Source organism: Trichoplusia ni, chromosome 3 (assembly GCF_003590095.1).
Source record: "Trichoplusia ni isolate ovarian cell line Hi5 chromosome 3, tn1, whole genome shotgun sequence".
Lineage (NCBI taxonomy): Eukaryota > Metazoa > Arthropoda > Insecta > Lepidoptera > Noctuidae > Trichoplusia > Trichoplusia ni.
The window spans coordinates 7,581,453-7,716,671 of NC_039480.1; the positions used below are offsets into that span (position 1 = coordinate 7,581,453).

Below are 135,219 nucleotides of genomic sequence, written 5' to 3' on the forward strand. Positions count from 1 at the left end.
AATCTACTGATCTGTCCAATTTAAGAGAGAAAAGAAACTGATCTTTTTCCGAAAGAAACTAAATAGCCGCGAGAATCGAACCACTTTCATCGGTAATTGAGGAAGGCAGGGGAACGACATTAATTATATAATTACTAAGACATTAAGACGTTAAACCTTTTTAAAGGCAGATAATTGTATCTAATGATTATAAATAGACAAAAAATACAACAATTAAAGTACCGTGGAAACAAGATGAGATTGTTATTTCAAATACACGATTTTTCAATTATCAATACACATAAGTTTTTCCAATACTTTAAATGAATATAACGTATTTATCGGACGGATCCGGTATTTAATTTTCATTTCTTGACAATGCTAAGGCTTTTCAAAGAACGACTTAGCATATAATTGAAATATTCTATGTATTCGCAATATAAAATACTAGTTAACAATTTCATACAGCAAATTGTTACTGAGAACTATTTACTGAAAAATCAATATGTTTGCGTAAGAAAGTCCCCAAAAAAAGTATTTAGAGAAGGTTGTAGGTATGTATTATCTACTGAATGTCGATCAATCAATATTGTAGTAGAAACTACAGTTTAAAGAAATTTAATTTCTATAATTGGTAAGGACTGACCATCATCGCTTAATCGATTTTTTTTGTTGTTAACCCTACATAGGCCGCGTAAGCAACAATAGAATATTAAATTGATTTTTTTTTTTCAATGGTTTTCATTACATCTGACCACTTTCATCATGTAACATCATCCTAGTCTTTTCCCAAGAATGTTAGGGTTGGCTTCAGTCTTACCAGTACCTTCTAAAACATTTGGTAGGAGTGCCGGCTACCTGGGCAACACGATGCCTCTTGGTGAGACGGGATGTCAGACTACCCAGCTTCTAACTATCCTTAACGTCTGTCAAAGATTCATATAACAGCAGCTGGGACACACAATTGTCGTGCCTTCTTCTATTCATACATACAAGCCTGAAAAGTCTCAAACAAAACGCGAGCGCATCAACTTAATTAAACACGTCAAAAAGCCGCGACAGTATTTTGAAATATTAACAGACCTTATCAAGTCTTACGACGTTAAATCAGTGTCGCGCTCTCGAGAAACTCGAACAAAAACCTTGAATTAATGTTATGAAGGAAAAATAATGTTTATATCACACCAAGAATGAATGAAGAAAACATTAGTTAGGTCGAAATGCCATTTTAAGATAATGGTCTTATCTTTGCTGGCAGTTTATTTATTGTTGACTATAAAACAAGCAATTTTATTTTCTTCGTGTTTTTAGTTTTTATTCGGTCCTCTTTTATAAACTAAAGATTTTCGCTTAATAATGATTGAGTACCTACGTATCCTTACATCAAACGGCGTCAATAACTTTTGAAATCTATTTTCATTTTTAAAGAATATCTCATATCCACATAGACCAACCCAAAAAAATCCCTTACACTCATTATTTAGCTAACCAAAACTCTCAGGATAACTAAACAGACCTACATAAAAAATACAAACGTTTAATCACTAAACTAAGTTTGTATTTGACATGGAATGAAAATCGATCGTCCTATAATTTAATTTTGATGAACTTGTGCTGTCCAATTAACTCCAATTGTTATTCCAGTCTGGTCAAAATATTTTTCACTAGAGGAACTACCAAAACAAATTATTAGCGTCCGTTTGGAAAACATACTCAACCGCTTTTTGTTTACAATAGAACATCGGCTCTTTAATAGGATCTACAAAAGGGGTATTTTGCATAAAGGTATAGGCACTATATTTAAACTGCCTAGATCGAGTATTTAGACTATAATTGTATGAACTATGCGTTCCAAATGAGAAGATAACGCAATCGCGACAACTACATCAAAATTGTGCAGCTAACAACACAATAGCCATGTCGGATAACTTCACGTTTATGGTGTCAACGACTAATTTTAGTAATTTAATAAAAGTGTTCAAATTAAAATGACATTCAGCGAATTGATGATTTAAAAAGGCTTCAGTTAGGTGTTTTAGTACAATCTATGCTTGTAAACTGTTTGGGTTCAAAACTCATCCGTACAAAAGAAAAATAACGACTGAATAGTCAAATAAGACTAAAAGAAAAAACAATTAAAATCCAACTATTTTCGGGCGCGTTAACGCGGGAATTAATTGCTAAAGTCAATTTCTACGGGCAGTGCGAGTTGTGGGCGCAAAACAAAATTCCGCCATAAAACTCCAGTTAGTTATTCGTGAAAATGTTGGCAACACCAGCCGGGCGTCAGGGCTGTGATTGCAATATTCCCTCCGCTCTTGATGAAAAATATGTTCCTGGTTACTATTTTTTGTTATATTCTTTTTTCAATTGCCCCGCTTGTTGCGACTAGGTCGTATTTTACGTTGCAAGTTACGTCGGGTTTACGTGAGGCGATAAATTATAATGCAGTCGGAAATCAGTTCGGATTCAGTCTGATATTAATCCGGAAAGTATTAGTATTGTGTGTTTTGGTAAGTTGACTAAACAGTAACAATAATTGGTCGTATTGTTGTTATTCAGAGATGCAATAAAGTTTAACATATAATTATGTGATATGGTAGATAGTGTAGGTAACGTTTTTTTCAAGTAGATGTCTTAAAACAAAGTTTTTTTTTAAAAAGCTCAACAACACTAGATATATAAAACAGCAAAGTGCAACTCGGCCTCGCGAAACTGATTATTTTGCGTAACCAAAATATTCAATTTAATAAAAACGATACGTTGCTTTACCTGTTAGCCTCACCTGTGAAAATGTTAACAAAGTAGCTATTAACTATCACGGTTCATGTGATAAAACTTCGGAAATAGACGAAAGAACAGACGGTATCTATGAAATTTTCTTTTATCCTATAAAAATGCTCTTTTCTCCCCACAGAAATGACAATCAGATAAGGCCGGGCTCTCTATAAGAAACACAGTAATATTCACAGCAGCCGCGTCCCGCCCAGCCACTGTCGGGCCACAAGGAAATGCGATAAATCAAGTGTCACCGAGAGATATTGCTTGCTTGCTTTACATTAGTTTATGACCCTTTATGCACAGCAGCAATGTATTGCAACCTATTGGAAACTGTCTACAGCTAGGTAGATAACCGGTTGGAATAACAGACAGCTTGTTAGTTTGTAGATGTGGTAGCAATTACGATGTTAGGTGCAGTTCCTGTACGTATTGTGTTATAACTCATAATATGTAGCTATATATGTACGTATTGCTAATGTATTTCTAATATTGTTCTGAATTTAATTTTATTGCTTGTCTGTTACAATTTAACCTCACTAATTAATCGCGATCAAAGACTCCAGATCTCCGAAAGTCAGACTTCACGATTCACAATTATTAAAAGGTGTTATCTTTTAAGTACAAAGGCTTTATAGAGACGGGCTTAAAACCAAGGACTTTCAGATGTATTGCCTTCATTTAAAATGGATTCGGGTGTTCGCATCTCCCATAAAATCAAATGAAACGACGTAGTGTAGACGAATGTACGGTGATGCGGTGCAGCCTCAGGCAAGCCCGTCCATTTTCCTGCAATATGACGATCATAACGTGCCACTACTGATACGAAACACTACGAAATGTGTATTTTTGGATATCATAGAGTTTGATGCGATTTGATCAAGAAAGTAAGTCATTTCCAAAGAGCAAATGAGCAATTGAATTAGTTTTCAAATCGCGCCATGTTTTTTTTATTTCTTTATGTAGTTGCTTCTTCCCTGAGTTTTTATTTGCACTATGTTCTAGGTCCTTCTGTTTCAGAGTTTGTTCAAAATTCCTGTTCGATTGGATAACTGAAATAAAAAACTAATCAAATTTACTTAATCTTTTTATTTTAATTTAAACTGAACGGACAATCAAAGTTTAGACACTGTTAGTTGATAACCTAAATAAGCGGCATAAGGTAGTTTTTTACAATTTCGGTCAATAGCGGTCCGCGCCGCTGGCAACCGTTAGTTAATTATAAAATCATAAAAATACTATTTTAAATTTTTGCCAGACTGCCTCGTAAAAAACATTTATCTGTTTTCACCCCAAAAATGTGAAATATCGTGGAGTCCCGCGCCACGAGCGTCGAGCTAGTTTAATTATATTTTGTGTTATCATTACTTTTATTTAAATGCCGGGCTTAATTGCTGGAAAGTCATAAAACTTCAAATATTTTTATTATAAATGTAATTTAAAAACCTAAAATATACTACAACATTCAAACTTTTCGTTTTTATGTTGCTGAAATGAGTAATAAAATGTTATAGGTATATATGTGTTATGCCCCTATGTTATATGCCCCTTTTTTTTACTGTTCATGTATATGAGTGTATGCCTGTATTGGCCGTCTACAGAGTATTTACCTAGGTTACAACAAAACATATTTATAGTATTTTAGCATTTTTATCAATTACTGATTTTCAAAGACCAGATGCTAAATACATATTCAAAATGACTATCGGCAAAGCCTCTGGTATTTTTGAAGTTCAAACTTCAAATATTTATTGCGATCATGAGTAGATATAGATGTTATAAAAGTTAAAGGTACATACATGATACCCTTTTAGGCTATTAGGGTGTAAGTTGAGAAAGCGAAACAGCGGTCTACATTGTAGCACGGCGCCTCCCTGACTCACCTCCAATAACATTTCTTCAGTACGTTAGGCCCCTTGTTCTGTTGTTTCATTTTAAGCAAACTTCCATGTGTTAAACTTTGAAATTACAGAAAGGAGGTCGGTAACACTTTGGTAGATACTTATTATCATTACAACTTCAGACTTGATTACTCTTGAGGATCCTGGCGCGATACTTGCGCTGTCAGAATTTACTTATCGAACGTAGATTGTTGCCTTTATTTTCATCGGGTGTTTATGTAATAGGGATGACTGGGTATAAAAAGAAAAAATCTCATTAGTCCCTCAGTTAGATAATTGAAAAGTATTAGACACGTATTTTTCCTTTTTCAGAAAAACTAGAATTGACAAAGATAGTTAATCTTTGTCAATTCTAGTTTTAAAGTTTAGGAGAAGGGGCTTGTGACGTAACGATATGGTAAAATTTATACACAATCGTGACGTCACGCGTAAGTTTCATTCACTGTAATTTGGTCAATTTATGTTTGCGGGACAAATTAATAAATACGTATCGTACGTACGTAAAAAATATTTTACAAAAAACTACAAGACGGACACTGCAAAAAAAAATTGTCGTCATCCCTATTGCGGGTTTTATTCTGGTTTTAAACAATTGATTTTTCGTAATACATCGTGTTGTTTTTTAGCTTATCTGTGTCGCAAGCCGGCCTTTACCTTAAATTGAAATACGAATGTGAGTTTTTTCTAACTGTTGCCTTAATGTTAGCCGTGTGAGTTTCCTACAGACAGCTAAAATTAAAAAGTAAAAAAGAAAATAGCTTTCTTTGTTCGACTATCTTCACAGGCACGTATCTTCTGTTAAAATAAAATCAAGATGTCATTTTAGATCTTAGAGTCCGAAACTGGGGCTAAACAGTTGCTACTATGATATTCTATATCATGACATAGCATAGACTGCGGTTAGTAAAGTACCTACAATTTACGCAAAACATTAGATTAAAGACTTTTAAAATAATATGGAATTTAAGGCTTTAAGATCTGTATTGTGGTAGAAATTACAACTCTTTAAAAAACGTTTAAAAGTTAAAGTTTTATAAGCAAGGGCTCGAATAACGGCGACACAGCACGGTAACGTGGCCATAAATTAAAATATTATTTACACTTTACATACTTTAATTACCCGTCTTAGTAAAGTAATATTTTATTTTGGTATTTTTTCTTTTTAAAATAAAGTAGTGTTCTTACTAACTAGGTAGGTTTATAATTCATTCACGTTTGTGTTGTTTTCATTATATTACATTAAAGTTCTAAAATTATTCGGTCTATCCGTCTGTGAAAAGGCTATATGTATGTCGTAATAGCTAGTGATAGCTAGGGATCAGAAATTATCACAAATAATTTATCTGTTGGAGCCAAAACAGAAACTAATAAAAAAAAACTCTAGATTAAGCACCTAACAAAACGTTAAATTGATCACCGGCCATTTTGTTTTTAAAATGCTTTTCTTTATACGAAACAATATTTGCACCGCACCCGAACGTCGCGAATCCTACTTGCTTTTTGACAGATGTTTTAATTTCAGCTACTAAGTACCTATTTAACATCAATTTACTTGGTGTAATAGCGCAATTTACTCGTGTCGCTGTGTCTCTTAATCGAACAAACAATAACCAAAATATCTATGTATTTTAGTTTCACTCAGTACAGTACCTAAGGAAAATATCTACATGTACCTACGCTATGGAAATCGACCGTATATCATAAGGTGATTCCTTATAGCCTTCACTAAGAGTGTCATTTTTAAACTTAACTTTGCCATTGTGGGAGACAAAGAGAGCACTCTACACCACGCGCATCTGCCTCTCGCTCGGACTATAGTACACATGCTTCAAAACGCTCGTAGTAAACGCTCCGATCGTATAGAATGTTCAGTTTATTATGATAATATTTTCAAACCACCGTGCACTAATGGGCTATCGACCCGGCTAATGCTTGCGGCTAACGTAGATTAATATTTAAACTTAATAATATATCGAACATTAGGAAGCACTCGACTTGATAAGAGGGAAACAAGCTGGAAAACTAATCTGTTACGACCTAGTTTCACGCTAAGTTTTTGATCAATTTTATAGTACTTTTTGTCTCTTGTTTGCTAAGGTATTTTCGGATTGCTTTTAAGAGTATTAGACTGCAATCTATTCTTGTTCTTCAAAAATTGATAGTTTGATCTAAATTCAAGCTTTTTGTGTAGGCATTTGTTTTAAAATGTAGACATAATTACAATTGTTTTTGTATAAATCGCAAGAATCTAAACATAACAGCTCAACGAAAATGTTTCTGGTAAAGTTTTTGTCCAACATCAAAACGTTAAAAACATAAGAAAGATCCTCCCTCAGGAGTTGAGTAAAATGATTCAATTTAATTGAACAAACTTCTCCGAATCATTGGATTACGGTTTATTTTACTTCGTTCGAATTTTCAAAGGTATTCAATTAAATTGTCCGGAGTGATGTTGCGACGGCAATTTTATTTTCGCTCTTGTTTAAAACTTTTGTGGATGACGGTATTTATATAAAGGTGATGTTGGTTTTTAAGTTTATTTGACTGTTTTTCAAAGCTAGAGCTATACACCGTGATTTTTTAGTCGTCTTACAAAAGCAGCCCAGTTCATGTATCCAATGACTAGAACACGTTCATGATAAAAAAATAGGTATTTATGAGATTTGAATAAATTTAAAATGAAATTTTTATTCAATATTATTATGCCATTCGTAGTATTTTAGAAACACAGCTCTGTTGCGAGCGCGGTCCGAGCCTTGTAACAACGGTGAGGGGCGCGGGCGGCTGCGTTTTTATCATTTCTAAGAGTATATTTCAGATTTCTCATGTTTAATTTTATTCGTATCTACTTATTATCTTAGTTGATGATAGGAAAAAAAAATCGCGCCTAGGGGTATTTTACGTCGGATACATGAACTGAGCTGCTTTTGCATGACGACAAAAAAACACCGTGTATACTTACTGACCAATCAAAATAAAATTAGTTGTTGAAATTATGACAAAACCAATCACATAGAGTAGTTATGTAAACAAGTCAAAATTAAGACAATTTAGTGAAATTCAATATTTAGTCTATTCGAAATGTACCTACACTTTTAAGGGTTTAATAAAAAGTCAAACAATCATAGTTAAATTTTTATTTAAACCGAAATCAAATAAATACACCTTTACAGCAAATTTTCAATATTAGATTTAAATTACCTACATTTATATTAATTTTAAATAATAAATGTGACTGCAAACTTACATACTGGAACAGGTATAACGGGAACAACAAGATATCAACGAATACTATTATTTTAATTGAATAAATGCTGATAATAGGAAATAATACTAACTGATATTTATACTAGCTGATATATCTTAAATACTAGGTACACATTACAAGCGATCATTCGTACAACAGTGGAATAACAATGAATATATGTTTATATAAACAACACACATATGTAACAGTGAATATAAAATTACATTATGACTTAATACTAGTTTTGATATGCAAGGTTTGTGGTGCCCATTTGATTACATTGCTCCCACTTTCACGATATGTTTTATGCTGGTTCTTTATTTTTAAATCCAATAAATATTGGCGTGTATATGAAGATAGATATATCGAATACATTTTAATTTAGAACGAGTACAGAGTAACGAGTAACTTATATCGATCTACTTAGTAAAACCTCTTTCGGTTTAGACCTCGTTTTAGCTTTGACTTGTCAACTGGTGTTTTAGGTGATTCAAATATAAGTTACTCTAAATTTTCCTTTTACAAGATCAAAGTTACATAGATCAATGGCTTTGTTATGGACTTTTATAACAGTACTACTGCAGCTCTTAAAAAGAGACGGCGTAATACGCTTTCTGCAGCAGTTTTTCGCTTCGCTCACTTTTTTGTAATTAGTCAGCCAAGACCAATATTATATTTGTTATAGATGTTATATAACACTTGAGAAATATGACAAGAAATACAAATAACTATAATATACGAGATATAATAGTATAATATTAATTAAATGCCTAACCTTTGAGATACTATTCATACGTCATTCACGTAGGTGTTGACACGAAGGTTGGATTGCATGTAAATGAGTCAATTGTACATACAGATCTATCATTATCTCGTGATTGGTATTGTAGATAGATCATTAATTAATTACCGTCAATTTGGATACATCCATACTAATATAAACTAGCTGAGCGTCACGGTTTCACCCGTATTCTTTTCAATGCTGTTGGTTGTTGAAGCGGTACCATGTATATAGTTTATAAACTCTTTAAATTGGTGGTCGGATGAAGTTTTTACAACAAAAACTTTTTCAGTTTGAACTGTTTCTCTCTTTTGATATTATCACGCTTAGCTAAACCATATCTTTACCTTGATAATTTTAGTATTGTTGAGACAGCAGCGGTAAATCACTGTAAAAAAGCTTAGATCCCAAGATGAAACAATCTACTTATATCTCTGCGGGTAGTAGACGAACGTTCATTAATAACATCTCAAAAGTTAGACTCAATACTTAACCTTAACTTGCGTCGGATTTCATAAAAAGCTTTAAAATACAATTACAATAATCATGAACATCAGAATACAGTGCAACACGACACATAACATCGAAAACTTTGAACTTGAGACAAATATGAAAGATAGAGACGGTTCATGAAATATCTTTAAACATCGATCAGGTTATACGACTCCGAATATAGCCTTAATTTTACCAATAAGTGCAATATTTTGTATATAATGTGCAACAACCACTAATTATGTGTATGATAAACATTCAAGCTTTAACATCGATTACATAAGTATATAGGGTGTATAATATATACTACGTATAGGGTGTGTAAAATGTGTCAACATGTATTGAATAGAATCAGTATTCAATCTCGCGTCTCACATTATTAACACATTTTTTTTAATAAATAACTTGTGGAATGTTTTTTGGTTATTAGCAATTGTAATTGGGTAAAATAAAGATGCTTGGTCTTAAATAGGTAAAGGGAGTGAATTTTTCGAATATTTGTCGAATGTGCCGATCAACGTGATCAAAATAAGTATGGAAAGTTCCAGTTTTTTATATAGGTATTCTCTGTTCGCCCAATTTTTTTTTCCGACCACGTTTCTGTATCAACTTGTAGAGACAGCGCGAATCCTGGATTTAATTGTGATATTTTCCAGCCGATTAATAATTTAAGTTTCATTTATATAATTTGACGATTTTAAATTGTAATTATTAAAAAGTATTGCTTTAATGTCATTCCAAATGGCTGTATGCACAGCGGCTCAAAACAGTTCCAAACACTAGTCGACCAAACTTCTTACCTTTTTCCCAAAATTACGAAATTCGAAGGACACTTTTAGTGTAAATGTGTCAGCACTAAAGTGCGTGAGTATATAATGTATTAAAAAACCTCCCAGTTTCGTAGTTTCGTAGAGAAACCCGTCTAATACTCAATCCATGTCCAAAAATCCAAGGTTCGATTTACTTATCCAAATATATTCAATTTAAGTATTGTATATCATAAATATTCTTATCATTAATAATTCAGACTAAAGGATATGTTTTAGGTTACATGTTTATCACTTGATAATGATTTTATGTTAATCACAGGGCTCCGAACATTTTTCTCTTTTATAAAGGCTGGGACCAATAAGGTTCATAATGATTTTTGATGTCTTTAGATTAAGGTCGCCAACATAACAAAGGAAATATGTTCAAAGTCACATTTATTACTTCTCTACTTACTAACAATAAACTATAAACATACATCGAGTATTAAATGAACTTAAAATAATTTAAAGCTACGAGGATAAAACAATATGTTATAAAGCTTCCCAAACTTTACTTAAAAACCTAAATATCCAATTAAACCCTTATTAATAAAAAATAATCCCGGACTAATAATAAAATAATTTATCCGCCGAGAACTACAAATAAACAAAACACCCAAAAATAATAACCACTGAAATTACTGAATTTCATCTAACACTTAGTTTACTATTAATTACTAACTCTACATCAAATAGAACATTTATTTTATGGGCTATGTAATATAATAATCAAGATAACATATTCGTATCCATTTCGAAGCTAAATGCTTGAAAATAAATATCAGCGTAAGTATTATATTCAACTGGGTAACATTCACTTGCTATATAAGAGAAGTATAAATATATAGTACGAGGTAATACCTGAACCCCAGCCCCTCTTACATGTAGGTACCATAGAATAATATCGTAATAGTCAACATTGTAAATACGTAAAAGCTTACTAATAGGTTTTACATCGTAAGGGGTAAACGATAAAAAATATTAGAAATTCTCATTCAAATTCATGGGAAGTGTAAATTTTTCAAATTAAAATGTTCATTGCTAAAGATTGTGTAAAATACCTAGCTCATCGTGAAATCACATTTTTTACATATTTACTTAAGTTTCTTTCATGCTAAGGGCATGCTACGATCATTAAGACAGTGAAGCAGATATCTCCAGCCTGGCCTTTCCCCAACTATGTTAGGTTTGGCGTAAAGTCTAACTAGATCCAGCTGGATATCAGAAGTTGAACGGAGTACCAGAAAAGTGACCTCCGCAACCAAACCACTGGGTCCTGGTCTCCTGAAGTTAGACCGGCTGGCAGGCTATACTAACGACTGTCGTACAATTGTATTTGAAACGGCTTAACGTGCTCTCCGGGGCACGGAGGGGGACTCGATGCGTAAAGAATGGTCACCCATCCAAGGCCTGACCTCTGAAATCGATCGATTCGCATGGTAACCGACTAGCTAGCTCAGCTCGAGTCCCTCAAATACACACCTTCAGTGATACCTACTAATGCTAGAATGCCTGGTGTTAGAACGTGTAGTTACCTACATTTTGGAACATTACTATTTAGTAAGGCATACCGTTAGAAGATTTTCTACTTGTAAAAATACTGTACCACTAACTTACCGCTCTTGAAAAACGACCATCTTCACTTACCAAGCTACCGCTCCGTATATCTACATAATTTTGTTTATCAGCCCAAAATTGATATGTATCGTAGTTTATTGCACAAATTCATCACTTTACAAAGTTTTCAACGAAAAATACAAACGTTGCGAATTGTACGCTTCGCGCCATCCGGCCACAGTTGGCGCGAGGTTAACCTTTCGCAAGAAATTAAATTAGGATTAACTAATGAAACATTATGTTACGACTATTCTAGAGCCATCTGGCGGCGACCACGAGGAGGGCGTTGGCCGCGAAGCTGATGGCGGGGCAGGAGGGGGGCGCCGCCGAGGTGCGCCCGTACGCCGGTTTTCGTTTACAGTTCATCTTCTCGAGAGGCATCTTAGCGACGCTGTATTCCCGGTGCTCGTTGACCATGGTGCAAACAGTGCGCTTCTTCTGCATCATCTCATCGTCTCTGTCTCGCAAGCCTGCCAGCCAGGCCTCATACCATGCCAGCTCACAGTCACATATCAGCGGGTTATCTACGACAAAATTTAATTCTAAAACTTGTTACATTAAGGGTACGAAAAGTTTTGCAATCCTTTCATCAGAGCTTCAATGATATCATGAAATCCTTCAATTCGCTTTCACTGTATCATCACATAAAACGGTCAAAATTTTCAAAAGTACCTAAGCCGACAATAGCCCTAAAATCTATGAGTTGAAAGAACATCTTACCCATAATATCAACAACTCGGAGTGTATCCAAAATCGGTTCCATTATCTCTTCAGGGATGTGCTGCAGCTTATTGTTCTGAAGATTGAGAGTCTCCAAGGAGTTCAGATTATCGAAGCCCATTGTCGGCAGTTGGTGGATCCTGTTTCAACAAAGTTGATAAGTTTAACCTACTTATCGTTTAAACTTGTTGAGAACGAAGTGTAAGCGGTTGGATATAACATTAAGGCTATCGTGGATTTCGCGTGAACTATGATCCTATATTTTCCAGTAATATGAGATTATAGAGCAAAATAAGTACATACATCGTATATAGATTGTAAATGGATTTAGATAAAAAAGCCAAACAATTTTATGGTCCATTAGTTCTCTAAAAGTTAATCAAAATCTATGAGCAGGATTAAGCCTCACCCAAATGAAATCACAGGCGAAAATTAATTTTTCCAAATCTCACGAGCAATAAATTTAAGGGACAAAACCAGACCCGCAAAAGCAACAGGAAAAGAGAAAAATATTAATCCTTCACCTCTGTAAAAGGTATAAGGATGTAGATGTAATATACGTTATTTACGGCGAAGACTTTAGTATTTAATCAGTACGACGTAAAAACGGCCATTACGTGAAATATTTACTCTTGCTGCTTCATGTTTTTTTATTTCCTGTACGCTTTTGGGATTTGAAACGAACGAATGGGGCTATATACGACTTTTACTTGCCAACATTAACTTGGTATTATTTTTTAAATCGTTTTTTGCTTTGGGATTTTTAGAGAAGGTAGTCTAACTTTAGATTTATTAACTTACATATTTTTTTGCATGTTCAGGAACGTGATGGAGTCTCCATAGCCAGTGAATGCGTCTTCGCTGATATAGGTTATGTTGTTGGATCTTAGGTCCAAGTGACGCAAACGATGCAATGGACGAAGAGCTTCCGATGGTATCTCGTGCAGACGGTTGTCTCCAAGGCGGAGGTATTGCAGGTTTTCTGGAAAAGAAGAGGTTACTAAGTAACCGAAGTAACTGGAGACATTGGTGTTAGTTCTCTTAATGTGGCAGTCTTACCTTCAAGTCCAGCAAAGGCTTTTTCATCAATCCTTTGGATTAGATTTCCTTCCAGCTCCAATGAGTTCAAGAAAGTCAGATGCGAGAATACCTGAGCGGGTACTTCGCGGAGCTGGTTGTGAGCCAAACCTAGAGAATCTAGGCTCCGTAGACCTGAAAAGTTAATATCGTTAGATGCCGGTTTCAATTCAACTCCATGAATGGGAGTACTGTTAAACGTAAAGCCTCCCCTATTTGAGGGAAACCAACCATAATCAAATGTGAGTAATATTGTCCAACCCTTGGTGTAATCCCTTAGATGTCTTTTACGACACCCGTGGGTAGAGACGGTTCGGTAACATCCGTAAAAAACAAACTTTATATGAAAATATACTTAGACAAAGCAAGGTTACAAGAATAAGAATTATATTACCTGCAAAGTCGCCTTCCGAAATAGATGCGATACGATTCTCCTGCATTTCTAGCTTTTTCAAATTCTCGAGTAAAGCCAGAGCTTTTTGCGGCACTGCTGTCAAGTCGTTACCGCCAAGATTCAGCCGTTTTAGTTTTCTAAAAGCAAAGGAACGTTATATCCACCTTCTTTTGTTATTTTAGTACATGAACGTGATTGCAATACTGTTAAAATGAAATATTTCATTACTCTTAAATTTAAAACAGAACGGGTTTTAAATCCCAGTATCTAAAATGAACTAAAAATATCGGCTGATGTTTCAGATTTATCATTTCAATTTTTTAACATACATGAATAAGTTCCGTTAAAAATAAAATTTGCCGATGCTTCGGAAAATTGAAATCCTGCCCCGGGACCGGAACAATTCAATTTATTCATCAATATCCTAAACAATTTGCAAATAGTTCAACAGATATCTATATATGTTCATGTATTTTTATTTACCAACGATGGACTATAAACATTTGTTTAGCATGCACCTGTGAATATTCAATTTTGACGCACATTGATAATAATATTATACTCAATACAATATTTTCATTGCATTCCCCACGTATTTTTAGGTGGAAAATCTTATAATTTGGGCACTATGTGTAAGTCGGGCACAGCAAATGAGCAAGCTTATGAGACTACTAATATTTAATATAAAATAGTTGTAGTCAGATAGACTTTTCAACTCTCAAGTTCAGACATACAATAAATATCGTATTTTGTTATAAGTTACGTAATCAAGACCTTTTCACTCATAAGAGCTACTTTATGTAAGAAAATCTCTCTCTAGCTAAAACATCTAACATTACCTCGTAGATATTCAACTTACTTCTCTAGTCCCTTGAAAGCCTCTCCGTCGACAACAGATATCCTGTTCTCGTACAACGTAAGTATCTCAAGCGTGTCAAGACCCATGAATGCCCTGTTGTGTACCGCTGTCACCTAGGAAAATGTATCTTTTAGATCTTTATTCAGTAAAACGATTTTTCTCTATACTTTTTTGAGATTTCTCCTAACCTCTAAAATGTTACTAAATAGTAATACCTTTTGGAAATAGGTACATCTGATACTTTCATAGAAATTATTCAGAAGTCGATTTTCCTGTATGTTTTAATCGCATTAAGTACGGTCGTCTACAAGCACTACCATAATTGCAATATACGCCATGTTTTCTTTTATTCTGATATGTTCGAAGTCTTTGTAAATATCGATTGTTTACATAGAGTGTTTTGTTTATTTCTTTTTTCAACATGTATATTACTATATATATTACTTAGTGCGTACTACTCAGACAGTTTGAAATTTTTAAAAGAAATTTACTTTGGACCTTTTTTTCTTTGCCTTAATTCATTATTTCGATATGAAATTTACTTATATTCTGTATGTTGCTGTCGATCGTAGTATACCTATCTATCTACATATCGCTACCTATCTAGCTAAGTAGTAGTATCGGGTTGCTATCTGTGTACGTAGGTATATATTGGCAAGTCTCAGTACTTACCTTATTATGGTTCATGTTCAGGATGAGCAGGTGATTGAGATGCGTAAAGGACGAGGTCGGTATCGTCGCCAGGCTGTTTTGTGACACGTCCAGCTGTGTCAGCTTGTTACCTGAAATTATAGTTTGTTAGTACGTTGATATCGATGAAAGAAGGTTAGGCATTTTTTAGTGTAATGATATCCATCGTTGAAAATGTACTATTTGTTTTTAGACTCGGAGTTTTAGACACGGATAGCTGAGTGGTTTAGGTTACCATGCCAAACCCACTGTGCGCGTCGTGTCGCGGGTTTGATCCCCGTGTGTCATAAGCCGTGATCCATGAATGCTTGTTCTGATTCTGGGTTTCATTGTGCATGTGATTTGTCCGTATGTAGACCCCCCGCGACACAAGGCTTAAATCTCTTACTGCGGCAGTCGGTTTAGAAAAAAGACAAGCAATTTGTTTTGATTTTTGCTACGGCTGGATGACTATCACTGTCATAATCGTAGAAGAAAGTCACCGCAAGTCATGTAGAGCATCTCTCTTCGACAACCGCATCAGTATCCATTCTAGTTAGTCTACTATTCCTACTTACCAATTGAGCTTAGTGACGAGTCTTCTATAACAGCCAAGCTGCTGTTATGTACAGTCAGGTGGCGGATGTCTAGCCCCAGGAATATGTATGACGGTAGCTTGGCCAGGTTGTTGTGGCGGAGCTTCAAGTAGAAGATTATCATCGGCTTCGAGCGGAGTGTGTTCATCGCCTGGAGACAATTGTATTTTTAGCCATGGGGATCTAAATACCGGAAAAAAGCTTAGAGGTAAGTAAAAAATATAATATCTTACTTTTATTCGGTACTTTCGTCCTCTATAGCTATAGATTTTGGAAAAACTGTGTACGGCAATGTCATAATTGAAGTCAGTAATGAGAACGGCTAATTACATTGTCGTAAATAAAAGTACAAACATATGAAGTAAAAGAAATGAAGAAGCCGAAGCCATAATTTACCCAGTTCTACACGTTGAAATAAAACGAATCCATTCTGATACACGACGATCAAGGATCGCAACGCAACAACGAGTTAATAATATGCGTCAGTAAACGTGCACAATGGCACGCGCAAGGAGTTTTATTATTTCTCATAAAAAAACATTTTCTTTAACAAAATGCAAAGAACATATTTTAATTTCAAATTTTGTTTAGCATACTCATTAATATTGTTCTCGATAAAGTCACGCAGCATGAAGTTTTAATTAATAAAATAAGGCGTTCCTGAATTCGAAGTAAATAATACCGTTATAATTTCGGGTTCGCGTTGAAATGTTTACTTTACGGATTATTAATACGTACCTAGAGAGTAATTTAAAAGTTTTTCGTACTTCGTTTCAAATTAGTGTCATCTTACTTTTCATTTTAATTATTGTAATCGGTTAATCATTATTTTACTATTAAACATGTCTTTAAAGAGCTTTTATTTGTTTTCAGGTAACGTATGTAGGACTATATCTTTTAAGTAATTTTTTGATTGAGAAAAATTTCCTTTGCTCATTTATTTCCTTAAGAGCTGTCCGTTAACAATTTGTACTAACGAATATAACCTATCACTTAGGTAAACTTTTTCTTTACTTCGAAATACACCAATAACATGATTACAAACTTTGTTAAGCTCTTACATTACCTGCACTTTAAAATATACTTTTTTTCTTTATATTTTAACATTTCGTTTCATTACGTGGACTCACGACTACTGTTACATTATTTATTTAAGCTTTCAAGTACAGGCGGACATAATGCGACAAGGCATTATGTACCAGTCAACCTTTGGGTCAAATGGAGAAGCAGCTGGAACGAAACAACTAAAGTACTACATCTTACTATGGATATTTAGTGATACATAATCCATACCTTCTGTATATGCTGCTGTTCAGTAAACTCGCAGAGTATGTCGAGCCCGTTCTTCTTGACGGTGCAGCTGCAAGGGGTGATGGTGTTGGGCGCGGGGCACTGCTGCGCGCCCTGCGGGTGCGCCGGCCGCGCGCACAGCACCACGCAGCACACCACGAGCCAACGCGGCACCATTCTGGATAACCTGATTTGGAGAAAGCGACTATAGTCATATGATATTTCCTTACAATGTACATTCAGTACAACATAATGGCATGAATATTATTTTATTTAAATGAAATCTATTCTTGGAATGCAATTATTTCCTCATCACAATAAGTTTCTCTTTTTACAACAAGTCTTACATTTAATGATACAGGACGTCTCAGATAAGTAAGACCGGTGAGACTGTGAGACTGGTGCCCGATTTAGGTCTCAAATATGTAAAAATCTGTGTCACCAGAGAAAAAGGATATCTTGCTAGGATATCAAAAGACGTATATATTGAAGATGTCGTGAGATAAAAATAAATTGTTTATGATCTTGGAAGACCCTGACCTATCGAACTCATTGTTGTGGTTAGTAGGATTCAGAAACCAGTTCATATTTTCGCGTAACGTTCTTCTTAGTTTGATGTGTACAAAGATACTTCATATTCAGTTCAGTTTTCAGTAAAATCATTTTTAAATTAATATTATTTTTTAATTTACAGATTTCAAGCTGTTTTTTATGTAAGTAATGTATAAAGCACTTAGTTCTTAGTCAGAAATTGTTTTTAAATTACAGTCAGCGTTGTTTATTTTGAAGTCTTAGTCGTCGCCAGGCACTTTCGAGACACAACAATAATTATCTTTGACACAACAAAAGTTCGCACAACTTTAGTCCCACAATTTCTTAATGAAACTCTAGGTTGACGCAATTCATTACACGAACAGCTTTGTAGAGGAATAACAAAGGAAACAAAAATAACAAGACATTGCTGTCGATCACTTGATACAGAGTATATTATAATATCTGACTCTACTTTGCCTGAAATTCTATGCTCTTTGAGAACAGAAAAAAAACCTTTGTTAAGGCCCTGTGAACATGACGAAACGCGAGTCTCGTATAACTGATTAGTTCTTAAGCTGCTGCCTCCATATAATCACGTAAGCAAAACTTTAATTAAAGATTAAGTCTGGGTATCGAAAAGTTAGATAAAGATATTCATACGATGTAGAATCCTACTAACCTATTAATATTATAATCTCGCTAATTCTACTAATATTATAAACGCAAAAGTTGTATGTATGGATATTTTTTCCTCTTTCACGCAGAAACCACTAAGCGGATTTAGACAAAACTTGGTACACAGATAGTCTATAATCAGGATTAACACATAGGATACTGTTTACCCCGTTTTTATGTTCTTGTGGAATCATTTTCGATTTTTAGCGGGCGAGCCAGCGTGCAATACCAATATAGATTTATAATAAAAAGGTGCTCAGTAAAATGTCGGATATATCATTCGTCATAAATTTGTCGGACAACGACACAATAGTCAACATTGTTACACATTTTGAATATCAAAATCTTAGACAACCCCGAAAATTAATGAACGGTTTTACAAGTAACGTCATTAATATAAATTACGGTCTATGATTTAATTATTATTTCAGCTTCCGCCTCCAAGAATCTATAAGGAACATGTTACCAAATAAGTTAATTGCAGAACTTCATAAAATTATGTGTACATAACATTCAATTATTGAGGCATCTTTATACAGATCGGTTATTTAATTTTGCGAAATTAATAGTAAAGATGAAGCTTGGCTTGTAGAAGGATAACAGGTTATTTTTACAAGCGAGGACTTTCATCAAGGTATAAAAAAGACTTGACAGCTATACAATTGGAATAATCATAAAACCTTATTGACGTAAGCATTAATCAGTAGTAACTGGTATAGGAAATTAAAACCTAATTATAAAACAAAAAAGACACGCTTATTTAGCCCTGTACCTACATTAAATCTCTCCAACGGTCTAGCAACAGTTCCACTAAAATACTAGCACAAAATTCTTTAAAGATTTCCGTTGTTAAAATTTTAAACGGCGGAGAATTTCTCAAGACTTCTTTTGTTTCATCTTATCCCAGCTTTGAAACGAGGCTTCGCAACAAGATGCTGTTACATTTACATTTTAGTCCAGAAATATTTCTCCAGTTCGAAAATGTTCATAGAATATGCTGTCTTTTCTTATGTAAAATTCATTTTATTATTTTATATTTGTTATTTATTTTTGTTTTGTTTACTGAAAATCATTTGAGAATCCTTCGTTATTGTTTCTATAATTCAAAAATGACAATAAACTTATATTTTGTCTCTCTACCTAGGATATAAGGTGACGTTTCCCAAATTAGTATTTTATATAAACAAAACCTCTACCAAAATAATCTAATATCAACATCCAAAATATAAACAACAAATCTATTTTCTGAACATTAACATAAGCTTAAGGTATTATAATTTGAATCTAAATCAACTTTTACTTACTTAATTATAACAAAAACATAACAGACCATAATTCTATTTTAGCCTCCATAAATCCGAACCCTTTATTACTCGTAAGGCACGTATCAAAAAATAATGTTCGTATACATTTAGATTGAGTACGTACGGCACATATTGGCGAACTGAATATTCTATCGTTGGCGTACGACGAGCGAATACTAATGCAGTCATTCTACGCCCCCCTCACGTCGCTCGCCCTTAATTGATAAACCCCTGTTAGCTTACCTTTTTAATAATATACCTACCTTTTTACTGACCCTGTCTCAGGAGGATTTTTTGTGCTTTACTTGTTTCGATTGGATGTTTTTTTTTGTATTTTATTGGGTTCCTTGTCCAAATCGTAACAACGGAAACATATTAGTCGCTGTTCATATGTCCGGCCTTCTGTCATTATTGTCGTCGCCTGTATTTCATAAACTGTGGGTGGTAGAGAGATTTTTATACGGATGATGTATTAGTATTGCCGCTGAGGTTAAGCAATAGTAGGAAATTTGATGGGTGGCCAATTTTCTTGGGTAATATAATAATATTTTCTTTAACCTAGGTAAATGCCTACGTACTCGACTCTGACTACGATGTGAATACGATTCGCACTTTTCCGGATCTTAAGATTCTCATTCTGATTAATAAAGAGCTATGTTAAAATATGTGGCTTTCTAGTAGTCATGTTGTAAAGAATAGTGTATGCACTAGGCAGGCTTCGCAAATTGTTTTCCAATTAATTGCTCAATTACAAACACACAACTGAAGTTTTACATAAAAGCACTTTAAATATTTCAATTGAATTGTGATCGAAATTTCTTTTGTTACAAAAGAAACCAGCGAGCCGCTTCATTACAAAGCGAACCTAAAAAGTCTCAAAACTTCGGAAAACGCAAACCTTATTAACTAACTTGTTTGTTTGTGCTTCCTTGCGCTTAATTTGATTTGAAATCGACTGAACGAAATTAGGACATTAGTGCTATTTATTTTACGAAGTCAAGAGAAAAGCTGACGTTGAACACTGACAAGACTTGTTTTGTGATAAGCTTAAACTATATTTGGATAAATTCTGTTTATTGACATTTTTAAAGATTTTCAATGCCGTAGATACTACCCCTCCAGGAATAATGTTGCTATCGCTTAAGCAAAACAACGAGTAACACGATGCGATTTGAAGACAGTATAGTAAGCATAAAACGACGAAGACCTTTATTACGTTTTGGGACTACAAAACGTGTGTAATGTCATACGTAGGTATAAAGGGACATATGTTCGAGAAACATAAATCAAACGAGGAACACTAGCGCTTAGGTAATGCATCAATCAAGCCGAACAGAAAAGCCATTAGGTACAGCTATTCCGACAAAGTTTTTATCTATAACGATGCGAAATTCTTTGAGCGTTTCAAAACTTTGAAATGTGCATTTCTTATAGATCTTTATTGGTAATAACGTTGTGAAATTCTTAGTCGGATGTCTACTTGTTGGCTTATAATTGTAGATTTTCAGAAAAACAGGTAATTTGTCTTTTGATGCAGCGGAAATTCTACGTAAAGCCTTAATAAGAAAAGTTGAGATATTACTTGGATGTTCATATTTTTCTATTAGTTAATCATTTTTAATGGATTTGATTTATCTCGTGAAATTTTACTATCATGATCTCAGGCAAACCACTCTGTAGAATATTGTTCGAGTTACTGGTAATAATAAAGGAGTAGGTATTAGTAGAATGTTCTCGAGTCATCGAGCTACTTAAATACCAACAACAGCGTTGAAAAGCTCATATCTACGCACGTAAGACTTTCATGAACCATTCACCCACGTCCACAAACACAAGACAATCAAGTCTTCGGCTAATTCCGTCATTTATTCGTGTAACCCCGGATTACAGACATAATACTTACGTGTGAGTGTGTGTGCGTGTCAGGTCGGCAAGCGATTATGGTGTGGGGGCGAAGGGTGTGCCGATGTCATGGGGCACTAGGTCATGTTCACCAGAGTCGTCCGTGGCCCGTCCCTGCCGGAGATTGGATTAATTTAGTACGAAACAAACGCATTCAGACAAACATTCGTGTGTGTGTCAATGGACGAGATTGCGGAGCTATGCTTCACCGTCGGGTACTATTGGATACTCTGACTAATTTGTTAACATGTGACGTACGTTGTTGTTGTGATTCCTGTAGGTAGGTCTCGGATCTCGGTGCTGAGTGGTACTAACTATGAGATGATAAGCACTGGGAACTCAGAATACTACTGTTTATTTGAAGCTATGTCAGACTGTCTGCCGTGTTCACGTATACGGACAATTACAAATGTTTCATTGATTGATTGAAATGACAAGTACATATACGAGATTGGTTGGGGTTTACGATTAATTGGTACAGCATATATATAAGTACATTAATAGCTTGAACTTAAAGATGTCCATTTAATTTAATTGTCATTCACGTGAGTAGAGCAGACAGTTAATCAAATAAATTTATAATTAAGTACACAGAGAAGTCACTTTGTTACCATAATATTTATCTGCTTTTAAACAATGAGGGAAAATAAATTCAAAATTCATATAGGTTTTAAAAAGTAAAAACAGCAAAGCTCTGTTTACCAAATAAAATTAAATCAGTGAAGTCATTTTGGTCCCTCGGGAAATCGAAAATACCGTTTCGATATTGTACGCTTTGCTTTAAACACCCTCTTTGGTGCTGCGAACGGCTAACGGCTGTTTTAATAGTAATTGCATTACTAAAATACATTACTTTGACGTTTATAACAAAACTTATGTCAAAAACCATTCTTCGGTAAGATTGTTTGTAGCATTTTATAAATAAAACATTTTACATTCATAAAATAGCTTTGGTTATCATTTGATTTAAGTTTTAAATAATATAGCTTCGATAGTGAACTGCTCACGAACAATAAAAAAAATGTGAAACTATGTTGTAACCTGCTAATACAGAAAAAAAACTTATAAGGGACATTTGGAGTCAGAAATAAATAGCTTAGATCTGTGAAAACATTTTTGATGCGACAAAAACATGTTTGGTCTATTTCGCTTTTCAAAATTTCCTGCCTTTCTCTATAACGGGGACATAACTTTATAACGATGGAAAGTTGCGTCAGTCCACAAAGCGATAGGTATTGCATTCACGCGATACCATTGTTGTGATCGCAAAGGTTTAGCTTTACGATCGAAACTTCTGTGAGGTTGGCTCCTGTTGGCATCAGGTTTATTTATAGGGTTGTAAAGACTGTCTGGCTAAGTTTTTAAATTTGAAAGTAAGGTGACTTTATTATTTAAGTAGTGTTTTGTGGTTCTGATGTGTCCTTTTTTTGTATTCATGAAGTAAGTTTTGTCTTCTGTTACAACATTATTTAGCTGCTTATTTTAATCCAACAAAGTAATAAGACAGTAAAGGTCCAATTCGTAACTTACATAAACATAAAAGCAACCGACAATGTTCAATTTCAAGCTTAAAACTTAAAAACGTAGCCTGCACGCTACAGCTACGGCGTAGCTCCACGACGTAGCAAAAATATAGCTCTATACAAAATACGCATCACTGTTCATTTCTAATCTGCCCGCATTATGAATGGACAATACAATGCTTAACATTGTATAGAGATCCGGTAATCCTGTAAGGGATGGAATTAAGCCAACCACACAATGCCATGAATTATTACCCTTAATATCCATGAAAAAACATTTTGTAGAGCTTCATTGCGTATTCTATCAATTTTACTAGTCAAGAACAAGATTAGACACAAAAAAAGAAGCTATTTTAAAATTTCTTCATCAAATTTCTGACCTACATTTATATTAACATTGAAAGTAAAATGAAAGGTATTATTTTTATCTGTGGGCCTTTTCTCTTACCGCCTTTATTCTGGTTAGAAAGGACCCCAGAGACGGCGAGCGAATTGTCTCATTGGTCTCTATAGACAGATATTATATTATTTTATTAAATTGTTCTTAATATAGCTTTAATGTAATTCACTCGCCGGTAAGATAATAATTTAATTTATGATCTTAACGAAGTTGAATAACCTGTGGGTGTTTTATAAAATATGTAGGAAGATATGATAAATATAGCCCATTTAAAGTTCAAATTCTCGAATTTAGTTAGAATCACTTGACATCATTGCCGTAACACGATGAATTATTATATTTATACTAGCTGACCCAGCAAACGTTGTTTTGCCGATTTTTTTTCAAGCGGTATGTATTTTTAATGCCACATTATAAAAAAATAAAAACAAAAAAATTCGTCCAAAAAATAAAATATTTTTTTTAATGTGGGCAACCCTTGTCGCTAAGGGGTATGAAAAATAGATGTTGTTCTATTCTCAGACCTACCCAATATGTATACAAAATTTCATAAGAATCGGTCGAACCGTTTCGGAGAAGTACGGTAACTAACATCGTGACATGGGAATTTTATATATTAGAGATAACATGCTGAAATTTACAGCTTCGGCGGTAACCAATAGAAGTAGTATTGAACTGATTAAAATTAAACAAGCTTTAAACTGTATAAGATCACGTGTTTTTACGTCATACAATAAAGCCTTCCTAAATAATTCAAATAGAGAGTTTCATTTAACAACACCTTTTAATGGTGCTTAAAAGAATCTAACTCGAAAAACCTACAAATTTTAAAAGTAAGATCTCTTTCTCTATTCATCTCACCGAATCATATAACTAAACTACTTTATTTTCTTAAAAAAATACTGAAAACAACAGAGTGTTTCTGAACTGGTAAATAGTAAATTCAAAACGTTGACGTGCCCGTTATCGGGTCTTGATGTATTGCAGTTATCGTTAACGGTAACATGAAAGGTATACATTACATCGAGTTTAATTGTGGACTCGCTTTCATATGGCTACGGTGGCTATGAGCCTGGAAAATTAAAAATTGTAAAGTAAATTTTGAATTTACTAGGGTTTGATAAGTTAAGAGCAAAAATGCTTTCCTTTTTTTAAAGGTTTTCATCTGTTGATAATATATCTGTTATAATTGCAAACTAGGGGATTAGATTTGATGTATTTAGATCGGTAAATATGCAACAATCACCTCACACTCAGCGGTTGTCGTTACGAGTTAATTTTACTGCAATTTGTGGATATGACGGCTGAAATAGAGAGTACTATTCAAAAAACGTCTCATTAATATTGTTAGTTCATATTGAACGAATTTATATTTAATTTAATTGGTAACTTTGTTTTGAACCTTGTCGCTAAGCTACGTCGTAAAGAAATAAATATTATAGTGAGAAACTAAAATTTGTGACATTATGATGCAATTAATTTATTTTCAAGCATCTTTATAAGCAGTTAAATTAATTTGTCAGCACACAATTATGATTAAAATAAAAATGTCTAGTTTATGATAAGTAACAAAATTAATAATAATAATGAGGGTTAGCAACTGCCATTCTGCTTTGAAAACCTTTTTTAATTTAAAGATAGAGTAAAGAAAGTCTGTTAAATTGAATTACTATTTTTAAAAGTATACATAACATGTTTTGGGTTCCATTTTAAATACTAAAAGTTAAATATTATTAAACGTTGGCGTTGACAAACTGCTATGATTTTTAAAAACCACAATAAACCACTAATGAGCAATACAAAAAGACTGCTAAAAGTTGCCAGTAATTGGTATTTAGCATGCAATGCTGTTGTGCACACGCTTAACTTACTATTTAGATATAAACACGCTATAATTTGTGCATAATTGTTGTAAAAGGTGCTTAAAAACCTCACAAATTGTCACGTAATCACACCCAATGTCGAAAACACGTGTGTGTCACGACACTTTTTCCATTTCCGAACTCATTTCAATCATATATTTTTTTATTATAATTTGACAGCTGACGTTTTGCTGTCAGTTGCAATTTGGCAGCTGTCATTTGTTTTTAGAATTGTGAAATGTTGCATAATACAGCCCTAGCCTCGTACAATCAATATGCTGAAAGTTTTTTGCTAACTGTGTCTGCTACAGCCTTACAATGCTCACATAAAAGCTTTTCACCCGGCTCTTACTACGTTTTTGTCTTTTTGTCGTGTGTGTCAGAACCACGCTTCAGCCGGATTCAATGTAAACGAAGTGAGTTTTTTTTTTTAGTGACGTACCTACACCTACGTGTGATGTTTGGACAGTGAGCAATGTTTGCAACAGTAAATCGATTATTTTGTTTTAAATGTATGGGAATTGTCTTTTGTACGCTATGGGATAAAGAGCAGTTTTAATTAAAAATGCTTTGCTCACAAAATCAGATGAATTCAAAAGTTATTTTATGATCAATGAAATCTGTAGGCATTTCTTTGATTAGCTAACAAATTCTAAGCTAAAACAGTACGAAAAAATCGCAATATTTATAAAACAATTTCTTTGAATAAAAATACCAAAAAACTACACAATCAATCTACGCCTTTGTACTTTTAATATTTAGTGTATTCTTTAACGCTAGTACGGAAATGATCCATAAGCTATTGTAACACTTAAATTGTGACCTAAGTCATTAAGTTTTACACAATAGGTAACAATAATGGCCATCAAAGTTATGTTGTGAGAAGGTCACTGGGTCACGTAAGATATTAAACGAACTATAAAACTTGAATGAATTAGCATTTAATATCGTCAGATTATGTGAAGACTGGATAGCTCACCACACATTTCAAAGTGGGGTTTGCTTTTGGATGTGATCACTAGAGCAAACGAAATCATCACCATGGCAACGGTGTTAATGTTTTACGGCTCCAGCATTAAGGAATTTAACCCTCGTGTCGCTTCAGGTTTCACAAACATTCAAGTCACAAGCAAATTGTACGAAGAAAAAAACAGAAATACCTACTACTACCTACTAGCTTGGACAGTATTTGACAGAGCGCGGCTTTAAAAGTTGCCGTTACTTATTGGAGTTTGACCGATTTTGTGAAATAAAATAGAGTAGTATTGAGTGGATTTTTCTCTTTCCTTTTTGGACGTATGACTCTCAAAGCCAAACATTGATAGCAGCCATCATAGAATTATTTTACTTTATAGGAATCAAATACCGAGTAGATGTGTTTTAGGATTGGATTATATCTACATATATATATTATGATTGTTATTGTAGTTGAGCTTACCACGCCAAACCCACTGCGCGACGAGTGGCGGGTTTGATCTCCGCGTGGGATCCGTTTGTGTGATCTACAAATGCTTGTCCTGAGTGTGTCTTTGTACACGTGTCTCGAAATTTTATGCGACACTGCGACACAAGAATAAATTCCTTAGTGAGGGAGTGGTTTAAAAAGTGATAAAGCTATGTACTGTGATTTACCAACCCCGTTCTTTAATATAACCGAAACAGCACAAATACATAAACAGATTAAAATGAAATAGTATTGTACTCGTAGCAGTATTCCCATTCCTTCAAATCCCTTTTAATCGATCTCATAGACGAGGAGCAACGCCCACTTGTTCCTCCTTTCATCTTGAAATCTGAATGAAGATCAACACACCTACATAAGTACGTAAATGTTATGTGTACACACGTATTTACGAAGGATGAAACACGCCGCTTGTTTGTTTAGGACGCAGAGTACTAACTCTATCCATCTCTGTTATTTTTACAGTGAATTTGTTGGGCTTTATTGGAAGGCGCTTTAGTGATCACGTTGCCATGGTTACCGATGTGAAGCTGAAGTGTGTGTAGTGGCTTTCAAGGTAGGTCAATCAACTTAGCCTAATAATGTTATAAGTGCTTATAAACTACATTTTTTTCGTCAGGACAATTGAATAGTCACAATTTTTATTGGAACTTTTATATTTAAAGAGGCTGCTATTTGAATTGGGCACCTTCTGACTATTTCCTGGAAAGAGCGGTAGAAGGGTTTATCCGAACATTGGGACAAAACAGTCGTCTGTTGCCCAAAGATAGCGATCTATCAGATAGCTATCACTTATTCAGTTGGTTACACCGCCTCTACTGGCAGGCAAATAGTAGAATACTAAACTTTAAGATAATTTATTTAAGAGCTATTTTCAAATAATTAAACTGACAGCGGCCATAAATTTCCTATTACAAAATTATTCATAACTGTTAATGTTAATTAAATTCAATCCTATTAGGTGCTCCTGAAATTTTCAGTGGCAGGCAAACGTTAATGTAGAAAATACAACTATTTGTTAGGTCAATTACTTGATATAATATTCCTAATATACCAAAAATGTAATAAGTAAATAGACCATTATTTACCCCTATTAGAAAGGAAAGAAATATTGCTGAAACAATTAATGTGACGTCATAAAAGGTCAAGAGAGGTCATATCATGAACCGTACAATAGTTTTAATTCATAATAGATTGGTGTTTATAATTATAAATTGACTGATGGTTTATTTGGCCTATTTACTAACACACCATTTGCAAATGTACTTAATTCCACAGACAACTAGATACAATTTCCAATACAGATCATTTGCCATATACATAGGTATATCAATCGGATGGTTTAGTTAAGCTGCAGTGCCCACAATTGTTTTATTCAATTATCATAACGTAATTTGGGAAATGATGAACTAATGATTACATCGTTCGATTTTAATTTAATTATTGAATCGAAACGCTTACATTGATTTTCACTGGAAAACGAATATTGTTAAAACCAGAGCTTTGAATGTGTGTATAAGTATAACAGTAAAATAGACAATTATTCATTCTGTGCTCAGTCTCCAAACCCAACATATTTTTTGTATTTAGCTACAGACTAAAAAATAGGCAGTACCCATTAATATTTCAACCTAATTAAGTTTTCTCATCGATTGTTTCAAATTATCTCATAAAAAAAGGTTTTAATAAAAAAAGAGCTTAAAAAAACATCCACGAATAACCCTCGAATTTAAAATTAGGATCAAAGATTTTTTCATTTCATTTATATTTCATTACATTTATTATGTAAAGTGTCTTAAGTACTATTAAGGTACAATCAATAACAGCAGACCTTCAACGATAGTTTTTCTTTCCAACATTTTTTTTTCGATTTCAGGTCGAAGTTGGACAAACGGCTGAGGAAATAATAACGTTAATTAACACGAAAAACAAAGGAAACGATCCCTTCCGTCGCCGTGGAGTTTATGAGGGTGACTGTACCGCACTGTGTTTTACGAGCGGCAATGTACACGTGTTTTTGCTAACATATATGTACATACATAATATGTTATCTTATGCTCTATAGGTATAAAGTTTACGATATGTATGAATACAAGGCAGTATTTTGTTAGTACAAACGTTTTCCTGTTTGGTGAGAACGTCACACAATGGTAACAACTGGAAGAATTCGACGATATATTTCGCTATATTTTGGATACAAAAAAATATCTTTTAAGATAATTTTTCGGTTGACACATTTCTATTTGCAGTTTTGTATGGAGACTGCAATGTGTGTGAGTTTTTTGTTTGTGTGTTGATGGAATCACTTAGCGTTGCCAGATTTTGACTGAAAACAGTAAGATGAAGGATGTGGTAAATCTAGTACTTACAAATATATAATAAATTCGACGTTCGATCGACTCGCGATCCCGCCCTGTCTGCTCATGATTAAGGACTCCGGTTGGGTCCGAAACTAGTCGAGCACCCCCGATAAAGACGCGTGAGTAAGCCGTTACATCATTTAATAATATATAATAAATTGTTTTTTAATCATAAGGCAAGACTACAAAACCAATATTTAGCTAAATAAAGATGATTTCGTCTATTTTATTTCATTATTCCCTTATTTCCATTTTTGGTTTGAAATGCATCTTATTTTCATCCATCCTTTCTATATTTGGAAGTAAACACATCCATAGCCATATTAAAACGATATCGTTAAATGAATCAACCTATCAAATTTAAAGGGTAGTTAAGTATTCACATAAGAGTTTACGTTCATTGCCAATCAAGCGTAATAGTTAATTTTGGATGGCCCATTATATAAAACCATACGCCATTTATTGTGGCTGCAGGCATTTGGTAATTAAACTCACGCGTGCTTAATATACCTAAAGTACAATCGGCAACTTTTGTGTCTTGTCGGTTAACACAACCCGAATTATAAACTGTTATTATTCTTTAGTATCAAATATGAATAAGGCTCTATTCTCCACTTGGTTAGGTGTTTAACGGAAATCTTGATGAGTCTTTTAATTATTTTTTATTTGAAAACTTAATAACGATCTTGTTTGTTTTTTTTTAGAGTTCATTAAATGGTCTAAACTACGCTAGGTGTCAAGCCTTTTTTGTAACCTAATGGCACAATAGCAGCACATTGAATATGATTGTGTATATTTGGTTTAGTTTCCAATTGCAATAACCAACTTTTGTTGCTGATTGTATATACGCACTCATTTCATTAGTTAGCGAGCTTTACTTGTTTTGAGTAATGAGGGATTTAGACAATTATCATTGAAATAAATTAAGTGGATGACGTAACAGAAACTTAACGTGTGTAAAATAAATAAAAATACCTATTTAGTTGGCGATGCTTTTAGGCAAAAAGGTCATGATGACAAAAAAATGATATTTCAAATAGTACTTATCAACAAATAAGAAGAGGAGCGGGGGACTAGTTGCATTTTATAATCATTAGCGTTATTTAAATCGCTCAAATGTATACTAATGTCATTTGTTTTTGACAAGTGATGTGATTTTGAATTGAGAAAAGAAATTTGTATTCAAGCCAGAGCTTGGTGTACGTAACCAAAAACACACAAATTGTTGAAAAAAAAGAGAAAAGAAAAAAAATAGTCAGGCCAGTAAAAATATTTCACTTTTCATAATATTCCACAATAGATTTATACAGAAGTTACTGGAATTTAAAAATAAAATATTCAGTTTCGAAATTTAAATAAATATGATCCAACACCGAATGTCAGTGATGTGAACTGTGTGTAAATCAGCGACTTTTTAAATATGAATAAATCAGACTTACCGAGCATAATAATATTTATGTGCATGAGTGACCAAGTCAAATTTATATTGTATAACAAGTATTTATTTTGTTTTAAAGATAATAAAGGCTGTATATTTTTTTTGCTAGTATTTCACAAATATTTATCTTTTTTTACTTGTCACTAAACATTACGTTAATACTTTTATACTGTGAACTCTGTGAATTATTGAAAACGTACTTGATAGTAGGAACAAAAGCATTAACTAACATACCTTCTAATATATTCAGTATTAAAATATTTTTTCAAGAAGTCACGAAATGAGCACATGCATTAATATTTCTATTAATTCTGATTGCTTTTCATACTAAAATTATTTCCATATACGTGATTCAAAATAATATTCTTAGAAAAACAAAATAGATAGCACTGGCTGAATTTTCGGTTCCTTCGTCTACATATAAACGCCAGACTAAATTCAATTTTGGAATCGATTCTGTTCGATTCAGTTTTATTTTAGATTTTACAGCTTGCCGATATGTTCCAGTTAGCTTTGTATGTGTGTGTATTTTTAGTGCTGTCAATAGTTTGAATTTTTAATTTCTAATGTGTTAGAATTGTATTGTAGAGTTGTCCCAAGTTTCGGTCACTTTTCCAGTTTATCTTTACGTAGTGTTTATGTTTATGTGTTTTTCTTTGAAATTAGATACACACATGCAAGTTTTTTTAAATCAATAAAATTGTACACAGAATTGTATGTAATTTTAAAATATCCTTTCTTAACGATTATGTAGCTGTCAGATAAGAAATATACTTAATGCTTTAATGAAATTAAATGAAACAATTGAATTAAATATTATAGAAGTTTGTTATTTTGATTAAATTGGTAGTTATTTAATATCGTATAGATAATAAAACAGTTTTGGCATGGCCGACATCTTCTCCGTCAATTGGTCGGCCTTGAAGTACTTCTGCTCAAGGCTAAGCGGGAAGGAAGTACCGAATAGTGGGGAACTTAGAGACAATTGTAATACAATTCATATACTAAACTAGATTTTGTTTTTATTTATATAAATATTTGTCTTTTGTTTGGTTGATCTTATATCCACTAAAATTGTTCCGATTTAAAGACACTTTTTTGCAGAGAATATGAGGTCAAAGTATTTTGTTTAGCAGTAGTACTAGTTTTTTTAATAGGATTGTTAAAGAGTGGCGAACATCATGGCGTACAGTTAGTAAAAAAAATGTTAATGTTTTCGAGTGGGTCGTCGTTATAACGTACGACAGTATAACGACAGCCTATTTTAGGAATAAAGACATTAATATCATTATGATAAAATATTTAATGATGGTCCGCCGCAAGTAATAATTATAATTTTATAAATAAAGTTTTTAATTTCTGAGATCGTTGAATTTTTCTGTTTGTTGAAACACGTTTTTTTTACCTTTTTTATCTTTATCTTGTTTACACGTTTTCAAGTGACAACTCACCTGCTGGTGCAAATAACAATCTGTCACAAAACTATAAAATTAATACGATGCACTATTATTCCCCGTACAAATGTTTTTATTTTTCACTCTCTCACGAAAAACATACAACACAGTTAGATAAACTCTTTATATTTGCACTCAAATAAACTTGCTTTCAAAATGTAAAACTAAATTAGCTCACAGTAACGCGACAATGGAAACAACACGTTAACTTAAAATGCGATATACAACTACACACTTAACACTGTAACTTTTAAGCGAAGTACATCGTGTACATTCAGTGGCACCTTCAAATAGTTTTTATCACTCACACCTACCATATCACTCAGTCCGTATTACGTAACACTCCCTCTAAAAGCACTTTTACCCGTAACAGCGCAGAAATCAACCATTATATTTTATTGCGAAATGCACTCTGCGAAACGGTGACTCGCAAAAATGTCTACACTCACAGTTTCAAGCTTTTTTCGAATGTCAAATATATCTGCGCAGAACGTCGCACGACTGCCCAGGCCCCTTCGGTTGATCATATTCTATTATCGTTTGATAGGCCACCTCCGTTCTGAACCGAGTCATTGTGCGAGGAAGTGTCGTATCGTTTTGTCGTTGATAACTCGATTCACGTGTCGGCAGGGACTGGTCACCAGTCCGTGTGAGTCGGTGAACTCGCCATCAAGCGGATTATCAACAAGAAAGTACATTACATAGAACAATGGAACTTCACACGCACCGCCATGGAACTTAATATCCCGTTCACGTGCCAACCTTTTTCACTCAAGACTTCCTCCTATCCCTCAAAGAGACCCATTCAATAAAGAAAAATAGCGTAAAAGAATCCCGCATAAATAGAGCATAATTGTGTGTGATAACTTCATTACGTGTTTACTACAAAGCAATCTACGCTCAGTTCACAGAGACGGCGAATTGGATCACGTATCCGATTATCATTACAAATATTTGCCTAACAAATAGCGCGTGCATTTCGAATCAGTGTGATTAACCTAACGTAGATAGGTTGGAAACGTGGGAAACGTTTATGAGCCATTTCTGACATAAGTTTTGAGAGTGGGTAATTTTGAAGGAAAATATACGTATTTGTGGATTTTGGGATTAACAAAACTGATCTCTTACGTTAAACAAGAAAAATTATGATATAACCTGTAATTTTGAGATTTAGTAACTATCACTATGCCGTTATAAAGCAGTTTATCTATTTTAGAATTCGGTATTGCATGTCCGACACCCATCACACACAATTTCTGAATGTAGAGCGACGGCAATGTAATGTTTGTCTTGACCTCATAACAAATGCTTTCTGATTGGCATGCAGGTGCCACAAATTGCTCTATAAACTACAACAGCTCCTCTACCCATGCAGATAGGGACACGAGACCTCTTAAATATTCAACAGGAGCTGCAAAGCTGATAACTCTTCAAGTAGCACTTCCTTTGAGACTAAAACCTGCTTAGTAAGCGTTAAGACGCAAGAAAGCAATCACTTGTGAACTAGACGCAAATTATAACTTGAAATGTAAATCTGGCTGAATACATTTTTTCTTTGCCATTAAAAAAGCGATCTTGAGAATTTCGTCCATGTGGGTATTATTTTTAAAACAAGAATAAACAACAAAGTATTTTTTAAGAACAACCAAAATAAACTACGCGGTGTTTGTTTTTTTTTTACTTTTGTTTTTATTGTACAACCTCACTAATGGAAAATGTTGCCTCGAAAATGTTTCGGCTATTTCTCTGCCTATATTTTGTTTTAAGTAACAACGTAATTTTATTTCGGTTTCATATTTTTCACGATGACACCAATTTTTATTGAAACAAACAAAGGGTGATTATAAATTTCGATTTGATATATGCCATCATACACAGATACACTCAACGGTCGAAGTTATAACCATTTTTTTGCATCAGGGTTTAGATCATTAACCGCAGAAATAACAAAAAAACAACTACACAGATTTCCACATTTTAGCCTAAGTAATCCAGTAAACTGATCTTAAAAGGAAAGCTATTCTGGAGCAACTTTTGCCAGGTCAGACAACCTTGTAAGGATTGAGGGTAAAATTAAATGTAAACATTACGCACGGGTGTTTTCTGAGCATCTACAACAACGCCATATATTTTGATGGGCACCCCGAGAGCCATCGGCCTCGGGAAAACCAGAATAACCACAACATTGTACTAGACACGGTATATGTTGTTACCAAAAAGATTTAAACAATTTATACAAGGCGAGTAGGAACTCTGTTTCGCCAGAAATAAGAAAAATAACCGCAGAGAAATTGTGTTTTTTTTTAAGAATTTATAATTTCGATCGTGATGTAGTTTTGCTCAATTTGAATTTAATGGATCAAGATTGTTGCCTTATGCGGACTGGCGATGTCAACAATTATGAAGTTTTCTTTTAAATTTAATAACTCATTTCTTTAATATTTACAATTTTTTATCAACTAATTGCAAGCCCTTTCCAAAACAAAGCATTATAATATGAACAAATACTTTGGTGCCTCAAAAGTTTGTATCGATAGATGAAATAGAGCAAACATTTTTCTTAATGAAACTGTTGTTACGTATGGTAGATAAAAAAATACATTTTATTTTACAAAATACACATTTCATTGAAGTTACACACTATAAATTGACTAATTAAAAAAATATCTGTATACAATTTTAAATTAAACTTTACACAACAGCACAAAGAGGAACATTTCACACCAACTTCCAAAAATACTTTACCATATCATACAGTCACACTTACATAAAATAGGTACTTATATCTACTCTTCCCAAAGTATTCGTCACGTACATAATCCGAACTACAAACTTGCAAGTTTAAGTGGAACCTTAGCAACGGTGGGGTAAGTTGTATCGGATAATTTTAGAGATGTGGAGGTCGGGGCGGTATCGATCGCGAGGTAACGTTCGTCGTTCGGGCTCGACTCTCGACAACAGTGTCGCTACCTTGAACCCACGTAATAAAAGTATAGCAGGATTATATGAAAAAACTAAGCGTCTATTGTGGATTTCTTGAGATTTTTTTCCGTGAAACAAATATTGTGGTTCTCTCAAGGTGAGGGTAGTCAGTTAAGGTATGTCTGTATTATTTTTGAAGGTCGATGTGTTATTGTGACGTCATAAAGTCACGAGATTTTGTACTTCGTTTTCGGAGATGGCGCATACTTTAAGCGAAAGAATTGTTTTTCTTTCACTTAAAGTAAATATTTCATTTAAGTTTCTAACAAATAGATTTAATCAAGTAAATCAGATAATTAAATATTAATATGAGAAAAAAAGTGAAATCTAATTGAACGCTCTTCTTGTCAACATACAAATTTTGAAGAAATTATTATTGTAAAAGAATACCCAAATTTTCTTTATTTGAAGATATTTATAGAACATAATTTTCACTAAAACTGAGTGGGAATGTAATTAACTTTCGTTGTAAAAATATTTATTGTAGGTAGCCCTGTTTATTAAAATTACTTATCTGGACGACAAAAATAACGCATCAAAGTTATATTTAATGATTTTAAGGTATGTTTTCCTGAGAACTTACCTTAAGAAATCGCAAAAGATACAGAGGTTTGGAAGAGAAAGGGGAAGGCTTTTGCCCAACAGTGGGATCTATAGCTAACATAGATATAAAAGAGAAACAAAATACTCTTGCTAATATAATTTCTTATTGCTTAGTTTCATCATCACTGTATCTAATTAAATTACTGGACAAAACAAAAACGAATACAAAGAAACACGAAATAATATTAAAACAGTCGTGAAAATAACATCATAAGCTAACAACAAAAAGTCATCTCGTACAACTATAACACGAACTGCGCTAGTGTTGTGGAAGCGAGATGCCGTTACATAAAATGTAGAGCGCTATCTCTTTCTAACAACACGAACGGTGTTCCTTTACAAGTTCATAGTACAGGTACAGAAGGACAGACTACAAACAAACCACGTAAATGACATACATTCATTACATTAAGAGGCATTAAAATGTACATAATTATGAAGCCTTACGTAAATGTACGGAACACTTCGTGTATTAAATTAACTTCGGAATAAACATAAACTATTCTTTTTAATTTCTTTTTGTTTTTTCTCTTTTTATTTATGTTTGGGTGAAATAATACGTTTTGTGTAATGTTATGTTTACATTTTAGAGAACAATATCAAGATAAAAAATGTTAGTTTTATTCTTACTGGAACTTTGATTATGAAATCTACTAATAAAAAATACTTGTATGTCCTTGCATCGTTTTCCGCGTCGATATTTTATAAAATGACTTTATATTTCGAAAACAACAGCTTCTATTTATTCAATTCCATTCACAATACTTTCTACCAAAGGGACCGTCTCTGCGATACTCAGTCATCAGTGGTCATAGTTGTAATACTCATCTGTGATCAAATTATTACTTGATTACGTACGTCAAAACTTCTCAAACATCGACTTCGGAAAACAACAGTTTTCTCCGCCATCATTTTCCCAATCATATCGTTTACAAGGAAAGCTTGTACACATTACACGGTCGCATACACTCGGGGTCGAAAGTCGTTAAGGCAATTTTTCCCCTTTTTCCACGTAGCAAAGTGTTCTTAGATTTTCAGATAAAAACTACGAGTTGTTTACTATAAAATTAGGTACTAGTCTCATGCGTTCTTATGATACTCGTAATTTCTGTAGTGTATTTTATAAAACCCTCTTTTTTCTAACAACTTCATGTCCCACAATTAAAACACTCCAATAAAATTACACGTTTACAAAGTGAAAAGTTCACAAGTTTCTCGTGCTAACTTATAAAAAATGCAGAAAAATAATTTATTTAAAAAAATCTACTTGCAGTTTTCGCCGCTAAAAATAGTCTTGGCTCGGAGTGAAGCCACGCTACTTTACCAGGCGCTTATGCGAGATATATTTGAAGCTGGAACATAGGTCATGGCTTGTACCACGATACCTTAAAGCAGGATTCTTGTCGTTGTAGAAGCGAGATAGCGCTGTACAGAGCGTATAGCGGTCTCTGCTTCCACAACGACAAGATTCTTTCTTCAGGATATCATGGTACAGGTTTAGGTCAGGGGTTTACCAAGTCTGTCTCCTTTTAATTATTAACTAGGCACTCTCTGAATTACATACTAATTGTTAAGTGTTCTCATTCGTTCCTTTGTGGTTTAACACAATTAAGATTTGTAATAACATTTGCGGTTTTGGTAATTATGTGCTACAATTGTAGTTGTGAAATATTAACATGAATTTTGTAACTTAATTAACTTTTCTGAAACTAGAAAAGGAATGGTTAATGTGGCGTCGAGATATACTGGTTTGGAGGGGACTGTGTGGGGAATGCAATTTCATACCTTCTATAAATAGATAATTAAGTTATAACAATAGTGCCCCAGTGAAATGAAACTAGTTATTATGTCTACTTTAGGCAAGCAATCATCTTTAAAAACCTGTCCTTAAATACCCAAATACTGAGATCATGAATATTGAACTACCTAAACGACCCTTAGATAGTATGTTTATAAATACAAACGTAACGTAAACATACCCGAGAGTGTGAAATACACACTGTCTCAATATATCTCATAACTATGATATAGATATGCTTGGCAATATAAAATAAAGTATAACGAGTCCAGTATAAGTCGGAAGCGAGACACGAGGGGTTCCGTAATAAGACAAAGAAAGAAATTTTCCCGAAATAATAAAGGTAGCTATGACGAAGGGGCAGAAAACGGTGCCTTAGTGTTAGGGTTCTGAGTTTGTCTTCGAAGCCTTTAACCAATTGTACTCAATAGCCATTCAAAAACACTTGAATGTTATTTTGCTAGCAAACACAATTAAGCCAACAAAACTAATTTTGCGTCATGAAAATGTGATTTAGTATGTACTGTGTAAGCCAAAAGTCAATTAAAATAATAATAGTTTTGCTACAGGTCCGCCGCGACAGAGTAATTATACGATGGTTTACAAACTGCAGAGTAAGGAACTTGCTATAAGTTGCACTACAAACTGACATTCTGGAAGTTATACATTTTGCGTATGACGGTCATTGCAGTTGGTTAAGTCTTTATGACTTTGTTTATTCTGATGTGATTATTCACCTGCACTCCATATTTATTTTGCCAAAAGAACTCGAAATCACGTGGTAGACCGCAGCGTAGATGGCGTGAAGAGGACTTTTATATTCAGGAATGGACTTTGACGTCCGAAACGGTTTATAAGAACGGATATAATAAATGGATGTCTTCTCTGCAGTGGTATCTAAGTCTTTTCATTAATTTATTAATATACTTTACTTTTTTCTGGTTGTTTCGTCTGGTTGTGTCCTCCTTTTAAAATAAGGTAGAGTCCGAACATCAGACATTATTATTTTGCGTTTTAAAGGTTTTTTATAACTTTTATGCTAGTAGAATTGCTTAAAAGACAAGTGACTATTTAAGATCTGATATTTAGGAAAAAAAATCTCAAACGCTATTATTTAAATAAAGGGTCTGAGATTTACTCAAATATCAATATTTGCTCAATTTCTACTATTTTATACCTAAAGAACTGTCACGAGACAGTCAATTCTTTCCTTTGCATTAATTTAAATAGTTTTCTTAACAATCTTCTAGTACGTTACATTGCGACAAATACGCGAAATGCCAGTGTTTATATACTCCGAAAGCAAAACCAAGTAAATGTTTACAGCAAATACGATGTAAGTATCTGAAATACAATTTTAGAGTAAATCCATTAACCTTTGATACGTGGCTGTCACATTTGCGGTCCCGACCATTAACGATTCCAGATCAAAGGAACAGCTTACATTAGTTTAGTAAATTGTACATTAATTAATTGTTTAATTAACAATATTTGAGTGCTTTGAACTTTAATAGTTGATATACTGTACTGACAGGTAACGAAATATGACCTTATTTTACAAATAAACCATTGATATGAAAAAAATATTTCATAAAAAGTAGTATTACTTTGTGTGTAGTCTACTTTAAAATAGTAATGCATTATTTATTATGCTGCGAATATAATAGAACGCCAAGTATGGAACACAACACGAGAAGCTACGTTCATACATACTTACATACGTCGTAAACAAAACAATGAATAAACCATGTTGCAACAACATCATGTTTTCATATCGCCCCGACAATAGATCGATAGTTCTTTGCAAACAGGAAAATAAATCCTTCTATTTCGTAAGAAAACTCCCGTAAAACATGTCGGGGATATAAATAAGAAGCTTTTCTATTTTATAGTCTTTGTGACGTAATTTGGAGCATCAATCTTAGTTCTAGAGGTTTGACTGGTGGACTGTCACCTCGAGATTGTAGTTAATGTCTGCAGTTCATGAATGTATGATAAAGTTTTTATCACTTGCTAAAAAAAGTAAAAGAACATATCCCTAAGAAAATATGAAGCTTGAAATTTTTAAGAATGTTTAAAGCCACAATATACGCCTATGGGGGTTTATGCTCTGAAATCACTGTAGGTACAACGATCCATTGGTAAAGTATGGTTTTTAAGGTATAAGTAATGGACTTTGATAAAATATTTATGAATTTAAAAACTCTACACTAAGAAATCGACGAATCAAATAAAAAAAACTAACGTAAAGCTCTCTAACTGATTCGACGGGATTATTTAATGAGGGTCGTTCGCAGTAACGTAGGCAAGACAGAAAACAGGAAAAACGTAGAAAACAGGACCTAATAAACTGTAGAGGGGATCACGGAAACGACTGTTATAAAACGTTTATACTTTAAACTTCAAGTTTTTCCCCCTACCAGTATAACTTGGGACACAGACTGCCGTGCATTCAATATTTCCTTTTTACTGCCATTGTTTAGTTTTATTCGACATTATTACTCTCCTGAGCAACACTCGCTTTTTGTTATGACTCACTCAATAATGCAGTTTTAGTACGTCCGAGTTCTTATTACCTTTGTTAACAAAGTTGTAAGACTGACATTAATTAATAAATTTCTCTTTAAAATTGTGAAGTGCACTTGGAGTCGGAAAACTTGAATAAAATATAATAATGTAGTCTGTGGGAAACAATGAACGTCGGAGCATAATATTCTGTGAAAATACTTTATAGAAAACAACAGCTCTTGTCTTTAGTACCGGGAAATCTTGGTAAGCCGGTTAATACTGAAAAATGAAAATTATTATCGGGAAAGCTTGAGTGAGATGTAATCATGTTTTCTATTCGTAAACTCCCTTGCAAAATTATTTTTTAATCACTTTTAGAGCTTACCGAGCAAACATCACTAGACACTGGACAATCGTTAAAGTTACCTTGAAAAAAGAACGGACAGAATAAAAATTTTAATAATGTTTGGATAGTCGAATGGTGTAATGACTAGTTGTCTATACGAAAAGACAAGCTCAAGGCAGGCTAATGTCTACAATTATGAGATCAAGTACCTTCGTTTTACTTTTGAGTTTCTTTCGCTCCATTGTTCTTACATTTGTTTTTCATAAGAGGTTTTTGCCCAAGTCTCGTTAATCTAAAATACACTGGAAACCGAAGCGTCCTAAGACTTAGATTATTTTTACTTCTTCCTAGAAAGTTTTTAGTTACCTAACAACACAAGGTCCAAATAAGTTAGTATAGTAGAATAAATGTAAATTACGTACAATGAGAACGAAGCAGCGAGGATTGATGTTACAAATTTAAAAGTACTCAGAAGTTTAGTTAACCTTCCAAAAATTTTAGGTTTTCACGTATTCCGAGAAATTATGTGAATTCATGTGCTCATTAACATTCGCTACCCAGACTAGACTAATAAAACATTTGGTACTAAAATAATGTCCTTAATTTTATATGCTATCATTTAACTTTGCCTATTTAATGAACAGTAGATAATACAATTCGTATTTCTCTGAAACATTTATAAAGGTACATTTTTATTCACATATATATTTTATATGTATGTTTTTTCCGTTCATTATTTTTGGGTAGAAATATTCTGATCCCATGTTCGTAATGTGTATTTAGATACTATATATATAGGTAGATTGCGTATATTATATATGCCTGTTTACTTTGCGTACGCGGGTCAGTATGTCTCTAGCAAAGTGGGCAAAAGTAGACCACCGTTGCTCTACTATATTTCAGGAAACTTGCACCCAAAATCAAAATGAAAAACCGTGTTTCCATACCTATGTATACTAAAAAAATTGTGTCATGTTATAAAACTGCGAATATTGTTTATTCTTAGATTTACCGGTAAATTTTAATACGCGCCAACACGAGTCGGTAAACATAAGAATATATGAAAATGGTATGATTTATTTGGTCTTTTCCTATTGTAATTTTTCCATGCATGGTGAATGTGAATGAAATTTGGGATACACACTGACATTGTAAAATAAATTTACGAGTCTACCTTTTTCCTTAGCTGTTAACAAATATTCAGCTTCCATTTAACAACGCCCATCAAATACAGTTTTAACGTTATAACTAAAATTGACCTCCATATCGACCTTACAATACGCCCCTATTCGCGTGTGTTTACAAAATAAAGCGGTGTACATTATTCAAAGTGTTTGACTCTGGGCACAAATTTAGTGCGACCTACGTACATCGGAATAAAATAAACAAAGTGGATGACGGCATGAATCAACCCCTGTGTTCATTGTTCTGGATAATAGATAGTGTAGAGCCGTATATGACTCGACACTTGTGGAAGTAACAATGAGAGTAGTATATATTTATTTATTCAACCTCTTTTCACACTTCTACTGGGGACGTATAAGTACATATAAAAGGAGTTCTTAAATAAAAGCGAGACGGCACGCTAGATGACGTAGTGGCATCCCTTTTCTAGAACAGTAATAGTCTTTTTGTAAGTGTTGTTGGTTGGCTTAGACAGGTATTACAGATTGGAAACCCTTTTAGGATCTACAGTTTTAGGGTTTTATACCCAAAAATGGGAATTCGGAACCTATTTCTAAGTCTCCGATGGCTTTCCATCCGTCACCAAGCATGTCTCATAAACCAAGATAAAATTATTTATGATCGCACAATAGCAAAAAAATATAAGCAATGATTGCTACAATTATAAATTAGATGTCACAAGGCCGACGAACACTACCAGTAATATTTGAATAATCTATAATAGAACCCAAACTACAAAATAAAATACAGCAACATTTTCAGCGCCATTGAACAGATAATGCTAGTTAGAGATGTGACGCTGACCACATGTCTGTGGTGTGTGTTTTTGACCATGTGTGTGTGGTGACAACAAATTTTGACTAATACTTCTAACTTTGAGTTTAAGCTGTTGGTAATTTCAAAGTAAATACCACTAAAGTGGTCGACTGTCTAAAATAAAGAGAAGTTTCGGATAGACAACTGTCATATACTTATGTCATTATGCTCTACAATTTTAAACCATATGTAAGTTAGATCACAGTTGTTTTTTCTATGCCGATGAATCAATATTGAACCCGTTGGGTTTTATATTATACAACATGCCTAGGTGGTAATAACTTGCAAGGGCCGAACTACAGTTTACAGCCGAAAAACAAACGTATAACTTATGAATTCTTAAGTCAACCCTATCCCAACCCTTATAAATATACGGACCCAGATACGGATCTGTCTTAAATGTATTTTGGGAACAATGGCGACCTGAATTACGTAGTTTTTATGACGTGTAGAGATTGAGATGTGACTTTTTATGTATAACCGGTCAAATGTGAGTTGAAAGAGCTACTCTGAGAGGTCCGAAAAAATAGGTTTACCAAAACAACCCGTAAACTAATTTGTCACCTAACCAAATTATGGCCGTAACAAGGTATACCGGCGATAGCAAAAATATCTGTAGATATCTACTGTCCAGCTATCACGCTTCATGATTTACAGATGGCGAAGCCTTGTTTAGCCTTGGATATCCAAAAACGATTACATAAAATAACTGCAGTAACTACGTGCGACAAAGGGAACCCCCATCACCAAGTACTAAGCACCAAGTGCCAAGATCTCTATAATCTCCATAAACGCCTCTATCCAAATCCTCACAAATCTCAGAACATAATCACAGCCGTAGTAAAACTTACTTCTCAAATGGTGAAAGAAACCTCTCGAAATGTCGTCGTATTGAATTGATATCCATCCTCATTACGTCCGGCGCTCGAGAATCAGGATCTCATTCACAGTAATTGGTTAGTTCTTTCTATCGCCCGCCTCCCGGTCCAAACAAGTTTACTAGACTGACATAATTAAGACATCATCGACGCGATCTGGATAATAGGATACGTCTTTTCATATCGTATAGATGAAGTAGGGATGTTGAATCCGGGTTCTGAACAGGCATTCTGAATGAGATATTGTGGCATAATGACTATGTAATGTGACTTTTAAATGAATTTCTGGTTCAAAGTGTCTTATGGTACCCAAAAAACGTAGTCAACTTAGGAGTTTGGTGTGACAGAAAATTAGAAAGAAATAACGAGAGAGGAACTATGCGCTTTGCGAGGTTTTTGCGTTTATGGCTTGTATTGGAAATAGCCAGCTATGATAAAAAAGCTACAGAAACTAGGAGTAAGCGACTTAAACATGTTTTACATAATAAAATATTCTCAAACGTTTTTTTTAAATTAAAGTTAAGCATTTCCACAAAAACTTTTTAGTCGACACTTTTGAACGTAGTATGATTTAATTCCACGTTACGAACTTTTAATGAGAGTGACGTCATTTCTCTACGTTTTCGGTGCATACTTACTTATTCAGGGCACGATCTTTACGTAGATGGAGTTGGACCAGTTTCGAAGTGGACAGTTGTGGGATATACTAACTTTTTGGATATAATTATGGTGCTGAAACTTTATTACATTATGGTGAGAAGTATTTTTGCTACTTTTTGTAGTGAAAATGTTTTCAAAAATAATTGTCTAAGGTAATGATTTTTTTTCCTTTTTTAATTATATCCGTATTTTTAGTTGAACATTGTCCGTATACTATAATATTTAACGAATTAACAAAGCACACACCTTTTGGAAAATGAACCTCTACATCAAATTCGGCATTTTAAATAATTAACATTATTATTAAATGATGTAACGGTTTACTCACGCGTATTTATCGGGGTAGCCCGACTAGTTTCGGACCCAACCGGAGTCCTTAATCATGAGCAGACGCGGCGGGATCGCGAGTCGAACGAAATTAACATTATTTGCTACAGCTTTTTAAATTAAAACCAAAAAATACCTTTTAAAGTCACAGTAATAACTCGTATAGTCTGTACACTTATTTACTGAGCGACGACAGCATATGACACCTCATTACAGCCGAGTGTCAAAGCCACCCGGTTAAGTAATGAGGCAGTCATAAAGAAAACTAGTATTAGATCATTTGCATAACTTTTCCATTTAATTTAACATGGTCACGTTTGGAACTAATTGCTTCCTCATTACACTTATAGTTTACTTCATTTTATTTTCGCTGAAATACTTTAAAATTCAGAGATTTTCATCTCGACTCCAATGGACATTGGTCCTTGGACACAGCTGCCGGACCACTAGCACTTCTAACTCTACAAGCTTCAGCTTTTTAACTCTACAAGCCATGTCTGTCATTCCGGTTCTTCTCATTTCAGATTTTATCCTTTAAAGAAACTAAAAGGAAAGCTCGCTTTATAACTCACTGAACGACTTATATTTGTGTACTAGCCAACTGTAAGTGTCCACGTTTCGGCGCCGAAAATCATGAGGGAGGACGCAAAGGATCTAATCTTACGTAATCCACAATTTATCTTTATTATCCCGTATTAAACAAAGTGATGTAAGAATTATATTTAAAATAGCATGGCTCTTCATTTTCTAATCCTTATCTATACTAATATATAAAGCTGAAGAGTTTGTTTGTTTGAACGCGCTTATCTCAGGAACTACTGATTCAAATTGAAAAAATCTTTTTTTGTTGAATAGACCATTCATCGAGGAAGGTTTTAGGCTATTTACCATTACGCTGCGACTAAGAGGAGCGAAGATATAATGGAAAATGTGGATAATTTTCTAACCACGCGGACGTAGTCGCGGGCAATAGCTAGTATATAATAATTCTCGTGTCACGGTGTACGAAATTCTTCCAAAACGGCTCGACCGTCTCTCACGAAATTTTTCGTGCATATTGGATAGGTCTGAGAATTGGACAACATCTTTTTTTCATACCCGTTTTATTCGTTAGAAGTCATGTGTATGGCAAAACAAAGCTGGCTGAGACAGCTAGTTGCATATACGATTAGTTTTTAATTTATCATCAAAAATTTCCGACATTCTTTCTTTTGCACGATCTTGTATGACTACGTAATATATTGTAATATAACTATTATTGTGTTATAACTTAACTAAAATCTCTCTCGGTAAGGCACGCATATGGACTTAGACCTGGTCAAGGTCACTTAGTGAGGTCACTTTTAATTATTCAGGCCACTTAGAGCTTTTTACGTTTACGAGTCTAGCTGTAGCAGTATATACGTTTTGTATAATACTTAGTCAGTGCGAGTTGAAGTAGGTAGGGAAAGTGAAACGTTCAAAAGAAAATGGTCTTACATTAAATTAATCTCTGAACTCTTCCAACTGTTGCTTTAACCTTGATTTTTTTTATCTACGAAAATTATACCTATATAATTACAACAGTTCATGAGATAGAGGCTAGTGACAGACGGAAAAATCCTCAGAAGAACAGACAACTTAGCGGAGCATGTGTCTATCATGGCAGCCAAAAATGATAGATATGATTTATCCATAAATCAGTCTGACTCTTTATATTCCAAAAATAGCTCACATTTCAATACAGTCCGATAGCATTTACACGAACACTGGATACATCGCAAAATCCCCTCTGAGCAAAGGTCAACGTAGGTCAAACTCGCGTATTTAGTGTTACAGGTACTATTTAATAGTGCGTCATTCACACACACTAAAAGGTTTTTGATTTAATCAACTACGCTCTTTATGGACTAGGGATGTGATGTGATAAGTCCATAACTGCAAAATAACTATAGTATACTGTATACCGTACCTCATAGGATACCGGTTAGGTCCGAAAATAGTCGGGCTATTCATATAAATACGCTCTCGTAAACCATTATTAGACTGAAAAACATATCCAACCAAAAAATAGACTGAGTACCTATGCATATAATAGCACGGATACAAGTCTTCTGAACAATAAGTATCTTGTGGTTTACGCTCAGTCGGGAATGCTTAAGAAATAGAAAGAATTAGTTTCGAACTGTTTTAACTTAGTTTTTTTTTATAACTACGGACCCGCTTTAAATTCACACGATTGTAGCTCCTGTAAGCCGAAATCGAAACGAGAACCAACGAATATCACTAAGGCACATGCGAAATATAGTTACCCAAAGAATTTAACAGTCTCTCTTGAAAGGAGGGCTTGAATGGCGGGAGATACAGGGTGCTCTGCGGTACGGTGCGGTGTCTGCAGATGTATTTTGTGACGTTCAAACGGTTCTACTTGGTATTCTATTTTGAAGTAATGAATTCTGATAATGAGATCTACTAAGAATTCTTTTAGAAACATTAAATGGGAGGAGAAAACAAAATATTCCACTGCTGCGGATCATTTATGCGAATATAGTTAAGTTATACAAAATAAAAACGCTATTTCCTGCATTTATAATAATTTAATAAATTTAGTTCTAAGATTCCAAGTTTATAACTATAAAGGCATTAATTTAAACCTGGCTGACCTTTTTGAATTGCAAAATGCCAGAGCTTCTGATATTAAAATTCACTGCACATTTTGTTGGTCTGTTTCCACAATGAATGTTATGATAACGGATGCTAGATAACGCTTTTGGAATATCAACTAAATGGTTCACTTTACATCTATTGCTATTAACGGATAGTTTTCGTTTTAGCGGTCGGCTTTGAGAATGAAAATAAACCTTTAAATGTAAGGCTTCACATAAATATCATGCAGTATTCATCATCATTAATATTCGATTAGAATTTGTCATAATAATTTTACTAAAAATAAAATAAAACCTTGAAGAGGGCAAAGAAAATAAACGAAATGAAAAGTGCTCGAAATATAAAGATAGATATAGGTATTATAAGTGGCTGTACCACAAAAACTGGTAGTAAATATGTATTCATAATTACCATGGTAGATGTACTAAAATAGTGGAAAAACGAAATTAACTCAGAATAAAAAGGGACAACAGAGGCAAATAAAAGAATAGACGATATATCTACTAAAAATTTAGTAAAATACATCGGAACAAATTACTACACTATAATTCACACATTAAAGTTTTAATTAAGCACTGTTTAATGACTTAACTCTCTAACATATAACCATTTACTTCATGTACCGTAGACTACTGACCCTGGTTGTCATAAATTAATACAAATGATGTGTGTAGTTCAAAACTGGGTGTAATTATTTAAACAAGACTAGTTACCTACAGCACTGTTACCCATAGGCCGGTGGCCGTGAACTCGAAACAAATGATTCCTGACACCCAATATATGATACTACCCACACATACATGAAAATTACATGTATGTATAGCAATTTGAAGAACACAGATATACCTACTTAATAAAGTAAAGCCTCTTTGTTTTGTTCGCGCAGTTTTATATTACTGGGCAACGGTTTTTAATGTCCTTCAGGCAGGAATGAATAAAAAATTGTGTGACGTAATTCATTATTGCAAGTTACGACAGTTTACGGCTGTTTTGTCACCCGTCTCCAGCCCCTTATTCTGAATTTAAAGGCACTTTACCTTTATGTTTTTTGTTTTGAATGAGGTATAAAATACATGTCTACAATTTTGAGCAAGTGATAAAATGGTCAGCAAACATTACTTCGACCTAACTTATAAAATACCGGCCCTAAATTAAGAATAACAATAGTCATATGAGGCGAACATTTATTACGTTTAAGAGCACAAACTCATCTCTCCGACGCAAATACAGTCTGAAACTACTTAACAGACCTGCCTGGCTCATTTAGAAGTTTCGCACCTACTTCAACAACATTAGGTACCCAGTGCTCCGGTTACTATGGGCACTAGTAAACAATTATTATTCCAAAGCAACTTTGTACCGTAAAACATAAAAACTGGTCTGACTGTGGTAAAAATTCTAAGCACGTCGAGGAAATAACTCGATTTCCTGTGTCAGGCAAAAGCAATTATTTGTTTTCTGTCTAAATATGCTTTGCCCGCGGGAACATGGGGCGAGCTATTGGATTTATTCTGCCCCACTGTGTTACACGCTTCGTTTATTAGTTTTTGTTCGAATATTAAATGGGATCTATATTTGTAATTGGATTATTTCTGCAGTATATTATTGACGGGGATCGGGTGTGTTTGAATTGTTAGATACAAAATTGTTATTGATTCCAGTAGCTCATAACCAACATTAATTGACTATTTGTAGAAAAAGATCGATATTTGTACCCTGAAACTATGGTATTTCATTTTATGAAACACTTGAAATCGAAATGTCGCTTCTTTTGTAAGAGAACAAATATTACCAGTTGTTTCCCTTTGGTAGAGTCAGCGGTCATAGAAAAACGTTTGCAGAAAAGTCGATTTTGAAATTCAGAATATCGATGTTGCTGTTAAAAAATATTTTACACTCAATATCGTATAACATGTGGAATTATCCTCAGCTATAAAGTACTTGCATAAAATACTAAAACGTAGCAGTATCTGTAATATTTCTACACCGCTTCAGGGAGTTTTACAAGCATCTACGCAAGTGTAAAAGTGCAATGCACAGGATTTATACAATTCGTCGACAATTCAGACAGTTCTTTCTGCAACATTATACGATAAAAAGATACCCAGACACAAAATTTAACACGGTATCCCTACATAACATGCACACTGTTAGTTGTGACCGACATCCAAAATTTTATTTGATTTATACACTGACATGAATGTGCAGCTTTATGTTGGATTTTTGATCATTGGCGTGTTGCTTTTTTAATCTGAGACGGAGTAGTGTCTTAACAACGTGGTTTAATTTTCAAAAATCATATTTTCTTTTATCTTTTCCACAAAATTGATCAAAGACTCAAAAGGTGTCGCATCAAAATTAACTTATACACTACTGTATGTACTTACTCAGGACCTCAGCTTATGTAGTGAAATGTTATATTTGGTCGGCAGACAACTCACAATCACCCTAGCATTAATGATATGAATATAAATTACCCAGTCTTACTCTATCAACTAACAACTAATCCGCTAATACTAATTCTGAGTATGTACTAACTTAAGGCAACATTATGATTAGAATTGTAAAGTGATAACAAAGACCTACGTATGATTCGAGAATTTCGAATTTTGTGAACACGATTATTTCTAGCAAATAACATAATGTAACAACTTAAAAAGATATGCTTTAAATAAAAAGTACGGACCCAAACTTGTTGAAATTTGATGGGACCAATATGTCAGATTTTTACAATTGCTGAAATTTTCTCATTAAAAAAGAATCAACAAAATCGAGATAACAAGTCTAAAAAGTCCACGAGAGAATCTGCTCTTTTTTGAAGTCGGTCGACATGAGAACTTAAATATACTTAATTTAAATAAAAACGCATTTAGAATGAACTTCTGCAGCAATTTGTACTCGCAATTGATTTATCAAACACGCGAATCTAAAATCACGCAAATTGCATGCAATTGCTCTTTACATGACTAGTAATGTTAGAGCCTCGATTTAAAAATATATTCAACTGTTATTGTTCTATTAAAGCTGGCTTACATTCCAGTTTAAGTGAAGTCATGATGACGTGTGTAAAGTCGCGCTTTCCCAAAGGGATTTAAATTATTTATATTGCAGATTTTCAGTAGTCGAATAAAGTTTTATCTTTGCATACGTTTGTTAGGATATGAAAACGATTACCTGTAAAACATTATCTCGACTTTTATCAGCTGTTTCCTGCGGGCCCACCCGCTACGAAGCGAAAATGATGAACATAAAATGGGGATGAAATCTATTCCATGTGTTAATCCTGGTTATAGACTATATTTGTAAAAAGTTTCGTCTAAATCCGTTCAGTGTTTTTTGCTTGAAAGAGGAACAAACATCCATTATTCATACATCTATTCACATGTACTTTCGCGTTTATAATATTAGTAGGAGGAAGCAGGATATTTTTATGTTTTCTATTTTACAAACGTTTTTATTATCAGTAAAGTATGAAGGCAAGTATGTCTGATTATTTATAGTTCTAACATTAATAGCTATGTCGCTTTTTTGTTCCAACTTAATGTGTGTAATTATTGAAGCTAATTCAATTCCACACGGCGACCTAGCTACCTAATTTTCTATAAACTCTTTAGCGATCCCATGGCAGTTAATTAACACTATAACCTATTAACGATATTATCTAAATGGCGTTTGCGTAAATTTATTTGTAAAATTATGATAATGGTTTGGTCATTGCTTACCTACTTATGTCCCCACAATTATGTATACGTTTTATTACGACAAGCATTAAGCATCAGAACATATGAATTAATGAATCGACGTATTTTTTAAGGATATTAACAATGTTTTTTTTTGTCATAGACTATTTACATTTCGTACCTACTTTCTTTAACATGAACAACATTTCATGCTTGCGTCTTCACCTGCCTGGATATTGGCTACAGGTGCAAATATAAGTGCGATAAAAGCAACCTATGTGTTAATCCAAGTTGTATCCTAATTCTGTGCAAAATTCCAGCGAAATCGTTATAGCAGTTTCCGCGTGGATAGGTAACAAACATACACCCGAACTACTTTCGCTTTTATAATATACATAAGTGTTACCTATCTTACTGATACAATTTTAAACTAAGCATACCCAAACCAACATAAACGGATTTGAAATTCACACCGTCCCAAACCTCTAGAATTTAGTGAACAGTTAGGAGGGTAGGGTACACATACATATACACAATAAGATACATATGTTAGGGCGCACGTTGCCTTTAATTATGGCCGTCGTCTGTAATTATATACATACATCTTGGTAAGGGTGCGGTAACCATGTGTCTGTATTAACAGAGTATATTTAGGAAATCATTGACGTAGATTGCTATTATACTTAATGTAGATTTAATAAGGTTTTTTTTAGTATTTCGTGATACTGGCTAATAGGTAAACCTGTTTGTTAAGTGTTTATTCTATTAGATAGAAGAAAGCATTGAAATGGTAATAGTTCTACTTATGTTTGTAACTATGGGCCGCCAGTTGGTCAATCAGTTTTATTACAATTAAATACTCCTTTGATCTGAACTGTTTTCAAATAGCCTTAGCCATAGGCACAAAGAGGTTTGGGAGCCATTTGATGAGACACTTCTAGATTACTACTTCTATATTAGAGACTACTATATGACTATAGTAAAATTAACTTTACTATAGTAATTTCTTATAATTGACATCTGGCTATGAGTACCTCAGACCAAAATATCAGAAAAACAGTGTTTATTTCAACGAAAGGCCAACAAAGTCAAATACTTCTGAAATGTTTATTTTGCGCTACATTTATTACTGAGCCTAAATTTGTCAAATGTTAGCGACCAGAGTGCTCTATTAATATTCGTCTAGCCATTTTCCCTCGTGGCTAAATAGCTAGGCTTTGCGTCGCCACGCGCAGATTTTTGTAAAAAGGTTTGGTTTAATAAAGGTGTCGAAGCGATTTAAATAGTAGTAATAGGTAACGTTGGAGCATATCATTTTTTTTTAACTATTCACTACTAATTGGTGTCTCGATAATTACAACAAAAAACTATTGAGGAAAGTTGTACTTATCTTCTTTGTAGGCTTGCTCTAATTTAATTTTGTTTTTACCAGGAGCAATTCTAATTGACTCTTAGCGTCTAAAAGCACTGGATCTTTCCACTTTTTCTTACACAAAAATATGATTAAAATCAAATACTAACGAAGGCTAATCCGTAGAATATCATTAGATCAATTTAAATGACTCTCATTTACATACTACCCATATATTTTCCTTTACATTTAATACGGAAACCCAAAAGCATACACGCATGTAAATCAAATGTATGGAAGATAAGCTCGTTGGATTAACTATATTTTCCCGACAAGGCCAGAATGAGATAATACCAAAACAAATGTCACTTACATATTCAAAAAGTTCAATTCACATTTAAACTAGCGCCCTCTGGTGACCGCTCCGCGCGTTATCTCCGTGTTGAATGACAGTTGTGAAACTATGGCATATATGAAACATTCACGGAACACAGTTAAGTAGAAGGGATAGGTACTTGGGTTTTTTGCACTATTCGATAGTAGTACGACGATGAACCTTAATATATAATTAAAAATTGACGGGTTTAAAACGGGTCGTATTCTGCAACCCAAAATCAAGATACTTTTTGCTTTGTCGTTTATGCAAATCTTTTCGACATAGTTTCGTCACACAATCTTACAAACGATAAAGTGTGTAGAGTAGAATATATTGCTCAGAATGCAGTTATACAATCAAATTCAGAACCCTTTATATTGTACCACTGGCGAGCAAAATTCATGCAGTTTATCAACAAACATGATAACATAACCACAACCTAATTATCTTGGAATCCATAATTTTTATTATTAAATAAATGGAGTTAAACACAATAAAAATGAGCCCCTTTTTTTAAATCTGCCACTTCTCTCTCATTTAGCACTCTGACACTTACTCTACCTACTACTCCCTCCGTCTGTATTAAATATTAGCCCATGGGGGCCAGACCCCATCAGAGTAACTCATTTTAAAATTTAAATTCCTGTCATGTCAGAATTTATATTTCATGAATGTGGCTGAATGAAAAATGTATGGGGATTGTGGATTCGTCGTGTAATTAAGTATTTATTTTTAAAGCCCCCGTAGCCCTTTCCGTAATATTTTTTCATGCGAGTTAACAATTTGGAATGTAATTGAAATTTTGAAATGGGGTTCTAAAATTTATTTTCACTCAAAAAGATCTTGTCTTAGGTATTATTTAAAAAAATGTAAAATAAGCATATTTTGAAAAAAAATACACACGTAAGAGGTCCTGACTGCTGTACTGGAGTAGGTACGCCAGTTCGATTCACTAGTGTTCATTCGGTTGTGCGAAACTTGTGAAAAAATAAAAAATATTTGACTGAATTGAACTAAGGATATTTATGATTTACAAAATAATCGAAAACATTTTTGTTATGACTGTATTTATACTAAGAAGTACCTAAAAATAAAACATATTTAATAACCTTATAGTACTTTCATACCAAGTTTGATCATGGTAGTCAAATATAAAGGCACGTGTGGCAAGAATATGTTTTGTACGTGCTTGGGACCTCTGAGGCTTCGAAATATTGCCGGCTTAGCGACATGAAGCTTTCACCTATATGTACGGAAACATTGTTTTCGTAATGTTATTATTATACTATAGATATCCAATACGGTCAGAAATATTATTACTTTTGTAACAAAAGGTAATAATGCATCTTTAATCGATATTGTCTATGTTTGGGTGTTTAAAATTCAAAGGGTAAAAGACAGAGGATAGGAAATGCTTATGCCCATTTATAGGTAAGTAATGTAGATTCAACAACAGTGATATTCAAGCAATTTAAAAAAAATGACTCTCATAAAATGGTTTAGTGTAAATTCAAGGTGATATTAGCATTCAAAATAGTAAATTAACGACCACCAGCCCTTGCAGTATAAAGTTTCTAATTAAAACGGAACTACAAACCAATTAAAACAGAAATAAATTTTAAAGCGGTCAGATAACAATCGTATGATGCGATAAAATAAAACACTATACAGAGTGTACTGTCAGCTATAGAAGTCAATCAACATATTCTGTTTTTTTTTTAATCTGCCAATCATTGCATATGCTGTAAACTAGGATAAACAATGATAACCAACGAAAACCAGCACTTGAACTCGTTGAAACCCAGGAAAGAAATTTACTGACTTATTAATCGAATCGAAGACCGGATTATTAATCAGAAGTAGTATAATATAGGACGAATAAGAAAAAAATATTTTCCACTTCCCTACACACCAAGAGGGAGACAAAAAGAAGAGCTATGCTTCAGCAAAAAAAAAGACAACAACAACTGAGTCAGCCCAAGTTGCCAAGCACCAACATTTTTAACACATTCTGATTTACAATGTGCCAGTGAATTCCATAAAAATAGTGTTTACGTATTAACTAAACTAGGCGACAAGCCTATTTTGCTACCTAACAGAACAACAGCAACTCAAAATCAATTGATTGTGATTGTTTTGATCACCTGATTGTGTTAGCCTTTTGTAACTGACCGTACCACAGCATCAATTAACGCTGAACTTCGAATAAATTTATAATGGAGTGCTGTACGAAACAAGATCGCATCAGCGTCATCGTATCACATGTAAAACAGTTATTTATTGCAAATGATATGCAGATGAAATAAATACAGATTGTTTTACGAAACGTAATTAGTGGAACCGGATAATGATGGATTTATATTATGAAAATTTTGTTCGTGTTGTGATTCGCTGTAATCAAATTCCGTTGTATATCGTTTTGATATAAAATAGTTCCTATTTTGGGTCGAAAAGCACGTTCTTCAGCCTCAATTCAAGACAGCGATTTAAAAGATTTTCTATTATTTCTTTCCGTAGTAAACGTATATCATATAGTTTAGCTGGAAGTAATCAAATCTCGTCCATCGTTATTTAAATTTCCTAGAATACTTTTCTAATGCGTACAACTTTATAAAAATTGTAAGTTTTTGGAAAATCTCGCTAAAGGGCTAAAATGATTCTTATAGTGCATAGTTTTTGCAAAAAATATTACGCAAAACTTGCACAAAAGTTGAGTTTTACTTTGTCAGGCACTCCAGCACAAATGTTGCAAAACTCCTTTTAGACCCCTATTCGTTTTCAAGCATTATTCTCCGAAAAATTAAATTAGGTTTAGCACCAACTATTCTTAGACTTTACTTTGTACTATCTCTTGAACCTCATGAATATAATGGTTATTGAAAGCCTGTTTAATAGAACCACGATCGGAAAATTCCAAGCCGTTGCGATTCAACTCATTGGCCATCACACATATTGTTCTAAGACAAAGATATCAATGAAAGTTCTTTACTAGATTCTTTCTTGAAAAGATAATAATTTTAAAACTTGTGAGAGATAGTTCTTGAAGTTTATTGCAGAAACTATAAGTTGGCACGAGAATAAAAGTGGATGAAGAAAATAATGGCTTAAGGAGTGTTGGAACCATGATATACGTATATTGCTGCACACCTGAAACCATTTGCTATAAACCCGGGTTGGTTTACAAAGGAAAATGAGAATTTAAGGGTAAAAGCCTGGTATTCCACGCAATTACCATAGCTTAAATTTTAAAATCACTGTTTTAATGCTCTGAATGAGTAATCCGGACGAACGGAAAAGCCAATTAAATATTTTATTACACTGTAAAATTCAGTCTTTTAATTATAATTCTTGGTAGATAGTCTCATAATGTGCTCTTTTATCAGTAACAAGAGATGTATTTATGTGGATTGAAATACAGTCCTAAGCTTTGGTGAGTTAGATTGTTTTTATGAGGGATTCGTATCAAAAGGGTAAAATGAACCTTATAACCGAGGCACCGTTGTCTGTTTGTCGAGCTGTCTGTCCATTTTTCTGTCTGGCCGGACTGTAGTTATTTCAAGAACTCAAAATCAAAATCAAAAGTTTTTATTTCAAATAGACCATTTTCCAGGCACTTTTAAAACGTTGTCTAACCCAAAACTATTATAGCTAGGCATTTGTTTTTACAATTCCAGATTATTTAATTCTAGGTTAAGATTAAGCACCGATTGATTCAGTTGGGCAGCGATGTTTTTCTTTTGCCTATTTGAAGACCTCTCGGTGTCACAAGTCCGACTCGCACTTGATCGGTTTTATCAAGCTTAGCATCTCGTTGGTAACATTTCTCGACGATCCTCGCAAAAGTCGGTGGCTTTATCTTGCATGTCACCCGACACAGCTTTAGTTGAGTTTATTTTGCGGGTGGATGTGTCAGCAATATTGTGTATGGAGACATGTTGATACAGATATCAAAGAGGTTTCATAACGTCATGTTCACTTAGTATGATGTCACTTGGAAGTTACAACAAAAAGTTGGGAATGTTTGATGATATTATTAGGTATAATGTCGACTTTTAGCACGTATGCTGACGAATTTTTGCGGTTTGAGTTTATTTTTTCTTTCCGTTGGGAACATTTTTCTGAGGCTCCACTTTTCTTGTGTTGTGTTATGTCGATACCCGCGTAGGACATGTTTTTGTGAGTCTAGGTTCCTTATGCAAGTAATTTGAATGTTTGTGAAACCAAATTCGATACAAGGCTTGATGTTTTTTTAGAACGGAAGTCGTTACCAAAAAATAAGGAAGAATTAATGTACTTACAACGCTCCTTGGGAATTTATTCAGTGAGAACATTACTCAGTGTTATATCAGTATGTGCGAAGCATACATTGAGAGGCAACAGGTTTCTTAAGATCGGCGGTAATGATAGTAAGTAATGTTATGTGAATCATAATAATATTTAATACGTACGTTTTCGTACATAGCTTCTCAGGCTGAACACTTTTGGCACTTAAACTTAAATCTTTCGTATTTAGACCGTACTTAGGGATTTCGTTATACTACCTGATTTAGTAAGGGTACCGAAGGGCACTTCAGTGCCATAACGTCAATAGTTTACTTAGCTTTGACAGTCTTCTTTGAAATCTTAAAGACTTTTTACATCATATAAATTATTTATTCTGAAAATTAGATTTAAGTTTACAGCAAAATTGGGATCACACCAACTCATTTTTTCTTGTGTTACTACCCACTTGGGCATTGTAAATTTAAACATGTTAATCAAAAAAGTCTTTTGGTGGATGTAAATTATAATTTAATTTTTAACAGAAGTTTGTAAACAGATTTGATCAAACTTAGTTGATATTAAAAATTCTTATTTCGTACATTATTTTAGTAATAGAATTTATGAATAGTGTTATATTGCTCCGGAATACCCAGTTCATCTTAAAGTATCAAAACCTCAAATTCTACAAAATATATTGGTCCCAAAGCCATTCGTTCCAGTACCTACGAAATGACATTAAATAATATTTTTATGAGAGAGAGCGGAAGGCAATTTTCTAAAAAGCTTTTACGTATCGGAACTTTTAGGAAAAATAACGATTGTGATGGGACGGACCTTATCTTTGCTTTTTAACGGTATTCTTCATTTTCTAAATATTATCTAAAGCCTCTCAAAGCTGACACATACCACCAGTAAAATCACTTCAGTATTATTAAATGTGGAAATTAATTACTCTATGACTCCTCTTATTATCAAAATATATAAAAAAAAACTTTAAACTAAACGAAAACTTTTAGTGATTACTAAAAGTCCTCTTCTGTTACCTCAATAACTGAATTAACGAAAGCCAACTTTCCTGAACCTCTATTAGGCAGCCGGATTAAGGCAACAAGTCAGCGAATCAAACCACAAGCACATTCAGAGAGACCGGCCAACATTCTCCAGTATGCGTCCTCTCTACCGCAAGCTCCATACTCTGTTTACACTGCATAGACAAACTTGTCTGAAGCTCCAACTTTGCCAACTAGTTCAAAGCACTGCTTTTCTTTCCCATAAAACTCTGGGAATCGCTCTAACTTTGCGTTCCATCCATTTCTGTTCGAGTCGATACGTTCTCTATTTATATGTAACGATGGTATTAAACGCTCCTTGGATTTTAAATAGCTGCTTGAATGGGTTTGAAGGGGAAATAAATGTTTTGCAACATAATTAGGATGTAATTTGATTGTTAATGCGTTCTCACTCCATAAAATACTTTAATACATTCATCATTAAATTCAAATTTAAATGCATTAAATAAGTAAGCGAGCAAGCAGTACACAAATATTTCATGACTGTAAGAAAAGGCTTTGCAATAAAATTAATTAAATGTTAACATGGAGAGCACTTAAGCATTATTAAAGACTGAAATTCCGCTGTTGAGCATATTTAACTTACAGAATATGTTCTTTGCATAACAGGTAGTTGAACATAAGGTTTCTTAGTAATGTTCTAATAAATAAAAGTTTTTTTTTTTTCGATTTGCTACAAGTATTCTCAGAACATTCAGAACAAAAACATCATCAGTATTCATCCCAAATGATAGGAATATAAATGCGGTTTCAATACTAAAACTGAATTTCAAGCTAACCAAATAATATTCACCCCAAGCTCAGATCAAAATAAGCCACAAACTTACCAACAAGAGCTAAATAACCTCAAAATGGTAATAATAATAATTTAAATGTGTAATTTCGTGAAGATGTCACCACAGGTGGGTAAATCGAATCACGGCATGTTGTATGTAATTTGAAATTCCATTAGCTAGCTTCCGCCTCAGAGCATTTGAATATTTAGTGCCTAATTCAGACGTAATTACGTAGCCTTGTGTACCCGGCTGCAAATTAGTTGCAAGAACCAAAAAGTGTCCAGGAGAATGTGGACTGGTAGTGGCTGTACACTTGTTTATGAGACAAAGTCTAAGCTAGTTGCTTCAGAGACCGGAGTAGGTTGGATTTAATGTAGCTGTGTCTTAATATTTTCTTCGGTTCTTTTTTTTATTTAAGGAAAAAATATGCATTGTACAATATCCCACTGTATTAAGAATTAATATAAATGCAATTAAATGATCTTCGTGATTGGACAACCTATGCTATGTATGCATGCCGTTATGAAAGTAGCGCAATGTTTTTTTTTACAGTACCTATGTTTGGTGAGGATGATGCATTATTACATGTTCGCCTCGCATCACCACATGATTAAGGACTATGACTACATCCGAAACTATTCGTCCTATCTGGGTAAATACGCATCAAAATGTTAGCAGAAAACAAAAATGGTTCCTAACACTCAAATCACCGTTTCCTTTACCACTGGCTAACGAATCTCTCTTCAAATAAACAGAACAACCTCAACAAATGGAACAGACGGATAAACTGCCGCTCCAATAAAGGTCTTATCTACGAGCACAGCTCCAGAACAGGGAAAAAAGCTAAAAAGCAAGTCACAGCAGCCTATTGTTGTGGTTGTCACTGGCCATTGTAACCAGAGCAACAGGTAACGTTTGCTCTAAAGATCTGCTCGTAAATGTTCTGCGACTGACAATAGTTGCGAGCATTAAATGGATGACAGTGCTTTCTTGGCACACATTTTTCTTAGCTTGTTTAAAATTATGGTAGTAAATGTTAGTGTTTTTTTAAGTTGTGATGTTTTTGATTATGATAAAGGTGTTTACATAGAAAAATGAGTGAATCTCGAGATTTTTACACCAGGTTTTTGATGGTACCTGGTTTGTTAAATTTGGAACTGAGGCTAAATTGCGGTAACCATACGGGTAACCATGGGTTGCCTTACCTATAACATACAACAAACACCATAAAAGTAGTAGTAGTAGGTACTAACTAAACCAATTAAATATAAATTTATGTTCATTGAATTATGAAATGAGACAAAACATTAAATAATTGAATTCACCTATTTGTTTTATCGTACCAATTATCACGCCTCAGATACCACTGCAATAATTCAAAATAACAGTTTATAATACTTTGTTTTCCCTTTCCAAATATCCCATTATTTAAATATTTTAATTCGAAATTCGGGACAACATTAAACAGCATTAATATAGGTTCGAATTGCTCGAAAGTAGAACATTGCGTTGGCATTACCATTTCGACAACACGGGGACGCAATTAAACTGCGACATTTACAGCATTAACATAAACCGCACTGTGCATTACGCTTTTGTGTCCAGTAAGCGAGGCGTCAATTTGACAGAGCTGGTAATGTAACGCCTACATTTCATATTTCACGAATAAAATGGAAAATAGCTCGTAATGACGGTAATAAGGCGCGGAATCATTGGCTTGCGACGTTTTTATGTTAAACAGATGTTTTATTTTGAAAGCTCGCTTGATGGAAGAAGGAAAATTCACAGGAAATAAAATATTTTTTAACCATTTTCTTTAATACTGTGTATTTCTAATAGGTAGGTACCTATATAATAATATTTCACTGTTTACAGTATATTTCAATAGTTTTTCTTTAAACAATGACTGCAAGCTTCAAACGACTTTTCCTAAGGTTTATTAATACCGTTTACATATTAAATTACTCATTCAGTTTATAAAATCATTTCTTAATGAAAAATAATAAATCATCTTTCAAAGAATTCTTGCAATAATTGTGGTTTCCGGGATTCGACCTTATTCATACATAAAACGAATGAGGTTTCAATATAATACGAGAGATAAATAAATACTGCATTTAATATCTGAATAACTTGATAATGGTGATCAATTTCACAGAATGGAATTCTATAGCAGCTTTTCTTTGAACTCCATTTTTTGGAATTTTTGATGAAAATATATAGACAGCGATAAAATGCCACAAGGTTGTTTAATAAACATTTTGTGCAAACTCCATAGATGCAATCAAACACCATAATAGGTAAAAGTAATCTCGGATTTTGTTTAACTAAGGTCATTTCATCAACATGGCTATGTGCCATGTAGACAGACAAAATTGACATACCTAAATACCCTTAACCTCAATTATGAAGAACTTTTCACAACGAAGTTTTTAATGAAATTTGAGGAATCACCCCTTAAGATAATATTTTAACAATATTACAAGCACAATTTGGGCACAATTATTCTGAACTTCGTCTTTATTTGTTTTCTGTACGGGCAAGTACAAACAATATGCAAAAAGCAAGCTTATTCGCTGGGAAATAAAGGTTTTTCCATCAAAACGACAACAGTAATATGGCAGACTGTATCTTCATTGGAGTTAACAAGCGTTTATGGATCAATAAATCTAGACTGAGTTGTTGCAAGAGAAATTTGAAGCTACACATATTTGGCTTCAATCTTTGGTAGCATCCAGTTTCAGTGGTAACACAGGGATTCAAGAAATGGAAGCTCAAATGACTTTCATAGCTTTATTCTTGAAACTGTTGGTTAAAGCTGGTAACAACTGTATAAGTTAGCAACAACGGTGTAATGAAGTTGTTGAAATTGAAATAACATTACTGATATTAAACATAGGAGCTGTGTTTTCACATTAGAATGATTAAAGCTTCAATTCAAACAAATTTTAACTCCAGTAAAGTCCAGTAATTAAAATGTCACAACGGCAAAACTTTAAATTTTCTGAAAATGTTTATACATTTTGGAAGGCACATCAGCACATTATTCTACAAAACTGTCAACATTTACACGGAACATAAAATATGTTACAACGAGCCTCTTCACAAGACATTTGGCAGCGCTCCCGATACCAATTAAATATAATGACTAATTGCAGCCAAACGGAAATGCACGAACTGTTCCGAACGGTACCGAAGTGGATACTGCGAGATCGTTTGACAAGGAGCCAACTCATCAATATTCATTTGAGTTGCAAACACCAATAGTGTGATAACGAGGTTTCCTTCACTGTGTCACGGGTAGCAACAGGTGACAACCCCTCATTTTTCAAGCATCTCACCGTTATTGTACTCCGAGACCCGCATCCAGTCCCTAGGCACTGGGTATCAATAACGACGTCTCACGGATCACTGGAACATAATGGTTCCTTACATTTGGAGAGGATATTTTTAAATTCAGTGTGTATTAGCACCAAAATGAAGCATCTCAGATCATCTATGCTAAATATTTTAATTTTCCGAAGATACTAGCTAAAACTTGGAAACAAAGGAAGCTCTAAGGAAATACTGACCAAATAAACCCAACAAGTTCGGATACCTGTTTACAATCCGCTACAGATGCAAGACGTGTTAGAAAACAATAATACTAAGACCAAGTTTCTTGCTGTATTAAACAGCAAGAAAATTCTTCCAACGCAATTTTCAGAAAAGATTATAAAAACTGCAGTCAGCAGAAAAGTGCACTAAAGTGAACACAAACAAATACTGCAATTTTGGATTAGAACTAAGAAACAAAGAAGCTAAATTTTGTTCCATCGTCTTTTGTTGTTAACTAATATTTCTATATTTTCTGCCCATCCAAAGGTCGTCTGGAAATTACACGTGTAAAGTTACACACAGTAAATCATGAATTATTTCTTTGGTGTACCATGAAGAGTTTCCTTTTCTATTCCATTCTTACCCCACGCCAATGTTTTCAACCAATTTCGACCCTTTGTAAATCTGCTCATCGACTTTCGTTGTTGCCACTAAGAGACCGGGGAAACGATTTCGCTAATACAGCAGTGTGTCAAAGCTTAAAGCGCTGTTAAACTGCAAGCTTGGGGTTTAACGTATTTTCTACGTCGCCACAGAATTGAATAAAGAGAACAATGACGTCATGTGCACGGTTTTAAAACTGTTTTCTAGACTACGTAGGTTAAACGAATCTTGTTAAAAATAAACAATGTTTAGTTAAATATTTTTCTTATGATTTTGAATGCAAACTGGAGATCAAAAATCATTTAAAAGGAGCTCGGGTCTGGAATATTTCGACATTATTTTTGTTTATTTTTAAGAATAATCAGAATTGCGTTCTTTAGGAGAAGAATACACTTGACCTAATAAAGAAAAATAAGAACAAAACGCAGCACATATAATATTAAACACCTTTAAGACCACATAACCGTATATCCAAGTATCAAAATTGCCATAAAACACTGTACAGATATTTACAAAAAAAAACTCAATTCTAAAAAAGGAATATTCCAAAAAGCTCTCGGTATCCATTAACAATCAGCTCTACAAACGTTATTGAATTCCACATTCCACTCATTTTCGTTCCATACGAGCGATGAATCCAGTTACAAAGAGCCATTCGCTCACTATTTCCTGACACACCATTGGATGCTATCAACAAACGACGCAAAAAATCATTTGTGCCTCGTGAACAAAAGATGGAGAGCGCTTGAAGCTTTGTATTACAATTAAGTACGGCGGAGTGGACTGTAAAACGGGTCTACGTAGGTTAATGCACAATGAAAGAGCATGAAAAAGCATGCACAATACCACTTGACTCGGTAACGAGAATATTCAGCATTCCATCATTACGTAATCAGTGTAACGAAAATTTTATAAATAGGTACTTAAATTCCGATTAAAAATTGCGCAGTATATTGGCAACACTGGGGGTACAGAGAATTTTACGCTTTCCTTTTGCTCTTGCTGTTTTCGTGCAATTGTAAGTTTTTTGAATTGATAATAAATTAAATTACGAACACCTTGTACAGGCTCTGTAATGGGATCTTACATAGTTACAATTTAAATAAAATTAGCTTAAACAGGTTTACACTTTTACGTTAGACTTTTCACAGCGATAGAAAAAAAAAGGATAAAATGTCACAATATAACGTAATTGAATGTTTTGTAGCGTCTTAAACTGTATATGTATGTGTACCAAAAAATACCAAGTATAACAATTAATAATCTTTCTCTAGTCGACACAACACTCAGAATCCAAAACGAACAATGCACAATTAAGGTTTCATGTATGTCACGCATGTACAAGATAATGTAAAAGATTATTTCCTATTCCTTAATCTTTCTAAAAATGTATGACACCCTTTTTGAAATAATGAAATGGTATAACTCTTTCTATTCGTATTTACGGTCACACAATAATACCCATATTTTCATTAAGTAGAGCACACGAAAAGAAAAGTTGAACATTTATTTCAATATTAGGTATACAAATTATTAATTCGACGAGATGAATAAAGTAACTTACCAATTATTCAATAATCATGAACTCTTTTGGAGTCAATAAGTCAGACAACTAGATCACAAAAGTTTTACATACATGTTATGTAAATGTAAATTCAGAAAAACGAACTTACTGAAAAAGGATATAGGTATTTCACATTCGCCCAATTCGTTATTCGGCGGACATCCGCTGAATATTCATTAATAATATTTTCAGTATTATCTGACATTATCTCTCGACGCGTACATTATCTCTCAGGGTTACATTCAATAAAAAGGTTTTTTTTGTACCTTTTAAATAAAATTTATTAATCTAGTATAATATATCGTCAAATGTATGCGCAATTAATACATTACTTTATTAGGGCTTACTGTTTTTTTAAACCACAATAATAATGCCACTAATATAATAAGGTACTTATAATCGTGTTGCTATTGAGTAAAAAAATGAACCTTTTGTCTTCATAATCCTCGCGGAACCATTTGAATACTAAGCCAAAAAAGAATAGATTTAACCGAAAATTAAGCGACTTACCTAATATTTTATATCTTCTATATTTTATGACACGATTTCCTTTTTCCTTCACCTGAAAAAAAGAAAAAATCTTAGCACTTTCCTTAAAATGTAAAATTATGATAAAACGGGTATTCCCTATTTTCCTTGTTTTTCTCTTTGAGAGCCCTCGGACCAATGAACTGGATATACTTATAGGGCCAAGGTTGCTACGAGGGCTCGTCTACCGTAACAAAATGTTTTATAAGAGGGAACGCTCATTAGAGGCAAGACAGAATATTGATTTACAAAATGTACGAAAACAACACAAAACTATCTAACTACACTAGTAAGGTTACTTACTCCCAACAAAATCAACTTCTATTTCAATCGATTTGTTACGAATATTATTCAAGCGGAAGGATGAATTCTAACTATGTGCGTTCGGACTACAATTAACGACGCTGACAACATTGGGTGGCTTCTTGATCTAGGATTGGTATCGATGGTACCTTTTGAAAGACCGAATCGAAAATAATGGAAAATCGAAACCAGTAGTAGGTAGTTTAGGGAGTAAACGGTACGGGAACAATTTCAAGTACGACAGTTTTGTCTGTGTGAAACAAAACTGTCTTGACTCAAATGAGCGCCCACCTTAAGTGTCTCATCGATCTTGTAAATGACAGGCCTCAAGAATATTTTATTACTGTCAAACATATATCAGAATGTGGAAAAAAGAACTTGAAACATGTTATTTGTACTTATTGTAAGTATTTTCTAAGCCTATTCGAATTTGATGAATGGCTTGACAATACAATTACAGTTATTACCGAACTTTCGTGAAGGCCGAACTTATATAAGTTCTGTTGTTACCCGAATTTTAAATGCCCAATGAGCGGTTGTTGACCTTTTAAATGAACTAACAAATTATGTCAGCAGTCCATTCGGAGTGATGAAATTCACAGAACACTTTTAATTGTACAAGATAGAAATAAAGAGGACACTTAAAATACCCTTAAAACTGAAGCATAACTAAATTTATCCATCATGACGTACGAAAAATTAATTAAATTATTCAAAATTGGTGCCGATAAAATAAGTGGAGCTAAATAAATAATGCGCCAAATAGCCGCAAATTTCAAGTAAATTTTCGCTTCCCACTCGTAACATTTAAAGAGCAAAACCGCAAATAAGTTTAACATTTCATTATCTATTCATAACTCAATATGGCCGAAATAAGAACAAAACCTGACTATAAAAAAACCACTAAAAGCGAATAATCAGTGAAGCGAGAGTCACTCAAAATACTCGTAACAGTCTTGCCTCCACTGCGGTAACAATTGGTTTTAAGAAATATATTCAAATATAGTCATATTCAGTTCGCAAAAAGAACTATTTTGGTAGTTCTTTGTTAACATTAACATAATTTTTACAGGAAAAACTCTTTACTGAGTATCAATGTTCCTACCAACTCACTCGAAATAGGTCTGACCAGCGCAAGAAAAAACTCCCAGTTACACCAACACTCACGTGATTTCAAATCATGAAATGCTTTTTGCAAATCCACAGCTTTTGAATCAGGCAATACCAATCTTTCCTCGCGTCTACATCAAAAGGCTGATCTAACACTAATCATTATCGGGAACCACAAGACCAAGTAAAGTATGGCTACAATTGCAGACAATGATTGCAATGAAAGGGGCATCATTCCTGATTAGAAAACAATTGCCCGTAAATACAATGGTGTTAGCTATTAGCCCTTTGTTATTACACAATGCTATTTTGATTGATCTCTGGATACCTTTTAAAGGAATTTCGGAAATGAGCGAATAATTTTATTGTGAAAATAATAAAGAATTATTTGTTTTACGTTCATTATATTGTTTTACTCCATACAACTTTTGTATATGTGATGCTTAATAACCGTGATTGAGAGATATTTTTGCAGTAGTGAAATATATCAGGTAAATATTATTAAAAACAAATGAAATATAAAGAAATATTCAAAAGCTTTATTATATTCTTATACCATGTACCATGTTACGGCTGATCCAAGAATGAAAAAAATATGCGGCACCTATTTATTCAAATCAACTAGAATCTACAACAGATCTACAACTGTAGATGAACGGATTTCATTTTTTATCTTTGACTACACGGATAGCGGAGTAGATCCATGAATAGGACAAGGATTTATGTGATCTACGAATGGTTTTACACAAAACGCGGTACAAGGAAAATATTTTTAACTGCGGGAGTCATTTCTTTAAAAAAAAAACAATATAACCCACACATACACAATTTACTTCATCTCTTGTAAAACCTAAAGCACTTAACATTTACAATGTAATTCTAGCCACAACCTACAGTTCTGGTCCATAAAACACCAAGGTCTGTACGATTGCATAATAACTTATAAAAAACAGAACGCCACCGAAACATACATTGTACAGGGCGCCTACCAACTATTAACATGAGTTTTGTAGCTTTAAGACTGTGTATACATGCAATGAGAAGCCATTTTACGTCATATAGAGTCCCGTCTCACTTTCACACCTACCATTCTCTCATTTTATTAGCTCCTGGTAGCTGCCCAGCTTATTTTTCCACCTATAAATTCATAAACAGTGCATTCCCACACATGAGAATTGTATGCCGTTCATAAAAATGGCAACTTGCCATTTTAGTCAATTGTACGTAGTTTGTATAAGCGTAGTACTTTTTCCAAATACTCGGCGTTTATTTTAAGTGTTAGTACCAAGATACAGGACAATGTCTTGAGAGGTACTTCAGTTGAACTAGATATTGTTAGCTGTTATCGTTACTGTGGGTACTGGGAGTATTTTCTTAGTACGTCGTAGGACTCTTTTCTGAGAAGAAATAGTCCTCATTTGAGTGAATTGGTGTCATGGACTAATGGTTACTGGTAAAGCAACTCAAAGCAAAGGTTTAACATTAGTGTAATTAGTTTTCTTAGAAGGTATATTAGTTAAGAAATGGTAATGCTGATGCTTTATAAACAGGACTGCATTTTAAACCGACTTCAGAAAGGAAGAAATTCTCAATTCGGCCTATTTGTTTGTGTATGTTCATCGATTTTTTTCTGCGTCAAGTTTTTGTCATTACCTCGCAAGTTTTTGTGATATTTTTTCATATTTCAGAACTATGCAAAACAATCTAGCCAACAGCTAAATAATTCAAGCATTCAATAATACCCACAGTTTTGGTAAGAAACCGTTCAATATATTTTTCGTTCAGATGTTCGGATTATGTAAATGAACTGATATTTACGTAAACAGGCCCGCAAAACATCGTTCGCGTTGAAATATTCCAAGTCGAATAAATGTGGAATGGAAATCCAAAAATGTGCGGAAGTTTCGCAGATTGCGAGTGCTACATGCCAGTAATTGGGGCCAGTAAAGCATGCAAGTCATTACCAACACGTACGTCAAACAATAACTTTTTAAATAGCCCATTACTGTTCTCATCGGGCCCCGGGTAACGTTCCCAGTTTTTTAACATGGCAATTACCAGTTGACACGGATGAAATATTATAATGCTTATGATAATGGCAAGGAGTTTTGGATGTTACTGGAGCCCACCCGGAAAATCTTTAAAAGCCATTTGGGAGAATGCTTTCTTACATCAAAACTGGAAGATGGTAACACAAGGATTAAAGATTTGAAACTTTCGATATACAATCAATGGGCCAATCAGTGAACCCAAGCTGAGTTTGAAATCCACAGCAGGACATCGATAAGTTTGTGAAAAATGAGGTCAAAACAAAATTATTATACATATTATATAAATAAACAATAAAATAGTACTAAGAAGCCGTCTGTGTTATCTTTCGTAAAAACAAAAAAAGCATTCAGTAATAAAATATTTATGAATAAAAGGTTTCCCTTCAACGTACACAAACTACTTTGAGAATAACATTAAACAGTATTCCGAAAAGTAGAATGAGCTCTTGTTTCACAGAACATTTTCTGAGGTAAAACTCCTCGACACTCGATAACACATAGCCACACTGTCACGTAAACTAACAGGCATGAACTTCGAATACTCAATAGGGAATCGGCAACCTTTCCTAACTTTAAGTTGGACTTTACTTTTAATGACGTGGGATTACGAACCCAAATCTTATTTGGTCGAACGTCTGGAGGCTCATGTTTTGGCGACGATGTGGAACGAATTTACTTGGTTGAAAAGGTTAGGTAATTTTTGATATTTGTAGAAGATGAGGAAATTGGGTTTTGTCCCACCTTTAAGTATGAACTAGACTGAACGAATAGCCAAGTGGTTGAGGTCACATGGCCATACCCATCGTGCGTGTCGTGACGCAGGATCGATCCCCGCGCAGGACAAGCATTTGTGTGATCCACGACCTGAACAAATGCTTGTTCTCTGAGTCTTTGTGCAAGAGATTTGTGATTTTGTGAAGCCCCCGCGACCCAAGGATTATATTCCTTACTGCGGGAGTCGTTTCTTTAATAAGAGAAAGAGAAGGGAAAGTAGAACGACGCCCGACCCTTCGACGAGACTTAAAACAACGTTTAAAATTATTCCTCACATATATAAAAGACTACCTGCATGTACGGTGTTCAAAGAGTATTAACTCTGGAGTCGCACAGTTGAAAAGCGCCTGAAGCCAGGGCTCTCAAAATGAACGTTCGCTTAGATAACTTTCCAGGTACAAATGTAATTTCACACAAACTTCCTATGCCTTTGGGAAGGATACTTGCAAAATTATTTAATTACATATTGTTTACTTTGCCAGAAACAGAAAAACCGGTCAAGTGGGAGTCGGTAAAAGGACAATGATACTTAAATAAACAATAGGCTATAGAAAAAAAATCCGAAAACAAATTGTCACTCATCAAGTTTATAAATACTCTAATTCCACAGCAACACGGTAATTTATCAACACATCGATTTTTATTTTTGTTATAATGTTTTTCTTTATTACAGCGGCAGAGATTCAACTATTTAGGTAAAATGGTTTATGAGGTAAAGATATCTTTAAGCCCTTTGAGTAGAACCATAAAAATGATGTAAATTACAAGTAAAGTTAAAACATTTTACAAAAGGATATAAGTCACAAAGTAGGTATGCATTTTGCAATAGGCAAGCTTGTTCCATCTCTGCAGTGAAAATGTCTAAATAAACGCTCCATTCGTCTACCAGATCTCCATTAGGTAATTACAAATCTGTCAGTAGAACTTTGAATTGCAAATATGGGGCGCATTTTGCTAAACATCCCGAGGTACTGCTGCCGAGGATATAAAATAAATCTTGCAATTCGCTATACAACTCGCATTTGTACTTAAATTCTGTTTTCACATCATATTGTATACGTGATCATTTAGTGAATAGAAAATGTTAAGATAAGCAGACAATAGAAATTCATCGTACAGTAAGATATTGATTAGTTAAGATAAGGAGCACTTTTTATTAGTTTCCTCAAAAATACCTAAAAATGTAGTCTGTGTTTTATTGTCATATCTACCGCTCATCAGTATCTGAAGATCCTGCCTATCGAAAGGTTGGCAAGCCTAACATAGCTTTTATTTTTTTCACCGACATGTTACAGCCTTAGTTATTGTAATTAGGAAACAATAAAAATGTAGGTACCGAATTTATCAATATATATTTTTATGTAACAATATGACGTGGTCTTTTCATTGTTCGAATTTTCGAAATATGAATTCATATTTATAAATAAAAATAAAACCATCGCCGTTGCTAATGAAAAACAAACATTAATCTCGTAAAAATACTCCATAGCAACCAATTATTTCCACTGCACTATAAAATAATATATTGTCTACAAACCTTTATTGAAAAAGGTTGCTTTTGTGAATAAATTCCTTCTCGATCGTCCAATTGTTACCCTCTGCTCAGTAGATTCAATACCCAGAGTATTTTAGTCTGACAAGATTGAAAGAGCTTTGCGTTACGCATACAAAAACATTCCCAATTTGATGAGGAAATGGTTTTGAAATAAATGAAAACGAAATACTTCAGTGAAAGGAGTTCCGATAGAGTTATGGATGAAAACGTTTTGGAATTTTAATTAAAGAAAGACAACGTTAAGTGTGTGTAAAGAGAGTTTGATTATCTATGAGTAATTGTTTCAATAAGATTTTATTTTTTTATCATGAGCAGTCGCAAAAAATAAAAATGTTTAAAATGTATCCATTATTAATTAAATTAGAATAAATTAAAACAAAATTAAAATCCAGTTTTAATTAAAAAATATATCAATCTTAAGTAATCTGTTTTATTGTGACAGCACAAAATATTCCTACAAATATTTAATTCAAAAGAAGTAATTTAAAAAGTCACAGCTACAAAATCTGTTTAAATCAAAACTCTAAATATTACTTAAAACACAGGCTGTTTCATAAACAAATGACGTCAGCTACATTGAAACAGGTGTAAGGCAAAGTAAAGCTATAAATTATCCGCAACAGTAAGCTTTAAAAACAAATCCTAGGTACAGCCATATTTTTCGCTTAATGTCACCTTAACGACCTTAAATCAGGGAAGTGCTTAGTGCACTTGCTAGCTGGCAAAATCCTGGCATTGATTGCATTGCTCTAAATTGGCTCGGAGCCAAGTTCCAAGCGGAAAGGACTTAGCCTAACTAGCATTTAATTATCACAGCTTTTATGATGATGAGAAGTTAAGTATTTGTGAAATATAAAGCGTTTTGTAATTAAATGTTTAGCTGGTTTTCTTAAAGCAGAATAGAGTCGCGATAAACTTGCATTCGTTGAATTCACTTTTTTACCATCAGTGTCGGGCGTCAAACGCGAACATCGGACTTAGACATTCGGCTAAAATTCCATTGTCCCGGTGTTATCCAGGTAATACTTACATTAATTTCTCAGTTTATCATCATAATCGAAAAACTAGTCGATTCAATTATTACTTAATCATTGCGGGCTACTCAATTTTCAAACAAAAATGAACGAGAGAAAATTAGCAAACGACTACCAATATAAGTCCAAAAACACTAACAAAACTGCTTTCCACCAATACTCAAACTATAAACACGAAGTCAACAGTAAAACTGACTCTCCGCTCACCGTATAACTGTACTAACTAAAACGCTAAGCAAGTTATCGGAAAATGTATCTGTATTAAGTGAATCATGTCGGAGGGAGCACAGAACATTGTTTACCTTACTGATTGCTTTGCCAGATAAATCCACAATGGGCAAGTTGTACAGGAACGATCAACGATCAAGTTAGCTGCCGTTTGTTTCAGATAAAACGTTGAGGAGTCTGTATGCCTGCGTATCTGCCTGTCGCAGCCTCTTTGACTGATGCCAATACTCGCTTTGACAGGGAAATTTGATACCGTTTGTCTTGAGTTATCTTTGTAGAAGTAATTAAGGGGAGGAAATGGACTCGGAATTGGTGTAGCATTGTGCTTTGTATATTTGTGTAAGGTAAGCTTGATGCTGTTGTGAATTGTATTATATTAGTATTGTGAACTTAATTAATTACGGACTGCCAAAGCTGAAGTTTTAGTTAGTAGTAAAAAATACTTTTAAAGAATGATGTTTGTGGTTTATTTTGATTTGTTGGTTCGACGATTCTTTAACAAGTATTTTTTTGTTAAATAAGGTATTTTTGATCATTTTTTTATACTTCATATTTTACGAAATGGTATCGTATTATTTATTAGGTAAAATGGTTTTATTTATTTTTACATTGAATTTACAGCGCAAATATGCATTTTTGATTTTAGTAAAGATTTTCTTCCGAATCTATTCAACTGCAATGCTTTCGTTCGAATAACTTGAACTAACTAAGAAACTGATGTTCTATGATTAGTTTCTGTGATAAATGAGTTTGCGCAACAAGCAAAACCTTCACGTTGACAAGTAAGAACATAACCCAAATACAGCTATTATCCAACGAATTTTACCATTAAGCTATTAGTATAAATTAATCATTCATTATAATACAGAGACCATGACTACACTTAATCATGGGTTTTTATACAATTCTTGGTAAGTCCGTGTAGTCACGCTATGCCGTCTTAAAGCTTTCCATAGTTTTCCGACGGAAGCACTTAAGTGGGTCGTTTTAAGGATAGTGTCACCTGTACCCGGTTATTTTCCACGGATTCCTTCTCGTCTCGTGTATTTCTTGAGCTTACATAATCCCGGCACGGCCGCTACGAGCCAATTTTAAGCCAATCGATAGTCGACACCACTTATAATCGCTAGATAAAGCCCGTTGAGAATGCCTCGTCGCGATTATAGGTAGATAGTGTTTTGTTTTCGATTCTTTGCAAAACAGCCAGTTTGAAAGAAAAATAAATCACATCGTGAGACTTCTAAATATAAATACTTTTTTTAGTTTTCAGTAAGAAACGATTTGAAACAAGACACCCTCGTGATTTCGGTCATAGTTCATATTCAAGTAAGAGTATATGTATTCGTTTATATATTGTGCTATACCATTATAATGAAAAACAATGGAAAAAGCGAAGCACTTTTGTTTCAAGCCATACTTATAACCGAACGACGCGCTACGTGACGTCCCCTTTTTACATCTAATTTAAAATTTCCTTTTTTATTTGTGACCATAAAATTCTGTGCCACGCATAAATTTGAATGTTATCTTCTTAATTCGGTAATACTATTTTGCTGTAAAATAACCAGTGATACAGCTATTTCAATGTTTTGTTTGTAATATTCGACTGTTAAAATATTTTAAACACAGGAAATAAATAAATTACGTTATTTCACAAACAATATACCTATAAAAGCAAGATACCTACACCAGCCAACGAATTGACAAATTGTAATAATAAAATCCATCTTTTTCTCGGAATTACTTCTTTGTATCACAGTATTTCACAATCCTACCCAAAAAGTAACAAAACATGATTCCAACACCCGAAAGCCAACTAATAAACAAATGGACTGTCTGTTTGCATAAAATGGGGGAAGTTGGGACCCCAATTACCCTGCCTTGTAACCTACTTTCACGCAACGAGTAAAGACTGCTTATTACCGTCTACGTTGTAAGTCTCTCTTTCTTTTTAAAAGCGAAAAAGTTTAAACTTTTATTCTTTTTCGCGAGAAAGCGTGAGTGCCAGCTCTTAATATTAAAACACTAGTACCGTGGAGAATTAAAACGTACAAAAACGTATAACCTCTTTATAATCAACGAAACGAATAGTAAAGAATTGGATGGTAAGAAAAGAGAATATACTATTCCCTATGTTCATCCAATTATGGAAAAAGCCACATGAAAAGATCTTCAGGAGCTTAATGAATCATTTTATAATGAGATTTATTCTAGAACGCTCGACTGGAGGACCGATCGTATTAGCTAAAGTGAGTGTTTTAGTTTGCAAATCACTGGAGGTAACTCCGCCAGAAATGAGTTGGAATTGTGAGAGAGCAGATGATTTGTTAATAAAGCTGTTCGGGTGGAAACCGATAGCAAACTTCTTAGTCGGTGCAGTCTATTTGATGATACGCTTCTATTGTTATAATATCTACTTTGAGGAACATTTCCTTAAGATACCAAACTATAAATTACTTCGTTCTCGAGACACTGTTCTTGATATTCCCATTCACTATTTGAGATAGTTCAAATTGATAGTAACTATTATTAACTCCAGAACGTCGCCCGTCTGGAGTTACAAACAGAACCCCTTTTAACTTCTTCTCGAGTAGGAAACGCGGTGTTAAAGTGGCCGGTCGATAAATTGTATGAATATAACACATACCGCAAGCTTCAGCAAGTCTGCGGGGATATCAAAGTGGAACCGCCGTTTGCACAACTTGCAGGCAAGATGAAATTTGTTCCCGAAGGATTATGAGCAGCGTGTAATAAACAAACTATTTTTACTTCTCGGGTTAAAACGTGACGGGAAATTTTATAAGGAAATTAAAATCGTATCTTAACACAAACCTGGATGGTTTAGCGCACCGGAGTATGTCCAGCCGGCGCGGCGGTTACAGCTCGACTGATCCCAAGAGGCGATGCTAGCCAACAGTGAATCTCCGACTACCTACAATTGATGCGTTCACCGAAGAAATATTTTCAGTGAATACCGTCACGGAATGAAATGTTCATGCGAGCATGTGAAAGCCTTTTACAAGCGCTCGGAGCCATTTTATTAGCAGCCAATAAGCCGTAACGTGTCTCGGCTACTTACACCAATGTCATTGATGGAAATTGGACTGCTTTTTATCCAGGAAATGCCATTTAGTTCTCGGACAATAATTGGAACGTATTTTGTTTTTGACAAGCATTCCATTTTCGAGAAACTCTTAATAAAGGTTTTCGTGTGCAACGAACGACTCATGATGACAAATGAATATCAAATCAGATTAAATACTTTTTTATTTGCGTTTGAAACGCAAGCTTGAGGTTACTTCAATGAGTTTCTTGTTTTTGTTAATACTTTAGAGGTACGACATTTTCTGTTTTCTATCTCTAATGCCATCTGGCACGTGTTGGCTGTATGTGTCATATTAGTACGTCGGCGAAACGGACAAGCGGTTTAATCTTTGAAACATCACCTGATCTCTCTAGAGCCGGCCGATGATGGATGGCAAACCGTTGTATTGTCAAGGGATTTAACTTTGTTGCCTATTCAAGCTAAACGAGGTAACGGGGGTAAATGGTACGTGGCCCATGTTGCTATGTGGATTGTTAAAACAATGCCTTTCTCTGCATCTGGGTTTTAATTAACAAAAATTAAAACAAAATAATTTGAACTTCTTTCGGGTTCTCGAATAAAATATTGGCAGTTCTTTATTAAGTTCAGCACCGGTTTTAAAAACCCAGTCACCCATTTTTCTCTGCATGAATGTTTCTAGTAGTAAGTAGAAATTACAATTGCAATAAGTATTGTACACCAATTATAACAGAATGTACATAAATAGAGCGCGGTGATCCAACAATGTAATAAATTAATATATAATACGAAAACATAAGAGCAAAAGCAAAGACTATTCGTCAACAATCCAAAGGCAACATTTTCCATTTTCCTTTGTAAATGAAGCAAAAGAGTTCGAAGCAGGAACGATTTGTTAAGATTAGTGTTCGTTAGCGGAGCCTGCAGCCGTGAATCACTGTCCAGATTATTGTGCAGCAGAAATAGCGTCAACCGCATCGATCACACTTATATCCTACTTATATCTCGGTTTAACGACGATGTTTTCGAAAACCTTTTAGCTCTTGGCCTGTTTGTCATTGTTTGATTAAGGATTTACGATATCTAGTACGATTTTTGTGCTGACAGATAGGTTAAGGTTTTGAATCTATAAAAGATCATTTTATGGAAGATCACGCTTTGTTTAACCAGTTTAATCCAATTTTTCTATTCCTTTTACTCGAGATCATTTCTGTCCCTCGTCTTCATCTGCGATTATGTTATCAAAAATAATTTTATTATAATTTCGAATAAAACCAAAGCCAAACATTATCCAATCAGAAAACCAATCTCATCAGATTCTCAACTTAAAGAATACACACCACCTCCATAAAAATTCACGATACTGACTAAGAAAAACAATCCAGTGTGACAATAAAAAATAAACGGTACAAATATTTTCCCCTCGTTTCCTGGCGAAGTTTGAAATAAGCCATTAGTTTTACGAGAGGCTACGTGTCCGGCATTAAATGGTGACTCGCAAACGAACTGTGACGTCAGACACAAACTTTACATCCATCTTACATTTCTTAGCCTGAATATGAGCACATCACGTAAGTACTTCGGAATAATATTTTTGTATATTAACTCAATTTGTCTTGAAGTTATTTTGGCATAAATTCTTATTATAATGGGTTCTGAATGTTTGTATCAAATGTGATAACGGGGTAAGACTCACAGGGAGATGGCTTAAACTCATTTTGTAATATAATAGTGGTAAAAACAACTTTTTTTGTAGAAAAATACATGCTATTTTTAATATTAGTACATTTAAGATTATCTGCTGAAGGACGGGCATTGGATGATACCGACGTGTTTACTTGATCTAGAACAAGGTTTTATGTGTTTTTGACGGCGCCTTACTGCGTCATTTCCGAATGCTTCAATTCACTTATGACGTCACATCTTACGATCCCATCTGTCTTGTGGGGTAAAGAGCATTCGTTTTACTAACTCTACCACTTATCTTTACTTGTACTAGGGATTGACTTAGTTAATAAATATGTAAAGTACACATTGTTACACATTTAGTAAAAAAATACGCATTTTCCGTTAGTTTGTCTTTCATATTGTTAGTCGGTTCGCCAGTAGTTATTTGAATTCAGAGACAAAAAATCGTATATGCAAAGAGTCCTTAATGTGAATTTGCATGTTTCCAGTCACTCAATAGCACCAATTAAATGACTGCAAGTTAATTTATGCTGTTACTAGTAGTACCGTTACTCCTCATCTTTCATATTGTTACTAAATACTTGATATCTTCACAAAGCAACACGAAAACCTCGTCGTTTAACATAATGTCCATTCAACACGTTCGGATGACGAGCCTATTTATAAGGCTAGAAACACATCAATCTGAGTGGCGGAGATTACACGCGGCGGCTGGAGGCGCTGACGTCATCAATCACTCCTCACACTTTTTGCTACAACAATCTGACTAGACACAACAAATGCATATTTTGGTTAACGTTGTTTACGAAAACATTTTTTTTCATCGTTTGTTCTTTACTTTATTGTCAATTTCTTTTTAAATTGGACCGTATTTTTAGTTTATTATTTTCCTTCGCCATTTTAAAGACTCAAGTAGATTTTGAGTAAATAAATAAAAGAACTAAAATCTTCGGTACTGGTTGTTAAAACTAAGTTATTTAAATCCTTTAAAATCTTTGTTTACACAGTAATCCCCAGGTTCTAGACTTAATCCTATTTTACTTCAACCATTTTTACATCGCTAAAACTACACTTAACACTTCTTAGAATAATCTCCCTTTAAATTGTTAGTTCTGAAACCTTGCCAACGAGGATCTTACTTGATCTCCTGAATGCTTATCTGAACTTAGAGATTTTGTCGTACTTCAAGTGGGTGGATCTCGAGACCTTACTTAAAAATTGTAAGAAATTTAGCTGAGGATAGAATTATGGGCGATAGGTCCCAGCACTCCCAGCCCTCCGTTGCGTGCTACCTCGATCATAATCGCGAGGGTCTTGGCCATTATTACTTAATCATCTGATTATATAAACTGATTATTGTGAACAACCGGCCTTGGTATGATAGCTGCTACTGTTAGGCGTGTACACTATCAAAAATTCTGTATAATGTTTTGGAACAACGATTAAAAGGAAATTGCTTTATTGTTTGCCTTTCAACGTGTAATTAATGTTTATGGGTGTTAATGAGGAATAAATTTCGTTTCAATGAATTACTGAAATTTGTATAAATTTTAGGCAAAGTTTAGGCAAAGAAATATAATAATCAGAAAAGGAAATCTAGCTTATGTTATGATTCCACCGCTAAACTACTGAACTAATTATGCTTGGACTTGGTAGACAGTAGGATTAAATACTGAAAAATAATTTTCAGTATTTAATATTGCTAATTTTCATCACAAGGAAAAACAAAAAAAGAAGTTCAGACCGCGGGTTTTAAGTAAAAAAAGAGATCACAACCCTTAAATCATCTGATAAAGTCAACTTTTTAATTTACCTTATTATTATTAAGGATGCGGCTAATATAAACACCATTTAGATTAAATGTGACAAATAAATAACCCAAACTCAACAAAGGCTCTTATATAAGGGCTACAGAAAAAAATAGGGAGCAGAATCTCGTAATTTTTCCTTATGGGGTGACCCATTTATTTAGGCAAGAGTTAAATAAATTGAATGCCATTTAAATAAACGGATTACGATTTATTTAACTTTGGATTCATGTGCCAGTTACAACCGCCATTATCTTTTCGCCAATTTTGCTTTTTCGTTACTTATGTAAATTATAGGCTGTACCTTATTGTGATTTAAGGTTTTCTGAACCGACGTTTTGCTTTTACTAAAAAACTTTTTAACGTTAAAATATTTTTTTATTGAACTACTAAATATAAACTTAACTGTATTTTTATAATAATTATATAATTATTAATAATAAACTTAACTGGACTTAACGTAACGATAATACCTACATTATAATTGAATCATTTGCTAACCGTCCAGCCTAGGAACAAAATTTACTCAACGCTTTTTTAACCTCAATGAACTTAAGCTTCATTACCATACATCGAATACAGTCCTTAGTAAGCTAAATAGGACGTGATAACTTCTCACAGGCACACCTGTGTTAGACATAAACTCAGAACTATGTTTATTAAGTTGATAACTCATTACACGCTTTGTCCCGCAAACGGTGCTTACGTAACTTGAAAACTGCCACAATATTGCCAGAAGACTCTCTACCTAGAGTTTTACTTCTTATACGGTCAGCAAGGAAAATCGAACAAATTCAGATTAGTTTTCATCTTCTCACTATGATTTTTTTCCTCTGATTTTTTTTAACACAGCCTTGAAAAGGTTTCAGTTATTTGTATTCCTCACGAGGTTTTCCATCATTATCATCAAGTGATAGTACCTACTAAGTAATATGTACATGAATTTGAAAGGAAATTTGTGCGTGCCAGGATTTGAACCTTAGACTTTGACTTGGCAGTCTAACGACCATACCACTAGGGCTATCACAACACTTACAACCTCCGGTTAATGTTTGGTTACCTCAACCGAAACTACTTAATGTCAATATTGTATATTGGTATTCCGTAGTATTCCGATTTCAAAGTACTTTTAAATATAAATTATTAACGCTTATCATTAAATGCAGTGCACGCGGTTTACTGTGAAGTAAGAAATGCATGTATGAAGAATTGTTCGTTAAACTATAAAATAAATGAATAAATCGATTTTGCCGTGCTCTTGTCTTGGAAATTCAAAAGCTATCGCGACTTTTGCAGACTGTACCTTTTAAAATAAATTCAGTTCGAGTGAACGAGTAAAATTCTTCGGCTCCTTGTTAAAAGTACAATTCTTATTTGAACTTCGACCGGCCGAAGCCGCGGAGGTTTTGCCTGAGGTTCGTTAATTTTATGATTGTAACTTGACCCTCGTTCATTTTGACCAGGTTTGTTGATATTGGAAAGGTAAATATTGTTTTGAGTGAAAATGTGTCAACAAAGCAGAGTATCTATTGAGTGGAACGTCAAATTTCATCAGTACAAATGCCATTACAAATTAAATGAATTGTTATTGTTTTTTACGTCCTTTTTTTGAACGCTGACTCGAAAAAAGGGTCCGTCAATGGCACCGTAGCACTTAAACGGTTGTACTGATTTGAATGCTTATAAAAATATTACCTTGTTGTCCTTTAAATCTTTTTGATGTTGCTAAACATATTAGGAACCTAATCTTTCAAGGAGCCTTTTAGGCACCTCAAATACTTCTGATACGCGATTCCTTAGGGTCCTCCATATTCTAATTTACCAAAAACGCAAACAAGAGCAAAAATAACTTCTGAAACTAGTCTATCCATCTGCCTTATTCACGAGCTCTCTTACATTTGAACTCCTCCATACATCGCAGTATCCAAGACTCCGGTTAAAAATGCACAGTGGTCGACAGATCGATTTAATAGTGGTGCACCTGGCAAGGCGCCAGTGAGAGCTGCCTGCAAATTTATTACCCTTGATCTGAAGCCCGTTTACTTTCCTACTATTGTGCTGTTCGAATCGTATCGGAATTGAAAGAAAATAAATCTGTGCTTCTATTCTGAGATGAATTTGGGTCGATCACTGTTTTTCTTTTGTTATGTTTCAAATATTTACGAAATATTTTTAGTTTAAATATTAGATCTTACTATCTTACATTTACTGACATTCGACGTGTTTTTAATGGAAGCAAAACCACGACAATATATTGTAAGTGCCCTGTTGTAAGTCTTTAGAAAAAAATACATGTAAAATCTTATTTTATTTAATACTGTAAGCCTCGAAGCATCTTATTGTTATCTGGCCACATATAAACTTTCCAAAAGACTGCCTCGTTTCTTACGGAGGACTGAACAATGGAACAGACAAATTAAACGCACAAGTTGATATTTACGAGGGCGGAAAACTTATTAACTTTTTTCTTGAACAAATAAACGTGTTGCTTCTGTTGCCTGGATACAATTTTGTCTGTAAAATGCTGGTGGAATATTTAAGTTACCCTCATAATTAAGATGCTTATACATGAATCATCTCGTGCATTCCATTGTAAAGTAGTGACAGCATAAAAATTATTATTAAATATTAAAAAGTATTATTAAGTAAAAATCACTTGATGAGGTGGTAGGGAAGAATAGTAGACACCTAAATAATTTATCTGTATGTAAAAGATGAAGAAAAGGCATACCTACCTACTAACAGAGAATGGTTTACTTACGTTTGCGAGTCAAAATACGGCTAATGAAAACTAGTTGTGCAATCCCAATAAAGTGAGAAAACCGCTATCTAATAATTGATTTAAACGAAACTAGGCTTATTTTAAAAAATGCAATATGTTTTTTCGTTTCTCATGTTTACAAGAAATTCCTTTTACCTCATTAGCATTATCAAGTATAAACGCAAAAATTATTATTACAAATGTCGATTTGAATCCCAAAGAACGAAACCTAGAATACCAGAACCATTTGAATTTGAATAAGCGATTATTAAGGCGTCCAGGGACGAAGCAATTTAGCCAATTGTAAACATAAGACCCGGCTTTGAGTACGCATAATTACTGAATGCTTACTTTGAATCTAAGTAGGTAATGCCTCGTAATATTCCCGTTTAACTTCATAAAAAATTGTTGTAATGAAATTACAATTTATCAAGGAGTGTTGTTTTGTAGTCTTAATAAATGAAGCTTTAAAAATATGTATGAACTTACACGTAACAAATGAAGATTTCTGACTACTGTAGAATCGTATCTGTCTACGCACTTGAATGCACTATCATCACTTAATCGTTTCATGAACAAGGTTTCTATATTTATATTATTTTATTTACCACTATTTGCCCGAAAGTTTTATCAAAAGCATACCTGAGTAAAACTATCATCAAATTCAAGATTATTTTTATGTGCACTATACAAAATAATTAACTTTAATATGTAACTCTGTGGTCTCTATGAATAAAGTAGAGTAGGCACACGATAGAGGGGATAATACCCCATTTACTCTAGTAACCGGTACAGAAATAGCAACAAGCTAAGCCAATGAAACTCGTAATCATCAAAGGACGTAAAACAAGTCTGCCTCTCGTATGAGACGAATCTCATTTAGTTAATAACGTGTAGAGACGTAATCCAGGCCGGGCGACAAGGAAGTAATATTGTGGGAAAGCACATTAGTTGATGGGGAAAGACTGGTGAGGAGGGGTAGTCTTAGTGTGTAAGAGAAAATATTCGTGCGTTTGAATTTTTAACGTTTTTTTTTCCTTTCTGTATACAAACATTGGTTACCTAATGTCTAATAACCCAAGTAAGTCAGACAACCTAAATTAATAATAATACTCCACAACTTGCACACAACGCCATCTAGCCTCAAACTAAGCAGAGCTTGTGTTATGAGTACTAGACAACTGATAAACATACTTATATAGTTCTAAATACATACATAATATAGATAAATTACACCCAGACACAGAACAAATGATCGTGCTCATCACACAAACATTTGCCCTGGGTGGGAATCGAACCCACGACCTCCGATATAGCAGTCAGGGTCACTAACCACTAGACCAACAGGCCAGTCATTAAAAAGTTTCGTAAAATAAAGACCGAGGTGAGCTTACTCAAATAATTTTATTTTTCATCGTCCTAAATACATAAACAGTTCTGATCATACTTGGCAAAAATCCTTAAAAAATAACAGCATTTGCTACTTTCATACTCGGAAATTGCAATTCACGGACGGTAATTATTAAAAATGCAGGACTTTCATAGAGTTGTAATGCGCTCCAAAACGTATGAATATCTTAACATTTTAATTATGTTCATATTAAATGGAAAGCCTTTTATAGTCCAGTGCTGAAATATAAAGAGAAACACCCTCACTCTTGTTACGAGAGGCAAACGTTTCATACTATTATGACATTAATTTAAACTTATCCTCAGTTAAATGTGTTTTTGAAAGTTTGCCAATAAAGCCCAAGTCATCATCATTGGCCTAGCCTTTTCCCAACTATGTTGGGGTCGGCTACCAGTCCAACCGGTTTCAGCTAAGTACCAGTGTTTTACAAGGAGCGACTGCCTATCTGACCTCCTCAACCCAGTTACCTGGGCAACACGATACCCCTTGGTTAGACTGGCTGTCAGACTTTTTCAAGCTTCTGACTCCCTGTAACGACTGTCAAAGATGTAGGAATAACAGCCGGGACCCACAATTTAACGTGCCTTCCGAAACACGCAATAAAGCCCAAGTAAATACTTGTTTTTAGCTATTTTTATGCATATTGTATTAACATCAGGTATTAATTGAGAACTATTTTTTTTCTGTATTTTACTATAAAATAGAATATGTATTTATTTGAAAGAATCTTGCTACAATAGGTTTTACATAAAATAAGGTCTACAATATTCTGCTATTGCAAGCGACGAAGCGACGAAGCGAAAATATTTATAGTCTAGAAGGAAAAGTCCGTCTATATGAAACATTATTGAAATAATTGCGTTTATTCCATTTCTTATAAATATGTTCATCACTTATATCTAACTGTTTCAAACACTTGTAAGTAGTATCTACCCACAATCGTATCAACAAGATCACGTCACACAATATCGGTACCACAAACTGGCAACCACACCCTCACACTAATCAACGTACTTGAATTCATGACGACTTGATACCAACCCTTGAGCCGAGCTGACGCCTGCATGCTTCAGCCATTACGGCCTATTTCACGGTTAAACTTAATCTCAGTTCTGTAACTGTTGTTCAGGTACAGAAATAATACAAGTTAACTGCTCTGATTGTGTTAGAGATAACCACTTCAAATCCACTGCGCTCGAAGTATCGCAGGTTTGTTCGCCGCAATATTTGAATGATCCACGAGTGCCTGTCTTCTTACTTGGTGTATTTGTGCATATAACTTGAATGTTTGTTAAGCCCCCCTGACACAAAGATTAAACGCCTTCCTACATAAGTCGTTTTGTATCGGCAAAAGTATTCTGCGGTTCGAAAGCAAAATTTTAAATTTCTGAACTTGATCACTAGAACTCCGTTTCTATAAACTCAGTTTTTAACATAAATCGTAAAATCGGCCCTTAATCGTATAATCAAGTGTACTGGAACAACCAAACGTTTCCTGACACTCATTAGATGAGGGAACTGGCTTGAATTACCTATTACTTTTAACATGAGAACGAATGCGCTCTTAAGACTCGTTCTAACGCATAAACTGGCGAGGCGAACGTTAAGGGCTAGATAAAGTGTTGCTTAGTGTAGTTATATAACTAGATATGTATGTGCGTTGATGTAGAGAGAACATTTATAACAGAGTGAAGATTGCCGATCACCGAACCGATTTCAATACGATGCTCTCCTTCAAAGGTCACATACCCACGGGTAACTGAAAGGTCACTCCAATATATAGCGCCAATTAACCTTTACAAGCATGCCATAAATTCGTTAGTTTTGAGTTATTGTTATTCTTGTTAATTTTAACTTTTGGAAGAACAATTCATCGACGTAATAGCCAGATCTAATTTAAACTTTGACGGACGAGGTCTTGACTAAAAGTCATCAGACAGTTTTGGTAATGATCTTAAGACGAATAAGTACTAAGTTAGTCCTTAGAAACAATCAAATACTTAAGATTTTATAAGTTTTAAAACGATATTACTTAGAATAAAGAATATTTGTTTTACAACAAACTACAAGCAGAAGACAGTTCAGGATAAAGCGGCCGATGTTCAAATATTTATGTTGCGCACAATTCCAAATAACAAAGACAAAGTTGGCGCCGGCGGGGCATTCATCGAAGCTGACGTAGAAAAATTGTCAGGCACATGAGATTCGACGGGCGTGTGGCGACGACTAAATTGAACGGCGGCGTTGTAGGAGCAACCCTGCACGCCTGACTGCCCGCGCAACCCTCGCACCGCCTGCTAATAGGGCTGGCGTGTTGCCACATAAACACGTTTGTGTTTCATTCAAAACATTCCAATTGAATTTTTAAGTGTGCGTCAATCACGCGCCCCAAGTGAACCATGTTTTTATTTTCGTAAATTCGGCGCGAGGCATCCCTAGCTGCTTCGTCAACACGATCTACAATTCTACACCCACTCGCTGGCGCATTTAACAACCCCCTGCAAAATTCACACTGCACCACTCGAAATTTGCGTCAAGTTCCGCTAGACCCTCCTTTCTCTTGAATGAATTTGTTCGTTAAAGCAAATTGCCGCTGGTTTCCTAAGGCGCTTTGCGAGAACACAGCCATTGAAACACCCGGCAAAGGTGAGGGAGAAACATTTTGTATCAGAACACGTTATATCTTCAGACTGAATGTAATTTGCTTGTTATCCATTCGCGCGTATTTGTCCTCTTTGTTAATGTTTATTGGTTTGTTACATATACTTACGATGTTTGTGCTCAGTAATTGGATTGAATTTTAGAGTAACATACGTTAAATTTGAAACCAACGTGATAAAAAAAATTACAATATTTAACTACATATAGAAGGGAAATCCTAACGTTATAGTGCACCTGTACTCGTTCATGTGAAATACTTAAGTCATTAAAAGGTAAATAACCTTTTAAGCTTAAGCATCTTCACATAGATTTCATGAACGATCGTTACGCATTGAAAATAAGTTAAACAAAACGAAGGATGCGAAAAGAGATTGTTTTCAGTTCCGCACCGGGGCTTGGTGCACAAGAGAATAAAATAATGAGGCCATTTCCTGGTGCCTTTTGATGCGGCCTGGAAAACGCTTGTAAAGGTATTTTTAAATTGAGCCTCAATTAGGGTTGCCGCATCCCGCTCTCTGAGAATTCATCGTTTTGTGAACACCGCTCCGCCGACGCGACCGGATGTTTTAAAAGCATTTGTCCTTTGTAACTCTGACAAACAAACGAAAGTTCGTGCACACAAGCTTTTGGGCTTAACGTAGGTAAAGTTTGAATTGTCTCTTAGTAAGTTGGTTAGTTAAGCTATACCGGAATCGTGGAAAGGAAACCGCGATTAAATGTCATACTATTTGTACATGTTTAAATGCTATTTGCACAAAAACTTATTTTTGTTCTTAGAAGCTTTGCAAGCTATAAATAACGTGCAATTTATGATTTTTTATTAAACAACCGCAACATTACGTTCAATTTGGAAAACTTTTAAATGTATTCCGTCGTCCCAAAACCCTTCAATCAGAATATCAATTTAAAGTTATAACAAAACTACAAACTTTCGAAATCCTCGTTTATTCAATTTGATATTTCATTCAATAACCAATACGTCAGGCCAACAATATGTGGGGAAATGGCTGGCAGCGGGGAAGCGTCCGCTCCCCGTCAAACTGTTAGCATGGAGCCCAGTAATTAACTCCGCAGTTTCCGTAGGGTCTCGGGCCCCTGAATAACTAAACTAGGTGTCCTGTTTCCGTAAAACATGGACAGTGAACAGGCGTCCTTGCGACACTATTGGAGCGAGTAATTGAAATGTAAATTTGAATATACGCCCGAACGGGGTCGTAGCAAGATGTAAAACAGGTCTATTGATAGTCTTTGACGAGTGACGAATACTTCCCATTCAACTATAGTGTTCGAACACGGTTTCAACCCGAGTTTTAGGAAGATAACGACAGTATGTAAAGGGTTAATTATGACAAATAGAGTGTACCGTACACAAGAACTTTGGCCATAAATCTTTACTTTAGCTTGGACCCTTTTGCAATTTATATTCACGTTTTATGTTTAAAGTTTGTTGTGAATTTTACACAATTTAAACTTTTCGACTCGAGTACTATAAGCAAATGTCTCTGATTTTATAAACAGTTTTCATTTTAAACCTAGCTTTACTTTTAATTACTTATTAAATTTTCATGAGGTTATTTCGCTCAATTGAGTTTATTACACCACATTATTATCGATAGAAAATGTTATTCAACCTTTTATAAAGGCTGTCCCTAATTTCACGATAGAATGTACCCTTCGACCTAATTCTTGATCATTCAGTGACCCATCGCCGACTGGTTTCAATAACCCTACAATTAACCTGGACCCTGCAAATGGCCGTCGATAAAGGGTATCCAATCGACAGAAAAGATTTCAGGACAAAGAAACAAGGATAGAAAAAAATATTTATACATAAGCTGGGAGGAAGTACTTTGGCTTATTTTTTATGAAAAAATGGTTTTAAAATTTTGGCTTTTATTAATTACCTAATACAGCCGTGATTGACTCTCTCAGACGAATAAGAGTGGTGATTCGAAATGATGTAACATATCGAAATTAGTGATTTTTTTTAACATACTTAAGCAATTCTATCTACGAAAGTTTGTAGGTTTCTTTGCACTTCATGATCAACCGGCAATTTTGAATAAGAATGTGGAGGCAGCCAGCGCTATCTATGAATACAGATAATATTATTTATTATATCTACCTGGACGAAGCTGAAAACGAATGCTTGTTCGTCTATTATAAGCTTTTTTATCTTAACTAACTTTCAAGTCCAAGAGAATATCATTTTTAGAGAAACGTTTCGGCTTATTTAAATAGTAAATAGGTAGTAGGTAAAAGGTAAAACAACACTTATTGTTTTATACTTTATTAATGATGATTTTCCTTTAATTACTTAAATACATAAATTTCCGGTACCTATATAATTTTTGATGTAACTTCGAACCAGGTGACAATTTACCCATGGTCCAATTATACGACAATTACTTAATAAACACATTGTTTCCGGTTTCTTAGGTTTACGCGAATATTAGACATTGAAATGAAACTACTTTTACGGATTTTATCGCGGTTTAATTTTAGATTTTAGTTCCCGACGTTTCGAAACCTTTGCAGGTATCATGGTCACGGGCAGACTGAGATGGCGTTCGTCTTGACAGGAGATGTTGCTCGTTCTACCTTCATATTTTAATTAATTATTTGTGGTCCGACCTACGCAGTATGAGCTCACTGTGTCTTGATGTCTTGCAGCGCTGCTCTTGGGTTTGGCCTTGAGTTTATTTATTATTGGATCCCAAGTAGGTGATATCTTCCAGCCATCTTCTCTATTGAAATTAGGGTGTTTTTTAATCTCAATAGCCTCGCGAAACATCCTAGGTAGGAATTTGGATTCTTTAGCGAGGATCTGTGGTTGGTCAAATCTAATATAATGGCTGGAACCTTCAGCATGTTCGGCGACTGCAGACTTCGTTGAGCGGCGGTGTTTCACGTCAGCTATGTGTTCTTTAACGCGGGTCCCTATGCTTCGTTTGGTTTGACCGATGTAAGAGAGGCCGCAGTCACAATCTAGTTTGTATACTCCTGCATCTTGTAGAGGTATGTGACACTTGACGGATGGTAAGGACTGGCTAATCTTCTTGGGCGGCTTGAAGTATGTTTTAATTGAAGCTCGCTTCAGGATGTAACCAATCTTGTCAGTGACTCCTCTGACGTATGGTAGTACAGCAGGCAAACGATCAACAGTGGCTGGCTTCACTCGGTTTCTGTGACGGGGCCGTGGAACTTGGAGCTTGTTGTCTCGCAGTACTTGCTTGACGTGTTGAAGCTCAGCGGCAAGGTGTCTATCATCACAGAGTCCGTGTGCTCTCTGAAACAAAGATTTCCCCACGGTAGCTAACTGTTTAGGGTGGTGGTGAGATTCACCGTTTAAGTACCTATCTGTGTGGGTCTTCTTTCGATACACGGTGTGACTTATGGTCTGATCAGGATTTCTTTTAACTAATATGTCCAAGAAGGCAAGAGATTTATTATCCTCCAACTCCATAGTGAATTGAATTTTGTTATTAATGGAGTTGAGATGTTTTAAAAATGCATTTACTTGACTAGATGGTAAAACTGTGAAAGTATCATCTACGTACCGTTTGTAAAACCTGGGAGTGAAAGGAGCTGTTTTTAAGGCTGTCTCCTCGAAGTCTTCCATGAATATATCGGCGACTACAGGGGATACAGGCGAGCCCATCGCTACACCATCTACTTGTACATAGAATTTATTGTTCCACAGTAGGTAGCCAGATGTGAGGCAGTGCTCGAGAAGTTCTGCATATTCTAGAGGTAGGTTGTTCTCTGCTAGCTTCTTGGAAACAATTTCAATACAATCCTTAACTGGTAGGCATGTAAACAAGGACTGTACGTCGAAACTAACCATTACTTCATTGTCATGAAGATGTAGATGTTTAATCTCATTGACAAAGTGGTATGAATCCTTCACAAACGCTGTAGTGTTGCCTCTGAGTGGTGAGAGTGTTTTCGCGACGTGCTGAGCCAATCTGTAGGTTGGTGTGTCGATTTGGCTTACAATAGGACGTAGCGGGGCGTTTGGTTTGTGTATCTTTGGCAACCCATACAGTTTAGGTGGTTTTGCGCATGTAGGTATTAAGTAGGTAACATCTAGACTTAATGCTTCGGAGTGTTTCTTAACGAAGGCGGTGGTAGTTGTTAACACCTTTTTGGTAGGATCAGTTTTCACTGGTTTATATGTACTTGCGTCCGACAATAGATCTTCTATTTTAGCATTGTAGTCCGATGTATCCATGACGACCGTAGCGTTTCCCTTATCTGCACGGAGTATAGTTACATCTTGTCTGTTTTTGAGGTTCTTTAAAGCGAGATGTTCGGCTTTAGGGAGGTTTGGTTTGGGCACTACACTTCGACGTAAAACAGATGATATATCTTGGCGTATCGCCTCCAAATCTTCCTTCCTCACGTTATTGTTGAACAGGCAAGTCTCAACATTGCAAATAATGTCCTCGTACGGTATTCTACGCGGTGTTACAGCGAAATTTAAACCTTTTTGTAGTACTTGCACGGTCGGTGGATCTAACGTTTGTTTTGACAGATTTATAACTGCGCGTGATTGGTTGACGTTTGGCGGGCGCGTTCCGTTTTCGTTTATTGTTTTGTTTGACGCGTTCGATTTTGAGTTTAATTTTTCATATTTATTTATTAAGTTTTGTTTGCTTTCGAGATATTTGGTGTTTTCGCGCTTGTTTAGTTTTTCGAAGCATGTATTAAAATCGAAAGTTGATAAAACTGTTTTCAAATCATTAGTCACGATCTCAACGGTTTTGTTTAAATTTTGTAGGTCGGAACGAGTTTCATGAATTTTTAGGACGAGTAACTTTTTGCTTGCCTGATGGAGGATCTTGGCGCTCCCTCGTATGTCTTTCTTAGGTGATATCTTGAGACACGTTGGGATGAGATTGTGGTCACGGCATCTCTTCAAGAATGCTAAAGATGTTGTATATCTTGCGCGCTTAGTCTTGAGATCTTCCAACCGGCGTATTTTGTTTTGTTTCTGCCCAAGAGCAGCGCTGCAAGACATCAAGACACAGTGAGCTCATACTGCGTAGGTCGGACCACAAATAATTAATTAAAATATGAAGGTAGAACGAGCAACATCTCCTGTCAAGACGAACGCCATCTCAGTCTGCCCGTGACCATGATACCTGCAAAGGTTTCGAAACGTCGGGAACTAAAATCTAAAATTAAACCGCGATAAAATCCGTAAAAGTAGTTTCATTTCAACATTGTTTCCGGCTTTAGTTACACGTGGAAGTTTGGTTTTCGAAATAGGCCAGAGTGGTCCAGGTTCCGCGTTTAATCCCCGTGATATTTGTGATATCCACGAATGCTTTTTTTGATTCTGGGTGTCTATGTGCATGTAAGTTACAAGAGGAATCCCCGCGACACAAAGTTTAAATAAATAAAAATCTTAATGAATGAAAATAAGATCCACGTTTTATTAAAGTATTTCTTTTAGGAAAACAAAAATAATTTACCAATCACAAAAAAATACTGATGTTTCACTTGAATCTATTAGCGACATTAGTGATGAATTACAGTGGAAGCCACAACCTCTGCCCTTTGAGCAGACAGGGTCGAGACGGCTAACGTGTTATAGTACACGTGCCTTTAACTTTTTCTATTTGACTCAATTTTAACAGCCGATAAAAACTATACTGTGACTTTTTAAAGTATCTCTTTGCCTTTACAGGGACAGCTTGGTAAATGAGCGACTCTTTGCTATGCATTTGCTGTGCGTTGGTCTTGTACATGTCATAGCGAATCATATCAAATTCATTCAAATTGAATTTGGTTCTTCCCAAAAATACTGCCCAAAGTCAGTAAAGTAGTGTAAAAAAATAATAATCTAGTTACAAACACGACACTGATATTCTATGTACACCTAATATTAATTCCAGGAATAACCAGTTTAATTAACTAATTCTGTTGAACAATTGGTCCTCCTCTCACGAAACACAATTAGCACTGGACTGTTCTAACACTAGATGTTTAGGTATTTAAACAACACAGCTTCCGACAACTGGGAATTACGGAACTGAATAATACAGTTCTGTAGAAATGTTGAGAATTTGTCCTGTACAAAATAATAAAGTTAGAGGACTTACCGGTATTATAAAAACGCAAAACAAAAATTCTTTTGAATTTTGAGTCATTGAATCGAAACAATCCAGAGTGCGATTCGATCGCATACAAAAAAACAATCAATATACACATACACACGTGCTGTAAAATTATATAAGAGGTACTAAAAGTGGACATAACAACAGAATCATAACAAAAACAGCTACGCGATTATTTTTAAAAGAATAATTAAATATGAAAGTACCTAACATGTGTCACTTCCGCAGTTGTTCGTTACGTAATAATATACAGCTTTCTTTAAATGTACCGTCCAAAAAAAAATAGGTATATTTCAAACACTACCTGCATACCCGAGATAAGATCGTGCAACAAACAAACGTAATATTACCTACATTTTATAGGTAAACAACCACCTCACCAGTCATCTATACGTTCAAGTGGCGTGTGTATTAGTCTCGTGTGAAACCGTCATTAATACAAAAACAAAAACAAGTATGAAACGACGTTCCAGTTTCCTTAATAGCGTTCCGAACATTCTGGAAGCTTCCATCATTCACATAACGGATATCAATTTTAATAAGCGAGGCCCAACGGCGCACTTTATGTTCCCTACCCTTGTTCCATTTTATGATTACTTGATTATATCACAATACGAAAGAGTCTTCAATTAATATTTGTAAAGAACGAGTTCTGTTTAAATAGAAACTGAGTATGAAGCGTTGACCAAATTTTTATAGTAGGTATACTTAGGTAAGTAAACCTTTTTGTTAGTCCCTTTAAATACAGAAAACACATTAACATTAACTTAAATATAATTGGATGACGTTAATAATGAAAAAAATCAGTCGAGCTTCGAACACACCCTTCCTTTAAATTCTGAACGTATTCAAAGTATTTAAACATCTAAACCATCACGGTATACGTTGACCACATGCAATATCTATTGTATATCGCGCCACGCCACTTTAGCTTCTAAACTGCAAATTGCTTGCTATAAATAAACTGGCAACCACAATACAAACTTCGAACTTTCATCTAAAATATATCGGTCTAAACTCAGCGGCGTTTCATTAAAATCAATTGAAACTTTGAAAATTGAGATTGAGTGGCATTAATTTTAGATAGAGGGCAGTATCGTAATTGTTTAAGTTCTCGCTTCCGGACTGGCGTAGCCGCGTAGCAGCGTAGCCGCGTAGAGGCGTAGCGGTCAGCACTCGGTCACGCTTTAATTGTCCTCTCGTAGGACAAAGTTTGTAGGACTCGTAGGTAAACACAGCTCTAGTGATGTCTAACTTAGTTGTTCACGTGTAGGGCGATAACACTTTGTTAAAACTGTGGTTACATTTACATGAAGCTAGCGTAGAGGACTTTGTAGGAGTTGATCGTGGGTGTTGTTTTGATACTTTATGTACCGAGAAATAGAATTTAAGAAAATGTGTTAGCTAATACAATTAAATAAATAATAATCAAAAGACTTTTTTATTGAAAGTTGTTTAAATGACTTCGTACAAGACACAGTACCTGCATGCAAAAAAAAAATCGTTCATAATTCATATTTTATAATTCAGGAGAGAGACATTTGGATCATAAACTATTCGGGCGATCTCCAAACGCGTGAGTAAACCAGTCCATCAATTAAATAACGCAAAATGGCCGCACAAGCCATTCGTAATCACCTGTCAATTTTACTTCCCAACTTCCATGATAAATTACCTGGTGTAAAACAGAACAAAGTTTTTCATTCAAACACATTATAACACCTGGTTATATGCGCATATCATTACCCGCAAACAGACTTGTGCAATACACTCAAACTCGCAAATTAGTTTGAAGCATCGAGTCACACGTGTATCGTTTGTTTTAGATATTACACGTGTCGCCGTGAAATATGAGCTTACACGTGCCAAAAACTGAGTTCTAAAGCTTTTTATTGACAAAAACGTCATTCGATACTCTAATGTGCGGTAAATGTCAATGGTAGAGCGTTCATGAAAGGTCGAATTTTGAGAGATGGGATACTTCAGAGGAAAAGTTAAACCACCTTTAAATGTGGAAGCTACTGCTTTTTGTTAAGTCGGTGAATACAACGGACATTCTTTCAAATCCTAATGGAACATTTTTCCAAAGACGGCTTTGGTTAAATTTTGCTTAGAGCTAAATTACAACTCCACCTCAAAAGTCAAAAAAACGCTGTTTCCCTTTTTTAACTACCTACGAATCCATTTCCTCTTTAAAATTTAAACATGAAGCTGAATTAAAAGCATTTCTAATCAGCCCTATTAAAGATTTATAGTGACCTATTAAACCGCTTCTGATTATATTTTTATATCCCTTCCACCGCAGCTGGCCTGTTGTCAGCCTGTCAATCCGCCACTCGACTCCAAGCGCAGTCCGTCGAGCTGACTGCAGTCCACTTGCGAACGATATAAAGACAGAGTAAGACATAAATGATTAATAACCCGACCTAATAAGCCTGCAGGGCCTTTAGAATTACTCTACTTTTTACTTTTTAAGAAAGAAGAATGAAACGAACGTTTCATCATTACTATCCATGGCCCTTGTAAACCCACCGCTGAGAACAGGTGTTTTGCTGATTTACTACGGTCCTGTGCCAGTTTTGGTATGATCCTTTTATTATATCGATCGAGAAGATAATTTATAATAGAAAACATTATCAGATTAGCTTTTTCTCAACTATGTGTGGGTCGGTTTTCAGTCGAAACGGATGCAGCCAAGTACCAGTATTTTACACGACTGCCTATCTGACCTTTACAATCGAGTTACCTTGGCAACGCGATATCCCTTCTTTAAACTGGTAATCGATTTTTTTAGTTTTTCACTACTTGTAACCATTGGCAAATATGTATGATTAAAAGTCAGGATCCCAATTTATCGTGGCTTCCGAAACACCCAAGGACCAACCGTATCAAGTGAGGCATAACCTCTGATCGATCAACTTCTGCAGTTGTAGCATAGTTTCTCTCATTATAGGAGAAAGTGTATTTTATTAAGCCAATAGAACTAGTTCGTCTATATCTTGCACATAGCCCTTTTTCAGTAGAAGCAAGGTCGTATTTATTTCTAAGCTTTCTTTGAGTAGACCAATGACTTGGCATAAAAATAAATCTTTTCAAAGTATTACAAAAAAACCTCTCTCTCTCTCTCTATTCAATTGATCATTGCAGTAAAAAAGTCGTAACTTTTATATTCCGTATGATTCCCTCAAGTTCGGTACATTTTGTACACAGCTACATTGTATGTATTTGTTGCCGTAATATAATCTCAGGTACCCAATTTCAAGTTTACGGGTCTCTTTATTGGATTAAAATGTCTCTTCGGAACGTCTGAATGTTACCGACTATTCCGATTTGTGATACGTTGTAAAGTTGCTCTACTTTAACGATCATGGATTTTAACAATCGTAAATCTAACGTTCAGCTAACTTACTCGTAGGTACTTGATGCTAGAATTTTGAAATAGCTTTTATGATTTCAAGGTTAGTACAATGCAAACTAATGTTAACAGTAAAAAATGTATAAAAATGAGTACAAAACGAATCGCAGACGATGAAATGCTGAAATCTCTTTTGTGTTATTTTTTTTATTCTCAAGAAAACAACTTTTTATGAACAAAGAAAGTACAGCTGAATATTCCAAGAAGTTTTTCTCTTCAATTTAGATCAGAAATATTCAAGTCAAGACCGCGGATAAGGAGTTACGTACCATGATATGGGTGAATTGAATAAAAAAATAAAAGATAGTTTTTTCAGGTATGCATACTAACCCCATATTAATCAAGGTCGAGAAATATTTACAAATTGATAAGAACCTATACGTTTAAATAAACATTATTATCCCCTTTATAACTATGGAAACAAGACTCCGCTACGCGCAGTACAGCAAACCATCTCGATTCAAAAACAACAATCTGACTTTACTGAGTACCTACTCTCGGTACATAAGCATATTCCAGAACATTTGTAAACTCTTTTATAGCAGCTTTTGCAAGAGGAGCCTTTCTAAAGTACTTAAAATTTCATACGTTTCGTGGTACCTAGGGAACACAGCTAGAAATATGACTGACCTATTTCAAAGTACCTACGACCAAATGTTATGCAAAGCATCGGTACATGAAAGATTGACGGAATATCAATTCGTATCTTTTGCTGGTATATTTATTTCTTTTCTTTCCTATTTGGGATTTCTTTCGGTGCTATAAACTATCTGGCTTCGGATTCGCGATATTGGCATTATGTGGGGATTCTCATCGAACCGTTTTCACACATAAACAAACTTAGTTCTGTAGGTCTGATGTTCGTAAATTTGCTATAAGGTTTAGGAGCGATTGCGCTAAGGCATTTGAATTTTACTTTCGTCTACAAGTTTGTTTTTTATACGAGGCACTGCTGTCAAGCCTAAGTATCAGTTAAGATGAATCGTTTTACGGTCTTCTGAATTTCATCCAGACAGTACTTATACGAAACTCAATGAGACAATATTTAGCACAATCTTAATATTTTTTCTGTCGTTCTACTGAATTGTAACAATCCTCCTCTCATTTTCCAAAGGATTACGAACACAGCTAAAGTACAAAATTCAAAACTTAAAGAAGTTTAAAAGATTGCACGTTTCAAGAGAAAATATTACTTAGAGAATACACAGAAATGTTCCGAAGAAATACCGTTTGCAGAAAAGTTATATTATCATGAAACATAGAACTGAAATGAACTCTACCATTCATAGGAACATATCTTCTTTATAATTTACTTCAGATCCTTTGTTCGCCTTAAACATAATCGTGAAACAAATTAATGATATTTTGTTGTCACTAACTTGTCTTTAAACACAGTTAATGAGATCCTAGTAAATTATCGCAGTCGCATTATGAGTATTGCGTACAAACTTGATGATTTTTGACAGTCATTAAATCAACGGTCAAAGACCTTGCTTTATTTAAACGTATGTATCGGTATTGCCCGACTTGTCTATTATTAAGGACTGCATGGGTCCGAAACTAGTCGGACTATCCCGATTAATACGGATGAGTAAACCGTTACGTCTTTTAAGCAAGTTCAAATAACACCACTTGCCACATTCATCTTCAACAAATCGCACGCTTCGTTCTCAAACCTCATCTAATATTCTATAAATAATGCACACAGTACTAACAATACCCAAAATTAAAAGAACGAACCACAGAGTGAGGCCTCTAACAAATTGCGAGCCGTAACGCCCAAAGTAACATACTTCAGAAAGTTAATAATTCGTGAAAATTTTCAGAGGCTGGGCTTATCCCACGGAAACGTGAATAGCTTAATGCTTTAATCCAATTTAGTCCTTTTATAAATAACCAGTACCTTAGTCATGGTCTACAGGTCTTTCGGAAGGTAATTTAAAGTTTTATGCTTAATTAGTTTGGACCTAATGCAGTTTTAAGAAAAAGGCAAGTAACCTAGAATGTTATTTTGAATCTAGGCCAATAGTTTTAAGGCAAGAAAAAAATGATATCTATGAGAACAATCATTTAATTATTTTGTATTCTTCAAATACATGTAACGTAAAAGCTATTAAGTCACTCATTTAAATCTTTATTTCTGGTAGGCGTAAATTGCAGCCTAATAAGCAGCAGTAATCCAAAAAAAATGAAATGATGAAAAACGATTCAGATTTATACAAAAATTAAATTCAGAAAGGATGGTCAAAATGTATTTCAAATGCAGCGACAGACCTATCAAAACGTTTTTCTAACTAAACTACACAATCGGCGCATTCAACGAGACCGAGAAAAAAAAATCTCCACAATACCCTAAAAATGTTGAAGTGGGCGAACGTAAATACCGCGAATTGTAGTGGAAATACCACACGGCACAATCCGTGAGGATTTACTGTTATTTTTATACCAGCTCTCCTCCTTTTTATTGCTTTCCATCATTTTTCTTTATATTTATTGGCTATCTGTAATACATACGTGATTCTTTGCATAATGATGTATTTTTTATTTAGTGACGTTACTTGAGGTGTTTGACAGTGAAAAACCTACAAGTTTACAAAATAACTAGTTATTGTCACATTACATCCTCAGAGTAAGCTATCCACTTCGCTTAGTTTACCTTGATTTATAATTTACTACTTGCATGATCCCTAATTCTCTACCTGAATTTTACCCAGCGAACAAAATCTACCACCAATATCCCTACAAATATCAATTTATTTTTCACCCTACAAGTTTGTGAACGCAACAACTCAGTTAACGTCGATCTTTATTTTTAGGGCATAATGTCATAGCAGCAACAGAAATAGATCACCAGTAAAAAATTCGACTGCCAATTTTGTCTACCTATCACGGTTCATGGAACAGCCTGGTGACGGCACAGACAAACTTACAGTCATCAGTGATAAATTTCCATTTTTACCCTTTGGATGGACAGAACCCCAAAACCCAAGAACCTTCACTTAAAGAAACAACGTAATCTCCAACACAAAATCGTAATCTTAAGTAGCTACCGTAATACCCGTAAAAAAGAAAACATTTGTATTTAAATAAGTAAGATTCACATTTCTATTAAGGTATTCGGTACGTTTATTTTAATCGTATCGTGAAGCCAAGAGCTCTCGACGTAACCATTTACGAAGAAACTTGACATTTTCTCGTAAGTTCATACTTTTACATGCAGACGTTTTTATTAGTATGAATGTGGGCTTTGGTTGACGGACGTATGGAGTAAACTGTCTCCAAGTGATGACTGGTTTTTTTTGTACTTGTTAGCTAGACTTCTAGACTTAATTGGCTCTTTTTCTTTTAGCCTAGTGGACACTCTCCTCGGGAGTGGGAGCGGGTAGTTTCGGGCGCGGACTCTTACTGATTACACCTCAACCGCACAGCAAGGTCTCTTGCATTTGATCATTGCATAGCAGTTCATCACGCACCGACCGTGGGGTAACTTCCGGCATAGGAGCCTATGGCTTTCAATCCCATTTTGTAACTGTACATGTAAAGTGCGTCAGCTTTCCACCTAATACTGGGACGCTGCACGAAACGTGGACCCCGTCGTGAGACTGAGGTTACTAGAAAGATAACCAATCAAATCAGCCTGTAGTAAAAACGACGGGGGGTGTGTTACTACAAGACTTACAGGCAATCATATTGATCAATAGTGATTACATTTGGCAGTCTGATTTTTGCGTTGATCAGCCTTTCGGAAAACAGCCGCAGCTTTTTGCCGCTTGCAACTTACGTTTGTAACGGTTAAAGATTTGAGATATAAATGAAGCTATACATTTTGCAATTTATTTCTACAGAGATCGGTTTCCTACTCGCTAAAGTTCGAACGTAAAATTACCTAACTTAATCAATCATAAGACCTTAATAGCATTTGGAAAGTCAAGTGAAGTGAAACCTTTTACTTTCGAAGTCTTTAATGATTCCAGCCGCACAAAGTATTAGAAATTTAATGAAATTTTCTGTCCTCTTCGAACACACAAAAAGTATGTTGAAACGACGAGACAGAGAAAAACGAACGGAAATTTATCTCCGGAGACACAAAAGCCATAAAATATATTGAAATCCATTCCACCATGAAATGTATTGAATTAATACATCAGATTTTCCGACTTCTAAGGCTTCGCGTCAATATGAGGCCAGTGATAATGAAATCCTTTGTGGAAGGTTCCCCCGTTCGGGATTTAGGCGGGCCTGCCGAAGATAACGAAAGCTTAGTTTATAAGCCCGTCGGGACCAAACTACTGGACCGTGTAGCTAACTGACGCCATTTTACTTTGCCCTCTGCTCTTAACGAAGCGGCTAACATTTACCCGGATAATATTTTCAGCAATCGAGTTAAGTTTTTCCCTGAAATGTTGATGCAAAAATAAATAGGCGTACGAAGCAAATAGGTTTATAAAGTAAATGCAGTATACTCTCGAGAATAATTAACTTGTTTAACTTTTTGCTTATTCTCGCCACGTTGTCGTAGTTTGTCAGTTGGGAACTAGTAATTAATTGGGTTTTTATAAGATGTAAAAATGTTAAGCATGACGAAAAACAATGAACACACATGAAACATAATTATTATTGTGAATAGCAAAATTTTACATATCAACTCGGCCATTGAACTGTAGAACCGTAAAACCGTGAAACCACATTTAACGTTCAAAATTTATCGTAAATAAATATCTTCATTTCAATCAATTGTTTACGAAAAATACATCAATAACAACTCTCACTTAACAACATAATTTGACAGATACAAATAGAACGATGCTTTTAAAAATCTGTCAGGAAAAAAAACAAAAGAAATCACTCGATGTTTTCCTCGATTCCAACCAGCCTTACATTACTAACGCAAAATTATGATTATATTGGTTGGTAAATATAAAAGTCTCACCTCCTGCAGCGTGGCGTCAATTTACACACGTCATATACTTATATACATACAGGTACCTATGTATATGTTGTATGTGGAGCAGATATAGCCAGCGCAGACTTCAGCTCGTATAATAACAGGTATGTTATCACAGGGCCGTGGTTTCATTTACCGTACACTTATAACGAATGTTTAACAAAAGCTTAAGATACAGAGGCCATATATGAATAGGATTAAATATTTTAAATGTACAATTAAATTCAATATTCGTAATAAAGAGCATTTTCGTTTCTTGTGTAATTGATATTGGTATTTGAAAAAATCGTGATTTTTCAATTATTTTTCTTTTACATGTATAGAAGAACATTATGACTAAAAAAATCAAGTACTTAGGATCTTTTCAGGAACTTCTGAAATTTGCTTTTTTTTTCGCAGTTCCAAAATGTACTTTTTATGAAAAAGAAACCGCTAGAAACTCTACAATATTCGAAAGATATTATTCCTCATCGGTAACTTAAGATTTCCCAAATATTTATATAGGAAAATATATACAAATGTTTTTATTTACTAACAGCAGTTGTTAAAACACCTGAATCCCAAACCGGTATTTTATGGATAAAAACTCGCAGCAAACTTCCCCGGTTGTTTGTTGTTACAGTTGCAGTGTTGCCAGAACTGAATAACCCGAGTTTTTTAAAGTTTTCCAAAGCGGTGTCTCGGGGGCTCTACTAAAGAACTTTGTTAGAAGTTTTTATCTTAAGCTCATACGACAGACCAAGAAGTTTGCACTTATAAATACAAGCTTGAAGCTTGTATTTATAAGTGTGTGCTGTGCTTAGAAGATTCATTAGATTAATCCTTGAAATAAAGCCTGTACGTTGCATTTGATTGTTATCAAATGTTTCAAAGAAAGTCCCTAAAGATTTTATCTTTTTCGGAGAGTTCTTTTGCAGCTAGCCTAGCGTATATTTTGACTGGCTTACTGAGAAAGTAGTGTTTTTTTACTTAAAAGTAGTATTACAAAAAAAAAGAATGTTCTTATAATATAAAAATACCCTTATAGTTATTTTCCATGCAATTTTTTACAAAAAAATATTTGATTATTAAAATTTGGCTCCCATGTCAACATACAATACATAAATCAGGTTTCTCATCAATCAGAGAGGGATATGTCTTTTATCAAATCTGAGGGAAAACGATCCAAATTGAACAGTTTATGTTAGATATGTAATTTTCGCAATCAATCATCATTGAAACAAAGTATTTTTGGCGATTCTAGCTAACGTTTATTGGCGAAATTGTAACTATTAGTCACATTTTTGTGAAGGTAGCAGAAAAAAAGAATCGTGTGATGAAATGAATCTACATAACTCATTTATGAACTTCATTTGTTGTCTAAACAACGAAAAATAGTTTTTCCCCACATTCCAATATTGTGTTACATAAATCAATTATTTAAAAAACTCACTAACCTTAGAAAAAGGAACAAGAGTCAGCCATCACATTGAAGCGTATTTTTCTTCTTTATCGTAGACAAAATCACGTGCAGCAAGTTGCTACGGTTTGCTGACGTCATCGTGTCGTGTCAAACCGTAGCCTTGCTAGCTACGCTACCGCTATCTTTGTTGTGCTTAAAATATAACTATTGCTACGCCATCGTTCATTCCTGATATGAACAAAAATAAGTGTGGAGTGGTTTAGACAAATTGAAGGATTCGTCTTAAAAACTATATATTCATGTAGACATCTTTGTTTATTAAGTTTATTGATCGTTTCTTTTGCTAACACTTTAAGAACTCAAATTATTTTTTTCTAAAATAAATGCTATATAAATTTACACGTATTACCAGCCATAGGTAGAAGTGAGAATCTAACCTCAAAGCATATTCCATGCAATTCAAATACAACTTCAAGGAAACTAACAGTATGAAATTGAAATGCGTTGAGAAATATTAAATTTCATTTCGTGTTACCGCGAAACGTTGATTCAGAAAGTCAACGTTGCATAAGATGTAGTTACCCTACACTCTAAACCCGTTCCATATAATATGGAACATGCATTAGAACGTAAATATGAAGAAATGTATAAAGCAAATAATAGTGTATAGAATGTACTTAAGTGGTAATATATGTGTCAAGTTAAAAGTATTTGTATACGCGTTATATTTATCCGCTAACGCTTGACGAAACGCTCAAATGTACTGGGGGTCTATCGCCACGTTTTGAAGTAATATGAGTTCGGAATTGGGACAGGGATGCCGCTTTGCGCCGTGAATAGTGCTGTCACGCTTCCACAACCATAAAAATGATATAACCATGAACTTCCTCTAAAATAGACAAGTCAAAGTCACGTGACATGGTCCAAAAGAATGCCATTCCTTATTTATCAAGTTTTCTCGTCGTTTTCGATTCTGTCTCTTTCTGGACTCGTTGAATATACCTAAAATACCTGACTTTGTGCCCCCCGCCTTTTGATATGAAGGCAACTCAATAGTAATAAAGTTTTTATATGAGTAAAGTAGTAGGCGTTCATGAATAAAGAAGAGCATTACGTGGCACCTTGCGGTTCACGGGAACAGGCTTATTTCCACAATCTGTTTGCGCTGGCAGGCTGGCACGTTTCGGCTAAGCGAAAGATCGCAGCAATGCATTTCAAATGTCTTAATCGCGGTCTAATAGAAGCTTTTGCCGATTGCGCTGTGAAATGTTTCCTGTACAAGGTAAATAATAAACACAACACGAATCTTGCATTTGCTTTTCTAAGGATACAAAAATCAACTTATACTCCATTTTTTAGAGACAAGAAGGTAGACAATCGTCTAAAAATCTGTTAATACAGGTATTTAATGTAATTACACAATATAGTGAAATTCATAAAAATCTCGTGTAACCGTGTTATCCAAATTATTTCGTAAAAAATGGGTAGACTTAGAGTAAATAATTGTAGGTATATAGCAAAACAATTTTATAAATAAATAATACTAATTGCTGGAATGACTTGAAGTCTAAAAAAGGAAAAAAGAAACAAATACAAGAACAAAAAATATTCAATTTAAGTCAGATTTAGCTCCAGTTGTTTCACGATTTAATTTATTTCTCTCTTTCCCGCAGACGCCTGTTTAAATTCTTATAAAAGTCTCGACGGACTGAGTACGGTTTTTTTGGATGGAACGGTTCTTATCCACTTTGAATAAACAAACAGATCTGCCGAATAAGTAAAATGTGGAGTTTCAAGTTGCCTGTTAGTTTGAATCGATCAAGCCCATTCATGTTCAATAAGTCAAAGATACTGCTGACCTTTTAAGCAATTATCTATATCTATACTAATATAATAAAGCTGAAGGGTTTGTTTGTTTGAATGCGCTAATCTCGGGAACTACTGGTCCAAATTGAAAAAATATTTTTGTGTTGAATAGACCATTCATCGAGGAAGGCTTTAGGCTATAAGCTAATATACTATAGACTAATAGGAGCGAAGATACAATGGAAAATATAAAAAAAACAGGGCAGCTATATCAAATAAAGTTACGCTTAGCTTAGAAAAAAAAAGTACTTTTTTTAAGGTTTGATAGATTATTTTATATATTACTAGTTCACCCACCAGTAGAAAAATGTTTACATAGAAAAACATCTTTTTCTTTTATAAAATCGGTCATCCGAATTCACTTACTCAGAATCTCATTTTGTATCAAAAACAGTTTATTAAGATAAAATACTAAAAACTTCTACATCCAAACCAATGAATAGGCTATTAAGATATAGACACACACACATTTCGGCTTTCAGTTAATGTACAATTCATCCAAACAGTCTTCAAGCAATTAATCTAACATAAACAGGGAAGGGTCCGAGGGGACGCGCTGACAGTTCATGTAGCACACACGTAATTTCCACTCAAACTAATATTACAATAACATGAAACTCTCATCTCCATAAATCACAAGTCCGTTTATTAAACACACGTTTAGGTACACCCTAACGGTAGTAAGACATTTGCATACCACGATAACATCCCTGCTGGTTTTATCTAGAAATTTCTTGAACGTTTTCCCTGTTTTACTGTACTACTGTACTACATTACGTGGTAATGTCAATTATTATACCAGAGTTGATTTTACGAAGATTGCTTTAAGATGAACTGTTACAGTGGTCTATCCACGAGATTACAATTAATAAAAAAAAATTGATGAAATAAAAAATTGAATGGAAAATGCATTTCCACAGGCAGTTGTGTATTAAAACTTCAACTTATATAACTTGAAAAATAGTATTTTTGGATGGTCACTCCGTAGTTTTCTGAATACAAAGAGGTCGTAAAAATAATTTATTCAATGCTTGATTACGAAAGGATATCAGAAACGGAAAATAGCTAATTTACTGTTGCCAGCAGGCTAAACTGACTGGAATACTTAATTCGGACAACAGACCTTAATTTTCTTTTCTTAATCCCAGTGCTAATTGTTTTTTCTTTCTTTTTTTGATACCTTAGTAATTAGTCCCAAAGATTTGCAATTTTCTCTCGATTGCGGTATTGGTAGGTGAGATTTGTATATAAAACGTGAAATCCTTTTTTTTCACCGTAGAAAAAAAGACATACTCATTATAATAATAAATATCGGTTGACAACACCAGACAAAAAACAAAATGGCCTGTTTTACGGAACCCTCAGTGTCGCTAGTCCAACTCTAACTAGACCAGTTTTTTTATTAAAGTAAGTTACAAGTGCCACAATTTTATTTTAAATTCTTTTTTTTTAACGAAATATAAGTTATTTTGTAAACTAAAAAAGGAAACACCCCAAAGATAAAAACATCATAAAACATTTTCAAGCAAATGTTGTACTTTAAATAAAAATAAATAAATTGCAGCACCATTAGTCTAAACTTTTTAATTTACGTTGCAAGAGTTCCACGCCCAAACGGAGACGTCATATTTTCATATTCTACGTGGAGTGACTGTAGATGACCCAACACTTTCAAAAAGAGAATAAATAAAAATATTTCAATGCGGCGTCTTTCAAGAACTCTTAATTTTCTTTTCCTCTTTTGTTTTTTTTTTTTACTTTTTTCCTATGGAGGGTTGTGTTTGTTTTAACAGATTAAAAAAAAGACGGAAATTCAATGTTCCATTGTGGTTTATTTTAACTGTTATCATCGTGAAAAAATGTATTCTTGGAGAGACCTTTAACACTTTCCATAAATAAATATCCCTCGTATCATATTCCATACGTATTTATGTCAATAGGAAACCTACCAACAGTTTCATCTACTAGAATATTGCCCGTTTATCGAACTCGTTCAAAATTTAACTCGACGCTGATTCGCCGCAGAATCATATAATATACATATGTACGTGATCCAATGAAAATTCTGTTAGGCTATAACAAGGTTTACTGCACCGAGACAACGCAATGGTTTCGTTAAAAAATTGGAGCTTTTTATGTGCGAACGTGTTGCTCGGTAGATGTGCGCGTGCTTTAATGGTCGGGGAAATTACCTATTTCACGGGCTGATGGACCGCGTATTACTTACGAACTGTAACCATTATTTAGTAAAACAACAATGTACCACGAACCAGCAATTAGTAGACGGAAAGATACTCTAGATTGTTAGGTGTAGAGTTTCTATTAAAATGCCCCGACTGTGATAGCCATTTACGTGGGCAGTGTCAAACTGTCAATTAGACGCTGACCTTTTCTTTTCTTAATTGACTTTTTTCTTACATATTGTTTCATAAAGTTTATTATTGCTTTTGAAAACTAATTAAATGTTGCTGCGTTATGAAATTGTTGGCTTAGTTAGTTTTTTAGCTGGACTGTATTTTTTAAGTGTCTTAAAATTTTTACTTGTGAGAGTTTACTATTGTGTTGAAACTGTTTGCCCTTATTAAGAAGATAATAGAGAGATTTGTTCTAATTCTCTAAGGAACGCCTAGAGCAATATATATTACATTTGGTGGTTATAGTAGAATTTCTCAAATAAGATTTGTGTTTACCTAAATTACAGGAACACTCATGTTATATAGATGTTTTATCAATACTAAACAAAAATTATAAAAAATACGGTATAAATTACTATTACTTGAAAGTTATAACTTACGACATGATATTGCATGTCGTGTTATTTCTGCTTTTATTCTATTTTACATAAGTCTACATTCCCACCTTCTATCCCCTTAAAATATAAACACATACATTTTTGACACGTAGTCATAAAAAGGTGGTTTATGGGTCCCATGCACTGTCGTAAAAAACACATCTCTTTTATTTTCAAACTCAATTTTGGCAAGTTAGACGCTGCATGCTACGAAAACTCATTAATATTTTTAATTAATTAATTTAATTTCACTCGTTATATTGCTTTCGCAGAACAGAAAATAAATATAAATAAATATTGCTCAATTTAAATTTTACTTTTTTGAGCAGATGCGGCTCAACACAGTAAAATTTAAATTAATAGTAATTATTATTGCCTCAACACAATAAGATGGAATTAAGAAAACATTTATTGAAAATTGTATTTTTTATTTTGACTGACGACATGGCCGCAATAATTATTTAAATGATGATTTGCCAAAAAAACATTGCAAGTGAAATAAAAGACTGCAAAACAAATTCATTAAAAAGGGTTCAATTTGTCGATACGAATAACAAGCGACCGACAACAGTAATAGTGTATAAGTAGAAACTGCCTTTTTTCTATCTCCATTATACCTATCAATTGGTTTAAACACAAAGTCATACCGATATTACTTATAAGTACTAAGAATATTCCTCCCAACGGAATATCCATTGGATTCATAAAGCAGTCTTGAAAAACTTGAACCTGAACGATCTTATAAAGGGCTGTTATTACGAACTTTTCGCGAACCTTTCTTAGTGTAACTACGGAGGATTATAAAACCTTTCCAGCCTTAGGGATAAGCTATCCACGAGCCTTCAGGCTTTTGGACCTTCGAGGCTAAAAGAAAGTGTTTTACTCCGATATTTTACTACTTAAACAAAAATTGAGTATGGTAATAGCTTTTTCTTGCTAATTATGTTCTATTTAATCGAAAAACAGTTTCGAATCGCTTTTCTACAAGCAGCGACTGGCTAAAAAAAATGTAGAGTGTTATTCGGTTTTCATAACAGCTTGTTTCGACATTCAAGAGTATTATGCAAGTTTGTTGCCCGCTTATTCTACTATTAAACCACAATACCAAAAGCATATTTAGTATAATATTCAAGCAACCTAAATGGTATTTTGCGTGCATTATAAACTGGAGTGAATTTCTATTGTGGAAATGAAACTGGAAACGAAATGAAAGTGTTTATTCCTAAAACTTTATACCTGCTTTGTCCAAAATTATGAAAACTAATATTATAAAAGACAATGGTTATGTTCCATTCTGCCTTTTGTTTCTTTTCAATAGCTTATCGGGTATCGGGTCATTTAATATTTAAATGATACACACCGTACAAATATGTCCTACTTTATCGGACCATTACAAAAAATATTCATTATTTGGGAGATCTACGAAATTCACTTATTCTAAGTATGTATATTAATAATTATTTAATATATTTATTTAAAAAATACTTTTTTTATAAATTTCGCTCAGCTGGTTCAAAGCCTTCTTTTCGTGTAGTCAAGGATCGGACATCGGAACACTCAGATTCTCATATTAAAAAAATCTAATCAGTTCACAAGTACATGTTGTCCAAAAAAAATAACACTCTGAATTCAAACCGCGTTGTAAGCAGTCATAAAAATCTACGTGCTTTAAAGAACTTTTAACATTACGGCACCGAACTCAAACTCCTCTCCAATATTCTCCTTGAGTATCAAAAACCATTTCATTTAGGAACACATATACAAACATCGACGTGTAAAACCGTAAAAGGCTTCACAAAAAAAACTACAATATTGCAATTTTTTTCATATTTCGTACACAAAGCAAGGAAGAATATATTATATTGAAGGATAGAATTGTATATTAAAGTTCTCAACAAAGCTTCTGCGTGTTAGACCTGTGTCCCCTTCTACGCCTTTATAAAAGACCGGGTCTCATGAAGTTCTCTACCAAAATAACAAGTCTGGATTTTCGTATCTGACACAGCTTAACACTATTTTTATTGATTTTAATATCAGCAAATAGTTTCTCCTAAAACGTCTATTCTTCTTCTCTTCTGTGAATCGATCGCGAATATTCATGATTACGAAAAAACGAAAATATCCTCTCGTACCAGATTAAGGTCGCCGCCTCAGAATAAATTATCCCTTTCAGAATCGCACTTTCTTTGTTCGCCGGTTTGTTTTGCTCGCTATGTGTGCAGCATTAAGAAGTTTTAACGAGATGAGGAAGGTCCGAGCGTTGCTTTTAAACTGATGTGACATTACAAACTTATAGTTTTAAATTGCATTAAGACTTAAAGGGGGATTTGCACTATCATTGTGGTATTATTATACATGCATTTTTTGCCAGTGTTCGTATTTAGGTTGTACAACGTTAGTTAATGTGACTGTAGTAGATGCTGTGCCAATTGTTAAATATTTTTTTAGGTACATTTTACTTATGTCGAAAACTTCTCGACTAGTTTCGGACAAAACCGGAGTCCTTAATCATGAGATCGCGAATCGATATCATAAGATATATATTCTGTTTTAACGAACTATATAGGTATTCACCATTCGCTAAAATCATATAATACTTGTATCTGAGAACTAACCAATAGCAATGCAAGTACCAATCAAACAATGTCTGTGAAGTTATAACAATAATAACACATTCGCGGAACATTTACTGATAACCCTTGAACCTACTGGAATCGTTTATTAATAAGCCATAATATTGCTAGTCCAATTAAAAGTGGATAGTTCTGTATACCCCAGATATCATCCTTAATTTATAAGTAGAAGATTTGTTAAATCTCAAATCAGGAATTTGTAGCAATTATAATTTGACATGCGTTATGATCAAAGCTTGTCGTCTTCAAAATTCCTTTGTTCGTCAACGGAATATTTAGACTTCAATAACGTGTTCAAAAATTCATTTCTCTTATTATTATTTTAAAGATGCGATCTTTTGGATTACAAGAAATTATTTTTGAGTTTATCTTACTATCTTTAATGAATTTGGGTAGTAGTGGCAATTATTACTATTTTGCTCACCTTCATCCTCCTAACGCTCAATTCTTCGTCAATTCCATCAACTTTAATTAAAATATAAGTGTTAGAAGTCCTGCTACACAATGCACGAGAACAGGAAGCGAATATGTCACAGAGAGCCCGCGCCGGGGGCCGCCGGAAACTGCCTCAAAGTTTAATAACCGACCGCTTCCTGATACAAACATTAACTACTCATTCAATAAACCTTGTCATAGCAATTTTATATCAAAACAAGTATAAGTAAACGTCTATAAGACCCAATTTCCCACAAAATTGATTGCTTATCTTATTCGAGACCTGACAACGTAACAAAGAACAAAATTCCGCCCTCTCACGAATTTTAGTGATGTTACATTTAGGTCAAAATGAAAAGAAATAACTCTCCCTTATCTTAAATCCCCTCTTTATCTTCCTTATTTTTGTAAGCATTCCCTTCAAAACGTAAATTAATAAGGTAAAATCCACTTTTATTTAAAGCGCAAATCTTTTTCAATTTTTACGTTGCTTAATTTTCGGTTTCATTTATTTTGAGACACCCTTTTATTAAAGAGACAGTTACCGAATCAGTTAGCGGCGAGCGACAACAAACGCGCCATTTTCAATTCAAAAAGCGTTCGTAATTCAAGCAAACATTTTCGTAAGCCCGAAGCCGGTCAGCTCGAAAATTGTTCGTGCTTAAAATTGCTACTTAGCTAGAGTAAGAAAAGTACCGGCAAGAGAAAGCGTACTCAGTTCACAGAATTTTGGTAAAAAAAAACAAAAGAAGGTGTACTTACGAAAAATCTGGTGTTTTTCTTAGAAAATGGTGTAAAGTTATCCCCGTCGGAGGGGCGCGTCGTGCAACAGGCGGGGTCGGCCACAGAACTAATGAACTAGCATGTTTTCACACAAGATCCTCACTATACAGTTGTTTTGTCCAGGCAGCGGGTCGCGGAGGCTGACGCGGCGTTCGCCCGCCGCTATCGCGCGCTCGAGTCTGCCCTCCGAGGGGTGTTGCCAGCTTTTGTTATTCAAAATTGTGGAAAATTTTATGTGGACTTTTTTAAGATTTACATTCATATAATGATGTAGATTGATCTGTAATTTTGGTACCGATAAAGTTCAGTTTTTTTAAATAAATACCTTTTACTGATTAAAAAGAGATAAGTAAACATTGGCGGTGCTATAATTCCAGCAAGCTTGATAAAAATGAAACCTCATTGATAGGCTCCCATGTAAACAAAAAAAAATCTAATGATTCCCTTTCTGACGAGGATATCAAGTGTGACAAAACAAAAGTTATAAAAACCTTAAGTAGAAATGGCACATGCCGCGCATTGCAATGCAAAATGCATACAGAAACAACATTTGAAAAATTTAAAACATTTGCATAAGTCATTCTCCCCAAAAATATTTTACGACAAAATGTAAATATTCCATTGCGCTGGTATCCCCGCAGGGCGGCGCGTGCCCCGCGCCCCTCGCGCCCCGCCCGCCCCACGCTCGCCGAAGCCGTGGAGGCTCCATTCGTTTAGCATTCGCGCCCTTTGTGACACTTAAAACCATTGTTCACAAACGAACCTTTTCAAAGTTGAACTACAGCACTTACACGAAATCGACTGAAGGTAGTAGACTCCGTCGACACCTATTGGTATCGAATTACAGAACATTTTCGGCTGTTCCCTTCACGAGTCGTTGTTTTGAATTGGATCGCGGGATTAAGTGGCTTCGGCATTCCTTTTATTTTCGCTTAGTTATCTTAAGCGCCGGGATTATGATTACGAAGAGTGGTAGACGGATATTCAAAAGAACTTTAGTAGGACTGTTGTGATTCATTAAAAAAAAACGAACGTTATTTTGAACTGGTTAAAATCAATTTAACGTTCATTCAACGTGCTATTGGTACACTATTGGGGAGTGCTAAATTGTTACAGTTTGCGTTTGTGGAAGTCTTAGCTCTGCTCTTATATAAAATTATATTCTTATAATATTATCTAAATAAACCATAATTTTCCAAAAGTTACACACAAACATAAGTCGACAAAATACATACCTCTCCATGCCTTAGACGACAAAACCCATACATCAAATGTAATATTTATAAATTATTTAGGTACAAAATTATAGCTTATTTAGTTAGTTCAGTCCTTGGGTACCCGACACGACAGGTCTGACCTTCGTCGTCGCGGTCTGACAATTATTCGACAAGAGCTTTATTTCAAAGATTAACAACCATGACAAACTTAATTTATAAAAGAGAAATTTCATAACACAGGCAAAAATTAATTAATAGATTTAAAAATCTAATAACCCACCGCCCAAATTTTTAACAGTCACTCCATTAATTTTTTATCAAAATCGGTCTATCCATTTTTATAGCTGTTAATTGCATCATCATCGGGTTTGAAGCTACCATGAAAATTTCAACCTGCTAGCTTATTGGAAAGTGTCTCCAAATTGCGTCACAAAAATTCAATCGGAATGACAAACTTGCTTGTTTGTCATTCCGGTTGGATTTTTGTGACGCAATTTTGAGACACTTTGAACTTATGCACAAGAAAAAAGAGTGCATAAGAATTGGAAAATGTATTTAAGGCTATCGAAATAGTGTTAGTTTTATAAAAGACGCTATCCGGAGTGTATTCATGCATCCACTCCGGATGGCAGTAACTTGCACAAATGAATTTGTAACGAAGCCTTCCGAAGCGGCCCTGGGTTGTTATTTTTAAGTTCTCTACAATTGTCACATTTAAATGTATTCAGCACAAGGCTGCCAAGCGGTGTGCATGCTCCGGATAATCTCTTGAATGTCGCTCTACATTTAACAAAATTATTATTATAATTTACATTTACATTTCTTGCATTGTGGCTTTTGCTGTGTTTATCAAAATTTGGTCCAAGACGCAAAATATATGCCACTCTTTTTGACCTAACCTACCCTACCTTATATCTCATTAATAAATAATAGAGGTGTATAGACGCTTCAAGAGAAAAAGAAAACTTAACAATCAAATCAGTCATATACAGCTGTAGAGCCCCAGCATCCATTATTTCATACAGTTTGAGACGCTCTCTTTAAAAATGCATTACGTATAATCAGAACCCGTTATAAGCGCAATTTACGTGATATAGCAGGTCTAATTATACTGGTTCGAACCTTCGAACCCTTCAGGTAAACTAAAACTGACTGCTGTTATAAAGTATGAGTATGAGTGACGTAGAACTGTCAATACTCCTTGATAAGTGTTTATGTGACGGCTTGTTGATCGATTCACGACTACTTGATACAACCTTGAGACCTCAAAACCAAAAAAAATATATTTAATATCTAGCTGTTGCTCGCGGCTTTGCTCTTTTAGATGTCAGTTATAGCTAGAAAAACTAGTTCCGTTTCAACGAATTCCGTGTACCTATTCTTGTAAGTCATCCAAGGTGTCAGTTACCTAAATACTAAATATAGTGAAATCAGTCCAGCCTTTTGCGAGTAAAAAGGTTTCAAGCATACACACAAATATACAAATATGTGATGTAGTTTACAAGTGTAATAACAACACCTAGTTCCCTCCTATTCTTGTGAACAGATTCAGTTATGATACAATGTTACTGAAATCTATTTTCATATTTAAGACATGAAAAAAAAGAAATAATTATGCTATCTCTATTTATAAGATTTTCTTCGTCGTCATTAACTTTGAGTAATGTTCAACAGAAGTATTTCTATTTGCAAACATTCCTGGACCTCTTTTACATCGCTCTAATTAGCACTCTCCTGAAACCTCCTCTTAAATAAAAAATATTATAGCTGAAGGAACGTGACAGCGTATAATACAGCGTAGAGCGACGTCTCTCTTTCACACTCTCTATAATATTACTTTAACGATTAATCGATTTGAAAAATCTAAGATCGCTAACGCTAAGCTAAAGAAAATTACTTGTCAAATTAATTACCGTATAAGTCGTTGCTTAACCCAGCTTTTGTTTTCACTATTTATCAATATAGACGAACAAGAATACACAATCTTTGAAATTATAAAATTTTAACTAACTAGCTATAACCGTTCATGAGATTCAGATAGCAGAGTGTTGGTTTTTTTTTATACTTTGGGTACAGTACCTCAAAAATAGTTTCTCCTTTTCTCTTTGTGTATCAAAGTATAGCCACTATACCGTTCACAAAGCTTCCAGTAATATCTCGTTAAACAAATATCAACATTACTTCATTATTGGTAACAACAGCAATCAACGTTGTTAAAATATTAAACACGAACGGGTTTAATGTGGTCAGATAATTCCCATTCAAGTAATTCTACTACAAAACAATTAATAGTTGTAATTTGAAAGACGGTTTTCTAGTTCTTGAAGTATTTATAAAAATCGGTTCAACTATTTAAGATCGTGAGCTCTTTTCTAAGAGGGGTTATAATAAGTTCGAACGCTATGTGTGTCTGTGGCACCGTAGCTCCAAAGTGGGGGCACCCATTTGGATGCGGCTTTTGTCAAGGGGTTTTTAAAATTTTAACTTCTGTATTTGATCTTCTTTAATCTCTAAAACACACGTATACCTATATATTTTTAATAAGGTTTAGGATTAGGTTAATTAGATTACACAGAAAAGTTGCAGAAACAAAAGATTTAAAAAGAACTGCCCAAATGGCTCTTAAAGGCTCTTTTTTTATTCCATTCACATTAGCGGCATTTAAATCCACAAAGATAGAAACTTTATCCAATATTAAGAAAAACTCCACGCTAAGTTATTTCTGAAATATGTATCTACCGATCTCTGAAAATAGATACAGACAAATACGAGTCGTAAGCCTGGTTTCTATGGCAACCGTATACTTTACTATTCTTTCTAGAAATCAATAACCGTGTTTTGTTAATTAAATCATTAGATATTTACAAATTGCTTTTCACTTTTCTCTTCATTTTTACCAACTGTTCTTAGGGTTTCGCACCCCAGGGATCTATGAAAGGAGGGGGAGGGGTCATTTGATGATGTCCCATATGAAAAAATAAGGGGTAAAGAAATCCAATTCACCGCTGTCTGTCAGTCCGTCTGTCACTAAGCAGTATCTCAAGAATTCTGATAGCTAGACAGTTGAACAACAGACAATAATGAAAATCAAAATAGGATCTTTTTGGCGATGTAAATTTTTTAATGATAATATTGCTGAAAAATTATTTTTTATTTAGCCTGCTTGTACGAAACCCTAAGTGTTGCGAGTCCGACTTCCAGTTCACCGATTTTATAACATAAACAGTAGTACGAAAAACTTGAAATAATATGAATCCTTTTTCCGCTGTTGACTATATTTTAACGAACTGTTTTTTTTATTATAGTTATTTCGCTCAGGCTTGAACAAAACAAGTTTTGTAGTTCTTGTTTCTCTCTTTATTTTAACAAGCTTTTGTAAAAATATTGCGGCGTTTTTAACACAGATTTTATGTATTTCATTCCGTTTTGTCTGAGAGAATAATAGGAAAAAAAAGTTTCACAGCTTCGTCGGTAAATTGATATGTTTGTTGCAAAAAATTTAGAGCGTAGTTATGTATGTCTAGATCGGTTGTTGTAAGTGACGGCGAATGCATATTTCATTTTTATTCGTGTTTTTTCTGACATTGTCAGCGCGTTAGCGTACGTCGACATTAACTTATTCCTTCGCTAAAATCCGTCGTATGTTTAGACCCTAAACGACAAAAATAGGCCAAAATAGTCTGGGAACAGCATTGCACATGCACTACTTACCTACAAATCATCAAAGATAAATAATCTTTAAAACACTATAGTTCTCTACTTTTCTGCAAAATTACGTTTTTTTTTTATATGAATTGAATCAATTATTTTTTTATATCGATTGATATTTGTTCATTAACACGAAAACATTGCCAACTCTACAATATCCGTGGGGCGTTCTGAAGATTTAATTACAGATACAGGCAAATTGCTGGCTGGATGACACAATTTCACGGTTTAACGATATCAAAAGCAGTTTGAAGCTCATTGAAAATGAATTAAAAAGTAAAAGATTATGATACACTTTGTAGTACACTTTTCATGTTTTATTTCGCCGAAATATTATATAAACACCTATTGGTAAGTACATTTAAGAGTAAAGGAATTGTTATTAATCCACCTCTGCACAAGTAACATTCATTGCTCACTAGATTTCTTTTTAAATGTTCTGGTGATTCAATCTTTGTAAAAATGCAAAAAAAAAGTTATTTGTTTATTTATTTTTATTTGAAATAGATGTTTTCTTTTAGCGATTATTTAAGTACATAGATCCAGAATAGCTTATTTGTTTCAGCAAATTAACGTGCTTCAAAAATATCTAGATATGATATATTATGTATCTAATAACCTTTCGTAAAAACCCCTTTCGATTCCCCTAGATGAATAACACAAACACATACACAATACAAAGATACTCGTAAGATTTCCGCCAAAGGATTTATGTCAGAACCAGCCGCTTTAACGAACCAAAGAGATCCAACTATCGGAGGCTTGATGTCGTATGTACTCTGCATCGCTATTTATTGGTATAACTAGCATCAGAAGATTGCAGTTCAAACTGAAACTGAACGAGAACAAATTTTAAAATAGTTCCGAATACAAACGGATTCTTCGGGCTTATTGATTTATCCATAAAAATAATATCCACAACTTAAGTGGTGGCACGTCGAAATAACTAGTATTATTAAAAAAAAAAACTAAAGATAAAGAAGTGTGGAAGAAACAGTGGGAAGCCTTTGCCTAGCAGTGTGATCCACGGAACTCAATAGAAAAACATAACTACTGCCCTCATTCGCGGGATTCTACGACTTTCATCCAATATACACTGAAAACTGTAATGTTCTAAGCATTTATCAAAATTTAATTTGAAACTAGAAGTTAACCTGTGTCAATATGGCCAAGCACTATGGCCAGTGCAAGGTGTGAGCATCAAAGCAAGTCAAACAAGACGTACGAACTCCCCAAGGATTCCTTGATGAAATCATATCCAATCGTAATTTGCTTACCGATGTATAATATGTACACTATAATTTAGGCTTTGGTACTTAGGCACCTAACTACGTCTAAATTATAGAGTAAGCCAGGATTATTGTATTAGGCTCGCCTTAATTAATACGCGTTTACCTAAAACTAATATGTAACCAATATGTGTATTAATTACGGTTTGAAATTAGTAGTCCGAAGTGGGTGTCCGAAAAGCAGGCACGTTATTTAAATAAAACAGATGATATTGTTACCATGGAGCAGCATAGTGAAATGAAAGAATATTCTGCAAATCAGCATGTCTTCACTTGTTTTAAGCTAGCTCTAGTTGTCATTTATTAACTTAACTAACTGACTACCCCGATAAGAAATGTTTAAACAAACTCATTGTCACTATTGTACTTAGTATCCAAATGTATTCAATGGATAACGTCAGTGACTAGTTTTGCTGGGCATTTTTTAAATGTTTACTTTTACTTCATTTATTTTAGCCCCCATTTTTAACCCATTTTAATTAGTTGTTCTTTCAGTGTCCTTTGAATAACCTCACCGCGACATTTTTTATAAGAATAAACTGAATATTTCTTATTAACTTACTTCTAAATTTAAATATGTTATCACATATTCAAAGGTAAATAAAAACCGAGAGCAACTGCTTTGCGGTTCTATAATTATAATATAAGAAAGTCACTCTCTGAAAATTCAATAAAAGACTGTTCACAACTACGAAGTAAAGAGTTTATATTCTGAAGTATATTGAGTTATATTTTCTTAAAGTTTCTTACACTTTTTTTATTAAGAGTACCTTATATTTTTATTGATTACTGCTGTCTGCATTTCATTTTATAGAGAACGGTTAGAAAGACCATTTCTCATTAAAATGTATTTCAAAAGCGAAATCACCATTGCAGCAACAATGCCTAGCGAGTTATACAAGTTAATAACATGGGTAAACATTTAATTTCCCGGTTATCAGATTCCGAAATAACTTAATATTCCAATGGTAAAGCTCCCCTTTTTAAAAGCCAGCGCCGGGAAAACAAAACACGACACGCAAATCCAATAAAGAAAGAATCAATAAATATTTAATTCATTCAATCATATGCCAAAAAGATTCAGCATTCACAATTCCATTTCCATTCTTTTCGTTCGGCACTCTATATAAATTCGATTTTAGTGAAGGAAATATATTCTGCTCTCACCACGCTTGTCATTCTAGCTGATATGATTTAATATCTGGCTGTCTGTGTAAGGGTGTTGCTGAAACAAAGCTTTTATTCTCCTTGTCGTTTCTCAATTGTTATTCGTCCTTCTTAAAGTATATTTTTGGTCCTGACGATTGTGGAGCGTTGTGCAGGTTGGAATGAGAGAGATTTTGTTATCACACATTTTTGTACGAGTCTTGTAGGCACTACTGGAAACAAGAATATTGCAGCCGAGGAAACGAGTTGGTACACTACATAGTGAAAGGTAGCGATTCTGTAAAAGAAACCTTTTTAAGCTCTAACGCAAAAAACAAGGGTCTTATATTTTTTTTTCTATCATTCAATAGATACAACGATTTCAGTTAGGTTTGTTTGTATTAAGGTGGATTATAAATATATAAATCCGATGGTCAAGTAAGAGTATTAATTACAATACATCTCAGTCTTCTGCTAACTTAAAGATGGTCTGTAACGAGGGTTATTGCTTCAAGAAGTAATGGTAGAGTTGCATATACTGTATGTCGCACTCACGGAAAGGTACCTTAATTATCCAAGGGTGCTGTTAATCTCAGCTGAAGTTAAGTCATTAAACGTCAATGAATAAGGTACGAGGAAAAACTGTCTGAAGTCGTATTAAGATTTCGACAAGTTCGATAAGTAATTATCTGTCTGTTTTATAGACTTACGAGCTAAAATAAATTGGATTTCTTTGATAAATACTAAATTCTTTTAGTATTTTTTAGGATGAAAGTTGTTCAACTACATTATCTTTTTAGTTATTTTTATCATCCTATCATATCCCATCCTTTTCCCAACTAGGTTAGGGTCAGTTTCCAGTCTAACCGGTTAAGCTAAGTACAAGCCTGTGTTTTACAAGATGCGACTGCCTATCTGACTACCTCAACCAAACCTCAAATCTCACTTTTTAGGGTCTAACTGTCAAAGGGGCCGAGACTCACAAATTAACGATTAACCTGTGATCGCCCAATTTGTGTAGTTGAAGCTTGGACGCGAGCCAATTATTAAAAAAAACCTTGCAGCTTCCATCGCAGAAAATTGTTCTCTTTCTACATAAGCACGCACAAAAAAGTCAACATTCATTTCGTAAACTAAAATTATTACAGCAACAAAACAAACAAGTACACACTAAAATATAACTTTGTAAATATGTTGAATATACAACTTCAAAGCAACAGCCACGAGATTTTATTAATAAGCTAGACGTAAACAGACATTGCTGGTATCCAAGTTCAGCGTCAGATGATGAGAGCAACAAGTTACTCTGCTGACGAGATATTTTACGTGACGTGTACATTGTAATGCTAGGTTGTGCTTTAGACGTGAAGGAACTTATAATGAAAATCATAAATGTTACGGCTGCAGTTTTTGATGATGTATCTGTGGCATCATAGCTTCCGAACGGATTTAGTGGTCTAGTTAGTTTGTTTATGTTATATTAAAGATGAATGTGAGCGAGTGAGTAAAATAAATTATTTTCTATCTTTTTCTTTTTTTAAAAACGACTTCCGCACTAAGGAATTTAATCCTTGTGCCGCGGGGTGTTTCACAAACATACAATTCCTATGTACAAGAACACCCAGACTCAGAACAAGCATTCGTGGATCTCACAAATGCTTGTCCTACGCGAGGATCGAACCCGCGACACGTCGCGCACAGTGGGTTTGGCGTGATGAGCTCAACCAATCGGCTATCCGTGCAGTCAAATTTAAAAAAAATACCAAGTATACAATAAGAAGTATCAAGTGTTATTATCAAATGGTGTTACCAGCCCCCACTGCCATACATTACATCATCTTAAGTGCTTTTAATCTTCCGTACTGTTTAATAGTGTGATAAAATTTAAAATATAATATACGATATTTTTTCGTAGCTCTTGGGGACATAACAAATTTACATTACTAGATTAAGGGCCGATTTTTCAATCATCAGTTATCTTTTATCCGAGGAATAAATATGGCCGTTTGACATATTTTCTATACAAAAGCTGTCACAACGTCAAACATATTCGTCAAATAAAAGTTATCGGGCGATTGAAAAATCGGCCCTTAGTCAAAAGCCCTATTAATTGAAATCAAAAAGATTCAATAAACAAAACCTCGTAACCTGAATATAAAATATACTTTTATTATATTTTATACTTTTAAATAGAGCATCACGATCTTATGATACCAACCTCTTTTCATAAACCGAAGTTTTGTCTTACTTTCAACTGTGCATTTAATTCAAAAACTTCATGACACCATTGTTTATCTTGTAAATGAACGTTGCCAGCGGGTCTCCGCTTATTTAACTTTTTGTATTTCAGTTCACAGCGATATTAAAACACATTGAATTAACTTTCAGAATTTTAGCGGGATTTTTAAATGAAATAATAGTCGTGAGAATTTAATGTCTAAAACTGGAAAGGTCGTAATGAATTACAGTGCAAAATAATATTTCTGTCACCGAGTTATTTTATTAATTCTAAAAAGTTAGAGCACTGTAGACATTTACTATTTATAGTCTTTTTCAATAGCAAATTCTTAGATTATTTCTGGTAGATATAAAAATTAGCAAGATCCGATTTAAAGCAGCAAAAATAAATTGTGTTAAAGTATCTTGTCCTTAAGTCTCCTAATCTTTGTCGATTATACCTAAAACTTTAATTTATAAGCAATTAGTTGTACATGTTATTAAAATACAAACAACATGTTTAGGCCCCAAATTCTGAGCACGTTAATGACTTTATAGTGTGTTTACGATCTTTCACGCGAACCACATATTAGTTCATGGATTCCGTTACATACTCCTAACTATGTACCAAATTATTTACAACCTAAAGGAAATTACTACACGGGTTGCGACATACCTGGGGCCCTACTACCAATTCTAGTAATAAGTCTATTGTAGTTGTGGAAGCGAGACAAAAACTACATTTCGCAGAGCGCTGTCCCGTTTCCACAGCTCGAAAAGTCTTACTTAAAAAGAGTTGTTAGACTCATTGTTATCATTGTATGATTGCAACGCATTCCCATACACCGACACAAAAACGCGGATGACGTAGCACGGTGGTTCAGGTTTAGTCAGTAAAATCTGACCATTTCCTCCCCGAGGGATTGACTGTGCATGAGGATTCCCGCCTTACCAAAAAAAAGCTCATTGTTATCATAAAAAACAATTTAAACTAAAGACTCTAGTTGTCTGAAACAGGGAAATTCTTGCAGCAACTATAACTCAAGATGCGGCGTAGAAAAATACGAAACGGCAACAAAAAGGTGTTTTTAAAAATGGATAGCTTAAAATTAAAAATTACAAAGCTTTTTGCGTGAAGTTTTACCGAAGAGGCCTGTTTTCCCCGCCCCATAAATAAAGGTGCGTGTAAAACTGCCGTTAATATTGTTATTGTGTTGTTATTAATACGTAGATAACATTCTTTGACGTATTTATTTGACGCACATAAAAATAGGCTAGTAACATGAGTTTGTCTTCATTACTGTGAGTTGAAAGCATGTACTTCGTGGCGCTAATTGTGGGTTATGCAATTTCCATTTGTATACATCATAATTAATGTAATTTACTAGCTGTTATTCCCATAAATGATTTAACGATGCGTCACAGGTTTGATCCGCCTGTAGACAAGCATTTGTGGGCTCTACGAATGCTTGTCCTGAATCTTCATACATAGGTATCGGACAAGGATTTAATTTCTTAGTGACGGAGTCGTTTTTCTTTAATAACAATACCTTCTACTAAAACGTGTTGGCACTGTGACTGTATTTACCACAATTGATATCAAATGTAAATAATACGTAACACTTTACGTAGAATTTGGCACACGTTCAGATGTCAAGTCTTTTAGCCAACCGTATATTGTTATTGACGTAGTATTGAAATTGATCCTTTCTTGTGCGTTTAAATTTTTAGATCCATAGAAAAACAATACTTCTTTTCTTTTAAACTTATTCTCTCAAATACAAAGCACACAGTTATTATTGTAATCTAACTGAGTAAACTATTCACTAAGTGAGGGACAGTTAAAAATAAATCTATCTCTACTGTACACAATAAAATGACGGAGACAGCATGATGTAACGACGACCGAAAAATGATCGATCTTTCAGTTTTCAGCCATTCCATCCTAACTGTTTGTGCACTCAAACTAAAATAGCTTCAAGTGGGACCTCTAGGAATAAACTTTACTCTTTGCATCGTAAAATAACACTTCTGTGACCCTTACTTAACCACTCGTGTGGCCGTGGAAGCTTCTACTACTTTCATGCTTATAAAACGAACGGCATGAAGTATTTTTGATAACATCAGAGAGTACTAATAGTAGAAAAATCAATCACATACAAGTTGGATTAGCAACGCCGAGGGTTCCCTACAAATTGTTCAAAGACAAAACAATTTGGTATAAAAATTTTCATCACTAGATCCCTGATTTTATTGTTTTTGCTCTAGCTTCAACAAAAATACATCACCTGATAAACTTTCAGTTGGCTAACTAAAAAAGTCTTTTGAGACGATAGAGCCTTTGTTAAAGAAATTAACTTTTGGGTATAGAGTCATAAAAAAATAATGGTGTGTAATAGTCGATATTTCGTTGCGAGGATGGACATAGGAAATTAATCATGAAAAAGTAAAGCCTTATAAATGTAAAAATCAAAACCTGGATTTTTTGTCACTGCTCTTTTATTTTTAACTAAAATCCAAGCTACAACCACACGTCATCGGTTTTAATGTTCAACAAATCTTCGTAATCAATTCATTACGTTCACAAACGTTCATATAAAAGGATACTCGAATTCTGAGAGCTAAAACATACGAGTCGTCTTGTTACGTGGATAATAAACTTCAACAGCATAAACCAACAATACATTCACGAGATCAAATACGAATCGGCTAGAATCAGGAAACAGATCTCAATGCACACAAACAAACTAGCAATCCGCTTTCAACAGCACGCTGTCATACAATAAGTCTCATAAAACAGAACTATGATACGTATTGAAAAGAGACAACGCTTTTTATTTTGTAGAATGCTTTCTCGCTTTCTCAGCTGCTATAATGCTGCCTTAGTTGTTAGTGGTAGGCCTTGCGTTGCAGAACGATTTAATATTAAAGGCCTTTTTGAAAACGCTTGTACATTTATGGGAGGTTACATTACAGTCCTTTGCAATGTTAGCTAAAAGACATGAAAAATAAGATTCATGTTTGAAGTAAATTAAATACATATAGTAGTTTGATCTGACAGCAAATTTACATCCTCGTACTGAGTCCGGATGCAGTGTAGTAAAAAAATCTACTTTTTGCTTGTGTCCTTCTATCTCTTTTTTTCTCCTAAAATAGTCTGGACCTAAAACAGAATTGCTTCTACAACATTCCTGAAAAAAGATTTTCAGAAACATATTTATGGTTGAAATATATTAAAACTATTTTTGTTGCCATTCCGAAATTTATATATCCGAAATCGAAATTTAGCATAGGGAATTTCACCGTTCCTGCCTTTCCCACATGTAAGAAACCTCTTCATTACTGTGATAAAATAATGAAACCCTTTTTAAATAAATCATAAAAAGAAACTCTAAATTATCAATCCACTGGCACGTTATTATCATGAAATGCAAGCCAATCTTGAGTTTACCATACTTAACTTGAGGTAGGACGGGGTTAAATTGTTCCGTCAATATTAAACCACGTATCAATTAATTAATTGGCTTTTCCAACGATAGAGTATCTACTTCAGCTGCTCTGATTGAAACCAGGATCGGTGAGTATGGTGAGGTACGGTGAACGGTAATAGAATTGATTTTATAGTAGAATTAACAGAAAATAATTAAGTAAATATATCGTTTATAGTGAGTGGAATAGGCTAGTGGTGAATATAGCTTGTTTTAATGAATTTTTCAAGAAGCTGTAATAAAACACTCATGTATTAAATGAGACATATCTATGCCGAATACTATGTCTCTGTCAAAGTTGGTGTAAAAGTCTTTGTAGAGAAGACGATCAGACGTAATAGGTAGCAACCAACTGCAAATTGGTAGGTATGTTCAGGTCACCTTTTAATTCAAATAAAAATATAAAGGAACTTTTCCTGGAAAAGCAAATTATTTGGGTCGCACAATAAATTTCACTTTAAAAATATCGCGATATTTCTATAAAACGTATGTATGTAAATAGTCAATTTTCCACAAGCCACAAGTTATCTTTCGTTTTTATATTTCTATTCTTTTAATGAAAACCATATGTGTAGCGTTAACTGGACGAAGGCCATTAACTTTATTACCAACTTTCCGTTATCACGAACATAAAGACTGTCAATTTAAAAAGAAAATATGTTCGCATTAAAATCAGAAAGCGCGCCTGCAATTAAATTATATGGCAGCCAATCCACAAATTGCTTGTACTTTTCTAATAGGCGCTATTTTAATCCACAATGTTTTGTAACCGTCGGAATGTCCATTGTTCGTATGAAAAAAATACTATTGAAGTATACTGCAATTTAAAATTTTGTGACAAAATGTATTTATGTTTTTTTATCATAATCCAGTTGTCAAACCATTCTAGCTGTATGTAGTTCATACTTAAAGAAATGTAATATTCTTTACGACCCGTAAAGAAGATTGCATTTCTAAACAAGCTCACATAGAAAACTTATTAAAAACAAAGATTAAAAAATAACAATAAGAAACTAAACATAGCGTTTAAAAATAGAACAACATTTACATGGAGGTCTTAATGCTGTTCTTTTTTTTTTTTAAACCGTTGCGATTAGTTTCTTAGTATTTACTGTTTTAATCTATTTGATCCGGGCTCTAGGCTCTATCACGACGTTAGCTTATCCGGGTTTATCGTTACTTAGGTAAATACTGTTCGCAGTTTCCAGTTCACGTTCTGATGGGCTGAATTGATAAAACTAGTTGTTGTAACAAGACGTCAAGGTGGCGACAACGCCTCGTGTTCCGCGCACTGGCTGGCGGCCAAACCTTTCCGTGTTATATTTTTATCTTGACGATCCGTTCCGATTTTAAAATTTGAATGACAGCGACATGAGGATGCATTTTTAATCTGTCTGTTGGAAATAGATGGGCTTTTTTGTGTATTCAATTTCATTTCTAAAGATACGTATTTTATCAAATTATAATATCACAATATGTATGTATACTTAATTAACGTTTTAATGGAACATTAAAATAGGGTAGATAGGTAATTCATAGAACAATTTCGGAAGATAATGGACCTTAAACTTATTGGAACGAAAACCTAACAGATAGTTCATTATCCAATCAACTTAGTTATAAAGATTTTTTAAAGTTAAAAGGTTCCTACCAAAATCTATTTTGAGTTTTGTTATTATTCCCACGTTTACTTAAAAAAATGTCTTCTGTCTACTCAAGGCAATACGTCCATATTTCAACCAGCTTATGAAGCCGTAATGTTTGATGATAGCTCACGTATCATATTTACACGTAATGTCCTCCTGAGACCGCTAAAATAGTAAAGTATGGTATAATGCTAGTTTAATGATCTGTTACAATGTGTTTACAAACTTGTCGCCCTCTCAGCTTCTTGTTATATTCAAGGTGCTATTATAGTTTTATAGCACACCTAATGTACTGATATTTGTACAGAAATGTCATATTACGATGGGCAAGAATTTCAGTTTTCCAAATCTTAACAGGACTCTCTGAAACATTATTTTTTGCTGACTTCCCAGAAGAGTTGGAAAGCTGAATAAATAATATGCCAATTTAGATTGACCAAGACTTGCAGCGCTTTAAAATAAAAGAACATGTATCTACCTAGCATTTACTCCATTTTCTAAGTCCTTTCAAGCCGCTGAGGAAAACAATTGATGGTTTATGTAGGATATCACAACATAAACAAAAAATAACGAAAGTGATCTATTGCATATACTTACTTATAATAAAGATCGAGGTTAAGCAACGTAGTTACTTTTTCTAAATTTGATGGTGGATATCAAACAAACTTGAGAATTTGAAAAAAAAAACCCTCAAATCCACCACGCTGCAACGCAAGTGAACAGCAACTCGACATTAGGCGAAGAGCAACTCAACACGGTTTAGAAAAGAAAAATCTTATTATTTAGAAAATTAAATTTTGTCCCTCAATATAATTAAAGTTCCATTTCCAAGGGCGAGTCGTAAAGACGACGGCCACCATAAAACGTCTCGTTTAGGATCCTGAACATAAGTATAGTAATAATATTTAATCGTCACGGACAAACAATCTCTTTGCTTTTATTAACATAACGTGACGAGATTACAAAAAGTTTTTATTACAACGATACAGATTATTATTTAGAGGGTTATTTGGAAGATGAACAATGTAAGTATGTACGATTTGAATGCTTACAGTGGGCTTTGAACTTCCATAAGAGTCATTCATTTACTTCAGAACACTGTTTTAACAACTATATGACTTGAACTAAAAGATGTGGTTACACCTCTTCCTCAAAGATCTCCGTAGGTAATTCTTTATTTTTTTGTCTATTGCTTCAGTTTCGGATACTTAGAATATTATTCCCCTGTACAAAGAATCCAAAAGTAATAAAGAACAAAAATTCATTTATATATTTAAATATCCTGTTACGAACTGAACAATGAAAACATTGCTATTACGACTACTTCAGCGTGTTAACTTAACACATTAAAACTAAACCATGCAAGGACGTACACACCTTAAAATACCATATTTCTAAGAGATAATAAGCTGAAACGGCCCAAGAAAGCTCTTAGCAGACAAAGTGTCCACTACACCTGTCAATTAACCTACATCGTGAAGGTTGTGCGTGTCGAGCCGACCTGCCGACCCCTGTCGCGGCTCGTTCATGGACTATTAGGTCACTTGTAGCCCAACGAGCTACAACTCTATTTCTATGTTCAAGTAACAAATTTCTTTTGTTTTTTTTCTCTGTCGGACATTCTAAATGGGTTTGCAGATTTTTTTCTCTCAGAGTCCTTTAAAGTAGATAATGGTCTTTAAACTTAGGGATACGGAAAACATTTCAGGATTTTGACAATATTATGAAAACAAGTAAAGAACAAACGATTTATTTAATTAAAAAAGCAGTAAGCAACAGCTAGTAATAAATAAATCTAGGTACTTAGCACTAACAGTTAAGTAAGGTTTGCTTCCTTGTCTACAAACTACTTATTTTCATCAAAACAGTGCCTATTACCTAACATGCCATTATAAAAAAATAATCTCTTCCAATTACTCAAGAATATTTATATTAGAGGCTTATAGGATCAATTTAATAAGGCCCCTTTATTAAACCGCTTTTCTTTGAACTTGAACAACTTAAATAATTTTGAAGAAGCCCCCAACATTACAAACTTTTTGGGTTAAAACCTTCGTTTAAACATTGTTCTACTAAAAACTTTTGAGTGAATTTAACCATTAGACTGGTATACTATTCTACGTTGCAAAAGAGAAATATTTAGTCGAAATATTTTATTCTCAACTATCAAATATTGCCCACAGATTTGCATGTGCTCAGAATTGTGGTGAAGGATTGTCGCCAGTATTATTGATCATCAATGGCAATTATCATGTCATTTTCCGCCAGTCTTTCAATTATGTTTTAAGAATATTTTATTAAGAAATTACATGTACAACTTCAAACACACAATGGTAGTTTTCATTAAAAGCTAACATTGTTTCTTTCAAATTTGTAATCCCGCAAGGTCACCAGGACATCCGTGTACTCTGCTTAACATAATAATATTATACCGCATATAGTCAAAAAAAATTTTAGATTAAATCTGCTACAGCAACAAAAACATAATTACTGTCAAAAATACAATACGTTTTTGTCAAAATTCAATTACGCGTGCAGTTTTCATTAGTGTTATAAAAAAATCGTTACACATGGCAATTTGCTGGCAAGGTGTGTAAATTCATTTATTTTGATTGATCCGATGAATTAAACCTTGAAATACGGATGTTTATCATTTAAATATTATTCTCACGTGTACGTTAATCAGTATATAAACTATAGTAAATTATAGTTTTTATAGAGCCGTCTATAATTCGATATGAAGTGAAGTGCTCAGTCGTTGACGGTGGTTAGGTATTGGTGATACCTAATCCAGTAACTGGAGTTTAAGAGTGCAGAAATGAGTAACTAGATATTAAAGTAGTTCTATGCGCGCTGTCGTGTTCACTTGAATTTTTAAACTTTCTATTTATTTCTAACTTATAGACGTATAGGAAAATATTATTGTCTAGGTTTTTACAGGCCACAACTTACATCGATAAAATTAATGAAGAGATTAATAGTATGAGCCCAGAAATCATATATTTTTCAATCGAAACCTTTTGATTCAAGTGAAACTGCATACTAGCACTTGAGCAACGGAACATAAAGACGGCACCCCGTATAGTCCGCCCTTCCCCTTTTGCTAAGTGTTCTAATTGTATAATTAATGATGGAAGAAAGAGAGTCGACCAATTATTAACATGCGGTATTTGTACATGTATTTCTAATTGTGCATACATACATATAATCAATCAACATATCGTGTTACCTAGGCAACTAGGTTGCAGAGGACAGAAAGGCAGTCGCTCCTTGTACAACACTGGTAGGATACTTCGCTGCATTCGATTAGGCTTGAAGCCGACCCCATCAATGATTTGAAAAGGCTAGGCTGATGGCAATGTATACTATTATTATTTAACGATATTCATAGAGATATCCAAGAACAACGCAAAGTAAAATGACGTCCTTAGTTCATAGCTGTCTTTGTTTCCGTCAAACGGAATGTAGAGACACTTAGAGATATTTTTTTTATTCCACAACGTTATTACAGAACGCCTCAAATCTAGCCTCAAAGTAAGCAAAGCTTGTATTACGAGTGCTAAAAACTGATAAACATACTTATACATTTCCATACAAATATGTCTTTGTAATTTTCAAACGGAATGTAGAAACACAGAACTATTATTTCTATTCCACAACGCCATCTAACCTTAAACCAAGCGAAGAATTTATTATGAGATCTAGAAACTGATAAACGTACTTATATATTTCTAAATAATACATTAAATAGATAAATTGTCACTAAGCAAGTGTCGTTATTGCATAGCTCTGGTAATTTTAATCAACACTTGTGGTCTATAACTCAGCAGTACTCTGTACACATTATATAACTCGTCTAGCGTTCGTTAGTTAAATCTTGAGAACTAACCGAAGTTTAACAAAACTTACTGTTAGTATACTCGACTTGTCTGTGCACTGGTTAACTTTAACTCACTTGTCAACTTAATATGTTATAATTCTAATACAAGATCTTGTTTTCAGGAAAATTCATCAAAATTTGATTTTATTAAATGTTAATTTTACTTTAAGGTTTTGTTGCAACAGTTAATTAGTGGTAATGAAAGAAAAAACGCAACGGCTGCGTACCACGAGACTGGTTTTATATAAAAAAGATCCATGAAACAACAAGTACAACCACATTAATATCATAAAATTACACGTGTTAATATCCCAAAAACAAATTAAGTTGAATCTAAATAAGATTACCTTCTTATGTATTTAAACGATAGTTCACCGCAAGTTACACTTTTCGTTCTAATTCTCTCCCGAAACGATACTATTGGCCTATACCCGTAATAGAGCTAACAAGGAATGCTTGCGACCTTAAAACTTTATAAATAATTCACGTGATAAAATCCCCGTACGAAAGTGGTCTCACCGCTAAATTATTCAACTATTGTGATGAGCCGTCGGATGGATGTCCGAAGGTCACTACACTCACAGCCTTTTTGTGACGTTGTGTAGTCATCTTGTCTTTATAGCTTTTAATTAGAGTACTTATATGGAAGTCTGTCAAAATTTAAGGGCTTGGGCATTCGTCGGTTTGGCAAAGTCCGTCTTCCTCTATCCTGTGACATCTCTTTTACTCCTTCATATCTTGTCGCTTCTCTGTCTGTTCCACTTGGTGTCCTCGTCTTGGTCTTGGCTCAAAGAGGAAAAGTCATCAAACCTATCTGCCCTTCTAGTATAATAGTGACTAATATAAAGGAAGACCAGTGACATTATATTTAACTAGCTGTTGCCCGCGACTTCGTCCCCGTGGGTAGAAGATATAATTTATGATTTATACCTGCCTTGTTTTTTTTCCCATTTTCCATTGTATCTTCGCTCCTATTAGTCGCAGCGTGATGGTTTATAGCCTAAAGCCTTCCTCAATGAATGGTCTATTCAACACAAAAATAATTTTTCAATTTGGACCAGTAGTTTCTGAGATTAGCGCGTTCAAACAAACAAACAATCAAACAAACAAACTCTTCAGCTTTATTATTATAGTATATTATAGTATATAGTATATAGTATTATAGTATATAGTATTATAGTATTATAGTATTATAGTATTATAGTATTATAGTATTATAGTATTATAGTATTATAGGATTATAGTATTATAGTTTTATAGTATATAGTATTATAGTATAGTATAGTATAGTATAGAGTATAGATATTAGTATAGATATAGATATAGATTTGTTTGTAGTAGCCCCCTCCAATGTATTACTATAAAAACTAGGCTGTCGCAATTTAATCAGCTTTGTAAAGTATTTGTTTTTAACAGAAGAGCGTTCTAACTATTTAGTTTTTATGCACTTTTTACTATTTTTAAAAGGAACTAGGACCAGGTACTCTTAAAAAAGGTCTCGTTTGGTCCAAAACAATTGAAGTACCCTCCTTTAACTTGGATAATCCAAGGTTTTAGTTTTTCTTTTCATTTTTCTTTCCTCCTTTTTTAATATCTTCATCCCGAACAAGGAACTACGTACTTTGTTTTTCGTAAAAAGTAAAGAAAAGGAAGTTTCTGAAATCTAGACGAAATTTTCTTTTAAACCCTTCAACTCTTTAAAATATCTCTCCAAGAGTACCTACCTTAAAGTTTTAAACTAAAAAGATGCTGTTCCAACATTCAGTGCTTGTTCTTCAGCTATACAGTTGGTAGTATTTTTCACTCAAAAGTAACTCTCTTAAAAAAGGCAAAAATTGCATAATAATTTTAATTGATCGAGCATTCTCCGTACGCGTCTGTTGCATTATCAGACGAAAAAAATTCAGGACAACTTTCTCGAGTTTTCAAGCAATCAACATATTAATATAGTTAATGTTTTCACTTAAGCTAATGAAATACAATGACCGCTAAAATAATTCTTGCGTCATTTATTAGTTCTAAATTCAAACAAAAGACGTTTTATTTTTTTCGGGCGCTTCACCTCCACTCAGAAATAGATTTTTAAGTTTTTTTTTTTTAATTTTAATTGGCTTTGAGTATCAGTAATCTCATCCGAAACGACAAAAGTACTGGAGAAAGCTTATTAAGCCTCAGATTTTCTGTAACAGGTAAGAAATCGAAAAATGTATTAAGAGTTCGATTGCGGATAAACGAAAATTGGGACTTGGCTGTCTATACATACGAAGATGTATTTTACTGTGTACTTATTGTATCTTGTCAAGAAAATTAGATTTGTGAAAGACGTTCCGTTTTTACGAGATAGAAATATAAAGTCGTTTCGCGGTTTATTTGGTAAATACGGATAAGTAGGCCAAAGTTCACTTGATTTTTGATCTGGTATTGTTTGTTTTCGATTTGTCGTTTTAATTTAGTTACATTGTTGTTTTTTCCCGTGGTTTAATTAAATAAGTGTATAAAATTTATTTAAATTTAACCTAATTTTAAATCTATAGGAGGTTGTCCTCCTTACACGATACTAGATCTTACAAATCTAGTCAGGTAAAACCTTTATAATTTTATTTTATTGTATTATAAAATGGGGTAGCTATATAGCTACAATAAAAAAAAATACACAATCTGACATTCATAATTCAAAATAAGCACTTAAGATTCTATAGATAACAAGTGCTAATATTAAACTTTCCGTTGCACAATAACATTTAAAAGAAAAAAAGAGAAAAAATAGTCAAGTAGTCTCTAAGCCTATTCTATTGAAAAAAAAAGCAAGTAATACATCCAACCAGCATCAATTCACAAACAATAAAATTTGCAAATCACCAAAGATATGTTCACGCTGATATTAACACCTTATGTCGTTGGCTTAAGGTCCATTTTCTTTTGACGCACGTGCCTACATTCCGTTTAAACTTATAAGAATGTTACAGTCGATTTATTGCGGTGCTTCTAAAAAATATTGACATGTCAATAGTGCTATGTACCGTCGGAAAATAAATTCAAAATAAATCAGAATGAAGAATTTTCCCTTAGTCGGTCTTAAAAAAGGAAATAATAATTACGGAAGGTCTGTCTACCACGTCTTAAAGTTGGCTGTGGAAGTGTGACGGCGCAACACGACGTAGTGTTCTGTCTCGCTTCCACAATCACATTAATATTACTTGAAGCCGTGGCAGTACTGCCTGAACTTCAATAAAAGCTAAATACCGCTATTTGAAAGCTCACAGAGGAGCTCGTGGCTAAGCTATAACCGCATAAGTGAAACGATCACAGGTTAAGCTATAGTCCGCAGATACATAGGTGACCATCTTTGTCATAACGAGTTGGTCCGTAGATGGGTGACCATCGTTGTCATAACAAGTTCCTCCGTGTTTCGGAAGGCACTTTAACTTGTGGGTCCCGGCTGTTATTCTTACATCTTTGACAGATGTTACAGGTAGTCAGAAGCTTGAAAAGTCTGACCAAGGTGTATCGTGTCGCCCAGGTAACCGGGTTGAGGAGTTCACATAGGCACTCGCCCCTCGTAAAACACTAGTACTTAGCTGAAACCGGTTAGACTGGTAGCCGACCCCAACATAGTTGGGAAAAGGCTAGGCCAATGAATGAAAGCTCACTGATTATTTTTAGCATTTTGTAAATGCGATTGGCATATGTAAATAAAACTATTTTATGTCCAACTTTTTTTCTGACCTTACTTTGAGCCCAATATTACACGCAGTACAGCTAGCAAAAAAGTGATTAGCAGTTACTATTGATCATCATCGTAAAGCTGTCTCGCTAATAATTTTCTACTATTACTAGAAAGGAGGCGGTAATTACATACATTGGGTAATTTTCTGTCCGTGCGTTTGTGTGACTGTAGTATGAAAGCCATTACGAAAAGCAAACGTATCGCTTTGTAATAAAGACGTTTTTAGTTTGACGCGTAATTAACTATTTATTCTTTGATTTGATTGTTTGAAACCATGCGGCAATGACTTATTTTAAAAACGAAGTGAACAGTTTTCTAACAACAACTTATTGGGTAACGGGCTCCAATAGACTTTGGCTTTAGCCTAAATAGCAAAACATAACTATTTACTTATGCATAACACCGCCTATTTATTTATCCTCATTTTCTCTAAGTAGGTATAGTTACTAGAGAATTGCACATCAACCAAAATAAAATATGAAGACATGGGAAGACAAATATTGAATAACTTCATTAACACCATGTAAGACATGTAGGCCATACGCACATTCCAAAACCCACAAAAATCACATTAAAAAAATAAATTGACGCTAATAAATAACCAAAACAGAAACTCGCAAATCAATTACAATCCTAAAATTCAATGTTTATTTATAAAATCATTTAATAAATGCGTGAAACAGACAGTCGATTTATAATCGTATGATAGGCTGTGCAGTGATAGTACCAGCCTCTTAAGTTAAAAGTGAAAGCCACCCAAAGGTAAAACAAGTTCCGTTTTGAAGTACAACGGACTATACTTAACGACTGTTGCTTAATACCGGCGAAAATCACGAAGAAATACCAATGAGGTTTAAAGTTTGAGCGGTGAATCATTTGTTGCTAGACAGAAGGATTTCACTAAAAGAAAATGATGGCCGTGCCTTTGTGTTCTAAAGTTTTGTTATTTACACAATACGTCGTTATGGTATTCGAAAAGCGTTTTAAAGATTGAAAAACTGTCAAAGTTTTGAAATAAGACTTCTTAAAATGGGTACATTAATCCATAGTCATCTCTCGATTTTAAGAAGTTAAAGAGTCCCTTACTGTATCAGACAACCAAGAAGACATGTTACCATTCGATAATAAGCTAAAGAAACCATATAATACAAACCCTGAATACTAAAATGCCTGCCTAAGTATAGTTTCTTCTTAAATACTAGCAAACACCACTTTACATTTTTATGTAATCGATAAGTCCTCATCTACATGGTAGAAGTAGTAAAGAACTGTACTGATTTTGACTTGTAACAAATTTAGAATTAGTTATTCGCAATATGAAATACTATTTGATGTAAAGAGATACAGCCCACCTTCTCAATGGAAACTATAAATAGAACACAGACTAATATTTATGCCAATAATTATAAAATATCGTGGGTTGTTTGCACCTATAAATTTCCATTATTTAAACCCTTTAAATTATACCGCTTACTATTACAAGCTACATTTAACTTGGGCTATAAAGTGTAATTACGAAGCATCCAATTTAAACTAGTTTCTCTAGCCCAAATTATTATTTCGTTCAATTAAATTTGATTTGAAATTTCACGGCCAGTCTTTGGAATTTTCGCTATAGTTGTTAGGTCAAATGAAATTAAATGAAACTTTTGCGTTTCTGAAGGGAGTTGGGATGGCTGGACTGACAGCCTCCCAACATCACTCGACGCCCAATGGCCCGACTTGAAGCCTACGTGCGGGAAAGGGAGCCCGTCACCAGTAGGTCAAATGAATTAAAAATTTAGCATAGTATGTGTCGATATAATGTGAATCTTTTATGTAAAAAGGTTGGCAAGAATACTCACCTGCTTATGCGGTCACCTGTCTGGGGTCAATCCGCTATGTCTTAGAGTAATATCACTGCACTTGTCTAAAAGAGATGCCGCTCTATGCCGTATATTACGCTGTCGCGCTTCCACAATCTAATAATGTCACTTTAAGCCGTGGTAGGCCCTCTGCTTCCTCTAGACACGGAAAACAGGGTTAAGTGCAAAATTATACTGATTGTTGTAACAGATTGTCATAATAAAATTCTATAATCTTAAAACCATGTATTTGGCACAACTGGTTGTCAACAAAGGAAGTGGCGAATTCTCTCTAAAACTATGTAGGCGGAAACATTTAAATTTTCATGTTTTAAATATGTTAATTTATAAAATAAATACAGATACCTTGTTAATGTAACATAGTGATCTAGTTCGCTCAATCTAATAATAAGTATCTGAGCACAGCTACTCACTCATATGGTAGATGAACTATGCAATAGCTTTATTTCAAATTGAACAAGTAGATTTTACATTTACCTTCCAATAAACAAAAAACCTCTTCTTATAATACACTTACACACTTTACACTCTACTTCAGTAGTTACTTCTAAATTTCGATCCTAAATCAAGTCCCCGAACACAAGGTTATAATGCGGCAATGTCCCGAGCCGGACTAGCCAGACTTAGGTCTAACTTCCTAAGAAAAGGGTCTTGAAGGTTTAACTTGATTAGCTTTATGAGAAAAGTTTAAATACCATGTCCAACCAAATCAAAGAAACCAAAAATATGAAATCAACGAACAAAAAATTCAATTGACAAATGTTATGAGAACACGCATATATTATCACAGTGTCACGAACCGCTCAGCTTAATGTATAATTGGATTCTGTTAACCGAACAAGGTGTTCAATCTAATCCGGCGGCCATTAATTACAACGGTGGTAATTGACAATTAGCTTCCATGGGAAACCTGCCACGGTGTCCAGTAACTATCGAAACTGAATCGAGAATGCGATAACTAATCGATTAAATTCAATTTGATTGAAATCTGGATCAACACGTCAATAAAGTGTGTTAGATGGCTCTATTAAGGAAGTGAATTAGCATTTGTAAATTCGTTTAAGATTAAACTATTCGCTACTGTATTACCGTAGGAAGTAAGACTTGCTCGGAAGTACCGAAGAGAATTTATTTTGAATAGCTAGCTGTCTCAGCGAACTACGTGCCACCTAAAAATGCAGACAATTATTTTTCTGCAATTTGTCCATATTTTACTATCATCTTTTTCAAGGCTAATATAAGCCACATCGGAGCAGCTGGTCTCGAGTTCTACAAAAAAGAAGAAGATATAGATAATTTCAAAAATGGTAGAGGATGGGCTGATCCGAGTAGTTGTCACTATATTGGAACTACGTAATACGATATATTTACCCCACTGCTGCAATGGTGGCTGACAATTATGTCCAAAGACAGAATTTCATAATTGCTGTAGCAATCATAAAAACATATATAACATAATATTGTAAACACTAAAACAATTCTGTTCATTTGCCATTTTTATAAGTGGATAAACCGTTAACAGATTAATATAAAACTTGGTCTGAAGTTACCTGGAAACGGAAGACTACACACAGCTAGTATTAAATTGATAATTATCGGTATTCACGCAGGTGGTACCGCAGGAAAAGTTAATATTAAATAAGCTATAGATTCAGATTTAATGAGTAATAAAATAAATACATATGCAGACATTTATGAATATCGGAATGGTAAGCAGTTTATTTTCCTCTT

General features: G+C 34.3%; 1 protein-coding gene across 5 annotated transcripts; it reads right to left on the reverse strand.

Moving 5' to 3' along the window:
* Positions 1 to 9,689: 9,689 nt before the first annotated feature.
* Positions 9,690 to 109,977, reverse strand: LOC113491721 (slit homolog 1 protein). 5 transcript variants are annotated; one of them, XM_026868850.1, is made up of 12 exons: positions 109,285 to 109,977; positions 64,444 to 64,495; positions 21,626 to 21,738; positions 17,213 to 17,396; positions 15,902 to 16,070; positions 15,327 to 15,436; positions 14,655 to 14,767; positions 13,796 to 13,932; positions 13,384 to 13,536; positions 13,126 to 13,306; positions 12,325 to 12,464; positions 9,690 to 12,128 (listed from the first exon to the last, which is right to left on the reverse strand). In XM_026868850.1, exons 4-12 carry the CDS (start codon positions 17,384 to 17,386, stop codon positions 11,857 to 11,859), a joined length of 1,449 nt encoding a protein of 482 aa, XP_026724651.1. In that variant the 5' UTR covers positions 17,387 to 17,396; positions 21,626 to 21,738; positions 64,444 to 64,495; positions 109,285 to 109,977; the 3' UTR covers positions 9,690 to 11,856. The 5 variants fall into 5 exon arrangements, with proteins under 5 accessions (XP_026724651.1, XP_026724649.1, XP_026724648.1 ...); XM_026868848.1 differs by lacking the exon at positions 109,285 to 109,977 and adding an exon at positions 65,932 to 66,226; XM_026868847.1 differs by lacking the exon at positions 109,285 to 109,977 and adding an exon at positions 65,878 to 66,226.
* Between the last annotated feature and the right edge of the window lie 25,242 nt (positions 109,978 to 135,219).

Coding starts and splice junctions, on each gene's coding strand:
- LOC113491721 (XM_026868850.1), bottom strand. CDS start 17,386: ATGGTGCCGCGTTGGCTCGTGGTGTGCTGCGTGGTGCTGTGCGCGCGG. Junction 14,768..15,326: donor TGAACATGAACCATAATAAG/GTAAGTACTGAG, acceptor ACATTTTCCTAG/GTGACAGCGGTACACAACAG. Junction 13,307..13,383: donor AGCCTTTGCTGGACTTGAAG/GTAAGACTGCCA, acceptor CTTCTTTTCCAG/AAAACCTGCAATACCTCCGC.